This window comes from Periplaneta americana, chromosome 4 (genome assembly GCF_040183065.1).
Source record: "Periplaneta americana isolate PAMFEO1 chromosome 4, P.americana_PAMFEO1_priV1, whole genome shotgun sequence".
In the NCBI taxonomy this organism is placed as follows: Eukaryota; Metazoa; Arthropoda; class Insecta; order Blattodea; family Blattidae; genus Periplaneta; species Periplaneta americana.
Window position 1 is genome coordinate 75,289,918 of NC_091120.1, and position 144,179 is coordinate 75,434,096.

The 144,179-nt window shown below is 34.3% G+C and overlaps 4 protein-coding genes across 10 annotated transcripts in view; 3 read left to right on the forward strand and 1 right to left on the reverse strand.

The window, feature by feature from the left end:
• LOC138697959 (vascular endothelial growth factor receptor 1-like) overlaps positions 1–23,291 on the forward strand; it is a 157,429-nt gene extending 134,138 nt beyond the window's left edge. For all 5 annotated transcript variants that reach the window (XM_069823576.1, XM_069823579.1, XM_069823575.1 and 2 more), the window contains 10 exons: positions 2,494–2,718; positions 7,467–7,635; positions 8,392–8,552; positions 9,881–10,041; positions 12,989–13,111; positions 13,254–13,383; positions 14,017–14,098; positions 15,134–15,239; positions 19,303–19,439; positions 21,223–23,291. In XM_069823576.1, the coding sequence (XP_069679677.1) occupies positions 2,494–2,718; positions 7,467–7,635; positions 8,392–8,552; positions 9,881–10,041; positions 12,989–13,111; positions 13,254–13,383; positions 14,017–14,098; positions 15,134–15,239; positions 19,303–19,439; positions 21,223–21,547 (1,619 nt within the window). In that variant the 3' untranslated portion in view covers positions 21,548–23,291. The remainder of the gene's footprint in view (positions 1–2,493; positions 2,719–7,466; positions 7,636–8,391; positions 8,553–9,880; positions 10,042–12,988; positions 13,112–13,253; positions 13,384–14,016; positions 14,099–15,133; positions 15,240–19,302; positions 19,440–21,222) is intronic.
• A 9,557-nt stretch (positions 23,292–32,848) lies between these two features.
• LOC138697961 (ADP-ribosylhydrolase ARH3-like) lies at positions 32,849–40,454 on the reverse strand. The gene is made up of 6 exons (XM_069823585.1): positions 40,043–40,454; positions 39,849–39,948; positions 37,947–38,223; positions 36,065–36,177; positions 34,403–34,592; positions 32,849–33,224 (listed from the first exon to the last, which is right to left on the reverse strand). The coding sequence occupies exons 1-6, from the start codon at positions 40,203–40,205 to the stop codon at positions 33,024–33,026; spliced, it is 1,044 nt and encodes a 347-aa protein (XP_069679686.1). The 5' UTR covers positions 40,206–40,454; the 3' UTR covers positions 32,849–33,023.
• Ide (Insulin degrading metalloproteinase) lies at positions 40,439–92,754 on the forward strand. 3 transcript variants are annotated; one of them, XM_069823583.1, is made up of 23 exons: positions 40,497–40,820; positions 41,072–41,124; positions 45,296–45,477; positions 49,496–49,703; positions 53,242–53,411; positions 54,342–54,464; positions 58,943–59,145; positions 63,623–63,823; positions 64,594–64,731; positions 66,702–66,805; positions 70,481–70,583; positions 72,668–72,763; positions 72,961–73,070; positions 76,070–76,214; positions 78,576–78,686; positions 78,982–79,102; positions 79,193–79,284; positions 81,352–81,463; positions 83,148–83,305; positions 83,994–84,128; positions 85,425–85,634; positions 86,951–87,106; positions 89,805–92,754. In XM_069823583.1, exons 3-23 carry the CDS (start codon positions 45,324–45,326, stop codon positions 89,910–89,912), a joined length of 2,958 nt encoding a protein of 985 aa, XP_069679684.1. In that variant the 5' UTR covers positions 40,497–40,820; positions 41,072–41,124; positions 45,296–45,323; the 3' UTR covers positions 89,913–92,754. The 3 variants fall into 3 exon arrangements, with proteins under 3 accessions (XP_069679682.1, XP_069679684.1, XP_069679683.1); XM_069823581.1 differs by lacking the exon at positions 41,072–41,124 and having other exon boundaries at positions 40,439–40,820; XM_069823582.1 differs by lacking the exon at positions 41,072–41,124 and having other exon boundaries at positions 40,497–40,825.
• A 20,112-nt stretch (positions 92,755–112,866) lies between these two features.
• LOC138697962 (TNF receptor-associated factor 6) lies at positions 112,867–128,209 on the forward strand. Its single transcript, XM_069823586.1, has 4 exons — positions 112,867–113,378; positions 119,696–119,894; positions 122,999–123,160; positions 127,599–128,209. The coding sequence occupies exons 1-4, from the start codon at positions 112,964–112,966 to the stop codon at positions 128,059–128,061; spliced, it is 1,239 nt and encodes a 412-aa protein (XP_069679687.1). The 5' UTR covers positions 112,867–112,963; the 3' UTR covers positions 128,062–128,209.
• The last annotated feature ends 15,970 nt before the right edge of the window (positions 128,210–144,179 follow it).

The following is a 144,179-nucleotide window of genomic DNA, read 5'->3' on the forward strand; positions in this document are numbered from 1 at the left end:
AATAATAATAATAATAATAATAATAATAATAATAATAATCTCAATAATTATTTATTTATTTATTTACTTATTTATTTGTTTACTTATATTTAATGTGCTGTACAACAGCCAGTGGCCAATTACAGTTCAGCACAAAGAATATACCGGTAACAAAAACATCAGCAATGATATAAATGACAATAAAAGTACAATGAAGTTATTAAAATAATGTCAATTAATAGTAATAATAATAATAATAATAATAATAATAATAATAATTCAGAATATAATTACAACACTAGAAATAGAAATAAAATAATACATCAACAAAAAAGAGGGTACAATAATATTAACAAAATCTGAGGACCAAATAAGCAGCACTCATGTTTGGTCGCAATTCAGATATATTATTAATACTAGACTATAAGAGGAATACTGTATATAAATAAAATAAATAGGAACTAAAAGTAAAATTACAGCTACAATGAAATTACATAATATAATATTAACATAGAGAAGAATAATAGGACAATTTATGGAAAAAAAAATATATATATATATATATATATTCCGAAATTATAGAATACGGATATAATATACGCTGATTAATTCATTCACATAGGCTATAAATATATTTAATCAAATTGAAGACACGTTTCTAATTTTCTTGTTATATGTTAATGGGTTACATGTTAGAAGTTCTGGATGTAATTTCTCTACAGAATTATACAACCGAGGGCCAGAATTAATGCTATGCTTTAGATCAGTCGATGTTTCAACATTTAGGTTCTACTAATGTTGAATTATTATTTCGTCTTGTCATGATTGTGTGTCTGTAATATAAACTTATTACGATTTTTACGATAAAATTTTAACAGAGTATATTTATAAACATTTATATATTTGAACTAAAGACCAGCCTCATGGTCTAGTGGTCAGAGCTTCTGGCTATAGTTCATGAGGTCCCGGGTTCGATTCCCGGTTAGAGCACAGGAATTTTTCCTTAATGTAACTCCGCCTTCCAGGTGCCCCAACCTCAGAAGTGGATTACAACTAAGCCACAGCCAGGAAAGAAGACCAGAAATGTCGAAAAGACAACCTGGTGGCATTGGATTAAAAAAAAAAAAATTGAACTAAAATAACTTTTGTATTGTATTGTATTTACATGGTATTCGTACATTGCTTTACAGCTAGAATATGAAACATGTTAAACGAAAAAAAATTATAATCTTAATAATACTATAAAGTCTTAATTATAGTCACAGTCTAGTTGAAATATATACAGAAGAGTTTTACAATATAGTCTACTAGCACAACACAAAGTTTTATTATCAATACTTAATAGAACACAGAAATATTCATGAAGCATATCATTCCTGATATTATTTTACAGCAATTTCGTCTGTCTTCCAACTCCCATACATATGTACAGAGCGTTCGAGCCAAGATTTTTCCCCAGTACAATGAAAATTGGTTGGCGGACGGGAATGATGCGAGTCCCAGCGTTATGCCTCTTGCTAATATGGCAGATTTCCACGGCTGTCAAGTCAGTATTGAATGCGTCTCTGTTGTACGCGTTTGTGTTGTGATGTACAGTATAGAGAAAAGCATTTTTATATGCAAGACTTTCGTGAAATATACGTGGAGAACGTATTGCCCTAAATTCTGTCATCGTTTCCTTGATAGTCCTGTGCCAAGAAAACAAAAAATAGACTTGTAAAGAAATTTAACGAGACAGATTCGGTTCAAAATAAGAAGCGCTGAGTGAATAACTGGTCTTAGCTGAGGAAACATTAGATGAAACAGGTTTTTGATTAGAAGGAAGCCCTCAGAAATCTTTACGCAGATTAGCCCAGGAAGTAGGGTGTCAAAAACTTCAGTTCAACACGCCACTAAATTGTTGAAGTTAAAACCGTACAAAACCCGTGCAATGCATCACATAAGTGAAAATGAACTACAGGAAGTGTCCAGGAATGCGCTGAAGCGATGTCAAGCATACTTGAATGCCAAGGGTCACCATTTCCAGAAATTACTAGAATAAGGTAAGCCTTTTATTTCAGTCTTATGAGTTTTATTTTACCGCAAATTATGGTCACCATTTGACGGGAGACGGGCGATCCTTATAGCATGTGGAGGCTGCGAGGCCACCGGTAGTGAGTGAACATCTCGGCTCGAACGCTCTGTATAATATAAACCAAGAACTTTTTAAAGTAAATGTCTTCAAATGGAAGTCCCTGTCATTAGTGAAGTGTAGTTCAATAAAATAAATCAGAAATAGTAGAAATACGATTTCAAACATAATAGAGAACTGAATTTTTACGAAACGCGTAAAGCTGTGTCATTTCCATGATACCGATTACTTTCTTGAAAAAAACTTGTGTTGTTGATTTTACATTGCTTTGAACACTGATCAATATTAATAATTTGCAAATGTTTATTCCCCTATATATTATCATAAACCCATTCCTTTTAATAATCAATTTGCAAAACACTGTAGCTGTTGCACTGTTCAAGGTAAGCAATTGGGAGCCGGCGCCTTTGGTGTAGTAATGAAAGCTGAAGCCTGGGGAATATTAGATCATGAAGAGAAAACTACTGTTGCTGTGAAAATGATAAGAAGTGGTGCCGACCGTTCCTATATCAAAGCACTGGCATCGGAACTTAAAATCATGATTCACCTTGGTAAACATCTTAATGTTGTAAACTTACTAGGAGCCTCGACGAAGAATCTCGCGAGAAGTGAGTACTTTTTTACTTCTTTTTTATAATCAACGTCTTAGCGATACATTTGGCTACATAATAAAAGTCTTATTTTCTTATATAAGTAGTCGAGAAATTGTGTTATTTTTAACTGTAAATTCGTCAAAACGCAGAAAAACATAAGTAAAGTAAGATTACAGTAAAACCACAGTCTAATATGAGTATAGCAGTCACGAAGTTTGAGTTGTGAGGGTGCTAGGAACAATAGACTGTCCCAGTACTATTTCGCATTGTCAATAATGAGGCGATATTAGCAATCCTAGTGATTAGCAACTATCTATGGATGCATATTTACTATGTATTGAGCTTCGTGACTGTATATACTAGACTATGGTAAAACTACATTAATCTGGACCAATAGGGACTGATAGACAGTTATTTTCCAGGAGATATGTCATAGTAATACAGTAATTTCATATCTTGTATACTGTGAATCTATTTCTATCATTTCTCGTTATAAATTCGAAGAGTTTTAAAAACGTAGACAAAAATACGTCATTCAGTAGCAATAGTAATGTCCTATTGGTATAGTTGCTTCAGTGAGAATCTACAATAGAAATTGTTTCCAGATGTATCTCATAGTAATACAGTAATCCCGAACAGTATCTTGTAGTGTGATTCTCCCATTTCCCCTTATCCAGTATGATCTACATAAAAATAGACAATAATTTATTGCGCGTGTATTAGTATAATACAATTCCGTAATAATTTCAGTTAAAACTCAGTTTCAGAATCATAATACAGGGTGTATCAAAAATACGTGTACAAACTTCAGGCATGGGTTCCTTACACCAAAAGAAGGAAAAAAGTTCATATGAACATATGTCCCATAATCCTTTGTTTCTCCGTTATTCATTTATTACTAAAAGTTTGCGTTCAATGGCCTTTGAGGTCCAACCTCAAAACTTCATTTCTTTATGCACTCATTCATAGACGGCTGTGACTCGTTGTATCAGAAATGGACTGCAGATGGCGAAGTGTTGCCATGGAGACTTGTTTACATGTGTCATTTGTCATTAGTCTGTCTTCAACGTTGCAATTGTGAACGTGGAGTGAGTTAACGTGTTTCGTTCAACCATGGCAGGACGATATTCATTTCGTGAGCAGGCTGACATCATTTTTATGTATGGTCGCGCGAATGGTAATGGACGCGAGGCTGTACAGCTGTATCAGATGGCGTTTCCAGACCAAAGACAACCGAATCATCAAACCTTTGTTGCTATGTATCGTCGCGTTGCTGAGACAGGAACCGTTGCACCACAGACTGGTGATCGAGGAAGACCAAGAGTTCTTCGTACGCCGAACCTCGAAGAAGACATTTTACACTGTGTCGAAGACGATCGAGGTATCAGTACAAGACAATTGGCTGTGGCATCACACAGTACAGCATGGAGCAGCTCTTGTATCCGTATCATCTGCAACGTGTGCAGGGCTTTTCGCCTGCCGACTATCCACCAAGGGAGAACTTTTGCCGATGGTTTCTAGCACAAATAGCCAATCCATTGTTTGTCTCATCATTTTGTTTACAGACGAGGCAACGTTTGGGAGAGATGGAATTACCAATTTCCACAATGAACACGTATTGGCAGATCGTAATCCTCGTGCTGTATTTCAGGCTAGACATCAGCAACAATTTAGGATTAATGTGTGGGCTGGAATTGTAGGTGACTGTCTGGTAGGTCCATACGTTCTACCAGCACATCTTACAGGTGCTATCTACAGGGACTTTATCCAAAACACTCTTCCAGAATTACTGCAAGAAGATGTGCCTCTGAACATAAGACAAAACATGTGGTTCATGCATGATGGGGCTCCAGCACATTTTAGTCGCCTTGTTCGAGATACACTGACTGGTGTCTACCATGACAGATGGATAGGCAGAGGAGAACCAGTTCAATGGCCAGCACGTTCTCCCGACCTCAATCCTTTAGATTTTTATCTTTGGGGGCACCTTAAACAATTGGTTTATGGAGCAGACATCCCGGATCAAGAAACTCTTCATCGACGTATCATGGAAGCCTGCGAAATCATTCGACATCATCCCGGAGTATTTGAAAGGGTGCGACGGTCCATGATTCGACGAGTGCATGCATGTCTAGAAGCAAGAGGAGGACATTTCGAGCATTGGTTATGAGTTTTGTGTGTTGGCACATTATGAGTGTACCAATGTGTTGAACAGTTCCTAACGGGGAAACAAAGGATTATGGGACATATGTTCATATGAACTTTTTTCCTTCTTTTGGTGTAAGGAACCCATACCTGAAGTTTGTACACGTATTTTTGATACACCTGTGTATAAGCTTCCCTTTTTATGCATTCTTTAATGTTGTTGCATTTTATTATGAATTGAAAAATGAATAGATGCAAAAGTAAAAGTATAAATCTCGAAGAAATAAGTATCCAGCTTACTCTTTTACTAAATCTTCACACTTAATTAAAATAATTATCCAATGATTAACTTGCTTTTTTAACAATCCGTTTCCTCGTAGAATTAACACATTTATCTATGACTTTGTCGTCTTAGACTTCATCTGTGATGTAGGTCTACTACATGAATACGGATCTACCAAGTGTTCCAGATTAACAAGATTAAAATGACTATTACACTTTTACTACGTCATACTACTTTTGACCAATAAAATGGTACGAAACGACGTGCTTCAACCAATCATGGCTGCTTATCCTACAGTTTGTATCACCTCCCTTGCATTTGTTTGTTTTTATCATCTCCCTAGCATTTGTTTCTTTGTTTGCCAACATTGTACTTTCAATAATTGTAACTTTTAAAATGATTCATTCATTCATTCATTCATTTTATTCCATAGATCTTACATGAGCTATGAAGCTTTAAGATGTGGAACAAGTCAAAATTTTACAATATTACAATAACAATTTTTACAAATTTTTATAGTTTTACAATTTAGTAATTTTCTACAATTTTTACGATTTTGTGCAATTTTTCACAATATTTTGGCGAGATGTAGTGAGATGAGATGAGGTCCTTAATTAAAACTTTTCTATCATTTATCTTGTTTATATTATTTAAGTTATGTTATACATTCTGCTGTACGAGATACTGGATAGTCAGAGATTGCATAATTATTGATAATTGAAGTGGAATGCAATTCTTATAATAAAAATTAAACTGAATCAACAGAGCCTTCTTCACTAGTAATCGTTCATAGAGTTCAATAAAGATTGTATAGTTGGCACAACTGGTAACAAAAAATAGCCTATCATAGCACACCACTGGCATCTAGCGAAATATTAATTGTAATGATGAGATGGTACAATAATACATTTTCAAGACAGTTTAGTATTTTAGTAAGTCAATTAATATTGTACTATATTAGAGTAACTTACTTTATTTCTTCTAATCTTTATATACTTTCTTCTAATCGTATAACAGTCAATTATTATAATTTTTTATTGGGTTATTTTACGACGCTGTATCAACATCTAGGTTATTTAGCGTCTGAATGAAATGAAGGTGATAATGCCGGTGAAATGAGTCCGGGATCCAGCACCGAAAGTTACCCAGCATTTGCTCGTGAGGGGTTGAGGGAAAACCCCGGAAAAACCCTCAACCAGGTAACTTGCCCCGACCGGGATTCGAACCCAGGCCACCTGGTTTCGTGGCCAGACGCGCTGACCGTTACTCTACAGATGTGGACAACAGTCAGTTAAATCCACTCGAGTTTTGAATTTCTCTAGATAAATCAAAACCTGTAATGAGATTAGGTACTACAGATAAAAATGATATACAGATGATAGGCCTTGGCTCTCAAAGGGCTTTCGTGTACAGGATTATTATTGAACATTGTGATTATACCTATTTTGTTATTAATGTTAGTATTAGCATTGACTCGACTTAGCTCAGATGGTAGGGACATTTGCCACTGGTTCGAAGGGTATGTTCGGGCGTGGATATATTACCCGCTCGGATTGATTACCTGGTTGAGTTTTTTTCGATATTTCCCCCAACTGTAATGAGAATGTCAGGTAATCACATGGCGAATCCTGGGCCTCATCTTGTCAAAAATACTCTCTCACTAACGCCAGTTACATCATTATTAAAGCATATTGTATTGTCACTGTAATACTAGCAGATCATCAATTTTAACTGAAGTACAGTCTCAGAAAAAAAAAAAAAAAAGACCAGAAGTGATTAAATAGCTCGATTCACACCATAACGATTTAACAACGGTTTTCAACCCAGTACAGTTTGAATAGTATTAGACTTACAGGAAAACACCAAATCAATCTGAAAAGGAGATAAAATTAATAGATCTGCAAGGATATCTCGGCGAGAAAAAATAAGAAATGAAATTATAACACAAAAGAAGAAGATGCTCTTTTTTTTCTATTAAAAGCCTCCTTTGTCATTGCTATTCTCCTCATATTACTACTTACAGCACACGCCAAGTATTTGAAACTGCCCACTTGTTTCACTACTTGATTTCGAATTCACAAGTTTAATGTTATTTAAATTGGTCTTTATGTTTATCCATTATATATATATATATATATATATATATATATATATATATATATATATATATATATATATATATGCATCAATTTTCATTAGAAAAACTAATATTAGGCCTTAATTAAATTATGGAAAAAAGACCAATAAGGCCTTTCCTTTTCTGCAACTGTATATCTCTCTATTGACATTTTCTACGAAGGAGTTGCTAATGGAATTGAATTATTTTCTTTTTCAGTGGAATTACAAGTTATTGTAGAATATTGCCGCTATGGCAACCTTCATAACTATCTCCTCAGACACCGGGATGACTTTGTGGATCAGTTGGATCGTACTACAGGAGAGCTTAATCTAGCCCTAGGCATGGATAAACTTGCAAGAGCACAATCTGCAAAGAGCAAGACAAAGTAATGCTAATCAACTAACTGGTATAAATATGAATACTTTAAGGAAATAGTGCTTACTAGTTGTTTGAATATTATTAATCATTTTGATTCATAAATTAGTGATTTCTGGTCGTGCACATTTGAAAAGTCGGAAGTGGTTCATTGAGAAGCATAGATGTGACTTATATTTAATTAACTTAAATATGTGAACTTGGTTGTATATCAAGAATAAAGACATTTCATTTAATTGAATGGATTTCATAAATTCGTCATTTTTCATGAAAAAAAAGTTTCGTACTCTAAGCTCTTATATGCCAAGCAAATAAGTAGATCTATAGGTATACTATTTAACTTTCATAAAGATATCAGGATATCTAATACTTTATATCAGGCATGTTCAGCGCGTGCATTTCTAGCCTTTAAACGAGGTGCAGCAGTGATGTATAATTTCAGAATCGCATGCAGACACACGCTTAAAAGATATTCTACGTCACTGTTGCACCTCGTTTAAAGGCTAAACTGCCCGCGCTGAACACGCCTGCTTTATATATGTAAATAATAAATTGAAACACACAAACTACATTTTTATATTGTTACACACCAATTTATTGTTTCTTAAAGTAAGAACTTTCGATAAGTGATAAAAAAAATTTTTTAAATCTTAAATTATTTAAATAAATGTGAAAGATAAAATATGAACACAAATTTTGACACCAAATAGGTTAATCTACATTTTTTTTTTATTTGTTTTTAAGACAACATAATTCTTCTTTACAGTCTGAAACATCGGTTGCTGTCTTACACAAGCAGTCTTGCAGGTGGCAATCATTCTGGAGGCTCTAATTCGGATGTTGGTGCACCTTTATCTCCATTATCTCCACTTTCTGCAGAAATGGCGCCCATTGGCAGTGATATGACAGTTGTGTCGTCTCCGACTGGTACGGTTAATAATAATAATAATAATAATAATAATAATAATAATAATAATAATAATAATAATAATAATAATAATGATGATGATGATGATGGTAATGATAATAAGGGGATGGAATGTCACTGTTTGTTTGGAATACAGCACTAAAAAATTTAACGCACCTGAAAACATTATACTAGATTTACATTCTGCTCTAATTATAGACAATATTGGTGTTTGTAGTTGGTAGAAAGTATAATCTAGGCCAGCCGTCGGCAGAAATGTCATCGCAATGCCTGTTACTAAGTGACGTTGCAGGGGCAGGCAAGGAATATGCATCCCCCACCCAACCAACCCTTTGCAGTGTACATTGTGCAAGCAACTACCAGTGGCGTAATACATAGCTAGTTAAGCTTGGCTCTGTCCAAAGAGAGGAAAAGTGTGTTTAAAGAAGAATGGGAGGAGACTTATTTTTCTTGTGCTTATGGAAACAATAGTATATGTTTATTGTGCTCGAAAGTTTTAAAGGGCATTTATCAACGCAATATTAAACGTCATTATAATGTATATCAGAAGAGCATCAAAAGATCACATGAATTTATGGACATTTTAAATGTAAATTGCAGTATGAAGGGCAATAGCAAAATGTAGTAGATATGTAGCCTACGATATGGTGCGATCATTCATTACAATGATAGATATTTGGAAATCAAATATGAGGGAAAAACAGTTCCCTCATTTCCCATGCTTACAATCTTCTTCTGATATTTCTGAATCAAATTTAAATAATTATGTTCATCTGTTAGAAAATCTAAACACAGAAATTCAGCTTTGGAGATTCGGTGATTTTAAAAATATGGAAACGATTTCTTACTTTTTGCGAATCCTTTGATCATATGTAGACATAAACAAGGTTAAGACAGAAATGCAGCAAGCAGTAGGTGATTTACAGAGTGATACATATTTACAAACACGGTGCAAAGACATGTGTGGTTTAAATTTCTTTAAAATTCTGTCCACGGAACAATATGCCAATATAACGGCTTTGTTTGGCTTCATTTACAGTTGCGAACATTTTTTTTTTTCAAAATTGAAACTTGCAAAATCAAAACAAAGATCGCGGCTAAAAGATGAAAGTTTATTCGCTATCTAGAGATTGGCTATTGTGACATAAGTTACGGTATAGTAAATGTGAAGTTTGTGATGGCTGCATGCCACTGATATCTTAGCGAGCTCGCTACCCTACCAACAACCATGCGATGTCATGTGTATTGCTGGTTGCATTGCCTGATGTCATCGTGAGTAGGCCTACAATTCTGCCGATGACTGATCTAGGCAATTATTTTTCTGCAGGTGAACCTGATGAATGTTTATTGAGCAGTAGTTCAGATCAACCCGAATGGCGTGTCAAATACCGTGGAGATTACAAAGGCAGCGGGCCAGTTTGCTCCCAAGACCTCTTTTGTTGGTCATTTCAAGTGGCTAGAGGCATGGAATATCTTGCTTCCCGCAAGGTGAGTAGTTACGTATATTATAGTACTGCAATAACTATTTATTTTATATTCATAATACCTTGAAACTAAACTTTCTAGTAAGATATTATTAACTTCATTATTGTCGCAATTGAAATATTTATATTCATTTATTGTGGAGGTTTTATAGTTTTGTGGTGCAATTAGTTCTGCCATAAGACGTTCTTGCTCTCACTCATTCATTTGATCGTCTGTTTGCATGTTTGTTCGCCTGCTTGTTTTCTTGTTGCCTACATGACTTGTTTGGATTTTTTTGTTTCGTTTTTGTTTTGATTTTGTTTCTGTTGGGTTTGATTTAATTTTTTTGTTTTGGTTTAGTTTGGTTTGTTTTTGTTTTTGTTTTCGTTTTCGGGTTTCGGTTTGATTCGGTTGTGTTTGCTTTGCTTGCTTGCTTGCTTGTTGTTCTTCGTTTCAACTTCCAAAAGTTTCAACTTTGATGCGTATTTATTGAACTAGTTCCATTGTTAAAGAGATAAAAAGGAATCACTAGGCAGTTCGAATTGTTTGAACCACTGATTGCTCGAACGCAAATTAAATATTGTCATAACAATTCATATTACAAAAAATATAAGAAAAAATTTTAAATTATTATATTGTCACAACTGATTAATTTTTCTCATATATTCATGCATTCGACAGTTGCTTATACTGCCTGCTCATTCAATGATCAAACATAGCATAGTTGTGACAACTATGCTACGTGTACCCTCTTCTTATCGCATTCTTAGATATTAAATACATACATTATATACATTATGGGAACATCTACTCCACGTGTTCTATTAGAATAGCTAAAGCAATATATTGGATTCAATTAAATTGGAGCTGTCCTTTCCATCTTACCGCCTTTAATTTAACATTTGGCTTCAAGGTGATCTTGCCTTTGACTTTAGATGTTAATGTGGAATTCGAACGAACTATAACATGAATAGAAAAAAAATTTTTGCTGGATGGCATCTCTTAATGGCTAGCGAATTGCTTGTGGATATAGGTTCTATATTTTATGTTTGTAGTATGTGATTTTGTCAGAGCTGATAAAAATGCTGTGGGTATACCATTTCAATTTCATGCAATCATCGTCAATAACAATCAATTTTATGTTATAAAACTCCTACTCTATTGATCCAACATAATTACTATAGTACAGGCAATATCAATAGGCGGGTTTTTGGTTTGGTACGGAAACAACTCACTCCACACTTTCTCTAGCGGTTTATGACCTGAACAAAGAAACCTTTCTGTCGCTCCGTTCGAATGTTAGTTATTGACAAGTGCTCGTCTGTGATAGTACTGTGCTACATTTTGTTCGTAAATACAATATATCTCATAATAAACAGTATTTTTAAACAGCTACTAATCATCAGAGTACTGCAAATCGCTATCATATCTCAATCGGGTGCTGATATCAGAAGCCTTACTAAAGGTGGTGTTTATAAACTTCACTGTTTCTTGAAAGAACTGCGAGGAAATTAAAAATAGGACATTAAAAATGTCCTATCATCAATGCAGACAGTCACTGTCAAAGGCCAGTGGCGCTTCTTTACGATCGGTCCAGAGAATTTATGCAAAAGGAAGACGAATAGCAGTAAAACAATGATCCTATGGAGCCTAATTTTACATATATTTATTTAAAGAATACACGGACAGATGTAGATAATGTGGAATTTTACATTTAGATTAATAATATTTTTTTTAGATATTGTAATATTTTATTTTATGGTATATTAAGTTGTTTATTTAAGACATTAACAATGGAAAATTGTTTCATTATTTAGATTGTTGAAGACCATTATTAAGTTAATTTAATTTTCTTAGAAATTGTTCACGGAATAAGGTAAATTTCTTAATTGGTATATGCTAATTATGTCTCTGTCAAATGGAGTATTATATTGTAATCTACTACATGTTCTTGACTGCTAAATTTTTAGGAGCTCCAGTGTTAGTTATAATTAGATAAAATACATTACGTTTGGGAATAAAATATTATTCGGATCATAAAATGAAATATTATTTAATAGCTTGTCAATAATACATTAACTTGAGTAGATATAACTGTGACTGGCGAATATTTATCGACTTTTTTTCATTGAATATATGCTATTTCAACACTTCTTGTATTGAATTGTTGATGGACTTCAATAATACAGACGCATAAACAAGACTGAATGAAACTCACCGCATAGAATCAGTAAGCTAAGTCATTCGTAAGTGTGCTTTCATTACGAAACTCGTTCATGTTATAATAATATACATACTCCACAATCAGTAAACATACCGGTACATTAATATTTTGTACTTCAATGTTTAATTTTATCGTGATTTATAAAGTTGGTAAGTATACTGCATTAACATTATTTAGTATTTACTATTTCAACACAACATTCTGAAAATACATAAATACAAACGTTTGATTTATATTAGGTTTACATTACACTTTATTACATTTGTGAAATGACTTAACTTGCAAAATATTATAATGATAATATTGAGTGAAGAATGTAGGCCCTATTTGTAATTACTACAAACCACGTTATTATTTTATTTATTTTCTAAGTTTTCCTGCAGTGAAAAAGTATCAATGGAGTTATTTGGGACAGGACCATACACCAAGCAGGTTCTGAGGGGTGTAGGAGTCGGGGTAGAGAAGTAGGGGTTCGCCAGACCTGCCGATTTCTTCTGCCCCTAGTATAATTAGTGTAGCATTATTCACCAGTACTGTGGAAAAATGTAATTTATCTTACCGTTGTCTCTATGTTAGAAATGCAGGTACAGAGTACAATATAGAATGTAAGGATGATTATTATTATTATTATTATTATTATTATTATTATTATTATTATTATTATTATTATTATTATAATTATCATTATTATTATTGTTGTTGTTGTCGTCGTCACTATGAAAACAATGCATATATTATTATTTGCAGGTAATGCATGGAGATCTGGCTGCAAGAAACATTCTACTTGCTGACAACAATGTCGTCAAAATATGTGACTTTGGACTGGCCAAGAGCATGTACAAATCAAACAATTATCGGAAAAAGAGTTCTGTAAGTGTCTTTAAACTATGCCAATCATTTTTAGTTAAATATTTAGATTTTAAATGAGGTGATGATATTTCCATTCTCTTCACTTCTTCCGTAATTTTACATAATAAAATATAATTTGAAATATTTTGTAATTATTTTTCAGGGTCCATTGCCTGTAAAATGGATGGCTCTGGAGTCAATCAGAGACCGTATATTTTCCACGCAATCTGACGTATGGTCTTACGGCATAGTTTTATGGGAATTATTCTCTCTTGCCCAGACTCCTTACCCAGGTTAGTTACAAAACACAACTATTTTACCAAGTGAAGGGGTGAGAATGAGATAGTCCAAAGCTACACTTTTAACAAAAATAGTTTTTTGCGCGAGTATATTTCTTACACATATGAAGAAGCTACTAAAATATAAAAGTCACTCAATAAATGGCGTTAAGTATACGCCGAAGAAATTGTGATACTGCACCTAATATCATTGGATTCTAAACCTTTAACACGCACTCCTGTAAAATTTTGCCTGTGTGAAACTTTCTTTCGAACTTTCTTTTATACTGTTTATAACCTTTATGCTTCATATAACAGTTGTAATAAACATACCAGTGTGCTATTTTAAATTCTAGCACATCATATTGTATCATACAATATTGCATAATTACAGAGACTGACGACTTCCAACACGTCTCACTGGAATCAAGTTCATGATGTTATACACCCGTGATAAGCTTATATGATTCACTGGTTATCATATCGTTCATAAACTGCCAAACGAAACTTGTTCTCCCGTCAACAGAAGCAAACAGCAGACATTAAATATAGACAGAGATATTGGGGCGATTTATGAATAGGGGACTTTGTATAATATAAAATATAGTAATATAAATACCTAAATAACTTAATTTGCTTTTCCAACAGGAATGGAAGCTGATGAGAGACTTTATAATAAAATTCTTGATGGCTACAGGATGCAACAACCTTCATATGCTACAAATGCTATGTAAGCCTGTTTATTGGGAATTACGCAATATTCTTAATTTAATATTCTTTATATCACATGTATGTTAATGGTGCTTAATTATATCTGTGGATGGACTTTCCTTTTTAAAGAATAGAAAATGCATAAGCTATGTTTAGTAGTTAAATAGCCCTCGTTTAGACAATATTAAAGGCAGGTATTTTTTGTTTCTTCGAAATTTAACACACAAAATAATTTTAGTAATTATGTTGCAAATTCAAATCAGCAGGTATTTTTTGTTTCTTCGAAATTTAACACAGAAAATAATTTTAGTAATTATGTTGCAAATTCAAATCTGCCAGTGCATGTGCAAGAATTGTATTGAAAATGAAGCTATAATATTTAAAATATCTATTGTCAGTGTTATTAATTTAGATAGATTAGCTGTAAGATACCTGTATATAATACTGTATTTCTGACTTTTAATTAAAATTATAAAACAGCACGAATTACTACATGTTTCATGTAGATAGGCAGGCTTCTCAAATCACATTTATTGAAAAATGTCACTGGCTCAAGGTTAGGGGCTGTTTTTGTTTTTTTAACTAATTAATCGTCACTGACAGTAGCCTACTTCTTAATTACAACAATCGCACAAGTTAAATATGTCATACTTTTAAACACACACACACACACACACACAAACCATAGTTATTTATAGAAAGAAAAGTGTATGGCAGATAATAAATCCATTTTCGATCCATTCCACAGCTGTCTCTAGGAATGAGAAAAATTTCCTGTAATGATGTACCAGTCTCTTTTTCACTTGTTAAAAAAAAAAAAAAAGGAACCTACCGATACTTCCATTACGAAAAGCATTGTAGAAAGCACGAACACACATGAATTCGTATTAAAAATGACAAGCTGGGATAACGTTTTTAACTTCAGAATAATGTACAGTACAATTTTACTGTATTCAATTAACTAAATCGAAGTGCATATATTGAAATTCAATATCAAAGTACACATATTTATTTCAAATTTGTATGTTTTAATCTCGTATTATTATGCCTCTAGCTATCAGGTGATGTTGCAATGCTGGGATGCCTCTCCTGGTAATCGACCATCTTTCACCGAATTAGTAGAGCAGTTAGGAGCTATGTTAGATGACAATATGAGAAGGGTGAGTTATAATTCTGTAGTTTTTAATTATTATTAGATTTAAGTTACATTACAACTACTTCATCCCTTATGTGAATGGATTGTTAGTATTTTACAGCAGATTTATAACATGCATTTTTCAACTCAGTTAAATCAATTTTGTATGAGAACCGTTTGTCCAGTAGAGAAATTTATTAAGAAGAGATGTAGGTTAAAACGTAATAGTTCAGAAAATATTAATATCTCCTAATATACAATGCATAAAGCTATAAAATTTTACATATTTATTTGTAATTACACGTTAATTATAATCTGTTTTATTTTTTCAGATTTTTATGCATCTGTTTTTATTTCTTATTTTTTTTTTTAAATAATCCGCATTGTTTTAGCTACTTACACTAAATTTCAAAACTTCATGTGATGAGCAACCAAAATTTCACTTGTTCATCAGTCGTAGAAATGTATTGAGATATCTGAGCCCAGTAAAAAAAAGTCCATACGATTAAATCTTCTTCCCCCTTCCCATTTCTTTCTATGTGAGATTTGTGCTCTAAACCATCCTTGATCTTACATAAACACTAAACACTTACAGTGGCGTGCAAATTAATCCGAACAACGTAATTACTTATGCAAAAACACTCAAACAGGATAAAAAAAGGATCTAAGACATACCTCAGTAATCTATGTGGCCTCCCTTGTTCCTAATAACAGCTCTGAGACGATTTGGCATGGATTCCACTAATTTCCCAAAAATATTCTTCATTTCTTCATCGCGAAACCATACACCAATGAGGGCAGAAATCATCTTCTCCTTTGTAGAACAATCCATTTTTTGCATTCTTCTTTTGCAAATTGACCACAAGTTCTCAATGGGGTTGATGTCGGGTGAGTTGCCTGGCCAGGGGAGTACCTGAATATTCTTCTTGTTGAAGAATTCTGTAGTTTTTCGAGACGTATGGCATGGTGCCAGGTCTTGTTGGAACACACCTCTACCATCCGGAAATGATTTTTGCAGCTGGGGTACGATTCTGGTTTCCAATAAGTGAATATATTTGTCAGAATTCATCATTCCCTTGATAGGTATTAATGCTCCAGGCCCTTCATGTGTAAAACAACCCCAAACATTACTTTAGGGGGGTATTTGGGTGCTTGTTGGAGATGAGCTGCTGTTACTTTTTCGGATCCTTTCCATACGTAAGAAACACGGTGGCCGTGGACCTCGAAATGAGACTCATCGGAAAAAAAATACATTCTTCCAGTCATTCACTGTTCAGTATTGATATAATTTTGCCCACATTAAGCGTTTTTTGCACATAACAGGGGTTAACAGTTGCTTCTTAATAGGCTTACGAGCCCTTCGTCCAGCTTCCAAAAGCCTACGCCACACTGTTGTGACGTGAATATTCACCCCAGTGGTAGCCGTTTAACTCGCGGGTTAAGTCGACAGCAGTTAGTCTAGGATTTAATTTACTTTTCCAGACAATTAAACGATCATCTGCAGGTGAAGTCTTCCTTTTCCGGCCACAGTTTCCTTTTTTCTGGGGTGTGATAGATCCAGTCTCCCTGTATCGTTTTATGATCGAATTAACAGTAGCCAAACCGATGTGACATTCTGCAGCAATTTGCCTCTGTGTCATAGAAGAATGCTCTGCTAATGTTATAATTTTAGAACGTTTTCGTGGAGTTGTATCCATTTGTGAAGACGACAGAATGTACACAGGATTGCAGTATTAAGTCTTCAACACAACTGAAACGCTTATAAGTACAAAACGACAGGCAAAATATCACATATTATAAAAAAATAATGACAGACCTTCAACAATGGAATTACACGTACTACAGATGTCAATTAAAGCGGTATGAGCAGCTGTGAGGCCAACAATGACAGAAAATATAAAAATATGTCATGTTCGGATTAATTTGCACGCTACTGTATGTTCGATTATCGGGTTGTACAAATCGAACGAGGTTCAGTCCAAATGCTTAATACTGGTGTAAAAGCATATATGGTAGGGTTTATTGGTGAGAAAAATATGCACTGCTTATGCACGTCTTGTTCTTTGTGAAAACTATAGACCTACCATTGTTTAAGCAACTTTTAAAAGTTAAAAATATAAACGATACTTAAGAAGTTACTGCAAGTTCAAAATAATAAAAAGAATATAATGCAGGGATGGAAAACAGCCACTTTCAGAGAGCTTAGCTTCTCCCACTACAGTTGCTGTTGTATGAAGATACTCATGCTTACTGCTCTGTTTACAATACGAGTTTTCCACCCCTGATATAATGTGTTATAGTGTCGAATCAACTGTAGGAGTACCGGTACTTTGAAATATTTTTTTTTTAAATAAGACAAAGTACATTTCTTCCTATTGTTACCGGTTGTGTACCCGGAAAATGTCAATTTCTTGTACTATAATTACGTGCATCTTGTGTTCTGTCTAGCCCACAATACCGGTACATCAGGAGTAACCACTTGAAAGTCGAATATTCGGTTGGCTGCTCAACCTAGCTGGTTTATTTCTGACCGGTCGAATCTAAACTGGTTCTAAATTCCAATCTGCAGCTTTCTAATCCCTAATCAGAAAACATTTCCCGATTGTATTTGACTGACTCGATAGGGATCAGTTATCACTGACTTTATAATAACTCAGTTTTTGTCGGAGCATGGGAAGTTCAGAAGGTATTTTCAGAGATTTCAAATTGTAACAGAGAAAGGACTTCAGTGTGTATGAGAAGATACTTTACAAACTGTGGAGCACTTTGCGTTTAAATGCGAAATGTTTCAACCCAGAAGATTTACATTGATATCACACCTTTCAAAATGTAATATTGTTACGTCTGTCCTTTTTCAAAATTATTTTGCAAAGAATGTTGCTATAAAGAGTTTGTTAATTTTGTAAGATTCATTTTTGTTAGACTGTAGATATTTGTACATATTTAGGCTATAGGTTAGTCTTTGCAGATAATATGTATAAGTGTTTGTAGAATTAATATTGTATGAATTTTTCCCGTAGTGTAGAGTATTATTTTATGCTATGTATTTTTTTAACTGTGTATCAAACTATAACTCTAACATACCTTATGGTCAAACAGGGTTTCTTTGCCTCTGGAGATTCAATAATACTAATGATAATGATCATGATAATAATGATAATAATAATAATGATGATGATGATAATAATAATACGTTAATAACATTCATAACAAGATAAAGGAATTGATCTGTTTCAGAACGCGTTAAATATAAGGAAAAGAAGGTGTGATCTAAGGAATTGAACTGTTTCGAAACTTGTTACAAGTAAGGGAAAGAATGTGTGGTCTTCGTGATGCTATTTTTTTAATTATAGCAGGGTGCGAATTAACGGGAAGGGGAGGGGGATTCCCCCTCCCCGTTGGAAAGTTATCCCCCTCTCATAAATTCATATTAACATCCCTGCCAGGGATAACTTCTATCCTCCTCACAAAATATAATTATTTTAATAAGAGTATATGTACACATTGGAGATCCTCAGAAAATTAAAGGTTCCTGATAAGACTCTTCAGGCAATTGCATCATCCATTTTAAAATCTTCATTTAACATCATCAATCACCATCTCTATTCATCTTTATAATATTCAATGTATATTATTTATTTTCAATAAATTTTTATCGTTTTGATAGCTACCAAATCTTGTCGTAGAATATTCTTTTTTAAAATTTCATTATATATATTTTTTTAACATTAATTTATATTTTCTTTTTTGTTCATTTGAATTGATTAGGATGCCGATATTTTAAATCCAAGATTTGGACGGCTATCATTTTGATGATATTGTATTGTTAAGCAAAGAAAATAATATTGATGTATTATCATTATAGGCAAGCTGGCAGCAATCAATAACTTACTAAGGAATTAGACACCTTATCTTAAGCCTAACTCAGTGCGACCAAGCATTGAGCCATATCGAATGAGGATAATAATAATTTTATATATGGTATTCTTTATCTAGGATTTTATCCCCCCCATCAGAAATCTTAATTCGCATCCTGAATTATAGATTGTATATATTTTATACTTATTAACATATCTGGAATGTTACAGCATTACGAGGAGATGAATAATCCGTATATTGATATGAACGAACGAAACTCACATAGCGACTATCTCAGTATGATGAGCGCCCCTAATTACAGCAACATGGTGGCTCCGGCAGGGTCCCGTCATGACTACGTGAACAGGTTAGTAGGCCTACTACAATATTTTCTCTAATTTGACATCCACGCTCTTGAGCTGATTGGATAATGTTAATTTATTCACTGCCTTACAATTGACAAAGAAATGTGTGTATTCTGTTATGAAACATGTCACTAGTTGAACAGCTAGATTGCCTACTTTTCACGTTGATGAATAAAGTTTAAATTCGACGAGTACAGGTAGAATTTGTCAGTAACAAAAATGGTGTTGGCAGAAATTTTGAAATTCACAAGTTTATCAAGAAAACTATAGTAAACAACACAAATTAGGCCTACAATTTTTCATAAAATTGATGCTAATAAAAGGGGAGGAAAAACGTAAGAATTTGTGTTTCATGGCTCAGAAATTGAAATTAAAATAGAGATTGTGTTAAATATATTTGAACAGTTTACAATGGTTTTTAATTACTGCAGGAAATTTTTTTAATGAAGAAAGATATTCATGTAAACTTGAATTCATATTCAGCTTTAAAGTAAATTCGGTGATCTTTCATTTCTACAAACAATCCAGACGAATAATTTACATGTGTGCATATGTGTGTGTGATGGTGTGTGTGTGTGTGTGTGTGTGTGCGCACGTGCGTGCGTGCACGAGACATTTCATTTGTGGTGAACTAAATACAGTCTTAGATGTCCTTATTTTGGTGAACAGAAATATGGTAACCTTAACAGCTCCCAGAAGAGCCATGGTTTAATTTTTTTTTTTCAAAATTGTGATGCTATGCTTATTAGGGACTTCTTTTCGAATCATTTTGAAGTGAATATACATACATTATATATCTTATCTCGTCATGTACATGATGTCACAGCAGACTACATAATAGTCTTCTTCAATACAACAAGGTTTTTAACAATAAATTGTACCAAAACTCTTGAACTATGAAAGCTAATTAAAATTTGGAAAAAAAAAAAAAAAAATCTGAATATGTCATATTCTGAGTGAAACCAACTTCTTGCATTGCATTTCAATCATCATACTATTATATTTTAAGATCTTCCCAACTTCTCTCATTAGAACATTTCTATCTGATGGACCTGGAATATTTATTATTGAGTTCCCTCCATTTCTGTTATTTGCTAGCCCAAATTTTGTTTGTCCTTAGGCCTAACAATACAGTGACCTTATATACATACACACAGTACAGGCTACCTACCGGTATATAAACATTTTGTTATTGTTATAAAAATGTCTACAAGATTCTCTGTGATCTCAGTTGCATATTATTGTGATGTATTACTTTTCTAGAACAAATGGCATATTTTTTAGTAAATCCTTGCTTGATATCTCCAAATTTATACACCATACTTCAGATATAGGTATATTACACCAAGTCTCAATGTTTTGGTATCAACAAAATGATTGAAGGATCTCAAACATACACTAATTTGATAGTTTTATTGATACATACCACATGTGAACAGCCCAAGTTAAGGTTCTATCTATCCAAATCCCCCAGAAATTTATGGTTAGTAATCTCCGTTATTATTTTTTTTTAATTATTAACAGTGAAGTAGGTCTACATATATTTCACAGTGCTTACAAAAAGCAATGATTGGTGGTTAACTTATTATGAATGTTGTGTCTCTGTAGAAAGAGTCCTTGGTTAATGTACGGTAATGGGGGCTGAATATTATGCCCAAGAATAGTGGTGGAATTTATGAAGAAGAGAAAGTTACTACCGCCACCTGAAACTGAAACCGAATCAGTACTGGTACTCATTTTCTCGGTACAGTTGACTGAAATGTTTGTGTACATTTTTTGTTTCAGCCCTGGATCACAACGAAAGAACGGAAGCCAAGAAGTAAGACCTTTATCATCAGACAGCAGTGTGTTCTATTTTCCTGGCGACGGAAACACTCCAGGTTACCTAAATATGGGAGGAAAAGACGGGATTTTCAGTCCCGGCCACGTAGATGATTGTCCTTTCGACTTTTCTCCCAATAAAATGAAAGAAAAAATGCAAGGAACGAAACCATCAATTGAAAAGTTCTCTCCAAGACCAGACAATTACGTAAATATGGGGCAGAGTGCAAAAACACCAACAAGCTTTGAAAATCCTAGTTATGTGATGTCACATTCACAAAAAACGTAATTTACTGCCTGCTTAGTTTCTAGTTGATCCACTGAATAGATCTGTCACAGCAATTTCGTATGGAGGATGTAAGCAACGAAAATTATGAAGAGATGGGAATTCTTGATCATATTTACAGTTAAACAATGAGTATTTCAGCACTGATACTTTTAGAATACGGACATGACTCCAATATGGATTTTTTTTTTATTTTAGTAAGTTATTTTACAACGCTTTATCAACATCTTAGGTTATTTAGCATATGAATGAGCTGAAGGTGATAATGCTGGTGAAATAAGTCCGGGGTCCAGCACTGAAAGTTACCCAGCATTTGCTCATATTGGGTTGAGGGAAAACACCGGAAAGAACCTCAACCCGGTAACTTGCCCCGACCGGGAATCGAATCCGGGCCACCTGGTTTTGCGGCCAGACGCGCTAACCATTACTCCACAGATGTAGACTCCAATATTGATGAACCTACTGCTTATTGATGGACAAGACTTTCTTTATTTTACGATTTTAGTAATTAAATTAATAGAATGTTTTCCAGGTCTCAAATTGATGGTATGTCTGTTTGGCTTGTCATTTTGTGTAATACTTAAACACAAAGTATTGATAGGTCTTCATAAAAGTATCTTGAACAGCATTTCAGAAGTAGCGCAAAATTGAAACTTACACTTACAACAATGGATAACAGACAATCACAGTGGCTCAGTGCTAGAGCGCTGGACTTATATGCCAGGGGACCTGGGTTCAAATCCCGCTGTACCCTAAATGTATAACTTGTGTTGGGCAAGCCTGTGGTCCAGGCAACACAGGGGTTTTCTCTGAGTACTCTGGTTTCCCTGTGACATCCCAACAATGGTGCACTCTAGATAGTCTCTGACGAACTAAATGGTCTATGCTTCTCAGCACTAGCGACCTCTATAAGCCTGCTTGTAGAGTTGAGGCAAATAACGACAAGTTAAGGCCCTGTCATTGAGAAAAAATCTAGATAACAGGCAAATAATCATATCCTTGGAGGAATTCGAAATAGTTGTGGATTCTAGTCAGTGGCATAAGGAAAAATTTGCCATCTCGAAGACATCTGTTGGGATTTTTTTAATTAAGAAACACAGGAAATTTAAGGACATTTAATAATAATGAAATGGTCACTCTCTGCTTAGACGACGTTATGTCCATTCGTGTGCATGTGGATATGTTTCAGAGCCTAATGAAGAATAATCACTCTGCAATAATTATCTCCGCCAATAAAAAAAAAGTGCAGGATGTACTCTAAGGGCGAGGACAGAGGGACCTCTTAACCAAAAATTTGGAGAGATTTTTTCTCTTTTCCTCTCAGTCATGCTAGTTTATAGAGAGCTAACTGAATTACAAGATCTGTGGAAAAACCAAGATTTTCTTTGTAAGACAGAACAGGCCTCTCTCAAGAAATGGAAACCTAAATAATCTCATCACCAGACTTCCTCCTCCCTTGCTATACATCACTCCTGATATAAGTCTCACTTGAATTTTTTAAGTCATTCCTTCTTTTCTAGAATATTTCAGTGTTTAATAGTTTAAGAATTCGTTACAGGTACCAAAAAACGATTTGAATCTACTGAGCGTTACATGACATAAATATTCATTATTACTGTATTTTTATTTGTATATAATATGTTTTATAAATGATTTTGTATTCTATACAGGGTTTTTAATTAATTTATTGTAGTGTCTTTTCAGACTGCAGAAGTTCATACAAATAAAACAACTCTCTGAATTTGTATTAATTCTAAGTAATTTACTCAGAAGCAAGATGCTCCAGTATTTTGGTACAATTGACAAGCAAACATTCTCATGAGGACAGATAAAAAGGTTTTTTTTTTTTCCTTCCACCTTGTTAATATTGTCGGAATAAGTGCTTATACAAATTTTGGCCACCCAAGTGCAATTACAAGGGCCGTCCAGAAAGTGAGTTTCCTTTGGCCGTTTACAAAAAGAAAAACACAATTCTCTGGAAAAATTTATTGGAACAGATACAGCAGTTATTGAGCTATTTTTCAACATATTCTCCACCAGAATTGAGACATTTATCACACAATGGGATCAATGTTCGTATCCCTGTGTCGTAGAAGTCTGCCACCTCGGATCGGAACCAGTATGTCACAGCTGTCTGCACCTCTCTGTTGATGCCACGGTATGAAGAAGTCTCAATTCAGGTGGGGAATATGTTGAAAAATAGGTCATATTGCTGTATCTGTTCCAATAAATTTCCATGAAATTGTTTTCTTTCTGTAAATAGGCCCAGGGAAACTTCTGGATGGCCCTCGTAATTGCTCTCGAGTGGCCAGAATTTATATAAGCACTTATTTTGACATTATTAACATGATGGAAGAAAAAAAAATTAACTTTTTTTATCTGTCCCCATCAGAATGTTTGCTTGTGAAACGAAGTATATGGCTCTGCAGTATATATTGACTACCCCCTACCTCTGGCTACTAGCAACAGGCATCTATAATGAACACCGATCAAAATACCCCTCATTTCTCGTGAAATCAACAACTGAATAGACTACAGTGGACTATAGTGGACTTTATGTTATCAGCAAACAGCTGGATACATTAAGAAGATTGATTTGAAGTATATGGCATTGATTAACACTGTTAGAAGAATGGCAGTAACAGGAGAGAAAGTGTAAAGAAGACAAATCTGGAAGATATAGGCTAATTTGCGCTCTTGTAAGAGTCACAGACTGAAGGAATATCTACACGAGATTTGTCTCCTGAGTATTGCTCTCACTCGGAGGGAATATTAGACATTAGCAATTAGTAGGGTTACCTGATACTCATTAGTGAAAAACAGGACAAACTGGTCCAAAAAGCATGACAAAGTCCGGATACAAAATCATTTGTAGAAGTCTTATTCTTTAGAACTTTTTCAGATTCAAAAGTCGAATCTAAGGTGCAAAATTGATTATTACGCGTTAAGTTGTGTAGCAAATATTAAATAATTATCTGTACAATAAAATAAAATAATTAAAATACAGTCAAAACAAAAAAATACAATCACAGTACAGTATATTTTAATTCCAGCACTGTATACAGAAACATAGGCCTACATGAAAAACACCAACCTATTTCTTATTTTACCAAATTTTACATGTAGTCATAATTTAAAAAAATTACTTCACTCACCATATATTTGCTGACATCACTGAACAATGGCCTTCACTACGGTCGGAATAATAATTTCGTATGTTTGCAGTTTTACTGATGCTGATTTTCAGGTAAAAAAATATTAAATTGTTTCAACCTCGTGTTACTGAGGTATCGCAGATCATGCTACTGTTTATGCACACTGATCGACTGATTTTACAGACATGTCATGGTTTTATTCATAGCTTTGTTTTTGAAAGAGAATACTGACCACTGACGCAAATTTCACGAGAGAATCCCTGCAAGGGGAGTACGGTCCTTGTGGGGTAAGAGGAGAGAGTAAGCCAGTAACTCAGCATTCTTGAAGGAGCAGGTGAAGGGCAGTGGTGTCATTGACCGGCTGGTACAAACCAGGCTCAGTCAATGGCCGGCCAGTTCTATGACGGGGGTAGGTTATAAGAGTGGGGGAGAAACTCACATTCCTTGCTCGGATCTTCTCGTGAAATTCGGACAGTACTGTAATGCTGAAGTGAGTTCAGTCTCTGAATAACATATATGGACGAAAAACGAAAGTTTATTGACCAGTGATGCTAATATTTGGAATATTATTCTACCATTGAAATGAGTTCAGTCTCTGCATGAAATATATGGACGAAAAACTGTGGTTTTATTCGCAGTTCAGAATTATGTTTTGAAATGGAATTATAAAAAATGAGATGATTGGGACTTCCCATAAAAATACGGACATTTAACAAATCTTCAAAAATAAATAAGGATGGCAGGACAAACCTTCAAAATATGGACGTCTGGTAACCCTATCAATTAGCAACCATGTGCTCAGATGGTGCAAGAACATCACTTAAGACAATACAGGACTAACATAAGACAAACATAAGTCTGGCCTGATGTCTTATTCATTTCGTTAGACTAATGGCTTTTCCTTTCCAATTATAGAATATTCCTTTTCTTATATCTCTTTTCCCCCGACGTGATTTATCCTAGGACATGTGCACTATTCTGCTTTGCACATTCTGTCTATGTGGCTGTTCTATTGCTATCAATGCTTCAGTGTCCATTTATTTATTGGTTGCATTTGACGCCAGGTTGCCAGATTCTCTCACTAGGAACCTAGGACAGGTGGTGATACTGCATACCTTAATACATTTTATTTAATTCAGTTTGCATTACAACTTATTTTATTCATTTTATGTGTTTCAACTATTATAAATTTAGAAATCTTCTCACTTCGTGAGTTGCCACAAGGGACAAAGAGTACTTAAGCATATAAATATTTAAAAGTTCATTGAACCATTGCTTTTGTTTAGACAAATGAAACTCCTACAAGTACAGAGCTGCAAATATATATTTTAGATTAATGGAAATATACCTAGTTTTAGAGAAAGTTAAGTATTACGAACAAGTAAAGAATGCTAATGAACTTAATTTCATTTTGAATATAGGTAGAGCAATTTATCCTTTCAGTACAGCTAAGGTTACAATCGGAATAATAAATATACAGCTCGTCCAAGTCAAGTCTGCGAGTGGGGATATCGGGATGGAATGTAGAGGCAAAACACAGTTGCCACATACGTCACTTGATGCTCAGATTTCAACGTGTGCACATCGTTTAAAATACACTATGGAGCGCACGCATTTGTTGTCCTTGTCTTCAGATAAAGGCAACAGTTACGCTGCCTCCCCCCTCATGCAACTTTCTCTCCTAAGCCCACGCTTGCCAATCAGAACGCCAAACCTCACTGTCAAGCAGAAGTACAGTCTATTTCAAAGCATCTTAAATTGTTACCGTTCTATGAACTGAAGCGCAGTAGGAAAACTTACTGTACTGGTCTCCTCTCGTTACCACCTCCTTTCCCTACAGAACTGTCTCCAACTTCACCTCTCGGCTCGCATATTTAACTTGGTCGAGCTGTAGGTATTCCAAGCCTCTTAAACACATCTTTCATGAAGAGAGTAGCAGTACCTCTTGGTCCAACCAGAAGTTCGATTACTTCAAGCTCTTTTAGCTGGTAGTTTTGGTGGTAATAGGACCTAAACTTTTAACTTTGTTATATTTTTGCTAGGTTATGAAATTTCCTTTTAATTACTGATGAAGTCTGGAAAAATAATGTCATATTACAGCCTGATCTATACAGAAAGAAATGCATGCCTATTTTCTATTTAAAAAGTAAACCTTTCGTCAGAAGTTCAGTTGTGATCTAGCGAATGAAGGTACTATGAAGATATATTAAAATACCACCAATAAAATCTGTAACTTTGCCTGTGCTTCTAAGAGAGTCTGGATATGATTATTTTTCAGCCAAGAACGAAAATATAATATGGTATAAAGTGTGTAAGTTGGACATAAAAGTTAAAAAGAATCTTGATTTACAAAAACATTGTGACTCTAAAGGCTCGTCTCCACTATTAAGTCGACCTGGTTGGCGAGTTGGTATAGCGCTGGCCTTCTATGCCCAAGGTTGTGGGTTCGATCCCGGGCCAGGTCGATGGCATTTAAGTGTGCTTAAATGCGACAGGCTCATGTCAGTAAATTTACTGGCATGTAAAAGAACTCCTGCGGGACAAAATTCTGGCACATCCGGCGATGCTGATATAACCTCTGCAGTTGCGAGCGCTGTTAAATAAAACATAACATTAACATCCACTATTAAACATTTAACAACATGTTAAATGTTAAATTGTTTACCGTTAACATCCCAACATGTTGATTGAACATGTTAATGCTAATTTCATTTAACACTTTGTTCACACTGTTAAACATGTTAAACTGATTTTCTTTGCGTAGTCCACCATAAACAGTCTATGAGATTTTAATATAGATAGTGTTTATTTTCAAACCTTGGAGAATGGACTCAGATGATGATATGACTTCTGTAATTGCCTCTTTGCTTGTTACAAGGCTTTGAAAAGAAAGAAAATGAGAATGTGGCAAAATCTTAGTAAAAGACACTATGCGGGATACATTCTAAACGAGCTTAAAGTTGAATACAGTACCGGTATCGATCTGGATTAAAAAACTTGCTGAGAATGTCGAAACACGATTTTAATATAGTGCTGCAAAAATACTTCCTGTTACATCAAAGAAATACATAATTTAAGAGCAGCCATTTCATCCCAATTAAAAAAATTATAGCGCGATTGATTATCATAGGACCTAGGACATGATAGATGCTAAAGGGGTGGATAATATCGTATAATTATTCTTTCCGAAATTTTACGAACGTGAACGTACATCACCAAATACGACTATTACTGACGTCAACATAGCATTAACGTTTAGTGTATGATGAGAGTGCGAAAACTATTGTATTCTCGAGAACAGTTAAATCATAATTCCAGTTCTCTAAAACACTCGGTCTTCTTAGTTTTGCCCGTGTATTCTTTTGCAGACATGGCCTTTCCGTTAGTGCATTAATTTTATTGTAATGTATTTTCTTTCGTCCACTCCATTATTTCGAACAACTTACAGCCAACACCAAGAACCAATGATATTATAAAAATGATCAAGATACGCGCCACAAAATCGGAAATTATTGTTGTTGCCATGGAAACTGTATAAACTTTGCCGAACTGTACCAACGCAGCACGAGCAAGTGAATTGACTTGACGTGTTTTCCATTTTTGCTGGAAAACACGCCAACATGTTAAAAGTGTTAAATTCAACACACTTGGTTAACATTATTAAGTCAATTGAGACTTGAAATGTCCATATACATGTTAAATTCAACATGTTATATTTAACATGTCGTTGTTAAATGTTTAATAGTGGAGACGCGCCTTAAGAGAGTCATCGAACATCTGAAATTATTTAGCGATTCAATTTCGGATGAGTTCACTTTTTATTATTACTTGTATCTGATGTTTATATGTGTGTGTATTACTCTCCATAAACTTGAGAATTCACATTGTAAACACTTGATTGAAAAGTATATGTCTAGAAAATTGCCGACTCCAACAACTATGCGTACTTAATACTTACCCTCGTGTTATGAAAGAATTTTAAATTCTGTATGACTAACAATAAAAGGGTTCAACTAAAACTGAAGTGTGTTCTTGAAAAAAAATCCTGCATATTCGAAACACTGTGAAGTGCAATATGAATTAAATAGTGAACAAGCACATAATGTTATTTTATATACATAATATTATATATATATATATATATATATATATATATATATATATATATATATATATATATATATATATATATATATAATACTAGGTCATTCAATAAGTTATGGCAACAGTACTGTAAATCAGCACTCTTAGCATCAGAATCTTTTAGTACGTAATAGAGGAGTGATTGTTGCATAAATGTGGAATATTAAAAGTCTTTAAGTAATCATATCATATTAGCAGTATGTAGTGCCAAAAGTAATCTAAACAAATTCAGTATGAAACAGTAACTATTGTTGCCATTACCTTTCGAATGCCCTGGTAAATATCTTCTTCTTCCAGTGATCCTACTATTGGGGTCATCTAGCTCATCAGGAATCAGACATCCCAGTGGAGGTGTGAGATCTTGTTTTCTTCTGCTTTTTTGGATCAAGCTTTCTGCATGTTAAGGGATGTTATTTGTTCCTGACTATTTCAGAATATGCATCCTGGTGAGTTGATATTTATTTGGTGCAGATGTTCTGGTAAGCAATCGTGACCTATTGGCAAATTGAATAATGCAACTGCTTCTTTTCGTGGTTTGTTTCTATTTAGGTCGAATTTTTCACAAATAATTGATTAAATAGCCTTCTGCGAAGGCTCTGAGGATGGTGTGAAGTAGCACCAAAACAGCTGTAACCGCACATGCTTACATAATTAACACGAGTAAGATCGCCATTTAATCAATTATTTATATTCAAGTGTTAAAAGTAGTGTACGAAAGATTCAACATGGATTTTCACAGATGTTTTCCTTTGTGATTTTCCCATACTTTTGTATCTCTCTCTTTTTCATGATTTTTTTTTTTGCTCAAATTTACTGAATTTTGTAGTTTTGTAATTGATTTAGTCCATCTTTTTGCCAAAAAATCTGCTTGATCATTGATATGAAGCCTTGAAAAGGTACCATTGAAAAGTTAATATTTTACCCAATTTTGAAAACTGATGCACTACTGTTCTTATTTCTTTGACTGTTATTGAATGGGGTGTTCTATTAGATATGATAATGCAGTTATATTGTCAGACTCCAAAGCAGCTATTCTATCAATCGTCTCTAAACACACACCTTCATCTCAAACAGCAGAAATAACTAAAATGCTCTCTCAATTAATATCACTCAATAAAAGAATTGTATTCCAATGGATACCATCCCATTGTGGAATCCAGGGAAACGAGAATGTGGATGCTTTAGCAAAGAAGGGCAGCACTGCTACTTACAGACCTGTTACTAAATCTAGGTATTACTCTGTGAAAAGATTTATTAACTCTACATACTTAGACTTCAACAAATAAAATTTGATAACATAATCGCAAGGGAAAAACTCTCTGCATCAAAATCTACAGTTAATTCCCGATTTACCACGAAAATCGTCTGTAGCTGCATTTAGATTGGCAACAGGCCATGATTGTTTGGCCAAACACCTGGATAGAATTGGAATATATCAGTCCCCTAACTGCCCATTGTGCAACTCAAACCAAGAAATGGACTCGGAACACCTCAAAATCTGTGTTTAAGTGGCTGGCCATGATAATATCTTTGAAAAATATTGGAGTGCAAGAGGTCAAATGACTTTATTGTCAAACGCCTGGCATTAGAAAACAACATTAGATATGATGGCTTCTATTGCAGCTTTGGAATCGATAAGTACAACAGCTTTTCTAAATTTCTTGGATCTGGCAATCAATTGTGTAACAGCAGTTAGAATTGCAAGTAGTTATCCTTCAAAGGCAGTCTTATTTCTTTCAACTGGTGTGTAATGGTTGAACAGTCCACTGTAAACTCCAGCTCCCTCATTTTCATCCATTAGAGACCCATCTGTATATTATGGAGACATTCTTTTGAGGGATAGCTATCTCCAATAGTTTCCAAGACAAGTTCTTTTAACTTTTCTGGGGAATCTTCTTTCTTCTTAACAGTTTCACACAAGTTGAGTTCAATGTTATATTGAGTGTAATCTAAGGGATTTATTGGTTTTTGTTTTTTCTAATTATTCTATATTAATATTTAGATCTTGAAGGTGTTTTTAATAATTATAAGGTATAATTTTAAAATCTCCATAGTGCTAATAACTAGTAACACAATGAATCAGGGTCAACCTGAGTACCTGCCATCTAGTAGTCAATTGTGTAATTACCAGAAGGGTTAGGGCTGCTGCAAGCCCTCACAGGTGTTATACTGCGTGTTCAGTTCGAAGTGTGTCATGGCTCGCTGTATGTCGTCATGTGGCTAGCCGGTGAGCCTAGAGAATTCAATCTTCCTACACTTCCACAGAGGCGTATTACCTATGTGCTAGAGAAGTTGCCTAGCAAGTACGGTGTTAATTCTGAAGAGTACTTACCGACACGTACGGTAACTCCGGTAGTGGCAGGAATGTGAACTGTTTAAAAACACGTATTGAGGTGAGTTTTTTTCTTACAGTAGGGATATGGTGAGAGGGTTAAGACGATTACTTACGTATTTGTTGACATTAACTTCGACAGTCAACATGTACACAGAGCATTTGATTTGTGTTGTGGAATGTTGCCGTTACCGATAATAACAAATACCCTGCGTACGACTTGCCTGCGCAAAATACAGTTCCAAAGAGGTTATGGTAGTAGACAGACCATACAGACCGCCATCTGTTGCTACGACGTTCAAGTTATACCGTACATGTTCTCAAGTTCAGATTGAACGCCTTGAATAATAGGCAACTTCTCTGACATAAAAGCTGAAACTCGCTTACTCACAACAGTGACGTCATGACACACTTTGAAATGAACATCCAGTATTAGTCGATTTTTTTGTAGCTGGAGTCCAATTATTGTGGTTCTCTCATTTTTGTGATCACGAGTCTAGACAGACCCCACTTGAGACCCTATACTTACATACAAATTCAAATGAAATTATTTATTTTTTTTTATACTTTCCATCAAAAATTAATGAACGACCTATGAACTAATTAAGGCAGATGGGACTGGGATCAGGCTAAATACAGAGCGATCCATAAGTCACGCACATTAAAATTATAGTGTCTATATTGAATAGTGCAGTTGGAAAGTGCTATCGGCTACCACTAGATAGCATCATGGGTATTAACAGCAATAAACCTAGACGTAATTGTGATGTGTATATATACACTGAAGCTTGCAGTAGTCCTTTGTTTACTCCTCAGCAAACATGTCGTTTTCCCAAGAGCAACAAGTTTTCATTGTTGAACATTATTTTTCCAGTCATTCTTGTGCATGTGTTGTAGACGAATTTCATAGTAATTATCCAGATGTGACAGTGCCTAACAATTCGACCATAACGAGATTAATCGCCCGTTTTAGGAAATGTGGATCAGTGCTTCTTCAAAATGATGAACATGATTGTTGGTTCCAGCAGGACGTGACACATGTCACACATCTAATGAAACTATGCAGTTTTTGCGCGAGTTTTTTGGTGAGCGTATCATTTCTCAAGTATTATGGCCTCCACGTTCCCCCGATTTGACATCCCCAGATTTCTTCCTGTGGATTATCTTAATCCTTTGCAGCACAAATTAATTTTTTATGTTTTTCTCTTCATGTATCATAACAAAGCTTCGATAAATTTTTTTCAACATTTTAACTCTGCACACAATTTCAAAACATAAATAGCACCTCTATGTATACTCAAGAGGTGGTTCCTTGGTGGTATATTGTGTCATAAAATTTAGAAAGAAAGAAAACTGTGGTTCTTCTGAACAACCACTATGCTGCAAAGGGTTAAAGGAAGGGTATATAAAACAGGCTGCACACTCTAGAGGAATTAAAGAGGAACATAACGGAGATTATCAACATCAATGTAGCCGAAGTAGCCGCAAACATGGTAAAAAGAGTTCGTACATGCATTACTGAACGGGGCTGCCATTTTCAGCATATATTGTCAAAAATGATGTAACTCATGTAAGTAAACGTAATAAATCATTTTTATAAATATATGTGAGCATATTATTAAGATGTGCGCGACTTTTGGATCGCTCTGTACTTAAAAGATTAATAAATTCAAATATGGAAATCATATTTCCGAACTTTATTTCTTACATATCTACATGTCTAAAGTAACTAAAAGCATTTACAGATGTATCAAGAACAGTCCTAAAAAACAAATTTGAAAATATAAATTTTCATGTCAGCATTATTGATTTGTTTAATGTACGGGATGACTTGATAGAGTTTTAAGTACTATTTGCACGCAATTTTGTGCAGTTTGTCTGCATATTCGACGAACTGATCAGCAGCTTCGCAGTGCTTCCGCACATTCTCACTGATCATGCATTCACCGTAGTAAGCACCAGCAATAGCTCCTGCCATGTTAGCTATTGTATCAGTATCTCCACCCAATGAAATGGCATATTGAATGGTACGTCTAAATGGGTTATTTGTCTGAAAATACAATATATGCATTATTCAATGATGTGTACACAATATAAAAAATAAAAGTAGTAACATGCATTAAAATGTAATGCTGATAAAATGGAATGAATTATACTTATGACGAAATAATGCAATTTCATTATCCTCAAGAACACATGAATCTGAATTACAAATTACGAATAAAATACATAATTAACTGAATATTTCGTTCGGAATTTCTAATGGATACTACAGTGCCCAACAATTAACTTTATTTGTAGTAACTGTTGGTGAACTCCATAATGCAATGTGCATAATCTTTGCTTCATAATACAATAAAAAAGAAATATAGAGTATTTCTCATTCAAAAATAACTATCCTCAATATTTATTTTTATAAAAGAATAAGACAGTAGTATTCTTTTATTCATCCACATCATGGGCATTAAGAAAGGGAAAGAAGCTGAAATTTTCTTAAATATTATTAAAACTTGTAAGAACTCATTCAATATCAGTTGCTAGAAAGTATTGAAAATATCAGACTAAAGAATTAAGATTTGGTTCTGTCTCATGGATATATACAGAGGACATTCCCTAAACGTAGCTGTGATGAAAGACAGGGTCAATTAATCACAGTAAAAAAAAAAGGTGAAGTTTTTGACAGTACGTAATAGCAGAATGGAAAAATAAGTTCTGGCCAAATGTATAGCAAATGTACATGAAAAATTCTCACTTATTGGTATTAAAAACTGAGTATTATATACAGATTGTAAGTGAAATAACCTTGCAGATTGAAAGGGACTATAGAGTACACTGAAATGAATGGAAAACCTATATTCGGAGCTCATGAATGTGAATGATAGTCTTTTACAGCAATGTGAAATCTATATGCACAAAATGGTCAACACTTCCAGCAGCTATTGTCATGAGGGTGAGTACAAAATTCTGTAATTAATATAACATTATTATAATAATTAATGGTTAGTAAATATGCATTTAAGTTTTAATTCGGTGAAGCGCTATGAGTTTAAGGGCCGGTTGCTGGAGGTCACTGAAGCACAGTGCTGTCCAGCAACTGAAGAACAAACCGGTACTTATCGCTGGAACGCTCTGTATTTCTTTTATGTAATTACATTCTCATTATGAGTTATGTTATTTTTACGGGTGTGTGGAAGAATGCATGAAGGAGTCTTCTTTTCATTTACCTACCTTTATTTCTGGTATTGGACTACAAGCTCTGAGAAAACAAAAGATGGCTGTGGGAACAGAATAAAGTGCAGCTACGCTGTTTCCCAATGTCCTTTCAACCTCTTCATCATGTGCTTCATCCTTTTTGTCTAATAGGATCTGCATACTCTTCAGCTGAGTCTGATAAGGACAAGGATCATCCAATCCTAAGCTGTAATGTATTTAATTATTCATTACGTAACAATACCATATGTTGTTAGTATTTTGGTTTGGATTTCAGTAAGAAGAAAAGTGTCCACCTACATTGTATTGAAGTATATGGCAAGCAAGCAGGAAAAGTTCCCATATTTTGATTGCTTTTTACCTCTACAAAAAAGGGACTCTTCAGTTTTAGAGAAGCTGAATATATTCCAAAGCCAATGAAAGTTATGACGAGATGACAAATCATATCTTCAATGGGGTTTGAACCTGGAATCTTCCAGGTAATAATCTGTTGCTTTACCATAGAGTTAATGGGAGCTCTTTTGAATTTTAGTATCAATATAATTATATGTTTTCATCTGATTATTTTAGGTACATATCCTCTCAACTTTTTACTCTTTACAACTCATTACTGGAGACCATAGATTTTCGCATTAGCAATAAAGGCGACAAATAGTTGATGATAAAGAAAGTTGTTTTTCTTTGTGAATACGTCTGTAACAATAGCGATATTTTTATCACGAATTTTCGCGATAGATATGTTTTACAGCAAAATAAATTATTTTGGCGAAAAAACGGGAAATTTATTAAAAATTTGCATTTCATTACTTTTTTAAACATTTGATGCATGTTTAAACAACTTTAAGTTGTGAACATAACATCCAGACTTCTTACAAGCTGAAAGCTAAAATTGGAAAAAAAACACATTACAAAGGAGATTAAAAGATCATCCCTACTTCGAAATCCGATCATTGACACTTGGTGGAGGGGAGAAAGGTCTGTCCATCTGAAAGGTTGCTTTTGTTTGCTGGTGTTATGATGTTATAGTAAGGCCAAGGGTTGTCTAAACATAGTTTAAAAGATAAATAGCATGTGCAACTTAAAGAAAAAAGTGTAGCTCCTAAAAGACAAGCATTAATGAAACTTTTTTTTTTAATTTTTTTGACGCCTAATTATAGCGTTATTTTTTTACGTAAAAATCTTTTTTCAATTTATACTAAATTATTGCAATAGTCTTACAATTAATTAGCGATAAAACTCGAAATAAAATAATATCACTTTTTTTTTTTTTTTTTTTTTTTTTTTTGGAAATTAATGCGAAATTCTGTCGTTTCTATTCATTACCAATGTTATGTAAGTATATACTGTAGTTGGTATATTGTGATTTAAATTTTCTACTATGAAGCACTATACTAATTAGCAAAATATACGAACTCATGAGGTAGTAAATTTGAATGTAAACAGCAACATCTTTTTGTTCTGCAAGATGTGGTGTTCATATGCCAATTAGAGAAAATGAAGGCAAATGCTAGAGCAAATGATCCATTGCTGGCACTTTAAATAACCTTAATGTGGTACTTTCAGGAAAAGCCACTTAAAATACGCCTAACTGATCTCATATGATAGTTGCTCATGGAGATATGTACATAAAAGTGATTTTTGTTCACGGCATCAATATTTAAGGTACACAAATATTGTTACCCTTCCGTATCCTTCTCAATTTGTGCCATCTTTTGCATCAGCTTGGATGCAAAATCTTGTACATCCAAATTTTCTTTTGGATTCAAATGTAGACTTTGTTGTATAGCAATAGCCTGTTGGCAGAAAAATGCAATTTTTATTCAGTAAAGCACTACCCACTAAATTAAAATTAAAGAACATTATACACATATATGTGCCCCAAAGTAGCATCCATATTTACAAAACTATGTGAAATGGTTATTACATTTTAACCTTATGTTTTAAAAGATACTGCCTCACTACAATGTTTCTTCATATTGCTGTCTTTTGTCCAAATATGGGTAAATGTCTAGATAACGTACACCAGTTTCAGATGCATGAAGGTCCAGGGAACATTTCACAAAAATGCAGGAACCAGAAAGTGACGTAATAATGAATATACGTTTGGAAAAATTTGTTGAATATCAGTTAATCTGATAACATCAGTTAAATTATAGTTACAGGAAATGGTGTGTGAACAATGTGACTGAAGGCTTCCCAACATATTGGCTCTCAATTAAGCTATCTTTGGGACTACATCCAAAAGAAGGTAGATATTCATGATAAAGAACATTGTACTCGGAGACTGTATTATGACATTGCTTGTGGTATGGTTATAGGGTTACCAAATTTTAAAAATATCAAAGAGGGACTTTTACTGCAGTAATTATACAAGCACCTTAACAATGTATTAATACAGTGTAGCGTATGTACGTATAGGATAATTTTAAAAAATTAGGCTACTTTTCCAACATTTTAATGAGTATTTATCATTACATTTGTTATAATTTATAATATTCTGTCACTTACATGTGACAATTATATAAAACGAAAAAAAAAATACATTTTTTGTTAGAGTAACATATAAATATTAAAATACAAAATTAGAATAGTAGGAGAGTAGTCTCTTAAATTTGCATATCCCTCAAGTCTGAACATGGTGCATGGTGCATTTGTTTCATGTCATGCGCAAATTTCAATTCCGCTTAGGAATGGGTAATACCTTAAAAGCAGGACACAGGATGTCCTGAAAATCGGGAATATTCCGCCATATCGGGACATCTGGCAACCCTATATGGTTAGAGACACCTGAATGGCAACCATTATGAGCCATGAGAAACGAATAGGAAACTTAAAATGTCCGCACACAGGAAACTACAGATTTCCGCACACAACAAATGGAAAAAGACTCTGTTAAACGAGCATTGAGTGACTTCTTTTCCTATTGCGGATATAATATGAATCTTCAGCCGTCTTACATGTCGTACTAACATAGCTTACAAGACATTACGATCATTTCAGGCTAGTTTGCAATGTTCCAGTGGGGTAGAAATTCGGCCATTTTCATATCTCTGGGAAGTGTGTAGGGGTAAGAAAATGGAGTGTTATGACAGGTTAGGTTAGTTTAGACTTTTATTATGTCTTACGTACTTACCTGTGACAGGTTAGGTCACGGAAGTTTAGGGTTTTGTTATGCCTTGTATAGGCAAATCTGTGACAGGTTAGGTTAGGTTAGATTAGTTTAGGATTTTAGTAATTACCTAGTACGAAAGAAAACTTGAATTATTAGTGGTGTACGTAAACTAGATAATTAATTACGTAAATGTGTAATCTTATTCAAATAAAAATTCTAAAATAATTTCTCTCCATACCATATGAGTGTCATTATATCATATCTCAACTTGAGACAACACATGATATCACACTAACAAATGGCAATAAATTAATTAGGCAGGCCTTAAATTTAGTGAATTATTTATAAATTATGCTTTTTATTTATTAATTTGACTATCTCTGGTATACCTAACATAACTTTTTTTAAGTATACTATTAAAATAAAATAATTCAAACAGTTTCTATTTACCTGAAGGATTGTGCCATCATATCCTAATTTATGTGTATGAGTTAACTCAGCTGACCGACGAACTACATTCACAAGTTCGTCATAATTGGCATGGCTGAAAAGGGCAAGAGGAGCCACCCTCATTGCACCACCATTCCCAAATGATCCAGTTCCATCAAACTGCTCTCTTGCCGGACCAAAGGGATCATCAAACTTCCGTCCTCGTAATTTGTGAAAAACATCTATAACATTTTGCCCATATCCACGTCTTGGCTCATTGAAATACTCCTTTACGAATCTGAAACGAAAGTGAGAATAGTGAGCAAAAGGTTTTTATTGTTCAAATGTCTAGACGTTTGACAACGAAACCATTAATCCTATATGCCAGAGGTTCTCAACCTTTTTCAATGATGTAGGCCCACCATTATTTTTAATCTAGGACATTCGCTGTACCACTAACCAAATGTATAATGGCAAATAGTCAAATGTCGCTCCCAGGGTCATAATAAACGTTTTCTATGGTCCATTACCAATAATTGATTGCGTTATTTAGGTGTTTTAATTAAAAACAGTTACTATTTGAATTTATTTAATGGAGTGTTCCATAAAATACACAGAAAACAGCTTTTATCATCATTCATTTCACTTTTAATGGATGGTCGTCGAGTTTACTTATAATTATTCTATAAAAGAAACTGAAGAAACTGCGGATTTAAGGTGGGCAGGTGAGTCACACACCTTCCTACAGGAAGAATCTCTCTCAAGACAACCCCAGGTAATCTCTCCAACCTCGGAAGTGAGTTACAAATAAGCCATTGCCAGGAGAGACCAGAAATGTCAAATGACAACCTGGTGGCATTGGTTAAAAAAACTTATTTGTATTATAGCACACAACACTTATAAGATATAATGAATGAACAAAAGAAAAGTTTCAATTTTGACACCAACTGAATGAAAATTACTTCAGCTGAAGATAATAATGCCAGGCTGTTATAATAACTTCATATAAAAAGCAAATCGTGAAGAATCATGACTGTTCTTACAATGGATATCTGACATTAGGGATTATCATGTAGTTTTATATTTTACTTTACGCATAGGCTATAGCAGTGGTTCTCAACCTATAGTATGTGTACCACTAGTGGTACGTGAACCAATGCTGGGCGATACTTAAAAGGGAAGTGACATCTAATGGAGGTGATTGAAACAATTAGAAAAAATTCACAGATGACATTACTGTCTCTCCTCGTTCCTCTCTACAGCTATCTTCTATTTCCTTTTCTCCTTTCTCTAATATTCTTCTCTCAGTATTCATTATGTATTACTGCACACAATTTCATGCATAATAAATTTCTTACCTTGTGGAGATTTGAACCTGCACCAATATCCGTTTCCCTGCTGACCACTCTTTCCACCTCACCCGAGAAATCCCACCTGTCTGCTGGCCACCCCTTCCATCTCCTTTGAGAGCAGCTTTCGACCCTTATTTCGACCTCAAATTGGCGTCATCTCTCAATTTCTTCTTTGTTTTGAGTACGTATGCAGATAGAAAAATTATACCTCCTTTCGGTAGTTCAATTGAGAACCTGAATGCTAAAATATGCTAACTCCAAAAAATGGAAAATTGAGTTAAGCACATGTGTAATAGTGTTATGTCTCGGGTTATGATATCGTATGTTAAAAACAGTCTAATTAATACTTGTTCTCTGTAAAGTTTATTGGCCTCATAAGAAATCACCTGAATTCTAAACCATTTTATGTCCATGTAATTAGTACCGCTACATATGGAGTTTAGAAAGCTCTTGGAGTTAGCATGTTTTAGAATTCAGGTCCTCAATTATACTAAAGAATAACCTGCACTAAATACTTTAATTTTAAACAGTTAAAACAGTCATTCCTAAATACCATATTTTTATTTCTCACCGTTTAGCAACATCAAGGGCATCAAATTTTCCTCGAGTAATTAATGATTCTGCAAGACATTTTGTCATAGCTGCATCATCTGTATACTGCTTCACAGGTGCTGCAAATGTAAAAGGTTGCAAATTAATGCACAAAATAATTTTAATCATTAACGTATTATATTTCATTCAATGCATGATATAGGAGTGACGTACATTTAAAATAAGGCCCTTCCAGCTTATCAAAATAGTTCTGTAATACGCTTTTCGAAATCTCTACGTCCCCTTCGAAAGGGGCACCAAGACAATCGCCTAATAGAGAACCAAGCAAACATCCCCTGAATTTACTTGCAAGTGAGATACTGTCTATTAAAGCCATAGCTACAATAATGGGTTTTGGTTTCTTATTGTAACTTCACATTTACTTCAGGTATGTCTACTGAATGAAAACTACAATTGCAGAAAAACACAAACTTCAAGCTAATACAGTACTAGCACTCCTAAACAAACGTCACACAAATTCGCGCCCTCCAGACTCAACACTTTCACGACGCATTCATCCAATTAGTAAAAGGAAAAAACAGCTGATTGTGTTAGAGTTTACATTTTTGGTTAGCACTGTACATTACAGCTGTTGATTCGTCTTGTGAACGATAGATGGCGCGCGTTGTGTCTTGTGTGCAAAATGCCAACTCAAGTGGCACTGCGACACAATGAGAAGCAGTATTTTGAATGTTGATGTCATTAATATTTTTACGCCATTCAAATCATTTCAATATATTTGTTCGGTATCATTAATGTCATACATTAATAAATAGGGCCTGTATAATAAAACGTTTGTATAACACAAATTCTTTATTGTGTACGTTTATATGGGTACAGTTTGACTAGCGCTCAGGTCAACATCAAGTGATTGTTGATGGATCACCAACATAAGGAAGCAGATGCTTTTTTGTTTAAGAATATGTCACATCATAAAGCATGGTATTTATAGGTAAAGTAAGTTTGTAATTTACTTTCATAATAAGTTTACGTGTGTGTATAAAGTATATAGATGCAACATTTAGTAATTGTAAGTTAAGGTTAGGGTCGTTTGACTAAATCACCACATTTACAGAATGTGAACTGAATTAATGTGTGAATTGAACTTACCTGATTGAAGGAATCGAATCAGATTTACTAAAAATGATACTTTTAATGCTCTTCGTGCTTTCTTTAGATCAATTGTACAATTTTCTATCCTAGGTAGGGCCTATCAGCGATGGCAGTTGATCTACAGTACATTAATTTACAGCTAGGTATTGTTGTAATGGGATTGATTCATTTTCATTGTTTGAATGTTTAAATGGCATCTATTTCATTGGTAGGTCTGCTTAAATTTGAACTTCATCATTAAGTTTATGATATGTTTTTTTCTTCAATTACATGCATCCATGTTTACGTTTTTGACAATTGGTATGTTGGTTGAAGTCACTTTTTTGGCCATGCGACACAGAAAAACTTACCCGACACGTCTTACACACAACAGGAGATTTGTCTTTGGAATTTGTATTGGGACGCAAACATTTAAATGCGTGTTGTTGCTCATCATTAAAACTACAGGCACGTTTCTTAGCCATCCTAATCACTATTTCCGACTGGGATAAATCGCAATAAAGAAAACGCCAGTAGGGGAAGTTATCCCCACTCACATGAAATGTGCATTCGACACAACACTTACCTATCACGTAGAGTGTCTGGTGAGCTAGTGGGGGGAAAAGTGGAAGGGGTGGTTCCTTCTACGTTCTGCTTATTGCGTAGGATCTTTGGGTATTGTTGAGCTCCTGTTTGTATTGTCGTGTGTTCATGTAACTGATTTTAGATTTTGATTAACGTTTATGATATTGGTGACTGAGGCGGTGATGAATCATGATATGTAAATTTCCAGTCCGACATTTGCCTTTGTGACTGAAGGGAATCATAAAAATACTCCAGTCTGATTGGCCGGCACGAGATTTGAACCCGGGACCTCCCAATGTGAGTCTCAAATGTTACCATCTGAGCCAACTTGCCAACCAGGCTGCAAAATAAAAAAAAATTCTGTCAACGCATTTTTGGCATTAATAGTAGGCCTAGCCATCGGCGTAGCTCAGTCAGCTAAGGTGCTTGCCTGCCGATCCGGAGTTGCGCTCGGGTGCGGGTTCGATTCCCACTTGAGCATATTACCTGGTTGGGTTTTTCCGAAGTTTTCCTCAACCGTAAGGTAAATGTCAGGTAATCTATGGCGAATTTTCGGCCTCATCTCGTCAAATACCATCTCACTATCACCAATCCCATCGACGCTAAATAATATTTTTGATGCAGCGTCGTTAAATAACCAAAAAAAAAGTAAATTGAATTACAAAGAATGAACTATTAAAATGTTGGTATAAATATAAATTCAAGATTCAGTTACAAATAAGTTACCGGTACTGTTCAGTGTTTGACATGTTTTATTATTATTTTATTTGTAATTGTGAACCAGTGTCGAAATCTGAATAATACAGAGTAGATGGCTAAACAATCGATTGAAGGTCTAAATTTTGATTACTGGTAATGGAAAGGTCCTAGATTTTTACTGTTTTATATTTGTAACACGTCGGTATCTATAAAAAAAATTATGGCTAAATGGAAAGAGAAACTTGGTAAAATTGGGAGAAAATGAATCTAAAGAGTGTCCCAACAAGGACGCCGGATTTTATAATGTGAATAAATGCAACAAAAACAAATAACAAAATCACATAGCAGTGCCCCCAACCCAACAATAACAAGACATTGTTGGGACATTGCGCCATTGTCTTGTTGTTGGTTTGCGGCACTGTTATCTTCTCTGTTATCTGTTTTGTTGCATTTATTCACATTATTAAATCCGGCGTTCTTGTTGGGACACCCTTTAGTACTTTTTCTCAGATGTAGTACTTTTTTCCTCTCCTAATTAGTATCGTACTTTTTATTTTTCACCGGTGGAGACTCTAATGCTACTTTTGAACGAAATAACGCAGAAGATACCCACTGGTGATGGATAGTTTTCAGTTGTTGCATGCGCTTGCATTTTTAGTGGAAAAAGGCATGCTTAATTGAATGTGTCGTTCACTCTTGCATGCATTACTTGAATGCGTAAAATTGAAAGAAAAGTTGAACTATGTAGACGCATCTTTGGGTTCCTTGACCTTAGCATCCCCTCTTCTTCTTTTGTTTCAATTGGGATGTTGTGTCAGGATTGTTTTCCCAGAAAGAGAATTCAAAATAGTGATGGTCGTGCTTTAGGACTGACTAAATTCTCGGGAATTGCTACATGAACGAAATGTGTTGTACAACCAAACAGATTTTACAAATGTATTAGATGTATAGCCTATACACTAATATGTAATTTGTTAAATGCGTCTTATTTTCTAGTTTCCTCTTTGAGGCTAGTAGGCTACAACTTCATGCATGTTGCATTTAGATTGGCAACAGACCATGACTGTTTGGCCAAACACCTGCATAGAATTGGAATATATCAGTCCCCTAACTGCCCATTGTGCAACTCAAACCAAGAAATGGATTCGGAACACCTCAAAATCTCTGCTTCAATGGCTGACCATAATAATATCTTTGAAAAATATTGGAACGCAAGAGGTCAAATGACTTTATTGTCAAATGCCTTACATTAGAAAACAACAACATCATGCATATAGGTGGTTGCAAACAAAATATACATTTCATCCGTGTTCTGGAATTTATCCTGCATTTCTTCCAGATTGCGTTCTTGTGCGAGATTAAGATTGCTTAATGGTTGTTGTAAATATAATTTACATTTTTGCAAGAGTGATTGTAATTAAAAACTGTTAATGTAATCCATGCTACTAATTTGTGAAAACAAAATGTGGAAAATTCTTCAGCTTTGGCAGCAACACTAAATCGAAACAAACTTCAGAACTTTGAGGGTTGGAAGTCATAATTCCTAAAGTCTTGCATACCAAATTCTAACACACATAACGGACACATGACTTGAATACTATGTAGGCCTACCAAAGTTATTTCAAATAGTTGCCAATTCACTTCGGTCAAAGACATTTTTATTAACTAGATACTTTTCAAGCCAAGTAAGTTCTACATTATATTACAGCATTAGCTATTCTTGAAATGTAACAATTTGTAGAAAATAGGTAAAGTATCAAGCATATTTTAACACAGTGAAAATTAGAACTGTCAATAAGATGAACTTAGGGCTGTAAACACTAGACAAGCAGCAGTCGCCCCTTGTGATTGTATACAGTAGATAGTAGGCCTACTTACTACACTTGTTCGATTCAGTACAGTGTCAGTTCTTCTCTCTAAAATTATTGCAATTGGAGAGTTTATTTGAATTGGAACTGTACTTTCTATGGACCAATTTTATGTACATTGTGGACGAGATGTCAATATACCCCTTCAGTATATTTACAAGCTTCAGATTTTATTATTGAGAATGCTGTAGGTTCTGAAAATGGCAAGTCATTTAGATGATTATATACAAGTTTTTTAGACCTAAGTTTGAGTATGCTGCAATACTTTGGTCCCCTAATATTGTTGTTAGGCCTATATTGGTTTTCTTGAGAATGTACTGGTATGAAAGACTTCATTATCGACATAATGGTCGATGTCCTTTGTATTACTGGGTGAACAATTCTTCGCACATGCATGCTTTCACTATTTATGGCTAGTCAGCAGAACCAGCTGCTAAGCTGGTTGTGAATTCTCTGCCTCTCTTGTGCTTAAGATTGCGTCAGAGTAAGTTTTAAGGCTGGTTCACAATAAACTGGGAACGGAAGTGACAATGAGAGCGAGAACGGAAATATTGTTGAAATAAATATATTTAAATATGAGCATTCACAATTAACTATTGTGAATGCTCACATTTAAATGCATTTATTTTAACATTATTTCTGTTCTCGTTGTCGTTTCCATTCCCGGTTTATTGTGAGCCAGCCTTTACTCTTGCAAGATAAGCACGTGTTCTTTGGGCGACGTAATACAGTGTTATTTAAGTTAATATGGCTCAATTCAGGATTCTATTCCATATATACATCTTGATTATTCCCCAAAGAGTATTCATATGTTTGTACAGAATTGGCTCGCGCTGTAAGGAGATTATTTCAAAATAGATATCCTGGTATCCAAGTTTCAAATCGAAGTTCGATTCAGAGATTGGGAAATAAATTTCTTGAAACGGGAAGTGTTCTTGATAAGAAGCATAGCCACATACTCATTAGGAACATTAAATCCAGGCGTTTGAGATGTTAATTTGTATGGAAATAGCTGCAGATTGATTTCAGAAACTATAACTATTGAACCCTGTTGCGCTGTGTGATGCACATTTTGAACGGGTTTCTTAATAAAAGTTTGTTCTATGTAATTATGCAATTTACCAAGAAATTTAATGTGAAGGGGTTCACTGTGTTTTAATTAGACCCTTTTTTTTTATTCTAGATATCCTTTGAGAACATACAGCATCAAAATGAAGGGAGTAAAACGTCGAGTAGATGACATTGTCAAATCAGCTGAAGATAAGCGGTTATACCGCTGTTTGGAACTACAAAATGACATGAAGGTGTTACTTATTAGTGATGCAGGCACAGATAAGTCATCAGCCTCCCTAGATGTAAACGTTGGTAGGTATTGTTGAATAATATCGTTGTTCTTTAGTCAACTGTCCGAAGGCAGTAACACCAATAAGGCATCATTCATGAGGCAACTAGGCCAGGAGATAATGGGGTAGGGTGTCCAGTTCCTTTCCCCCTCCATTGCATATAATCGCCGATTAGCTACATAGTCCACTAATCAGACTTCAGGTGCCTACAAACAATTGTTCTTCCTCGGATACATATCATCAAGTGAGATGTACTGCCTGGTAATAGATATACATATCAGCCAGAACCTCAATCAGAGGTATGAATAATATTGTAACTTTTAAAACAAAACAATAATGTAATTTTATTCTCAAAACGACAATAATCACTTTCTATAATTGAATGTAACACTCCCGTTAACAATGGGATTTCCGCTCCACACAACAATACAGTATTCGTTACTGCACTCCACAGACGACAATGACAATTCAATTGGATTATTGCGAACAACAATGTACTGCTAATCTTAACTAATGTTCACAAAGCACTATTTACAAAACAGAACTGTCAGTTCACAGTTCGTTTGCCTTGGCTAGTTCTTCTAGCTCAGTCACTCAAGTTCACAGTATCTCGAACCCCGGACCTTCAGAGACAGTCCACTGAACTTCGAACTCAGGTCCCCCAACTGCGGTCCACTGCACTGGAACTCAGGACTTCAGACACTCACACAGCTGCGGACACACTCAAGTCGAACTCCGGTCTCGAAGCTGACTTCACTGCTACACAAGACTGGCTGGCTTGCGGTCCAACGACTATAACAACAACTGCTCTCAGCTCACTTGCGTCTCTTCTTTTATAACCAAACCATAGTTTCGGGAAAGTACGATGCTGGAAATTTCTATGGATGTCCAGAAGATGGCACCTCCCAAATTCTCTGGATTTCTTCCCTCTCTGCCGCGGTCGCCGTCTCTCCTCTCCTCTCTACGCCACAGCACATGCCCCAGGAAGCAGATGCGCGCGCAACTTCATTTGCCGCGCCGAGCCACAGCCGACTTTGCCCTCCTTCTGCCTGTCGTGAGATCATTTCCCGGCTGTCACAATATTCTAAATGATAATTTATTGTAGTCCATGTTGAATCTTTCGTACACTACTTTTAACACTTGAATATAAATAATTGATTAAATGGCGATCTTACTCATGTTAATTATGTAAGCATGTGCGGCTTACAGCTGTTTCGGTGCTACTTGACACCATCCTCAGAGCCTACTAGATTTGGCTCTATCTCAACTTTGCTGCCTGTTGTGTGGGGTGCATTCGTGTGATGAAGAGTTGTGTCAAATAGTGTGTGTGTGTTCTGAAATTGATCTGTGTGTTGAGAATTTGATTAGGGTGTGTTTTAGTGTGTCTGTATATTTCATATTGTTCTAGTGTGTTGAGTTTTTGGTTTTTGAGTTGTATGTGTAGAATTTCCATGTCTGTGTTTATGTTATTGTATGTGTGGTTAGCATTAGTTATGTGTTCGGCATATGTAGATGTATTGTGTCCTCTGTTTATTGCTTTAATGTGTTCTTTGTATCGAGTTTGGAATGATCTGCCTGTCTGTCTAATGTAGACACGCAAAAAACAACACAAACACAAGAACACAAGAAATACATCACACTAACATACGAAAACAAGAACACACACAAGATCGCATCCTCATTCAGAAAACAGAAATACAACATAGCATACAGAACAGAAAACACACCACAAACAAATAAATACAACGCACAGGCGTATACAAACTCACTTGCAATAGTTGCGACAGTTTCTACATTGGACAGACAGGCAGATCATTCCAAACTCGATACAAAGAACACATTACAGCAATAACCAGAGGACACAATACATCTACATATGCCGAACACATAACCAATGCTAACCACACATACAATTACATAAATACAGACATGGAAATCCTACACATACAACCCAAAACCCAAAAACTCAACACACTAGAACAATATGAAATATACAGACACATTAAAGGGCGGCCGGGTAGCTCAGTTGGTAGAGCAGCTGGCTACGGACTGGAAGGTCCGGGGTTCGATCCCAGGTGGTGACTGGATTTTTTCTCATTGCGAAACATTCAGAATGGCCCCGAGGTTCACTCAGCCTCCTATAAAATTGAGTACCAGGTCTTTTCCGGGGGTAAAAGACGGTCAGAGCGTGGTGCCGACCACACCACCTTATTCTAGTGCCGAGGTCATGGAAAGCATGGGCCTCTACATCAATGCCCCCTAGTGCCTTCATGGCATGTTACGGGGATACCTTTACCTTTTTTTTTTTTTTACAGACACACTAAAACACACCCTAATCAAATTCTCAACACACAGATCAATTTCAGAACACACACACTATTTGACACAACTCTTCATCACACGAACGCACCCACACAACAGGCAGCAAAGTTGAGAAGGTGCCGAGACACAGAAGGCTCTGAGGATGGTGTCAAGTAGCACTGAAACAGCTGTAAGCCACACAAGCTTACATAATTAACACGAGTAAGATCGCCATTTAATCAATTATTTATATTCAAGTGTTAAAAGTAGTGTACGAAAGATTCAACATGAAAGAGGTATGTTCAGTGCTAGTCTCTGTGAGACTTGTGGAGAATATCTTGTTTCCGCTCTGTTTTTTGCTAGCTGCCACTGATTTTCCCACTTCGCAAGACTTTCTTCTCTCAGAGTCTTTGTTATCCCACTCATGGGGATCTTGCTGTAATGTAGTGTATCATCCCTTGTAGCTTTCTTGGCAAGATGGTCAGCAAGCTCGTTCCCGAAGATTCCTATATGCGCCTTAACCCAGCTAAAGGTTATGATCCAACCTGTTCCTCTTAAGGAAGTCAATTTCTTTCTGATGTCTTCTATTAATGAATTGTGGTTCCTGCTGTTTTGAAGGGAGTCTAGAGTAACCTTACTGTCTGAATACAATGATGCAATTTTAGGAGTGTTGTGCTGTTGTTTTAGATCATTAACTATATGAAGTGCTTTTAGGATTGTGAACTGTTCAGCCTGGTTATTTGAGCATTCACCATGAAGTCTGAAAAGAGAGAGAGAGAGAGAGAGAGAGCATGCGCGCGTTTTTTGTTTTTCTCGGCTGAATGAAATGCCTATCACTTTGTGGTTTCTGTCTCTGTAAATGTGATCAAGGGATGAAAATTTCCGAAGATATGAACATTTTATGGTAACACTCGGCATCATCTCATTGGTCATTCGGTCACCGTCATGAATAGCAGTCTGTTGTATAAAATAACAAAACATTACGGTTTGCTATAAATTGTGAAATAACAATTCGTATATCCAAGAAAAAATGAAAAGTAAAGAATTCTTTCTTTTCTTTTGCCCTGAGTACTTCAGTCAATGTTTATATCAAGGGCTGTTCTTATTTTGGGTAGACTATAGTCATCCTGTCATTTTGAATAAATTCTGCCATTTAGATGTTTCTACTTCAAAAATAAAAGTCTTCCATACTGTCAGACTAGTAGGGTGCAGGAAGATCTTCATGGACCGTACCTAGAAGTGCTGATAATCATCTGCTGTACCATGTTACATAGTTTGTGAACTATAAATGAGAAAAGGCCTGAGAAACAAATGTCTTAACAATAATTACAAATATTTTTGTAACTTTATAATTTTAATCCTGGTTGGGACAAGTTGTTCAGTTGAGGTTTTTTCTGAGGTTCTCCCTCAACCATCAAGATCACATGCTGGGTAAGTTTCGGCACCAAATTGTGAGCTCATTTCACCATCATTATCACCTTCATCTTCATCCGTTCTGTCTACTTCCATTACTCATGTGATCGTATCATGCTTGACAAATGTGAATAGAATCTGATCTAATGGCTGCTTCAACCTCAGAATAGGTTTCTTCATCATAATTGCGAAAAAAAAATAGGTGGAGATGCAAATGGCTATATGTTACAATGTATGGCAGGAAAGAAAGGGTTCTTAATACAATGTCTAATAAATAAACACCTTTATTTTTTATTAAGAATTATCGTTTATATGAACATTTTTAGGTCACATGAGTGATCCTACTCATTTACCTGGTCTGGCACACTTCTGTGAGCATATGCTGTTTCTGGGGACAGAGAAATATCCCTCAGAGAATGAGTATGGCAAGTTTCTGTCAGAACATGGCGGTGGCTCCAATGCCTGCACTTACTCCGACCATACCAACTACTATTTCGATGTGGTGCCTGAACACCTGCCGGGTGCATTAGACAGGTGAGTGTTAAATACTGAGAGAACTGATCTGGCTGGAAGTTACCGTATATACTCGAATGATCCTCGCACCCTAATTTTATGGAAAGAAATATTGAAAAAATATTTGTTTGTGTGTGTTTTTTTATTGCAAATAAAATTGTTACATGATATATTTATTATATTTATCATATTGCAACACAATCCCGCACCTGCAATAAAAGGAAACGAATTTTAATTTTGCGTCTTGCATGAGTAAGAACAGCAAAACCTTTTTTCGATTTCCGGAAACTTCGCTTTTTGCTCTCAAAATGCCCGGCAATTAACACTGATCTGTTCAAGTCGCGTTTTATCCTTATACCAATCACGTATGCAGCTTTCATCTACACTGTATTTTCTTGCTGCTGCATGGTTACCAACTTGTTCCACTTCTTCAATAATAATATGCAATTTCTCTTTTGCAGTGAAAGATCTATAGTGCAAACTTCTTAAAGCCATGATTAACACCTACTGAACCAACCACACCTGACTCAACGCTTCCCACTACTAACCCACGCACAACACATACTATCGCTTCAAGGTCGGGGTATCAACCTTGTCACAAATAATACCCGCACCTCAATTTTCAGCTGCCAATTTTTGGAAAAAAAAATATGCAGTGATTATTCGAATATATACAGTATTTGTTGCTTGTTTGGAACATGTCAATACATATCTAATAATCTACCCATGACGAACATAGTGAAGATAGAAAAGCATGCATTTCGTAAAATTTCTTATCTCATATAGACAATTTTTAGTATGTTTTTATTAAATATGCATAATTTCAAATAAATTTTACATGTAATTTTTGTTAATTACTTTTAATCATCTATTTTTCAATTTGATGGTTGTTTTTATACTTTTTTGCAATATGTTTAATATGGATTTACTTATTATACATGTAGATATCTATTCATTAGTCTGATGATGCCCATAATAAGGGCGAAAATGTTCACTAAGATGTATTAGCAAAAATAACTTTTTTGATAATTTGCTATAATAAGTAAGTCAAAGACTGAACTATCAAAACTTCACATTTTTGTATTATTATATTATATTATATGACTTATTGGAATACACTTAAAAATGAATTCAAAATTCAAATACATTTTAAGTTCTGGCTAAATCGAAGTTTTGAATTTGAGTATTTACAAACTCTTATGATATAGATACTTCGATATACCAAGGGTCTTCATTGTCGGAGTTTACTATAAATTATCTTGTTTAGTGTGACGTTCATATAAAATTTGGAATTTTCAGCAATATAAGCCGCGGAAATTGCACTTCACATACAAAGAAAATATATATATGTTGTAATTACACTTCGACTGGGGAAATTGATGTGACTGTCACTGTCAGTAATTAAGTAGGATATTATAAAATATCTGTATATTTGTAATGTTATCTTACTTGTAGACACTTTAGAATTACAGTTTGATATACATTGCTTTTATATAAAGTTACTGACTAGATTTAAAATAATTTATAGAAATTATGATTACGATGTATTTAACATAGACTGAAATTATACAAAGTGACTGAAGATAATAGTGACTAACATAGACTGCACTTATATGATTGCTTTATACAAAATGATTAATAATAATGATTTAAAATCTACATACAGCATAAAATTACATAAAATACATTTTAAAAGTCTCAGTTAAAATCTACTATGTACAAACTGGTTGGTTTCCAATAGCCATGTTTGAGATCATTTGACCCATTTTGTTTCTTTCTTCCCAGTAGAGAACACTCAGATTTTTTGTTTATTGCATCTCTTTGTTGTGTTCGGTACATTGGAGTTGTTCTTCCCCCATGGATGATCCTAGTGAATTGCACAATTTACAGTCTGTGTTGTAAAGAGTGTCCCAACAAGGACGCCGTATTTAACAATGTGAATAAATGCAACAAAATAGATAACAGTGCTACCAAACCAACGGCTAGACAATGGTGCAATGTCCCAACAATATCTTGTTATTGTTGGGTTGGCGGCACTGCTGTCTGCTTTATCTGTTTTTGTTACATTTATTCACATTATTAAATCTGCTGTTCTTATTGGGACACCCTTTAGATTCCTATCCTAAAGGAGTGTGCTTCAAGGCAGTCATGTTCTGTATTCAACTGGAACTTTGCCAGGGCTTTTTTTCTGGATTTCTTGCTATCTGTTTTCCAGTGTTTACTTATTTCTACCCATTCTTACTATGTGAATTCTCATTTTTACACCATTTTGCTTCTATGGTTGTAGGAGATTGTAGAAGTGTTGATACTATATTTTATACTGTGTAAAAACTAAAATTATACAGGATGATTCACGAGGAAAGGTAAAAAATTTAGGATGTGAATTTTGAAGTCATTCTGAGTCAAAATGTTCATATGAATATGGGTCTGTTTTCAAACAGTTACTGAGATATGGCTCTTTGATTTCACAAAAACTTCTGGAATTCCATTATACTAACTCGCATTTAGAGACAGATAATGATAAATTTAAAGGTTATATTCACATATGCATACATACCTAATATTCTAGACGTCGGGGTCGATGTTTTCACACATTTTCAAAGGTACCTCCTTCTACTTCAATGCAATGTTGTGCTTGGGCATGAATTGTATTCGTCACTCGGGAGAGTTGCATGTGGGTGTTCTTTATGCAGTGTGCAGTATCCAAAATACAGTCGATTAGTGCATCTCGTTTCCACCTTCCTTTGGAATACCAAGTCTTTGAAGTTTGATCCAACCCCAAAGACAGTAAATACTTTTCGATCTGGTAACCTTCTGTTGTTTGGAAAGCATTGTTCATGTTCAGTGATGGCGCGCACAAACCATACACATACACAATATCGGCATATTCTGCACAACTTAACACATCCAATAACTCTACCTGTATAACTACTGTACTGTAGATAACTGACTGAACTGCTGTGAATTGATAAGTGATATGTGTTTGTATTATGTGAGGTTCTGTGTCATTACTTCAGACAAGGGCAGGCGATTGGACATTTGTAATGCCCCACCACCCAGTTTGTGAGGTGAATGAATTTCTCTCCACATCGCTCACAATGTCAATTCCAATGTTACGTCATTCATTGCGATCGGTGACCTTGTCTCACATCTCACATCAGCAGCATATGGTAACATCTGATTCACATTGGGGCAAGATGTTTTACCAAAAAACTGCATTTAGCTCCGCCATCATTCGAAACGGACCTATGTTCATATGAAATTTTTCACTCAAAATGGCCTTAGATATCGTATCCTAAATTTTTGGCCTTTCCTCATGATTCACTCTGTATAAAACATGTCAGTCACTTTTACAATCTCCTATAAACATACGAACAAAATGGTGTAAATCAGACTGTCTTTTGTGTATACATACATACTTCATAAAATTAAGAAACTAACCAAGAAATTTTATAATAGAAATGTGATGAAGCTTGCTTTCTTTTCTGTGTATAGTGTAGGAAGTTTTTTTCTTGAACTGCAGTTCTTACTTAAATATTTTGTGGGATGTTCTAATCAGATTTGCACAGTTCTTCTTGTGCCCCCTCTTCACTGAGAGTGCGACAGAACGAGAGGTGAATGCTGTTAATGCAGAACATGACAAAAATATACCTAATGATTCCTGGAGACTGGATCAGTTAGAGAAGTCTACTGCCAAACCAGGTCATGCTTTTAATAAATTTGGAACAGGTAAGAAGTCTTAAAAAATGTATGTTTATCTATTATTTTCAGTTGTTTCCAGTGGTGGTTCATGGTATAATTTATAAGAAGTTAAAGTTCACTTATATTTATAAATTTTACATCCTCAAATTGCCTTCAAATTATGTGACATAGATTTAACCTGAAGGGAAGAAATAAATATCGAAATATGAGGACGGGGATTTCTTTTTACAATGAAACTATAAATGAAACAGTTAATCCTATTTGGAAAGCAGAGGTATCCCTCCCGTGTTTAAGATTTAAGCAAACTAATAATTGAGTAGTACTAGTAAAGAAAAAATGTTAGAACTGCACTTTTAATGTTAAAAACTTCTTCTTAATATCATGTGTTAGGCATAGTCGTCTGCTATAGTCTCATTTCAGCAGATGGCCCAAAGTTCTATTTTATTGCATTTCCTGATTTCTTTGGTTTTTTATGTGGTTGATATAGCCTGCCATTGGACCAGTGTATATAATTATTTTCGTTTATACATTAATGACATTAATTTAATCGTGTATTTATTTATTCTCGTACATAATACTTAATTACAAATGGCTTTTAAGGAACCCGGAGGTTCATTGCTACCCTCACATAAATCCTCCATCTGTCCCTATCCTCTGCAAGATTAATCCAGTCTCCATCATCATATCCCACCTCCCTCAAATCTATTTTAATATTATCTTTCCATCTATGTCTCGGCCTCCCCAAAGGTCTCTTTCCCTCCGGCCTCCCAACTAACACCCTCCTACATTTCTGGATTCGCCCATATATGCTACATGCCCTCCTCATCTCAAACTTCTGATTTTAGTGTTCCTAATTATGTCAGATGAAGAATACAATGCGTACATAATATATGTAATAATTAATTAATTCATTAATTAAACAATTTAATTTATTTTCACTCTTAATTTGGCTTACAGGAAATAAACAGACATTAGATACCATACCAAAGGAGAATGGAGTAAATGTACGTGAAGAACTGCTGAAGTTTCATGATACATGGTACTCATCCAACATTATGGCGTTAGCTATTTTAGGAAAAGGTAACTTATATTCTATATAAATCGTTTATAAAATGAATATATTTAATAATGTGTATGTGGAATTTTTATAAACTGTTTTCCTGTTATGCAAACTACACTCAATTTTAAATTGCCCACTAATGTGGAGTTCAAAATTTTTATTTTAAATCACTGTTTATGTTATGACAGCTGGTAATAGACAGAAAAACTTATGAAGAACTCTACGTAGTCCCTAGCTACTTCAAATGCACTTATCTTAGATACAAAAGTACATTAACTTACGTCGACTGATGTTGCAGATTTTTTCAGTGAGTAGTTAGTGAATCCTAACATCCTTTGATTTCCTTTCAAACAGCCACGAATATGACGTGTTTGGAGGAAATAAGAATTCCTTTTGCAGTACATGTGTAGTGCAGAAAAAGAGAAAGAAAGCTTTATATTTGTGAAATATGTATTAAGTAGTGATGTTTTCATTTCATTAAATGAACATTCTAATATTGAACAATTTTTAAATTCACTGAACCTAGTGAATAATGTCGTCTTCTATAATTCAATGTCTTTGAAATGTGCATCCTTTGAGAAATACTGTATTCCGAAAGTGATAATTATAAATAACCTTACAATATATGAAATGTGCACCCTTTGAGAAATACTATATCACGAAAGTAATAATTATAAATAACCTTACATTATAGGCTTCAATTGAATACATTCTAAAGAAATGTATCATGGAGATCTCAAATATATTGAAGGAGTGAGAATGATATAGTCCTAAGTCACACAGATAAAATTTTACACGAGAGCATATTAAAGGTTTTAGAGTCCATGCTGTTAGGTGTGGTATCATAATTTATTCGACATACACTTGTGTCATTTGCTAAGTAGTTTTTATAATATTTTACTAGTAGCTTCCCTATACGTGTAAGAAATGAACTCGCACAAAAAGCATTTTTGTTAAAAGTGTGGCTTTGGACTATCTCATTATCACTCCTTCATTATAATTCACAAAAATGCGTATGATTATATAGGGTGGGCCAGAAGTTGCTGTATCCCTAAATCCTTGTTGATCTAAAGGATCTGTGTGAGCTCCATCATTGTCACTGCAGAGTTGGATACATCTTCAGGTCCTTTGCGACATTTTACTTAACATCGCTGATGTTATGGTTGTGAAGGTGGCTCTCATAGCAGCCATTATTTCTTTGATGTATCCCCATGGGCTATTGTATGGTTAAATAGGAACTTCATGAAAGCCAGTTTACCTCCCTGGGAAGTTGTCGCTTAGAAAGTCACGGACATTTAGTGTGAAATGGACTGTTACACTGCCATGCAGAAACCATACCCAATACATAACTCCATTTTCACTCGTTTAGGGTATTACCAAGTCAGAAGTATTTTCAGATAGGTGTTCCATTAACGGGCATTTAAAAAAATTATGATCCCATCACATCATTTTCAGTAATGTTTGCCCACAATATTACATGTGGTAGATTGTGTTCCAACGCCAATGTGATTTTCCTTTCCAGAAAACAACCTTGTGTTGTGCATGATGTCTTAAATCACACATCCATGTGGAAAGAGGACATTTCCTCAAGATAAAGCTGTGGGAAACTGATAAAATAATAAAGCACATATGTTATGCCATCACTCTTCTGCTCTGACCATCAGTTTTGTTGTGTCACACTTCTGACACCATTTATGTTGTGCAGCGACTTAAGTCAAATGGCTTGTAGAACGGTTGACTTCTGTGTTTGACTCCCAACAGTGACCAAACTCAAACTTATCAGGATTTTTTGACATCACCATTGTAATATCGTATAATGGAAATAAACTGATTGTACTTTGTTTCCACTTATGTAACATTTTACTTGTTTAGCTAATTTCATTCATTATTCTTAATTTAGCTAATATCACTTGTTTTACTTGTTATGTTAGTTTTACTCAGGATAAATAGGAAATCTGCTTGGTTTTTTAATCCAGATTGAAGGTTAAATTAGTTACAAACAAAACTATACTTGATTTATTGAACATGCAAGTATGGTAGATTACTTATATAAAATAGTTATCTTCATTCGTTCATATGTCCGTCAACTGATGGCATAATTTCTTCCGAACTTTCTTGAAATATCTTCTGTAATCCATGTCTGATCTCAGACAATGGAAAGCCAATAACTGCCAAAATCCTCACAGTAGTCTATGTGTGCAAACTAGAAGCAAAAGGGTTTTTGTATTCCCGATAACTGCATCACACCTTCAGTCAGCAAAATACCCTAAAAATGTTAATGTCTTAAGAAAATCCACAGTGTTATCATATTTAATATGTAGTGTAAATTAACACATCTTGGTGTATTTTAGACAATACAGAAATAAGTGAATATAATGGATTTCCACTCAGGAAAATAGTTCTGTTAACATTCTATCATCGATACCCAATTACAATTAAACATGCATGAGCTTACGTAAGCAATCTTACTGTGATATGGCGTGAATGAATACACTATTGAAGAATGTGATGTGTATTCGCAAGGTATGTCAATGACTGCTGATGTCTAACTAGAGTTCATAGCTAAGTTCATGGACGAAAATAAGTCGAAATGGATTCACCATTAAGTTCATGTGATGATGCATTGTTGAACATTATATTCCAAGTTTTGATTCTCACTTGCGTGTCAATTTACAAGGCGACCATTCATTGGATTTTGTAACTCGAGTACATGAATTATTATTGATCGACCACTTCAAGGACTGTCTTTGATGTTGTCATAAACCAAATACTTCCTCCCCCCCCCCCCCCAAGGTAACAGTGTTGCTTTTCTTGGAGGTGGCTTCCAAAATCCCTGCTCTATAATTTGTTGTACTATCTGCCCATTGTGCGTTCTTTTAAATATTCGAACACTCGCAACTAGGTGCTCTTCTTTCGAAAAACTGCGCCTGCCATATTACAATTGTTCCAAGTCTAAGATCGCAAGCAACTGAAAAGCTTTTCGTTATATTGGTGCAATGTTTATTTCACTAGTCACTACTATCAAATTAGGCCTCAGTGCGTAGTGCCCTGTTACAATCTCTAGCAATCTTTTTGTTTTAGATCTGCCTGGATTTCTGTGGACTTTGGGGTTACCTATACTGTTCGGATGTCGATTAATGCGTTGTTGGCAGTTTTAAATAAAGGATGTTTAAATCATATGAATTTATTAATTAATTTATTAGTTTTGACATTCAATTGGAATTCATGTTATTTTCCATTGACTCCTGTAATATGGATGTACTTCAAGATAGATTCAACATTTAGTTTTTTTTACCACATCTTCATTTCCGTGATGATCCAGTAATGTGTACCCTGCTGTCCTCATAAATCATTTCATTCCAGATGCTGTGAGTTATCTTTTTCTGTTTTCCTGAAAGTTGATGCTTTACTCCCATAGCCTAGGACAGATAGAGCTAGAAATTTATAAACCTTCAACCTCGTATGTTTTTGAACTTATGAGGGCCTGAAAACTTGGTTCATTACTCGTCTGATTTTGATAAGTTTTGATAATTTTAGTGCTGTCTATGGGGCATTCAGAGCACAAGGGAATCAAGTCACAAAAATAAACTTTTCAGAAAATTAGACTTAAAGTCTTTATATATAGTTAATAATCCATTTAAGGTGAATGTGATTTTAAACATCTGCACCATTGTAAAGATTGTGAGGACATGATTCTTTTATGCTCTTAAAGTAGTCTCATCTAAGGTATGTACAGACGAAATATCACCCAATTGACCAAAAGTGGACTTGATTCCCTTGTGCTCTGAACGCCCCATATCTTACTTCTGCAAATTATATTATGTAGCCTAGATTATAAAATGAATTAACTTGTTCTACTATTGTATTTTTAATGCAGATTTTATTTCTAATTGTTTTTAATCATTGTTCATTGTGAATTGATTAGTAGGCCAATCTATTGAGCCCTTATTTAGGGCGGCTTTTGTTGATACAAAATTATTATTATTATTATTATTATTATTATTATTATTATTATTATATTAGGAACATTAAATCCAGATGCTTGAGATGGGCAGGGCATGTAGCACGTATGGGCGAATCCAGAAATGCATATAGAGTGTTAGTTGGGAGGCTGGCAGGAAAAAGACCTTTGGGGAAGCCGAGACATAGATGGGAAGATAATATTAAAATGGATTTGAGGGAAGTGGGATATGATGGTAGAGACTGGATTAATCTTGCTCAGGATAGGGATCAGTGGCGGGCTTATGTGAGGACGGCAATGAACCTCCGGGTTCCTTAAAAGCCAAAGCCAATAAGTAAGTAAGTATTATTATTATTGTTATATTTCACACTCCTAATGCTTGGGAACATCTTTCGAAGTGAAGTAATGAGTTAACAATTGTTTTTTCTGTTGCTGTTTCTCTGGTACATTTCATGGGAGCGCTCAATGAGTAAGAATATTTGATTATAATAATTATGTTAAAGAGTAGTGTTAATGTAATTTCCTACCTCTATCTAGAGAGCCTTGATGAACTGGAAAGCATGGCACTGGAGTTGTTCTCTGATGTGCAAAACAAGAATGTTACTGCTCCAGTGTGGACTGATCATCCATTCGGTCCTGAACAACTTCAAATGAAAGGCTTCATAGTTCCAGTTAAGGATCTCAGAAATTTGAACATCACATTCCCCATTCCGGACCTCCATGAATATTATAAGGCAGGGGTAAGTGAAAGATGAATATAAAATAAATTATTGATAATGTTCAGCTCCTGTTAGGTCGTTTAAAAGTTAGTGTTTAATGACTTACGGTCTTTTTATTTATTTATTTATTTTATATATGAAGTATAAAGAAAAAGTAGTATAATGTTGCAAAGAAATTGGTATTGAGGTTTTCGTGGAAATACATATTTTCTGCGTCCTTGATACTGAAAATGTGGTTTTGAGTATGCCATCAGTCTGTCTGTCTGTTAGCATTCCACTTGAAGAATTAGTAGACAATTTTCTTTGCGAAGTATTGGGCCCTCAGACAAGAACAAGCCATGATGCCTGTGTCCAGAATTAAGCACTGTAACTCATGGAGCATCGAGGACAAATATTTATAGTACATTGAATATACCGTATTTACTCGCATATTAGATGCAGTTTTTTCCATAATTTTTTACTAAAAATCCTGTGTGCGTATTATATGCGAGGAAAAAATTTTAGGGGAAAAAATCGTAACTACCTGATATCCCACGTGATGATGACAGCTGCTTTCGACATCAGACATTCAAGAGCATCATTGGACTTCGAGAGTACCAGTATATCAAATGCTTACAAGCAGTAATAATGTAAAGCACATAACATACAAAATTAATAAAAGATGTAGCACAGTATAACCTAAAACTGAATACAAATAAAGCAAAAACTAGGATATTACCACAGGTAGCAGTTGAAAATGTAATGGGTACATTATATGGTGATTTTTTTCCCTACGTAGATTGTGCAGGCACTATTTCGCATTGTCTGTAATGAGGTGATAGTAGCGATCCTAGTGGTCAGCAACTATCTATGGATGCATATTTACTATGTATTGAGCTTCGTGACTGTATATACTAGACTGTAATATTACTGTCAAAAATTAGGGTGTGTCCATTATGCAATGGTATCTATACTGTGAATAAATACAGTATATTTTTAACTTAAATCTTTCTCAGGCTTCCAGCCAGATAAATACTTGGTGATGAACTGACGTTTCGAGAATGTTCATCATCCTCGTCTTCAGGGTGAACTGATGACTAGGAAAGTGTCGTGCTCCATATTTGTAGTGCCGGAGGTGTGGAGCCAGCTGAGGAGCTAGGCGCTATATCTTTAACTTTAAAATAGTTACACTAATTTAGTTTCCGTTAGATTAAAATAATGTAATGTAGAGGCTACAAAAGCTGCCATGGCAGTCCATGGCTAGAGCAGTGGATTCAAAATCAACCCTGTGGACCTGGGTTCAATCCCCAGCATACCCCCAATTTATGTTGGGCAAACCTGTGGTTCTGGCAACAGAGGAGTTTCCTCCAGGAACTCCAGTTCCCCTGTGGCATCCTAACAAATCTCCATCACCATCTCATTGTGGGTGTAGCATAGACTAGCCTTCTAAGACACACCCTGGACAACAATTCTGTCAGTAAACTGGTCTACACAACTGGCTTCATATGAGTGAAAAACGAATAGTTGAGTACTCTCCATTAGACAAAAAGAAAATTACAATCTACACAAGGCGTGTTTAATAACTGACCTTGTGCTCCACAGAGTTGAAAATCTGTTGTATTTCTCCTACCTTTATCCATAGCTCATTTGGCAGAATACTGGCTTATGATGACTGCAGACCCAAATTCAAATCCTGGCAATGGTGGAGTTGTAGGCCTATTTGTGGTGGATAAAGCTGAGGCTCTGAAAGTTTCTCTCGGGGTGGGGTTCTCTCGTTTTTCTTTCATCACTCCACCAACACTCTCCACAGTTCTCCTTTCATCATCGGTCATAATCACCACCACAATCCTCATCTCCATTTCGAAAAATAGAGTACTACTTGAGTTTGTATGATATGAATTGATCATCCACCATAGTGAGTGTTCCTCGTAATTTATCCTTAGATTGATAGGTGTACAGATAGCAGTGATGGTGGATTCTAGAATACTCATAGATCTACAGAAAAGGCACCAAAGCCTATGCTCCTGAGCTCCTGACAGGTACATAACGACTCATGTAGATCTAAGAGGTAAGAGAGACTACCACCAGAAGTATGGTATATGGATTTGATGGCTGAAGAGGAATGTGTGATGTGGTGGATGATGGAGCAGTTTAACCGACAGTACAATTGGTATGCAAATCATTCCTTAACAGGTGCTAAAAAAGACTCCTTGGGCTGAAATGCTTAGAGATGCTTAATTTCCTACCTGATAAGACCTTCAGCAAAGATTACTACACTGTTAATTGAGACTTTGGAGAGCTTACTTAGTTCAGTAAAGTAGCTCTTAGTTGTGCTGAACTTGACTTACCGTATTTACCCACGTAATAGATGCACTTTTTTTTTTTTTTTTTCGATTTTTATAACAAAAAACTAGGGTGCATCTTTTATGCGAGGAAAAGATTTTAGTGGGGGGGGGGAACATGTATTAAAGGTGCGCCATCTTGAATGCTGAAATAATTGATAGAATATATAACAATATAAGGGTCGTGACTAATATATATATTGATTGCATCACACTTAAGATGATTAATAGTTAGCAGCACTTGTATAAACAGATGATAACTTGTAACAATGAATACAGTGACAATAAGACAAGACACTTTATTGTTATCATTAATACTAGCCCTACCTTATTCACTATCAGGTTCAGCATCACTGCTATCATTTATCACAGATTCACATTCCTCCTCATCCTCACCCCATAAAATATCGTCTTCTGTCCCAACGATTGCATTTGGTATGCTGGTCTTGAAGAAACTTTTTTTTAACTATTTCTGGCATTACCATGTTCCACGCCCGTATTATCCAGTCACATATCACTTCAATTGTTGGTCGCCGTATCTTTCCTGTCAGTATCATCTCATGACCACCACCTGCCATCCACTCTGTGTATACAAGTTTCCTGATAAATTCTCGACCAGCGGCTCTGTTACCGTGTTCTTCCACAAATTTGATAACTTTTAGCTTAAAACTTGCTGTATAACTTGAATATTTCGGTCGGTTCTTATCCATTGTCGAAACATAATTTTATCAACACAACTGATTACTGCAGATGTCCTCAGAATACTGTGTTATTAATTGGCGAGTACTGGTACCTATATTTTGCATGTGTAAAAAAGAACCAATCATGATTGCAGTAGTACTGTGCATGGTTGCTTAAAAACTTGAATCCAGTCTTACGACTTTCGATGTTATTAAAATGATCTCTGTTTAAAATGAGATGCATCTATTACACGGGTAATTTTTTTTTTTTTTAATTTAACGCGAAAAACTGAGGTGCGTTCATTATGCAGGTAAATACGGTATGTAATAAATACTTAAGGTACGGTCACACGTCGCTACTTTTGCAGCGCTACTTTTATACTGCAGCTGCAAAAGTTGCGTGTTGTGTTCACACGTAAGCCAAAAGTAGCGGTCTGCACGCTACTTTTCGTGCTGCGCAACCCGAGTGCTGCAAAAGTTGCAACTGGAGGTTGCGAGTCTGTTCACACGCAAGGCACTACTTTTGCAGCTGCAGTCATGCTGCAGGTTTCCATCTCTGTATTGACTTCTCAATATACATTTTGTGGTTATGTTCGCATTATTAAGAAACTCATGCGAAAGCTTCCTTATCTATTATTTGCTTTTCTGTCGTATCTAGTATTCAGAAATTGACATTATTTTTACTATAAAGCTTTTAAAAACGCCTATATACTTAAATGATAACCAACAGTATATTCACGTAATCAATGTTGGCAACCCTCCTGTTTGGAACTACGCTACGGAAAATTTAAAAAATGAATTATATCGTCACCAATTATGCTCAGACTGTGTTGTGTATTTAATAACTGTTACAAATAATTTATTTTCATCACATTTAACATTAAAATATATCCAAGCAATAAAAGTATCATTGGCACATTTGGGTGGTAACACTGGTTGCAACCGCAGCAAAAGTTTCAACAAAACCGATATCAAAAATGCTGCGGCTGCAACCCTGAGAACCCTGTTCACACGTCGCTACTTTTAAGTTGCGCGCAGCATGGAAAAGTAGCGGGCAGCAGGTTCGGCAGCCGCTACTTTTCGGGTTGCACCGTTGTTCACTCGTCGCAGTACAAGAGTTGCGCAGTTTTTTTGTTCTGCAGCCCTGCAAAAGTAGCGACGTTTGATCGTACCTTTAGTTGTTTCATTTGTGTTTGAATTTCGAGAACAGTAGAGGCCCATCTCTTCCCCAGTGTTCAGTTAACAGGCCGAGAATCCACTTCAGATTTTCCCTGCTTAATTTGGATGGTGTAATCGTATTTCTTTTAATTATAACATTTAAATACTTGCAAGCTTTGATAGTATACTAGTTTGGTTAAGTCTCTTCGTAGATGTGCATAAAAGCAATACATAATATGTGTGTTTTTATCAGGCATATTTGTGTATTTTTAATAATGTAATTTAAATGAGTTGTGAGGGCTTCTATTTTACTATGTACTTTATCTTTTAACTTTGCAGCCAGGTCATTATTTAAGCCATTTGTTTGGCCATGAAGGCCCCGGAAGTTTATTATCTGTTCTACGAGCCAAAGGTTGGTGCAATAGTCTAGTGGGTGGTGCTCGAACAGGTTCAAGAGGATTTGGTTTCTTCGGAATTAATGTGGACTTAACAGAAGAAGGAATTGATCATGTTGACGATATTGTCAAACTTGTGTTCCAGGTTAGTTGTTACATACATTTAATTTCTGGAGGATATTTGAAATTAAATATTCATTTGAATTATGAACATTGATTTTAAATTATATGGGGGTCACTAGGAAAGTTTTTGAGACACGATAATCTGACGACAAGAGGGTGAGAAACTTTTATGCCACTTGAAAGCCCCGTCCTTTTGTGCCATAATGTGGCAGGTTAAAAGAAGGTCTCCAGTAGCCTGTGTCAAACGTTCAAGACATTGTGACTCGTTCAAACCATGTTAAAAATTTTAAGAAATCATCGCACGAAAGTGCTCTCTCTTTAGTTTTATTTTGCACTCGCTGGTTTCATGCACTTCTACAACTTTAAAGGCCAGTTGCTCAGAGATGACTGATCGGAATTGGATGGTCTCTTTCTTATTGGCTGGAACCATTCATCATGACTGCCAGTAGGCTACAAAATTATGACTTTGAACTTGAATATACAGTCTTAGAAAAAAGTTTTGTCGCACTTTGTAAGTCCCAGAAAGGAGGCAATGCACATGATCAGACATACAACGAAACAAAACTAATTTTATTACCTCAACTATTTACTCTCTTGTGAACCAGGTCACTCATCCTCTGATCATGCACATTGCCTCCTTTCCGGGACTTATATGTAGTATTTCCTTTTGCAATTCAAATATAAGTAAGCGTAATGTAGCTACATAAAACAGCTTATTTTATTTTACTGTATACCCTCGATGTTATTAGTTGGTTACAGCAGAATTTTTTATTATATTTTTCTTGTTGCCAGTATGTGAATATGTTAAAACGAGATGGACCAAAGGAATGGATTTTTCAAGAATACAAGGATATTGTGTCCATGCATTTTCGATTCAAAGACAAGGAGTCTCCAAGGAGCTATGTATCTAATACAGTTCACAATCTTCATGTGAGTATACTTTTAAATACTTACAGAAATCTGAGTTTCTGGTTTATCCCAACATCAAACCAATTGGTGATAAGTTTTTCTTTACTGATGATATGAAATGTGAATTTCGTGCTTTCTCTGTATAAAAGTAATATTAGTATATGTAAATCACATAGATATGTAGCAGAATATTTTTTTAAGTGATGTTCCACCACTGTCGGACCCTGATTGGGGGCAAAAATGAATCACTGATGGGCAGAAGATTGAATGAACCCACAAGTTACCCTTCAGCACTGGTTTAAATTGTCAAGCTTCATACACATTGCAAATTTAAATATAACATTGACGTGATAGCTAAATGTGGCCATTCACAATTCTCTGTGTTCATGTAGAGTATGTAGATGCAACCATACCAATGTAAAATTAGAAACTTGATATCCCCAAGCCTACAAATAATAATAATAATTATAATAATAATCTTTATTGTCATTGAATGAAAAATTTCACTATAGACATTGTCAGTGTTACAATCTTATAATGAATCACAAATGGTCAAACAGTAAGAACATATGCTCCAATGTTTTGATGAAACCAGAATTGCAAGTTTGTACCAATTCAGAACTGGACTATTAAGATTTAGAAGTTGTAAACAAAGTGTCACTGTTGGGAGATGCTAGAGCTTAAAAGAAATATAAACAATCGAACTGAGGTAAATTTGAAATATTCTTTCTGTATGAAACTCATTATGTTTCAAAGAAATGTAGTTTTTTTTTCAGTTAGTAGGACATTAATTTTTTGACTAACGTAAGAAATGAAGTTGTGTTGGAAAGAGTGGGTGAAGAAAGAATGATGCTGAACTGGTCAGGAAGAGGGAAAGAAATTGGTTGGGTCACTGGCTGAGAAGAAACTGCCTACTGAAGGATGCACTGGAAGGAATGGTGAATGAGAGAAGAGTTCGGGGCAGAAGATATCAGATGATAGATGACATTAAGATATATGGATCATATGAGGAGACAAAGAGGAAGGTAGAAAATAGGAAAGATTGGAAAATGCTGGGTTTAACACTATGAATGAATGAATTTTAATTTAATAAACAGTGCGATAAATTTAAAATATCTAAAATACTGGTTTCCCGAATTTTTTGTTTAATAAATCAGTTAATTTACCTATTTTTTTTTTTTTTTACAAAACCCATGTGGCAACCCTAGGTGAGGCCAACATTGTTAACAACACTCCTCCTTATCTGGAATGTTTTTATTTTTAATTGGTTACTTGCCATGCTGTATCAAGTATATAGTTATCTGGCATATTTCGAATTGGTGATAGTAAAATAATAATAATAATAATAATAATAATAATAATAATAATTTATTTAATCTGGCAGAGCTAAGGCCAGTAGGCCTTCTCTTCCGCCCAGCCAGACTCTAATTCTAATTGAATACTATTGGTTACATAGTTATTCCATTGGTATTTGGCAAGTTGATTGTGAGGATTTTTCATAGGATTACCTGATACTCACTTTACAGTGAGGGAAATATTCGGGGAAAATTCCAACTGGATAATCAGCTTAAACTAGATTCAAATCCTCTCTCAAGCACAGTCTTAGGACACGAGTTAAATTCACTAACTCCTAAGTTACTCTTGTGGCTTCTGAAATGATTAAGAAGTTTTAATATAATTGAGAGATGGTTGTGAATTTGTGAACAGAGATAGATTTGAAAGGAGGTTGTGATCATTGATCATTAATTTGTTTGACAGTACTTTGCATAAAATATTGTTAAGTAATTATTTACTACATTACATATTTTATAAGAAAATGTGAGCAGTTTTACATTGCAAGATGAAATAGCGTCACATTTTAAAAATATAAATATTAGTCATATTAAAATCGAGAATATTAGTGTTTTAGTGTTCAAATATAATTTTAAATTTAAGTTAAAGTATTCCAAGTTTTTCAATTACATAACGAGGTTGTGTGCCTTGTTTTTCAGGACTATCCATTAGACGAAGTATTATCAGGTTGTTATCTCATCAGTGACTGGCGACCTGATCTCATTGAAATGGTATTAGGTTACCTCACCCCTGAAAACATCAGGTAATCTTTATAGGAGTGGTATGTATAATTTATTCGAATATAATACGCACCTGGATTTTTTGGTCCTAAAATCCAGGGAAAAAATAACTGGCAAATATAATACCTGTGCAAAAAAAAAAAAAAAAAAAATATTATCAAGACAGGATACAAATGCAATGGTACCTTTACCTTTAGCTATATATCAAATTCTTCCTCTCTTACAATATCAGAACTGGAACTTCCAGTCAACAGGTCTGAGTTGATGTTAGAACATTGAGTGACAATAGCTAACATCATGTCACTCTTTCATTAGTAATTTTATTGTTGGTACATGCTTTGGTTTATTTTAAGATGCTGAATTTCTAAAAGTTACATACATAAAATCTCACAATAAAAGAAAAGAGTGTCATAGTTAAAAATAATGTTCGATTCGTATTAATAATGCTTGTTGTTAAGAATGAACATGAAATTAAGAATAAAAAGTTTACCATGACTATTACACTCTTACTACGTCATACTACTTTTGACCAATAAAACGGTACGAAAGGACGTATTTCAACCAATCATGGCTGCTTATCGCACAATTTTATCGTGTCCCTAGCATTTGTTTAATTTTATCGCGTCCCTAGCATTTGTTTCTTTGTTTGCCAACATTTGAAACTGCGCTGGTCTGGACGTCAAAAAAAAAAAAAAATATATATATATATATATGTATATATATATAAAATTACAAACCACTCCAGTCGATGCACAGCAGTTTCAAATATGACTCACATTGGCATTCAAGAACAAGAATTAATAAAAATTACTGATCATACCTATGCATCTTCTGAAATCCGATTTAAAAATAAATGAAGAGCACAATTCGGAAATCCTGAATAAGTTGAATACACCATGTAGGCCTAAATCAACTAGTTCCACTTCTATTACGCACACGTCCAATATAACATCAATTGAACCACCAACCACATTCAAATTTGAAAATTGTACATTCAATAATTATTCCTTTTAAAATTATTCATTCGGAAATTCTGAATAAGTTGAATACATCATGTAGGCCTAAATCAACGAGTTCCACTTCTATTACGCACACGTCCAATATAACATCAATTGAACCACCAACCACATTCAAATTTGAAAATTGTACATTCAATAATTATTCCTTTTAAAATTATTCATTCGGAAATTCTGAATAAGTTGAATACACCATGTAGGCCTAAATCAACGAGTTCCACTTCTATTACGCACACGTCCAATATAACATCAATTGAACCACCAACCACATTCAAATTTGAAAATTGTACCTGCAATAATTATTCCTTTTAAAATTATTCATGTTTATTTTTTATGTCAGCGTCGTTAATTAAAACTTTTCTAACACTTGTGTATATTAGTTAGGTTATGTTATAGCTTCTGCTATATGATATTATGGATAGTCACGTATCAGAGATTGTTTAATATTAAGATTTATTGAAAATCATCTGTCAAGTGACATTGATTACTGGGATTCGGATAATTGAAGTGGAATGTTGCATTTTAATAAAAATGAAACTGAATCAACAAAGCCTTCTTGACTAGTAACATTGCCATCGTGTATAATAGATCGAGAACTTCTCTACGAGAAGGCATTGCTCACTACTGCCATCTAGCATGCATCTAGCGTAATATTTGTAATATTGAGATGGTGCAATAATACATTTGAAGACAGTTGTATTTTCGTAAGTCAATATTTTATTGTATTGGAGTACTTCGTTACTTCTAATTTTTATATACTTTCTTCTAATCGTGTAATAGTCAATTAAATCCCACTCGAGTTTTGGTTTTCTCTAGATAAATCAAAACGTCTAGTGAGATTACTGTTGATAAAATATTAAATGTAGATTAATATATTTATTTATTTGTCTTATGGCTAGTACATGATATTTACTATCATTGACTGAGGGAAAACAAGAAAGTGGTGAACAAAACTACGGATTAAGTAATCTAAAACATTCGGGCTCTGACTTCCGAGTAGCGGTCGACTTCCTTGGAGGATTTCAGAGCAGGGCATTTTGCACAATATTGTCTATTCATGTCTTCCTGTTGATGGCACAAAATGCAGGCTGATGATGGCAGGATGCCAAGACAATTGAGGTGTTTACCCAGGATGTCATGTTCAGTGTTAAGGTGAAAGCTTGCACTGCTATTCTTCTGGGTTCAGGAGGTATATCCTTCAGTAATTTCCTACGTTGTCTTGAAATGTTTTTGTCCAATTCTTGTTGGTGATTATTTTTTTGTAGTTGCTTGATATATTGTTTTACTGAGCTAAATGACAATGGTTTGGGTGGATTTATTTTGAGATTGGCACCCTTCTTAGCTAATGTGTCAGCCTGTTCATTCCCATGTAGATTACAATGTCCTGGGATCCATTGTAACACAACTGTTTTGACGTGTTCTTTTAAGATTGCAAGTATTTTTTGACAATTATTGATTTGTTCTATGTAGGGGTGGTCAGTTTTATTTATGGACAAGATGGCTGTTTTTGAGTTCAAGAGAATGACGGCATTTGTGAATTTATCCATGTGGAGTAAAAGTTGATTTAAGGCAACATGTATAGCTTCAATTTCTCCATCATAGGCAGATAGATTAAAACCAACTGGGAGATAGAAGCAAAAAATATTACTAAAAATACCAGCTCCTATATTTCCTTGAGGGTCTGTTTTTGAGCCATCGGTATAAATTCTTATCCAATAGTCCTTGGGATATCTGATGTTGACGGTTTCAAGGGCCAATTGTTTTAAATTTTCTTTACTGTGTTGATTTTTGGTGATTTGTTCTAGGAGGTCTACTTCTGATTGGATTATATCTATCTGAAGTGGATTTTGTGGGAGCATGTAGATTAATATATAAAAATTACCACTTAAAGTCTAATCAAATAAATGAAATGAATAACAAATGCACAAAAGATAAGAAAACATGAACTCGCAATGGCCATTTCCATCAGTGGTTTTCCACCATGTCTTGTAGCATAAATTGAGCATTTGCATGCAAATATAATACACATCCGAATTTTCAAGATGACGTTTTGTCAAAAAAGGTGTGCATTATAATCACATAAATATAGAATATCTAAAATTCTTGATCATATAAATATGTGTCATAGGGTTTTATTATTCACTTAGTTGATATTTTCTGAAGAAAAAATTAATAATAATAATAATAATAATAATAATAATAATAATACAATAATAATAGATCGTATTTGCTTTTTTGCATGTGCGTATAAGTATGTATGAGATTTCCATATAAAAATTCGATACCAAAGGAAACAGATGAAGGATGTTAATAACATGCACAGGTTATGAAAATTAGAAGTTCTCTGTGCTCTTGTATGAATTTACGTGGCTACCAAAAACAAATTTATTTTCCATATTTTGAAAGATAGTTTTTTTTTAAGTTTAGAGGTAATCTCGTTTTTAACTCATGGATATATCAGTACATGAAGAAAGGCCATGTTGTTCATTAAACTAATATCAACTATTACACCTAAACTATTTGCACTGCAAAATCTCAATATTAAAGCTAAAATGAATATGGTTACAAAACTTTGCCTTCTGTAATTAAGGAAAAAGTTTTACTCCAAGTGATTTTTAATGTATTGTTAGTGTTAAAATATGTACTTTAGGAACATACATGTTAACCCTTTTTGATTTTCAGAGTTGCAGTTGTTGGACAAAAGTTCGAACCAGAGACAAATGAAATAGAGAAGTGGTATGGAACAAAATACAAGCTAGAGAAGATACCAGAATCAGTATTAAATGTGAGTATGATTAAAAATATCTTACTGTTCACTTCTGTGTATTAGTAAACGAAAAATAATTTTACGCAATTATATTACACATAAATTATTTAGGTTGAACGTGTGTTTTTCTGAAGAGGTCTTGTTCATTGATAGGTTAATTTCACTGCAATTTATTATTAATTTTAAGTGGAGAAAATATTTTATTAATATTAAAGAGTGGAAAAGCTAGATAGTGCAAGTGCCAAAAACATAATTTTACAGTAATCGAGAAAAAAATATTAATATTTAAGAAAATAATAATCCTCAGTTTATGGAGAAATAAGTGTGTTAGACTACAATATTACATTGAGTAAATGTTTTCATACAGCTTCCACGCCATGATTACAAATTAGTGGACATTTTCAGAAGGCTATATTTTTACCAATATTGAACATAAATACATGATCTTATCACCATTTGAAACAGGGAAGTTTGAAGTTTTATACTGACTGTAGATGCGCTCAATGTGAGCCCCACGTGTAATATGGCACATGTCCAGGTGATGATCCCATTCTTACCAAACCCTCTCAAGCATGTCTTGTGTGACTTTCCTGATTGCTGTGTTAATTAACCTTCCCAATTCGGCCAATGTCGCTGGAAGTGGAGGTATATAAACATTGTCCTTGACGAAACCCCACAGAAAGAAATCACATACTGTGAAATCCGATGAACAGAGTGGCCATGTGCAGAAAGTGCTGTCTGCATCCGTTAATTTAGGTACCTCTGTATGCCAATATGGAGGAGCTCCAACTTGTTGGAAAATGAACCCCTGTTCCTCCTCGCCTGTGAGTTGTGACATTAGCCAATTTTCCTAAATCAACACCTAACAGGTCGATGGATTAGTCGTGCAATGAATGCAAACTGGATCTTCTGCACGTGGCTACTCCATCCCCATTCACTGGATTTCACAGTGTGTGATTTATTTCTGTGGAGTTTCGTCAAGGATAAGGTTTACATACCTCCACTTCCAGTGATACTGGCCGAATTGGGAAGGTGCATTAACATAGCAATCAGGAATGTCACACAAGACATGCTTGACAGGATTTAGTAAGAATGCTATCACTGCCTGGACGTCTACCATATTATACGTGGGGCTTACATTGAGTGCATCAAAGGTCAGTAAAAACTTCAAACTTCCCTGTTTCAAATGGTGATAAGATCATGTTCAATATTGGTGAAAATATAGCCTTCTGAAATCGTCCAATATTTTGTAACCATGGTGTATGTTAATACTTGGCAACAAAATACCAATAAATGAGAAATAAAAGTAACATACTTTGGAAGACTGCAAAATTGTATTCCTTAGGAAGGTTTTCAATAATCTTTGTTTTTTCTTTATTTATTTTAACATTTCTTGGTTTTATTGTACCTTAATTCATTTGAAATCTTAAACTGTTTTTCCCTTTCTTAAATATTCCAACTATTCCCCAGTTTTCAAAATGTCAAGTCAAGCAGGATCGCAGTTACCAGTGTGCATAATGAATTATTGGAAAACTAAATTTCTACAGTTGTCAACTTTGTATAGTTAACCATTCCAGCAACATAAGGGATATGTGACCAATTCTACAGTTTACTTAACTATTCTCAGATCATTGGCATGTGTAGCGATATTGCCTATTATATTAAGAAACAGTAGTAAAAGTTGTTTTCTTAGAGAAGGCACATAGAGTATGCAGTCTGCTTGCACCTGTGATTATCTGACAGGATTTTGTAAAATTAATAGAACTGTTTTGGAAATTCGGGTTGTACAGTACCTTTCTCTGTCTCTTTCTGTAATAGAATAACAAGAAAATAATTATGTTCTTAGAAAAGGATTTATTAGTGAAGGTGTTGTTTTACAATGCTAAAGAGAGGATGCTGTTTTATGGAAGTAAAGTGAGATTGTTTTACAGCAGTGAGATAAAGAATGGTGTAGAATAATGAAATGAGTTTAATAGTACTTAATAAGATGAGAGTATTGTTTCAAATATCCAATCTAGCTAGCTGCTTTTGAAATATTTTTCCCCTTTTGACAATAATTTGTTAAATATTCTCATAATTTTGTTTCATACTGTATGTTTCAGGAATGGAGATCAGCAGACCTATGTGAAGATCTGAAGCTACCTCCAAAGAACGAGTTTATTCCAACAGATTTCGATTTAATGACACGGGAAGAAAGTGTATGGATTATCACTGTAAAATGTTGTCTTTTACTATTAAACATTACTGTTTCAGTGATCATTTATATTTTTTATGTTTACATTTTAATGCAACTGTGCAACAGTTTTTTATATTTTTTAGAGTAACATTGTTGTCACATTTCTAATTAGTTTGTATGGTGATTTTGTTCTTTGTTTATGGCTGTTTATAATTTCAGGCACCACAATACCCAATCATTGTCCAGGATACACCATTATCTCGCGTTTGGTTCAAGCAGGATGATGAGTTTCTTCTACCAAAAGCAAATCTTAGTTTTGAATTTGTCAGGTTAGTTTATGCATATTATTCCAACAGTACTTATCTGAACAAAAAATGACTTTGAAAATTATAAATGTCAGTCAGCCAAAACTAGTATTATATTTGAACACAAAAACTAAATTGTATAAAACTAAAGCTAATATTTGGTATAATTTATTCCAACAATATTTATCTGAACAAAAAATGACTTTGAAATTTAATTAATTTATGTTAAGAATACAGTGGTCATTTAAATCTTATTGGATATCCATGTCAGTACTGAAGTGAAAAATTACTTAACTGAAGTACCCTTTTACTCACATAAAGTGACATCATTTTGCACTTTGCCATTATCTGTACGTATAAATTAAAATAATTGAGGTTATTATACACAATCAAAAAAAGTTTTGCACCACCTAGGTTATATTAGTAATTGAAGATCTACCATAAATTTGGAATACAGAAATTAAAATACAACCTTTCGCATATTGTTTCGAAAGAATATTTATTGAAAACAACAATCCATGAACAAAAACAAATGACAATATGTATTTATCAACACTGTTGCCGGCTGTTCCTCATTCGTTTCGAAATGCACAGTGGGATCAATTATGAATACAGATCCTGTAGATTCCTTGAATGTTATTATATATATGTCATATGCTGCCAGTGATAGAGAGACCATGTACTTTTTCAAAGGTGTTGCAGTCTCCATCTTTAATTATAGTAGCTATAATTGGTACTTGGTGGTGTCTAGCATTTCACAGAGCTTCACGTGTGGACAGGATCCCAGAACTTGTGCATAAGTATCACAGTCAGATCAAGAAAGGTGTTCAGTTGAGAAGTAAACAAATTACTAAATAAATTTGGATGTTGAAAGTAGATATGGACATAGTTTATGTCTTGGTATTATTCCATAATGCATGTTCACTCAATTTGTTTTACTTACTTACAAATGGCTTTTAAGGAACCCGCAAGTTCATTGCCGCCCTTACATAAGCCCGCCATCGATCCCTATCCTGTGCAAGATTAATCCAGTCTCTATCATATCCCACCTCCCTCAAATCCATTTTAATAATATCCTCCCATCTAAGTCTCGGCCTCTCCAAAGGTCTTTTTCCCTCTGGTTTCCCAACTAACACTCTATATGGATTTCTGGATTCGTCCATACATGCTACATGCCCTGCCCATCTCAAACGTCTGGATTTAATGTTTCTAATTATGTCAGGTGAAGAATACAATACGTGCAGTTCTGTATTGTGTAACTTTCTCCATTCTCCTGTAACTTCATCCCCCTTAGCCCCAAATATTTTCCTAAGAACCTTATTCTCAAACATCCTTAATCTCTGTTCCTCTCTCAAAGCGAGAGTCCAAGTTTCACAACCATACAGAACAACCGGTAATATAACTGTTTTATAAAGTCTAACATTCAGATTTTTTGACAGCAGACTAGCTGACAAAAGCTTCTCAACCCAATAATAACAGGCATTTCCCATGTTTATTCTGCGTTTAATTTCCTCCCGAGTGTCATTTATATTTGTTACTGTTGCTCCAAGATATTTGAATTTTTCAACCTCTTCGTAGAATAAATCTCCAATTTTTATGTTTCCATTTCGTACAATATTCTGGTCACGAGACATAATCATATACTTTGTCTTTTCGGGATTTACTTCCAAACCTATCGCTTTACTTGCTTCAAGTAAAATTCCCGTGTTTTCCCTAATTGTTTGTGAATTTTCTCCTAACATATTCACGTCATCTGCATAGACAAGAAGCTGATGTAACTTGTTCAATTCCAAACTCTGTCTGTGATCCTGAACTTTCCTAATGGCATATTCTAGAGCGAAGTTAAAAAGTAAAGGTGATAGTACTCCTTGCTTTAGCCTGCAGTGAATTGGAAAAGCATCAGATGGAAACTGGTCTATATGGACTCTGCTGTAAGTTTCACTGAGACACATTTTAATTAATCAAACTAGTTCCTTGGGAATACCAAATTCAATAAGAATATTATATAAAACTTCTCTCTTAACCGAGTCATTTGCCTTTTTTAAATCTATAAATAACTGATGTACCGGTACTGTACCCTTATACTCCCATTTTTTCTCCAATATCTGTCGAATACAAAAAATCTGATCAGTAGTCGATCTGTTATGCCTAAAACCGCACTGATGATCCCCAATAATTTCATCTACATATGGAGTTAATCTTCTCAAAAGAATATTGGACAAAATTTTGTATGATATCAACAAAAGTGATATTCCTCGAAAGTTACCACAGTTAATCTTGTCCCCCTTCTTAAAAATAGGTACAATTATGGACTCCTTCCATTGTTCTGGTACAATTTCCTTTTCACAAATAGCAAGTACAAACTCAGTATGTTTCAGTAATAAATATTTGAAAACATTTTATTTTGGTTTTATTTATGCTTTAACGAACAAGTTCCAGGGATAAATAAATGAATATTTATTATATATATTAACTTTAAAAAAAGTAATAATACAAATAAAATATGCAAATTGCGAATTTTGATTTTAGTATTAAATTCCTAAAAGTGACTAGTTACGGATTAGAAGTATTTTGTTTCATATTCTATCAAGAATTTGCATTTTTTTTTCATTTCCCATTCTCCCTTTCTCACCTTTATCATCATCTTCACCTGTTCCCTACACTACACTTACACATAGACTCATCCTACTACACGACGTAACTCTTCACAAATACACACATAAATAACATGGTCCGCCAAAGTGGTGTGCAACATGAAAATGATTCTCAGTCTGCCATCTATTCACAGTATGTGGAACCCGAATCACGCAAGTGAAGTGGGTAGGCATTAGACACACATACACACACTTTCTCGTTATACGAAATATAAAGAGAAAATCTTGTTCACAATAGGAATGTAATTGGGCTCAACTCATTACCATTTTTGTTTTTTGTCATGGGCATGTCTTTATTACAGCACAATAATAAATTCGTTTTATTGTACTATCTTTTATCTTAAAAATTGTTTGTATTTCCTAATGCAGTCCACTGGCATACTTGGATCCTGTGAGCTGTAACATGACTTACATGTTCGTGCAGCTATTCAAAGATGCTCTGAATGAATATGCATATGCAGCAGAGCTTGCTGGAATGAGATGGGAGCTCACCAATACAAAATATGGCATGATAGTAAGTAATATCACATATCAATCCTTTGATTAATTAATAGTACTATATGTATCCAAATATGTACTGTTATTGCAAGTTATCTTGAACCTTACATCCCCTAAGTCTGTCTTTTGAACTGCTCGGTACGGCATGTACTCATCAACATAACGGCACTGCAAGGATGCCCCTCCCTTGGGTAACTTGACTCTTTTCAGAAAATGTTGGTTCTTTCAGTTTACGGCTCTCCACTACAAAAGACCTTGGTTCAATACAGACATCATCTCACGACACTCTGGTTTTCAGAGGAGAACATGGTTTCGTAGCAGGTTTTAATTAACCTGTAATGAGTAAGTATTTAAATATAATCATGTGTACACTCCTCTCATATCCGTGCTGGGGACCGGCAATGGTGGAGTTACTATAGCTATGTCTATATATTATATAGGGCTACATGACTTACACCTACAGCTGATATGTACATATTCTTATAACAATATTTTACAGGCTTATTATTTGAATTTACATTAATTTACAATTATACACAATGCATATCGCTATCTTTGCTGCCATCATCATCATCGTCTTCATCGCTTGGTCAGAAATTAATTATTATTTCGTCAATGGCATCATCCATTTGAAATTATCTTCTTAATCGTAGGTACTACTTTATCAACAAGATAGAATTCTTCGATTGTATCCCAAATGACATGTTGATCGAAGTTGTCCACTTCAACTTTACGCAAGTCCTAATTCTGGAATGAAATAATATGTTTTGTAGCACTATAACAAAATAATAACTTACAACAGTAATTCATTATGTCGCTCACAGTACACACACTATTGTACATAACAATTAAAGCAATAATTTCTAAACATTACATTCTTTCCCGGAGTAGTGTGAGGTTCATTCAGTTGTAATTCAATATTAATCTTAATTCTGTTCATGGAACTAATACTTTTGCCAGAGTATTTAGTCGCTCTCTCATATTCCTTATCAAGAGGTTCCAGCAAACATTTGTTTAATTTTTCCTCCTCGCAACACTTAATTATATTTGCGATAATTTCTCTTTCTCCACTGTGAATAACAGCATTACTTTTTCTCTGCTGTGGTGTGATTTCACCATAATTACTACCCTGTGGTTGCTGCTCCATGTTAACACTACTGGTAGGAGTGAAGGAAATAGTTATATGTTTTTTGACAAGAGATTATGATGCGGAGCATGCGCAAACAACTCAGTTGGCTCCACCCACGTTATGCACTTCCTTCTCTCTGCCCCTCTGTCCCCGCTCAGGAAGTTCGAGATAACTTGCAATAACAGTATGTATGTATGTATCTATCTATCTATCTAATGCTCTTGATTTAACAATGAAGCCATTCTCCTTCGTGCTTCCCAATATTTCAATGTGATATCTTGAGATATTTGAAGGGCTGTGCAGCTTGCCAGATATTTCATATCCATTTCCTGCTCCTGACAGCATAACAGACAATTTGGTGAAGTCAGTATACCGATTCTGTGAAAATGTTTAATTAAATATTCATGGCCAGTGAGTAGCCTGAACTGACAACAGCAGATTTACGAGGAAGTGCAGGGATTAGACTAGTATATACCCAAATATAAGAAAAGTTTTGCATTTGAAAAATGAGGGATCAAGAAAAATACATCAGTTGTGTTGTGCAGGATACTAAATAATGCCACAGGCATAGTTATTTCTCTCGTGGTTTGCTTGTGATATCAAACTGCGTGGTGTATGAAAAAATGACAAAGAAAACTATTCCAAAATATTTACTACACTTTAGCTTCAACCCCATAAAGCCATTTAGTTAGTTCCTTAGATGCGTTACTGGGTAAAACTGCATACTCAAGGGTAGAAGTGAAAACATCAGAAAGAAATTTAAATTATTCAGCATTCTTAAAAGTACCAATGACAAGGAAAATGTATGACTCCAGCATTCAAACAGAATGGTTGATGACCATATTCCAAAGCACATGTTATATTATGAACAGGAGAAGTTGGATATATATAGACACACATTCACTGAGGAGGGATGGGTAGAGAAAGGGATGTGTGCATACGTGCATGAGATGATATGAGGTTAGATCTTTTATACTTGTTTATTGTGCTGGCTTAACGAAAAATTGATTTGAGAACTTTATTTTACAATTCTTTTAGCAGTGCATAGTTATTGTTCCTGTATTTAAAAATCAGGAAATAATTAATTTATCGTCTTGTGAATTAATATAATGTAACTTCATAAACTAAATACTTGAATCATTTTTCATGTAATATAATAATTATTATTATATGATTTTCGACATCTAATCCGCCATGATGTGAACAAAGATTAATGAAATAAGTAAATAAATATGATTTTCTTTTCAGCTTGGTATTGGTGGTTACAATAGCAAACAACATGTACTACTGGATAAAATCATGGAAAAGTTAACCAATTTTAAAATAGATCCTAAACGGTTTGATATTTTGAAAGAGAATGTAAGTATAAACATTGTATAAAAGAAATAGTTCCAAAACTCTTATTGTATACTTTGTAACTTGTATTAGAGATGTGCAAATATATGTTGAGTATTATTAATTCAATCAAATAATATAAAACTAATTATTTTTGACGTCAATCATACATATTTACATTATTCATATAATAACCTCAGTGCAATGCAGAAAATAGCCCTGATTGGTCTAAAATTTTTATTATGGTAATTCTGAAATATTTTACTCCTATCGGTGCGATTATATTAACATTTGAGTATATTTTATGTATTTCCTGTAGTATGTTCGAGGATTGAAGAATTTCGAGGCAGAACAACCGTACCAACATGCAGTATATTATTTAGCAGTTCTTCTTGCAGAACAGGCTTGGACAAAGGAGGAACTTCTTGCTGCTACAAATGGTAATGATGCTATGATTTGTATTTGAATAATTGAGTTATGTGTAAAAATATAGTAATTTGGGCTGTTTTACATTTATAATTTTGTTACAGAACTGACTTTAGAAAAGGTGGAAGCATTTATTCCACAAATCCTCTCAAAGATGCACATTGAATGCCTTATTCATGGAAATGCTGATAAGCAGGTTTGGATATGTTTTATTTTCACATAGAAAGAAATACAAACAGGTAGATATTTTATATTTGTTATAGAAAGATGTAACTTCTTATTTATGAATCTATATTTATATTTGTTAGTTGTCTTTCATAATTCTAATTATGTACAGCAAATCTTATTTTATATTTTTTCACACTTAAACGTTTTTTCTGAGGTTCGTGCAAAATTCCTACACTTTCCATATTAATTTAAGACCTGAGTTGACAAACATCACAAATCCAAAATTTACCGAATTAACTTTGTACCTGACATATGTTGTATTTTGCATAGGTTATCATCCTGTAAAAAAAAAAATATCCAAAGTCCGAATCTAAGTCTGTCTTCTTGAATCATAAAAATATTTATTTTAGTGCCCTTATATTGCATGCCTATGTAGTTTTCCTCCTCTCCTGAAAAATTTACTTTATTGGACTTGGGATATTTCGTATTCAAACCTTCAATTTATTTTGGTTATATGTTTTTTACACTTATACGATCGTATTTTAAACTCCAGGAGATATAAAACATCATTTATATGTTCTAAATCAATTTTTCTCGAAATTACGTTTGTCTTGAAAATGTAAGAAAGCGAAAATACAGCATGTGTTGATTGTTAAAATGCAGCCCACTTGGAAATTCGAAGCTATCTATGCTTGCTTCCAACTATCTTGTATCTTTAATGATGCTATTATTGCTATATGCAGCAGTTAAATATTTTGCGAGACATAATGTAACTGAACAAATTATGAAACAGTTATAACATGGTTTATTCCTTGGAAGCAAGCAGTCCAAGATAACTGACTTTCTTTGTAAAATAATCACATGTTATTAAATGAAGATCACTGGGAATAACAAGGTAAGTCAGTGTTGTAAAATTTTCTGGATTAGAGTTTAAAATGTAATATATCAGCGAGCGTTGACTCTAAGCAACTAAGATTTTCTACAAATGATTTTACATTCTTCAAGAATATATGTTATAAATATGAGTACTATACTCGTAGCGCATTACAGTCTCAAAGATGGCTTATCTGTAAAGTTCTAAATTTCTCTTGTGAAAATTTTAGTAAATTGACTTAATTCGTTTTTCAAATGCTATTTCAGTTGTTAATAATATACGTCATTTCAGTTACACATTTTTCTCACATATGCGTTTTTTCTTCATACCCCCATAAAAACGTGTAAATGAAGTTTTACTGTATTTTATAAACTAGTAATATGTATATTATACAGTGTGTTCGACACTCAAGCTATATCACCTCCACCACCACCATCATCATCATCATCATCATCACAACCCTTGACGGGTTTGGGCCTCTTGCACGACTTTCCTCCATTCATTGAGTTCCAGAGCACGCTTCTGTCATCCTCACACCCCCAACTGCATAAGGTCAGTTTTCACTCCATCCTGCCTTCTTGCTCTGAGCCTATCTCTTCTAACATCATGTGAATACTGGATACAAATGGAGACGAAATTGTCAGTGACAAAATTTAGTGTAAAGAATTTTTAATTGCAAAATTATATTATGAACAGGAGAAGATGGATATATATAGACACACATTCACTGAGGAGGGATGGGTAGAGAGAGGGATGTGTGCATAACGTAGAATGTCTTGCACAGCTGTGTAATGAAGCCCCACATGTGTACGTTATGGAATGCTTGAAAAATATTGGAGTGCAAGAGGTCAAATGACTTTATTGTCAAACGCCTGGCATTAGAAAACAACAACAACATTTTTCTGTGCTATGAATGTTGGTATGTTTTATCATTATGGAAAATCAGTGACAGTATTGTATGCTGGCACATAAACATCCTTCTTTGAACACTGTGCATGTTGTAGGTACACTGTATCTGATTTAATCATACTGTATCATATTTAATATTACATTATGTGGTATTGTGTTACTATATATGTGTACTTTTTAAAATATCATAAAGATTTTTCCATATCGATATAATTTACTGCTTAAAGCATTTTCGTTATTTTTTAAGCACATTGTTTTAATCATAAATAATTTTGCATTGGAATTTATGTAGGTTGCTTATTTTTGTTACAGAAAGCCCTTCACTTGGTGCACCTTGTAGAAGAGAGGTTGCAGTCATCAATATCATTATGTCCATTGCTGCCCCGCCAACTTCTGCGCAACAGAGAACTCCAACTAGTAGACGGTATGTTGATTGTAATTATGCCTTCAATAAACAGCTTTTCGTAATAGAAATTTACATTTGGTAAAGGAAATTGTTGTTAATTATTCACAGCGTTGTATATACCATGCTGCAATAACTATAGAAATGAAGTTGTGTTGGAAGGAGTGAGTATCTTAATAATTGTATAAGTTAAAGATGGTCCTGTATTACTTTAGTATGTTATGAAACAAGTTTATAATGTTATACTTTATTCCTAATTTTGACGAATGCAATAACTGTATAACATTATAAATGTGTTTCATATGTTATTCTTTTTTTTTTGTACAATGCATTATAAAACAAGACTTTGAACTGGATCAGTAACTAAGGTGGTGGTGGTGGTGGTGGTGGATTTATATAAAGTGAAAAAAGGGGAAAGGGAAAAAATGAAACTATGCATCATAATCCACAGTTAATTCCTGATTTACCATGCAAATCGTCTGTAGCTGCATTTAGATTGGTAACAGGCCATGACTGTTTGGCCAAACACCTGACAAGAATTGGAATATATCAGTCCCCTAACTGCCCATTGTGTAATTGAAATCAAGAAATGGATTCAGAACACCTCAAAATCTGTGCTTCAGTGGCTGACCATGACAATATTGTAAATTTATTCCAATTCAACAATGTAACTTTTATTCAAAGCAACAATAATTATCACTCTCTACTATTTAATTTCACTCCCGTCAACAATGGGATTTGCTCTCCACACAGTAACACAGTATTCGTTAGTGCACTCCACTGACGACAATGACAATTCACTTGGACTATTACGAACAACAATGAACTGTTAATCTTAACTAATATTCACAGAGCAATATTTACAACACAGAACTGTCAGTTCTCAGTTCACAGCTCGTTTGTCTTGGCTAGTTCTTCTAGCTCAGTCACTCGCGTTCACAGGATCTCGAACCCCTGACCTTCAGAGACGATCCGCTGAACTTCGAACTCAGGTCCCCTAACTGCGGTCCACTGCACTCGAACTCCGGGCTTCAGGCTCCACAGTTACTGACACAACTCAAGTCACGCTCTGGTCTCGAAGCTGGCTTCACTGCTACACAAGACTGGCTGCTTGCTGTCCACTGGCTGTAACAATACTGGCTTACTGACTGACTGACTGACTAAACTGCTCAAGTTCACTCGCGTTTCTTCTTTTATAACTAAACCATAGTTACGAGAAATTTCTACGGGTGTCCAGAGATAGCTCTCTCGAATTATCTGGATATCTCCACTTCGACGGACTTCTGGACGATTCGGGAGGGTCCGTCCCCCCCTTCACTCCGCACATAGCAGTTTGCTTCCTTCCTCACTTGGCAAGTAGCAGATGCGCGAGCAACCTCCCCTCGCCGCGTCGCCGTAGAACACCGCCCCTCTACCCTCTCAGCATCCAGACGCTCCCCTCGCCGCCACACCTAAGCGACCAATGGACACGCGTTCGAACCCCTGTGTAGCTGTCACAATATCTTTGAAAAATATTGGCGTGCAAGAGGTCAAATGACTTTATTGTCAAACGCCTGGCATTAGAAAACAACAACAACAACAACATATGAAGTGAACAATAAACCTCCTAAAGAACGAATTGTTTATCCAATAGGTAGTTATTTAATTATAATAAAATGGTAAGTATCCAGCTGAATGTGATAGATTAATTACTTGTTTGTTGCAGGCTGTCATTATGTATTTGAAGTTCGCAACAGACTACATCGCAGTTCGTGCACTGAGATATATTACCAATGCAGTCTGCAATCCACGCACACTAACATGCTGCTTGAACTATTGGTTCAGCTTATCAACGAACCTTGTTTTAATATTCTTCGCACAAAGGTACACTATATTACGAAATCTATATGGTAAAGATAAACAAAACAAAGATAATTATAATTTAAAACACAGTAATTAAGACTTTATGCCAAACTATTAATAAACAATGTGTGTAAAAATTTTCATCAAGTTCTGGCAATTAGTTTCGGATAAAATGGTACCAGATGGGGGGAGGGGGGATAAAAAATTTAATTATTACCCCACTGTTTAATTTTATTATCGTCAACTGAAAACTGTTTCTAAAACAGTCATTAAAGAACATAAGATTGTTGGAGACAATCATGGGGAGTTTCGAATTTCTAAATGGGTCGCATCTCAACAGTGAACACGTCCTGTATTTTCGAGTTCATACGTTTTTTATTTAGAACATATAAATGATGGTTCACTTCTCCTAGGGTTTAAAATACGAATGTAAGTGTAAAAAACGTATACGAAAAATGTATAACCGAAATAAATAAATATGGAAAATATAGTAATTTTGCCAGGATTTCAGAAAAAAATGAATAAATGTAAAAAACGTAAAATACAAAACATATAAAAGAAGTTTTACTGTACACTTAAATTATGTCATCAATTGTTATTGAGTGTTTTATTGCTTTATGATATTACTCGTATTACATTATCTTAAAATGTAACTTGAAAACAAAGACCTTCAGTTTATATTTATATATTTTTCCGTGAATAATTTTAGGAACAGCTTGGCTACATTGTATTCAGTGGAATTCGGAGATCGAATGGAGTTCAGGGTCTTCGTGTCATAGTGCAGTCAGACAGACATCCAAGTTACGTTGATCAAAGAGTGGAAGCATTTCTTGCCAAAATGGAAGTAAGTGTATTCAAGTTTTCATTCAAAAGTGGTAATCATAATGTAAGTTTCCATATTATAGTAGGATTTCAAAACTCCAATCCTAGCTACTTAGCTTCTCGTTTTCAACCTTCGTCCTCATATCACGAAATAGATACTCACAACACCATACCACTCTCTCCATTCCTAAACACACAACATCCTCTTACTCTTCACCTTTCACCGTCTCAGCAGCTCATCTCTGGAACTCTCTACCACCATATGTCAGACTGTCGGTCATTATCTAGTTTCAAAAATAAACTAAAATTACACTTTTTCAATTGAGATTCCCTTCAATTATATGCCCTTTTCTCTGCAATAGTTTTGTCAAAAATATATACATTTCTTTTTCTCCCTTTTCCTCCCCCTTTTTTTTTTTCTCTTGGTCACCAGATGAATTTATTATCATACCCTTTTTATTGTGGATTTTTTTTAAATTTCGTGTTTTTTTTTTTCTTTTTTTTTTTTATTATTCAATTGCATTCCATTTGTTGTATTCTTTCTTACGTTTTGCCTGTTAACTATCTGCACTAACTGAGTTGCTTTTATTATATTCCAATCTTTAGACCTGTATTTTACTTTCTTTGTTCTATTATGGTATTATTTTCATATTGTTTAGTGTCGGTTTTGTTATGCTATTATTTTGTGTAATATGTTAATATTCTGTTCTTTAACTTTTTGTTAAATTTCACTGCTTGTATACTTTGTGACCTGGTAAAGTGTAAGAGAAGGCCCTATGGCCTTAACTCTGCCAGTATAAATAAATAAATTATTATTATTATTATTATTATTATTATTAATGTGATGTGGTAACTTGTAAGTATTATAATCTTCAGTGTCATCATTGTACCATCAAGAATCATGCCCCAAGTCTGTCCAGTAATTTCATATTACAGAGATTTTTTCTCGTACTAAGAAGTCAGATATTAGTGATGGAAAAACATTAACTTTCAGCAGTATGGTTTACATCTTATCATATCAGATGATATCATGGTTACAGTTGCATTCAGTTTCTTTGAGTAGTTAAGCATAAAATATGGTCTAAAATCATATTTTTTTCCATTTTAAAAACATTTTTGCCTATCACACAATAATAATTTCGATGTATGAAACTTTATATAAAATTGTATCTTGTAACTTTACAGTTAACTTTCGCAATATGGAAATTATGTAAATGTTTTACAGCTGAGTAAAGTAAGGAAAGATCTTTCATTTCTTTCACATTGCTGAGATACACAAAACCGCACAATATTGCTCAAAGTGGTGTAATCTTAACAGGACTACATCTCAGAAATGACCTCTGAAGAATTTGACAGACACAAAGAAGCACTAGCAGCACAGAGACTGGAGAAGCCCAAAAAACTGTCAGTGCTCTCTGCCCGATTCTGGTCAGAAATAACATCTCAGCAGTATAATTTTGATCGAGCCAATATTGAAGTGGCTCATCTTCGCAATTTGCAGAAGCAAGATATATTGGACTTCTACAAGGTAATAACATGTAGAGAATTTAGAATACTTGTTTGTTAAATTCTGGATTGTAAAGGAGGCTCAGTTGTAGTACTGGGATCTCGAAAAATCTCGTATTGTCATTAATATTACATTAGAGGATAATCACAGTCCTTTTCAGGTTAGAACAGGAGTTTCACTAAGAGTGGATCCTCGATGGCCTCAATTTCATTTTCATTTCATTTATTGTATTCCATAGATCTTGTATTAGCATTGAAGCTTTAAGATGTGGAACAAGTCAAAATTTTACAAAGATTGCAAGTCTGTTTGATATGATTGATGTAGGTGTTATACCATGCAATAAGATATAGTAATATTGACATCTTTAATGATGCTCGTTAAAATTTGATTACTTAGAATCCTTTATCAGTGTAAAATAAACTCATCACATATTTAGGCATGATGTTACTACCAGATATTAGTGATTGTGAGAACAGAATAGATAGGGCTTTTGAGAGGTTATTAAATGGAGAAATGAAGGACAGAATAGTAAGGAGATGGAATTAGCGAGGAAGAAGAGTGCTAAAAAGTGAGTGCAAGAAAGTCAGGAGTGGCAAAAGTGTTAGAATAGAAATAGAGAAGAAAGTGTTAAGTGTAAGAAGATAGTGTAAGTTTGTAGTAAGATAGACATACAAACAGTGATTAAAAGAGAATTAAAGTGAAAGAACGTCTGAACAAATAAGTGAAAAAGGCAGACATTGGAAGTGTAATTAACTGAATTAGATATTTGATGTGATTCACGGTTGTGGGTTGGGAGTAGCATCAGGAGTACTATGACTGTAGGAGTATTATAGAAATAAATTTACAGAAAGAGGCAATAAAATAGGAAATTTAGGAGTGAAGCAAAGAGAAAGAGATAAATACGTAAATAAGTAGAGGATAGAATAGCAGGGAAATAATAAGTGTAGGTAGGTTTGAGAATAGAGAATAAAAATAATTAAAAATAAAATATAAATTATAGTTGACTAAACAACAAGGAATATGCAATAATTAATAGGAAAGCAAGAAGGGAGACAGTCTAGGTATGAGAGAGAGTAGAAGAAGATAGAAATGGAAAGATAGATAGCAATTCAGTTAAAGCAGAAGAATAAGAAGTAATCAAGAAATACTTGGCAAATGAATATAATTACGTAAAAGGGTGGTATACATTAAAGGGATGGTAGATCGAAAAGCAGAAATGTAAAGGTCCACCATAACTATTAATTGTAAAGTTGGCTGACAAATAAAATAATATCAAATGCATGATGTTACAGCTTTTGTAATTCAGTTTTGTAAATATTAATGGGCTGGCTTTTCAGGATTTGATTTATCATGGTGCTCCACGCCGACATAAATTGGCCGTCCATGTAGTGTCATTTGCCGAAGGTGGTGCAGGACTTGAAAGTAATATTATCCCCACGTCTGTTGGAGGTGATGTAATTGATGGACTGGTGCCTCCTCCACCATGCAAAGAGGTAAGTTCAAAGGATACTGGTCGAAATTTGAAATTTGATGTTTTAATCTTTCCTATATAGAGGCATTCTACTATAAAGTTAATAAGGTGACTACCTATGGGCACAAGCCATTTGAGGTCCTGTGTGGTGGATCTTGCATGTGTGTTATATGCCGTTTCTAATATATATTCTAAACAATTTATTGTACAGTGATGCCAAGTTGTTAGTTTTCAACGTTCTGACCTGAGAAAATGTATTGCGAAAGAATTAGAATAGTGCGGAATTTCGTAGACTTTTTTTACAATATTTCACCTGTAATGAAAAAGACTGATGGAAAACAAAAATTACTGATAATGATGTTTCAACATTGATATAAACAGAGAAACATTCTGAGAGGAACTAAGATTATGTAATAGACTTCAGATATAATTTTTTACCTAATGGTAGGTATTTTGATCCTCATCAATTGAACAGTGTGATCCCAAAACTCACTTAGTTCATTTGGCCACACACACACACACACACACGCGCGCGCGCGCACGCAAGCTCGCACTCCCCCCCCCCCCCCCAAAAAAAAAGCGGCACGAAATTTAAGTGGTTTTATTCCAGTAGCTAATAATTTCACTTGAAAGTTTATCTCACGGGCAAATTTCACAGTCCCTGTAGACCGGGAAAGTACTGTAATATTTAATTTTTTATCGTTTATTAAACATTATTTTTTATTTTTTGTAAGGCAGTGCAAAATCGATTGTTTATGCCGAACTAAGCATTATGGTTTTACGAGTTTTGAGTTCTCATTTTGTGAATAATGGGTCGCTTAACAAACGAAAACAAGATTTTCATTAAACATTTGCACCAATATGATAATTTATCTGCCCATCAAATTGTAAGGAACTACACTCAGTGAGAACATGATATCCCTCTTTTGATATTATTGCGTGAAAGATCTCATTTCTCAGATTCTCTGATGGTTTCCGTTGGAGTTTCAAATGAGATCTTAATCCTATGGAATATTTTATATGGAGTCAACTACAAAAAGCAGTTTATTACAAAAGAAGAATTCGTAATATTGAACATTTCAGACTCCTTCTTGAATGTTGGGACTGGCTTGATCAAAGATCCAATACTATTGGACAATGGAGAAGACGCCTACAAATGGTTGTGCAGGCAAATGGCGGTCACATAGAGCATCATTTTTAATTTTGATTATTTGAAAGATCATTAATTATTAATTTTACCAACAGTCAGTTTCTGCATTTTGAAGTAATAAATTGTCTTCAAAAACCACATTTTTCGCATCATTGTGTATTGATCTCCATAATATTTTAATTGAGCCTCAAAAAACATAATAAAAAGTTCTGCTCATTTTTAAAGTCTACTCTTTCCAATAGTACATTCATCCATAAATTAATGTCATGTATTTCCGAAAATAGTGTATTTCTAATTCTGTGCCTTTTTTTGGCCCACTGTGTATATATGATTATGTTTGACACCTCTGTCATTATATTTTAAGCTAATTCTTTTCTAAAAGTTTGTGTTATTGTGCACAACATTTGGAAACTCGCTCAGTCTGCAGACTGGTGGATAAAAATACTAGACCAGTCTTTTCATTAAAATGGACTTAACGCATTTTGGGACCAAACTCTTCAATTCTTCTCAAGTATTCCCCTCTAGGAGCAATATGCCATAATTTGTAGATCACTCCGACACCATCGATATTACTTCATTATATATTTTTCGTCATATATCTTAGAAAGTACTCTTTCTCTTGCAAAAGAGTAACAGAACATAATATCATCAAATTTAATTTAGCCAAATACCATATTTTATCGCATAATCGTCGCCATTGCATAATGGTCGTACCCTTATTTATAGACAAACTGGTCAGGACTTTAAAACTTCACCACATAATCGTCACATGGATATTTATTTCTATTCATCACGATCAAGAATTATTTAAAAATAACACGCTACAACTGCAACACAAAGTACTTTTACGCTCAAAGTTGACTGTGCGAGAAACAGTAGTCGCTGTTGATGTAAGTAAATGGAGCGGAGGTGTGAGGTCTCAGCACCAAGCCATAAATGCCTTCAGTTGAGTACAATTTGTTGTGAGTGTTGTTTATGAGTGTTCAGGTTTAGATTAGTTATCTTTCTGTGGACTGATCCAGTAGTCAGATAATATTGATTTCCGTATATCAGTTTTACCAGTACATGTGATTTAATAATACCATGAATATTCTTAGTCAGTTTTAATTCAATAACGCCACAGTAATTTTTAGTTTGTTTTTTTAAGGTATTGTTCGCATTAAGGTTCCAATGTCCCACACTAATACTGGTTCTCCTCCTTTCCCTCTCCTTCGTCTTCCACTATGAATCATACAACTTGACTCTGTTTGCTCATAAACGCCTCTGTTATATGGAAACTCATCACTGAAAGCTGACGTGACCAGTCGTTACCATTTTAATTTATTTTTCACAAAATGGCGGCACTGTATATTGTTACTGGGAAAAAAAAAGCATTAAAAATGCGATGATTATGTAATGAAATATGGTGCTATTTATTAACATACTTTAATCTATTTTCTGCTGAAAATATATTGTTTATACTTCATTAATGTTTCTTTTGGTTCTTTTGTATGTAATCCAGTTGTTCACCGTGCTCCTGTCTCTATATAGTGAATGTTTGTTAATGGAATTTTTATTTTATTTTTTTCAGCCTACAAAGATTGAAAATATTACGGACTTCAAGAGCAGTCAAGGAATGTTCCCTCTGGTTCAGCCTTACATAAATATTAACACAACCAATACAAAATCAAAGCTGTAATTATGAAATATCATGGTTACAGTCAAGTTCATTACCTGCATGAGAAGGACGAAAATTTTACCGTACTCTTCATTTTCGTGTTGTGTTCACTTGGAGCTCTTACATTGAGATAGATACCATGCAATATGAATGGAAAATTGTTATAATTTAATGACGTCTAAAAATGAATTTCTTTAATCCAACAAAGGTTGAAATTTATTACGAACCTTAAGAAGTATACCCAAACAATACAAAATCCAAACTGTAGGCTAATTATGAAATAATGTCATAGTTACAATATAGTCTAGTACCTTCAAGAAAAGGAAAATGTATCTCATCAATCTCGACTCCTTACACCAAGTTGTATTCTGGAAAAGAAATGCTGCAAAACATTTTCTGCATAAATTAAATGAAGATTATTAACATTGTTTACTTTTAATTAAAGTATGTGATTTTAAAAAATGAGACATAGTGACTTCAATCTTCTGCCAGGTACTGGGAGAGCTGAAGTTCTTGGTTGATACTGTCATCAATGCTAATCTTTTTAATCTCCAAACTGTGACACAGGAAACATGATCAAGGTGGCATGTGTTCTTAACAGAATGATCTAATACAGTATTAAATATATGAATATAGATTATAGGAGTGCATTGTTAATTTCGATCCCATAGATGCACTTAATCTCATGCAGAAATTATAAAATTTACTGATATATCTGTCATAAAGGAAACATGAAATATTTAGTTTCAATATTTTTAAGATACATAGAAAACTGTTGTTCTCTCCTATGAGCATAATGGGCTGCAGAATATGTCGTAATCCCATTTTGGATCGAACTGTCCTAACAGGGACAATAAAATAATTTTAAAACTCCTTAAACTTATCCTCATGTTGTAGGTAATACAGTGCATCCGAATTAACATTGGTACTAAAACTAGTATGTAGCATGTAATAGTCACTTGCACAAGTTTCACATTTTCTGATAAAACTCGTATCTTCTCTTAGACTTCAATATGAAAGCTCACAGAAAGTATCCTGTGTTACTACAGAGTTCTGATTTAACTTTAGGATGAACTATAGTTGCTTAAGAATAACAATACAGCATATTCTATTGTCAGGGTTGAATGATTAATTACCACTTTCTGTCGAAATTTAATTATTTCAGTCTTGGCCAAGTGTAATAAGTCTTAATAAATGTGACTTCCACTAGATGAGAAGGTAAAGTTGTTGGCCCTATGTAGTAAATTTGTTGCATGTGAAAGTTGTCTTGGTAATGAAAAAAAGATAAAATTCTATGTCCAATTTCGCCATTACTCCATTTTCAATTTTTGACAAGGAATGTAACCACAGTGATTGGTGGGGACCTTACATGGAAATGATTGGTGGAATTTACCCATTGAAAATTTCACTGTCCCACAACCTTCTATATAACAATATCTACTAACGTACATTTATGTACTAGGTGCATAAATTTAAAATTGATATAAGTAAATGGAGACCAGTTGAGGTGAGTCCAATAACTTTGTTGTCAAGTACTCACCAATGGGAAGTCAACCAACCAACGGCTGTAAAATTCAACTAGCAAAACGAGTGTGGTATTCAGTAGCTTTCTAAGACTTGACCTTAAGTAGCCATTATGTTGTTCCTTAAATATGTTTTGATTGCTTTTGAGTGGTATTGGTCTGTATATGCACATGTTTACGTCGAAGTACCAATTAAAATATACAGTATAATTTTATGCTTATGAACGAAGTTGAATTTTATTGAGAAATTTTTCGTAAAACACCCAAATATCAGACCTAGTCAAAATTCGGCCGATGGGAGTTGAGTAGTTTTATGAGGTTGAATGGATATGCAGACTGGTTATAATGATTACTTGTGAGTAAGATATTTCTTTCACATGCACAAATGCATCTAATATTAGTTTGTTGTCAAATGATTGAAGATCTAACATTCTAAATGTGTAAGTGCCAATTTTTCACATTTCTTTTTATTGAGTCTAAGGAAGAAACATCCATATGAGAATATCATACTAAATTGTCTTTATCACAACGCAACTGTAAGTGACTCATTCTTGCACCAAAAGACGGCGTTGTAACTATTTCAACATGCATTGTGCAGTGTGTTTTTCATCAATATCTCAACAAGTTGTTTTTGGCACTTAGCCCATTTAGAATGTTAGGTCCTCAATTATGTATATGTGGTTTCTATTGTTGTTATTTATTGATTCTAGAGTTTTTGAGCGGTCATAGTTTGTCCTAAATACGGTTTACTTTACTGTAAGAAATACGTTTTTTTTATCTTAATTTGAGGTAAGTTTGTAATAATAACAATATCTGTATACTTAGTGATTTGCGAAAATTGTTTACTAGAGAGATAATTACTTCAACAAAAGTTTTAAGCTTAACTTTTTCTAGATAATGGCGAATTGTTTACCAAATGGGCTAGTGCGATAGCATGCAAATTTGACACTTGGGAAACATAGAGTTTAGAACCCAATACCAACAATCTCTACAAGGGAATGGAGGCTAATTCCTTATTTTTCTTCGAGTTCTCCAACATAATGCAGGCATAGCACTTCAAAATGGCTTTAATGTCATCTTCAAAGTCTTTTCGTTTTTCAAGTTAATTATTTTATATTACAGATCGCAATAATGGCTAAAGCTATAACATAAGAAGGGAATGCCACTTTTTTATATGTAAAGTTGAAGCATAACTTTTACTTTATCAGTCGCCGTATTGGTACAAAGCTGGTACTGTGTGTGATTAGCTATAAATTTACATTTTATTTGTTGGTTTTTGTATGTATCAGATCTAAATTAAATAGTAAAGTAATTTTTAACCTTTTAACATTACAGATTAATACGAAGTTCACAATATTTTTTTGTCATATCACTTTATCACTTCCCCCTCCCCCCCTACATTACAGAGTGGTCAGGTAGTTACTTCACTTGCCATTGTACCCAGCCAAAGACATTGTACATTTATAGGACGAAAAAATTGTTAGCATGTCATCATTTGATAAAAAAAATAAAGCTGGCAATCCAGTATTGTAGATTTGTAAAATGTAAAATATTTCTTTCCTCTAGAAGGCTCTAGGTAGGAGGGTCATACTGAAAGTCATGAGCAATCCATTGTTATAAATCTTAATTTTTATTTTTTAGACAAACCAGGTACATTATCTTGATCTACAGACTTTTCTGTCACTTTTCAACATAGTCTTAATTTCTTTGCACACATTTTTCCTGCCATTTTGTAAGTTTCAAAATTCCCTTGCTGTAGAAGTCCATTTCATCTTCCCGAAGACACTGACACACTGCTTTCCGGATGTCCTCCAGCATCTCGTAACGTTGGCCTCGCAGCTGCTCCTTTACAGAACCGAAAAGATGGTAGTCGTGACTTTAGGGAGATTATGGAAGAGTTTCGCACCCAATTGTTATGATTTTCTCTACGGTGACACGATCAGTGTGAGGCCACATGTTATCGTGTTGCAGGATGATCTTCTTTCCAGGGCGTTTCTCGCGCAATGCACAACGGAGCTTCAAAACTGTCTAAATATAACGAACAGCATTTATAGTCTGTCCAGGTTCAAGAAATTCAACCAAAAGGCAACCCAGAACTCATAAACTCTTTCCTTGTTGCGTTCAGTGGAGGCAATTCGAGGGTGACTGCTACTAGGCTCATCTTGGATGCTCGTGTTCCCATCTTCGAAATGTTTCACCCATCTCCTAACACTGCTGGCACCCATGCACACATCTCCATATGCACACTGAAGCCTGAGGTGAATTTCAGCAGCAGGTTTTTCTTCTTTAACAAGGAATTTAATGACAGCACACTGTCGAAACAAATCATCTTGTCGACTATTTTGCAAACATTGCCTGTGGTCACATGATAGATGTTAATGACGTCACAATATGTCAGTACATACTGTAAAGTCTGTAGATTATGATCATATAATCGTTTTTGTTACATTGTTGAAATTGAAATTATAACAATGTATTGCTCATGACTTTCAGTACGACCCTCTGTAGAATTCACTAGCCTAATGTTTTTTGTCCATGAAAATTCCTATTTTGTGGAGAGACTTCTCTACAGGCTTATGTCTCAATTGAGTGTGCAGTTGTGTTTGCAGGAAAATATAACTGCAAAGTATCTGAGACTATCTTTCAGATGGTCCCTTGAAAGGAAGAGAAAATTCAATTAAATTTTTATAAAACATTGACAGTTCCAGAATTGTTCTTAGGTTCAGGGTCCTGGATATTAAAGAAGTATGATAATTGTAAAATAAAACTCGAGATGAGATTTCTGTACTTAGTTGAAGGTTAAACGAGACTCAAAATTATAAAATGCAGAAACCAGACATAACCTCAAAATCCAAAATCGACATTATACATAATGGAAGTAATATAACTGTGCAGATTTTAACAGCTTATTCCTTGGATAGACCATAGCAAGAAATTCTAATAATGAGTTCTAATACCATATTTGTCCCTTAAATGTTAATGCTGTTTTACTGGATAAATACTATCTGTATGATTCTGGGTTTTACTCATATCATTAGAGAAACCAATAAGGAATGATTTTTTCTTTCACAAGTTTTAAAATAAAATGAAAGATTTTCTTGCAAATTAATAAAAAAAATTAACACCTATAGTTATTTCCTACCATAGGAACTTTAGCAACCTATTGCAGTGACCAAGAGATGGAATGCTGCTATTCAGACTGTGCGCAGGGGAGGGGTTTGTGTGTATGTGTGTGTGTGTGTGTGCGTGTTTTTTTTTTTTCTTCCATACAGGAGCTGTTAGCTGTGATGCCCTGTTGCCCCACTGTGCAGATTTACAGCCAAATTTAGAGCACAGTAAGTGAGCTGGAGTTCGATGTGCATTAATTTATCTTAACCCAGAGAGATTGCTATATACCAAGGATGCAGAACTGGAATAGAAAGAGGGAGAAAACATTGGTTCCCCTTCCACAGTCTACCGGTGTTGAATGACGTCTCCGTGATCTGTCAGCAACCTTGTGGCAGATTACAAGAGACTGGTGTTCATGAACAAAATGACGAAAGCGTTTCCAGCCGCAATAATTACAACACTTAAACTTAACCAATAAATTCGAATTAAATGCATTACATGTCTAATGTTATATAAACGAATACAGCATGTCTATATTTAGAAAAAAAAAGATAGTTGTAAATACTTAAATGCACTATTTTTCTTTTAAATTTAATTGGTTAAAGTAAACTGATAATAATATTAAATGTTTAAACAAAAAATATTCTTGTTGTAGTCTTACCAGATTAGGGAAACATCAGTCATGAATAAAATTACTGAAGTAGACACTACTCCCTTTCAAAACATATTGCTATAAAAAGACAGATACCGATACCTTATCCTTGTATTGGTATTTATGCCTGTATATAAGATTGTATGTAAAAATTAAATCATTGGTAACATTTTGAAATGTATAAAAGTACATTTTTTGTATTTTAAATAAAATTGACCACATTGATTCATAATAAAAACTAAAACGAAGTGAATATAAGAAAATCATTGTTGTAATTAACTTAGTTTCAACTACAATGTGCCTGCATTCTTGTTTTGTTCACCAGTTTAGTTTGGGTGTCATTCCGCTGACGGATCAGCTCGGAGAGCAGATATTGTTATAGACCAAAAAAAATTGTGGACTCATTCTAGATCCCACAGTCCGTTTTGAGAACAGCGAGGAACAAGCTAGAGAAGTCTGCAAAGAAAAACGGACAATTTATCTGCCATGATGCAGTGATTTGGGAACCAAATATAACATCAAGACATGGGACGTTATAGGAATTATGATTGGGGCTAGAGGCACAATCTCACGGGAGTCCTTAGAAGTCTTCCGAAAATTAAAAGTTCCTGACAGCACCCTGGACGTGATATCCTCCACTGCACTGAAGTCATCGATTTGCATAATTAATCGTCATTTATATTCTTTATAAAATGTAATTTGTCTTGTAGCCTAAATTGTTTGTTGCATTTTCAATAAATTTTTCAATGATAACCTACCTAAGTACGATTTCTATTAAAGAAAAATTTGAATTAAATATAAATATCCTTTTAGAATTGATTAGGAGGCAGATTATTAAACCCTGGTTGGTACGGGTATCAAATATTTAGGCTACACTGAAGATGTACAGGCCTATAGCCTGAAGAAGGAAATCAGATGTGCATCTATGAACTGTCAATTTAGACCAATCATTGCTTTAAATGAAGTTAATTTTCGAGAATGTTTGCTCACATACGTACAGTATGTAGAACCAAATATAGGACTCGTATGCTCTTTGTGATTGTTTTTAATGCAGAAGTACCACATTCATTTCCCATTGCTCTTTAAACTGGTATTTTCCAAACGATATTGTGCTGAATTCCACTACTAGACAGTGAATACAAATCTCCTCTGCCCTATCATGTGAATGACGCATAGTGTTGAAGGAAGGAGTGAATGACGTATTCTGGCTTGTGACGCATGCCACAATTGACACCCAGTTCTGCATCCTTGCTATATACAATGTCATTCAGGTGGTCGAATACCCTGCATTTTGCTGAGGCTAGCACCACATTGGATTTTTCCTGTTATAATTTTTGAGAGGGGTGAAATACCGAGTTGAAGTGACAACACGTTTTCTTAAGACTTAGGACTTTCTTTTGATGTTTCACAATGTATAATTTCTTTGAAAAGAATGTCATACCTGCTTTAATGTATGTATGTGTATGTATTTATTCACACTGCAAATGGATTTATACCCGTGGCAGTGGTAACTAATTACACTCAAGAATGACAATAATAAACACAACTAATAAAAATACAATTAATAATAAATTAATAATAATAATAATAATAATAATAATAATAATAATAATAATAATAATGAGCATCCTAAATTAAATGAAGCACGATCACTTAAAATAATATTTAAAGTAAACCTCATTTGTATCTTAACCCTAAGTTTGAACTAAAACCGACGAGTATGATATGTTCATACCTGCACAAGAACCTTTCAGCACTACACTTATTTCGCTGTCAACTCACTCACTTCACTGGAACTACGACATATTTCTATCCTGATTTCACTAACACTTCAAGAACATTTCACTGTTCAAATACTTTGCACTTCACTTACACAACACACTTCTTCACTGATACAACGCTTCAAATAACAAAATATCAATTACACCCTTTAAATAGTGTGTATAATATACTACCGTCTATTAGTAAAGTCCTTAAGCCTAATTTTAAATACATTTTTGGTTGTTGGTAAAGCTTTTAGTAAGACTGCAGGTAAAGCATTCCATTCCCTAATAGTACGATTGAGAAAAGAAAACTTTCCAGTGTCCGTCCTCTGTCTTCTTTCTCTCAATTTATATGAGTGGTTGTTCCTTGAATAGTAATTTGGCAACTGCAACCTATTTTTTATTTCTCTCCAGGCAGACTCACCTCTGTACTTTGAATAGGATTAGAAATCCATTGACTTTACAATTACAAAGACATGACAGTAATTATTCCATCATAACTGGGCTACTGGTCTGACAGATATTTTCTCTACAAAGTACCATGTATTGTTTGAAGAAAATTCTTCTAGCAAGTAATAGCTAATACTTTCAAAGTCAGCTAGAATGAAGGACAAACTTGCAACACCTTTCATTTTGGTGTGATTGTCATTTGAATTTGATACTTAGCAAAATGCTGACATAGCAACCAATGCTGGGTTACATGTTGGGAATTTTGCAGTTATCATATTAGCAATTGAAGCACAGGTGAACCATGTTTATAAGCAGACAGTACTTTCACTGTATTCTTGTACGATTAATTGTTTGCGAGCTTAGGAGGAAGTAAAGATTAAATGTGCTACATGACTGCTCATCATTGTTCAAGACTGCTTTGGTGAGTTTATACTGTGGTTTATATGTAGTTTTGTGGTGATGGAATGGTTTCATGTTATGTTGTGCAAGTATTACGTGTACGGTATTTCATTGCTAGGGACTACAGTGAAAAAGTCCAAATTATTTTAGAAGGACAACTAACACCATTAATTTCCACTCTTCTTTCAGTGATAATGCAGTGCAAACATTATTATTGAAAAAATAAAATTATGATTCTGTCCCTTGGGTGTACAGTTACGAGAAACTGCCTAAGTTATTCTGTTGGCTGTATCATCATTTTTCTACAGACCTGAATGTTTGGATAATAATTGTTGCAGATTATTTCAATGTGTACAGAAATATGAAATGCCATGAATTGTCTAAGATTCACATGATTTCTCATATGGATTTAAAGGAATTTTATAAAACAAGTCTAGAATACAGTTTTGATGATCAATATAGAATTAACGAAGAAAAACAATGAAATCGTGTGCAACAGTAGCTATATTGTGAGTCTTCTCATTGTTCTGACGTGTTTTTTTTTGGGGAGGGTGGGGGGAGTGAGAGAAAATTAACTTCTGCTCCGAGAAGGTAATGGCTGCATTCAGCTGGGACAGCACTAATTCAGCTATTCATTTTTGCTGAGTTACAGCAACTGTGAGTTGCTGAACGACCAGATTGTAAAATGTCTGCTATGTTTACAAAGAAACACGCCATTGTTCTGTCTACTCCGGAATATGACACCATTGATTGATGTGTACCCCCTCCACTTTTGCTGGCTTGCTGCAGGCTCACAGCAAAAAAAAAAAATTGCTACGAAAAATGGCAGCCGCTGTTTCAGCGCTGTCGGTCAGCAAGGTGTTTAATGCTGTTGCTACTTCAGTCCTGTCCTGGTTGAGCGCAGCCAATGAGTCTTCTGATTCTCTGAATCAAGGAAACTATGTGAAAATGTTAAAACGCTAATAAGAAATTTAATACTTACTTTAGAGCACAACTGTTTCAGAAGTCATAATTTCAGAAATAAAGGACATAAAGGTAGAGTGTGAACATTATCATGCAATCTTAACGAAGAAGCTGAAGTTCAGGAAAAATTTCTAGGATATAATAATTTTAGTAGTGACTGAACAGCCAGTACACTAGTCAAGCATGTATTTCAGATCTTACAGGTAGTGTACAAATACGAACAAAAGTTGGTAGCCCAAACTTATGATGATGATGCTACAGTGTCAGGAGAAAATCATAGTATACAAGCACAATTTAAAGTAAGGTACCATACTTTGAATCAACTCTGGACCAAGAAAAAAATGTCTGGTCTGTAGCACCTACAAGGATTAACTTATTAGACTTCTTAAATGCGTTATCAAACATAGATCAATGAGATGCTGAAAAGAAATGATGCAAAAGTTTCTATCCTTCAGGACTTCAATTTCATGCTAAAATTGTCCTCCCACAAGCTGGTATGATTTTTGAGATTTTACAATGGAAGATATTTGATATTTCATGATGAAATCATTGTTCTGTTCCCTGTGAGCATGTAATCTTGAAAATAGAGCCCTTATATAAGTATTCATTGAAAACTGAAATTTCTTAAAAAAATAGTAATTTTTGTAAACTGGCGGTAGTAATCATATGGAAAGTCAGTGAGCTGAGGGATGTGTGTATATGGTGTATATATACATACATTATCTTCTGCAATCAGCATTGGCACAAATCATTTGAGATTACAGCTGATTATACATTGTTGCATGCTGAGTGTAATCAACATTTAGGTAAATACACAAATTAATGTATGCATGTTGATTTTATATTACATGACTAACTTATTGTTATTTTTCCAACAGTAGTTGTAGTTGACTACTTTGAATGTGGTACATTTGAGGTGGTTGGGGATTGCTTATATGATTTTTTGTAGTATAGTGAAGGGCACACCATACCACTGCTTAACCCATTATATCCCAGAGATATTTTTTTTCGATTTTTTTTTTTTTTGTGAAAACTCTCGGAGATTATCATTATATACCAGATAAGAATATAAAATATAAAAGAATTCGAAATAGTGTTATTTAGGCCCTTTTATTCTATGTTTGATATATCAAACGCTGGGCGTTGGTGTATAGCAATGTTATTTGGAAGGTTCTATACAGAATTATGTGGGATGTGACAGGGTAAATAAATGTTTTGGGTTATGGGGATGTTTGGAAAGGTTTCAAGCATATGTAAAGTACTCTGGGATAAGTGGAACCCATAGTTTTCTACGGGGAAAGTGGAACCTAACGTATGACAGTGGCAGAGAATCAGATATGAGAATGAAATTTAGTGCATATAAATACCAATTTCCTTTTTGAGTTCATTATTACCTAATAGTTTCACCAGGCTTTAATAGTTTTAACGTAACAGCTATAGGTTCCACTTTTCCCAAGTTTCCACTTACCCCATTGTACTTTATGTAAAATAATTTACACTGAATTTTGCAAGAAACTAAATTATTATTATCATAAATCATAATGGAATAAATTGTAACATAAATAGTGAGAAATTGTGAACACTTATTTCAAATTATCCATAAATACAAAAGTAATCCACATTATACACTGTTAGCCTACTTGGTGTGGAATTTTAGAAAGCAGTCTTTTGGGTGCAAGGCAACTTTACATTTGATGCAGTTGTATTTTGCATTTTCTTGCATAATCCACAGCGCCTTTGATTGTCCTGAAATTGCACCAAATGATTTTTTCCATCATACCGCAATTCAGTTGGTATCAGTGATGGTTTCTTTGGCAAAACAGACGTCCTTGGGGAGCTCAACTTTGGAGTTGAAAGTGTTACCAATGTTATCCTCCTTATGAATTCTAACAAAGGATACCCTGGAACATTTTTCCTGTACAGTAACCACATGTTTACTACCGCCCCATTCAAACAGAATCTGAAAAATGGCCACCACCATTTTTTTGACATGATCCGAATTCAATACAAGCCTCGGTGTTGATCGAACAAATCAACACCCCCCATATACTTGTTGTAGTGTTTGATGATTGTCGGTTGAGTAACAGCAACACGTTTCTTTTCACGTGCATTCCATCGTTGACAGGTTCCATAGGCAAGTGTCTCATTTTTCATCTTGAACATTAGTGCCCATAGTCACTTGATTGTTATCTTGCCATTTGATGAGCGTTACTTTCTTGTCTTTTGATTGAAGGGTGTGAGTTGCACCTCTTGACTGTTTTCCTAGATCTTTTAACGGTGCATTTCCAGTCCTATCAGCTCGAATTGTTCCTATTACATTTAAGTTATGTTGTAACATTGTGTTGAGGAGTTCTAAAGAATTGAAATAATTGTCAATGAAGACAAAACTGTTAACAGGAATAAATCCAATACAAATACTTTGAACAACTGACGACCCCAATGATTCTCCTTGAATCCTATCTTTTTTCCCTGTATAAGGACAAAATTTAAGAAGATAGATACCCTTCAGATGTGGCTAAACACCAGAACTTGAAGCCAAACCATATTGGTTTGCCGCGAATGAATTGCTTCATTGAGTGACTGCCATAATACAGCTCCATAGCTTCATCCAGTGAATACTTCGAGCCAAGAGGTTGAGCAAATTCTTGAAATTTGTTGTTCACATAGTCAATGAGGGGCCTTGCTTTGAATACCCTATCTGTTTGATCAATTTCAGAATTGCACTGAAGTGAAGAAATCTATGAATTATGTCAAATCGATTTCTTATCATTGCATTTGAAATCAATAAGTTGTGTGTATTATCTCGTGTTTCCCAAAATAACCACCGGTGTGGTACCTTCACATAACCAAAACTAAAAGAATTGCAAAATATGTGTATAGTTCTTCAATGGACAAATGTATAATGCATCCTTTCTGGGCTGCATATAATACAGTCTGCCGACATATCATTTCCATAATTTCTAAGTCGAATACCATTTTGAACAACTCATCAGGAGACTTATCAAAATTCAAATCAAAAATATTATCATTAGGGGGGTGTGGTAGAGAAATTAAATTAGCTTTGTAAAGATTTCTCTCAATCCATTCAGTTGTATATTTAGCTTTCTTGGGTACAGATTTGTTTACTTTCTTCGGTATAGACTTGTTTACATTTTCAGAATTTGAAGGATAAACATTCAGATGAGATGAAGTAGTAGAGTTCAATGGGAGTTCTCTATGAGACGCGACTGTTGTTAAATTTTCGTTTCTCAACCCTAGGTTCATTCACGTTTGATTCAAAATTTATATCCTCTCTCTGTTTGAAATAGTCCCTCTGTCTAACTATCCTCATCTCACTTCTTGACGTAAAATTCCTGTGCCCAGATCCATAAAAGTAGTTTTTTCATCGTCGTCGCTGCCACCATCATCCCGATCACTGTCGACGCCATCAGCAGGAGGGTTAAGTACCACCTCTATTTCGTCAGCAGTATGTATACTTGCACATATTTCAGGTTCATCTGCATCTAACACCTCATCTAACCATTTTATCAATTGTTCTGTATCTTTCCTGCAAGATGGATAAAAGTTCACATAAACGCCCAGTGTTTGATATATCAAACATCAAAGTTTACATAGTCCTCCAGTCCATATTATTCAAATTATTATGAAAAACTATAATAGAACTGAAAGGATACACATTTGCCAACACGTTAAAATAATTAATTAAAATCGAGCATTCAAAACCAACTATTCATAAAATAAAAATCCAACTTACGTGTTATCCATCTTCCAAGCAGACTGGTACTGGAATTTCAACACTCGCAACAACTGCCAAATTAAAATGTTTAAGTTTTCCATTGTTACCAATATAGAGGTTGATGATTTATAAGCCAACTGGTGTACCAACAATCACAATAAAAACAGAATTGCAAATATACAACAATCATACATCATAAGCTGCATCGTGTTTGATATATCAAACGGTGGGATATAATGGGTTGTAATGTGACTGGTTTTGCGGCCCTGGTACTGTAAATTCCTCCACTCCTGTGTGTTATGAATGAAAGGAAGCTGCTGTTACTTTACTAGTAATGATGAAAACATTTCACTAAACAGTTGCAGAGAGTTTTTCTCGTGGTATTCCCATTTTCTCTCTTTTTCCTGCCATCTGTCTCACATTTCATCCATCATACACAATAGTTAACAATAGAGTAGAGTGAAGTTTTAGGGTAGTATGGTCTCCAATGCTAATATAGGATGTAAGTGTGGCTCCAGTACCAGGATGTCAGGCAGATGGGCCATCTGTCAACATTGGATTCACAACTGCTGCTCGAGCCAGGAAGGACCAGAAATGTCAAATGACAACCTGTGGCATTAAGAAAAAAAAATCACGAAATTATACCAATCTTTTTTTTTTTTTTTTTATTCTGCTTCTTACTGTGCTGTTCCTAAGGTAGGCCTATGTTTCCTTAGTGATGAAAATGACCTTTCAGAAGTATGAGTAGTTACAGGGAGAGTTGCCATTATTGTGAACAGGTGTGTATTACTGGAAGTAAGTCACTGTTATAGTGTTGCAGAACTTCAACCCCATTTCGTTTAAACCCCCACTCCCTGCCGCTGCGCCAGTGCTTTTAGACATGTGCCTAGAACTGACTTCACGATGTATCTATTGTTTTTACGTTTGTATTTTTCCGCGTTCATTTCATATTATGTACTGTCTGTTGTAATAATATTGTTTCTATATTGCGTTGATTTTGAAGATTAGATACAGTGATTACAGTATGTGAATACCTACTGTGAGTGAATGTTCGGCACAGAACCGCATTGCAAAACTGTGTGTACTTATTTAAATTTTCACTTGAACTGAAGGGTTCAGAACCATAGTGGGCTAAGCGCCATTTACTAAAACCGTAAAAACCAATGGTTAAAATGAAGTTATTGCCATAATTCAATGGAAACATATAACAAGTAATATACACTTTAAAACTAAATGATATGTCAATCTTCATTAAACTATGGTATTCACTTAACTTTAACCCTTGCTTTCTTCATTTGTAATAAAAATGGCGCTTGGCCCGCTATGGCTCTGAACCCTTCAACTCTTGTTTTACTTTCTCATTTTACCAATACTGTTGGCCACAATTTTGAGGGAATGCAAAGATTTTTTATGTAGTCTCATCTCCTAAACTTCTGGAAAGCTTTGTATATTCGGTGTTTGTAATTGTCTGTGTGAAATGTTGGAAGTTTCTATTTAAAAAAACTAGTATACCAGTTATCTGAAGCTAATTGGCAGAAGTAGTGCAAAGCACATTTATGTGAAGTGGGCTTTTGTGATTATTTCCGTTCTTTACATTCTTTTATTTTTACTATAAAACAAATGACAAAACAATATAGACCGCACTCCCAAAGAGTTTTAATTTAAAATATTTATTTAATTTAAATTGTGTTTTAAATAAATTACTATCATACAAAAATTTTAGACGAAAGAAAATTTACTACGAGGAATAGACTGTGTCATAACAACTGCCTCTGCCAGTTCTCTTTATTAAACTTACACCATTTCACTGACTTTACAGAATTCATTGGTGCAGTTATAACATGCCTAATTGTAAACTGCGTAAATGTGTAGGGTAATGATAATGAGAAAGTATATTCAACTTAAATTATCTGTTTAACTGAAAGGTGAGAGTTTTCAATGGCTCCTTTTCATATTCGGTACTGATATTTCTAATGTTAAAATTATCGTATAAAAAGGCTAGGAGTATGTTCTTATATCAATGAACCTCGATTTAATGGACACCCATAAGCCATTAATGGGTGTCCATTAAATCGCGAATTTTTAAAAAAACATTTTCAAATATAACACTATAATTTGAACATTATTAATATTACCTACATGTTAAATGTACATACATTTTTATCTCTATATATGGCGTGCTTCGGCTGGCGATCAGTCATAGACGATTTCATTGCGCAAAATCACGTCACCACGTTACACAGGACATTTCCGTTAGTGACCACAAATAATAATAATAATAAAATTTAAAAAATATAACAAAAATGCCCGCAAAAATTGTCTGTTAAATCCGAAGTCTGTTGAATCGAGGCCCGTTAAATTGAGGGTTTACTGTATTTAGTAGTACATAAAAAAAATCAAACAAAAAATCAGTAACATTTTGCATTGTTGCTTTTCAGTGAAAAAAAAGCGTATAATTTTATTTTGTCACATTCACAGGACGTGTGTGTTATTTTTATTCTCTTGTTATACGTAGTATAAAAAATGAGCGCATTAATTTCGAGTTTTTCACGGAAATATACGTTTTTGGTATCCCTGACAGTGGTTTGTGGTTTTAGGTTTTTAACATATCTTCATTCTCTGTAAGGCTATACAACGATTTCTTGTATAGGCCTATACTGGATGAATTTTGTTCATATTCAGTTCAGTATCTAAATATCAATTAACCCAGGAATGACGATTAATATTACATATTAGAATTTTATTAAAACATTAAAAGGCCTTTATATGGAAGAAGAAAATGGCGTTTTACTGAAAATCGATCTGAACGATATTTTTATTTATTCTCTTATATAAGATCATGTGATTAATGAAATACTGTAGATAATATATTTTCAAAAATGCCTTTGTTAGAGGAATTAGTTACAAAGGTTTTATTTTTCTTTAAAAAATGAATAACTACAGAATTGCGTTACCATTTGACAACTTGCTTAGAAAAAAAAAAGGGGAGGGGCGTAAAGATATTTACATGACTTAATTTGTAAAATTAATGTACAGCAGTACCAATAGAAAAAAAAACCCATGCAAAGAGTCAGAATTCTATTATCATTACCATACCTATTTTAAAGTCAGGAAAGACTGCTTGACGGATTAAATTGCTCTTCGTAATAAACGATTAGGTACCGTACTTGCTTTTCACAGTCGGTTCTAAGGCCTTTCTTGTACTCATGATTGAATGCTGGTTGAATGTATTTTTCTCTTGAACTGTTTGGTTTAATGTAATTCTGGTTGACAAATAATTAGAATCTCATTATAAACAATAACATCTTTTAATATCACTATAAATTTGAGATGCCGATTTTCGTCAGTCGTAAAATATTATCCTAAGAAGTGCATATAGTGGAAGAGTTATATCGTGGGAATTTGTACAAAATTAATAACACTTATATAAATATAAACTGTACTTTTCATAAATAAAGTCATATTATTAAAGCGCGGATTTATATGCACTATAAAGTACAGGATGATCCGTTTGGGTATGGATAAAGTTAAAACACCGTAAAACATTTACTACTGAACTTTATTTGTTGAAACTTTGTGCATACAACACTGAAAGTTGGGAGATTCCTCAGAGCTCAACAAGACCCCCATTGCGCACCCTGTACAACTCATAACGGTGATGCAATTCAGCCCATGTCCGTTGTAACATAAGAGGGGTAATTTGTTGAAAAGCCTGAATAATTTTTACTCTCGTATCATCAATGTTCCTGGGTTTCTGTGAATAGACAATGTCTTTAACAAAACCCCACACGAAGAAGTCAGGAGGGGTTAGATCTGGGGAGTTTGGGGGCCAAGCCCAGAAATAGCTGCTTCTCGTACTGGATTTCGCCTGTGACCTCCTGCATTTTTTTTAACATAGAACCTGTTTCTACAAATGTTAGATACCAAAACATTATGGAATCGTCTTTAGGTATATTACGCACATCATACTCACGTCGAAATTCCCTTTGAACACTTTTAACACTCTCAAATTTAGCGTACCAAAGAACACATTGTGCCCACTATTAATTTGTAGTAGCCATTTTAATCATCTACGATTTGTCCTTTCAGATTATGCATTGTTGATTGTCATATATGGAAACTCCCATCTTTTAATCATAATATAACCGGCAAAAAATGTTTCCTACTATCATAATAGCTTTATAATGTGTGCAATGCAAAAATGAAAGTTTTAGGTCTATATTCTTATTTGAGCGACCAAAAACTCTTTCTTTACGATATGCCTTGTAAACGATAGTTGAGTAAAATAAGCTCATTACGTATTTGTTACTCAGGAAACAAAGAGGGCGGAAAGAAATGGTAGGGGGACGTATAAGTAGATAGGTATATAATTATGTTGGTGATATGAATGCTATGTCTCGCAAGAGTGATACTATTCAATGACAGAAAATACAATGTGTCCGCAAACCCACTCCACAGCGAGGAGAGACGCTCGATCTCCCAGCGGGAAGTTTTAAGTTGGCAGCAAAATCATTCACACGTGTTCAGTGTTGACCTTCGAGTGGAGTGAATTCCACCTCCCGACATAACTGCAGCTGCTAGTGGTGAATCCCACCTACCAACATAACTGCAGCCCCTAGCATTTACATTGCCGTCTCCTCACTGCGGAGTGAGTTTGCGGACCCACTGTATGCAGACTTCATCAGTTGCTGATCAATGCTCTTGTGCATACGAAGTGAAAAGTTATCAGTTATAATTAGTACTAGTTTAAGGAATTATAATTACTTCAAAATTTTTATCCATTAATTTCCATATGCTTATTATATTTTCGGTATGAGTAATAATCTGGTTACTAGGATGTTTATCCGAGTGATTTTTATCATAATCAGCAATACAGTTAAGAAAGTCACATTCCTTCCGCTCGTCTTTTCCTGTAAACTAAAATATCAAGAGTAGCATGATAAAATAACTAAGTTAGAATAACATATATGAAACATGTAATGAGAAGGTATGTTATCATATTTTACCAACATCAATTTTGTGTAGATGCGTGTATTTAAGTGACAAGCTTGCTTGTTTGTAGTGTGTTACAAATATTCCTAAGTGGAAACATTGTAATCCAATAATGGGCTTACCAAGGAAAGTTATTGTTTTCAATTTCTGGTGTGGGTTAACTCACTCTGTCACAGAATGACGCAATTTTTTTTGTCGAATTTAACTGTAAGACAATGTAAGAATTTGATTATCCATGGACTAGAGAAAAAAGAAAGGTTTAGTAAAACAAACAATCTTACCAGACTTTACTGTAATATCTAAATCTAACATCAGAAACAGATAACGAAGCACTACATTTTTCCATATTTACCTTGTATTATTTGAAGGTACTGTACTAGTATTGAACTTGTTTCACTTCTCAATTTATAAAACAAGCCAAAATTGTACATTTTATTGTACACATTTTGTTCTAGTTACAGCTCGATTCAACGTTATTGGCCTCTGTCCTTGGTTGTTTGGCTCGTGAGCGAGCTGTGTGTTGCGTCATGAGTAAGAAATTTAATGACAAATGTGCATAAGAGGAAAGAGGAAGAATGGAAATAATATCTATGCTCATAGCTGAGAGACACTCATGTCAAGAAAATATGTCATCATGACATTGTTTAGTCAACAGAAGTAGTGGTTAGTAATGGGATGTGTGGAAGAATATTGTGTTTTTAAGGCAGAGTGTACCGCGACATGATAAGAAGGAAGTGTTTGATGTTATGACTGCGTGGCCTGACCTGTGTGACCCAGCCCGCCAGTAGTAACTCTCTCTCAGTCTATCTATTTACTTTTTGCACAGGCCAAAATCTCTGAATCAAGCTGTAAGTTTGATTTTTATTTCATAATCTACCACACTTTTTGATTTTTATTTCACAATCTACCATACTTTTTGATTATACATCTTGATTACAGAACATTTAACACTATATCACTGAGAAATATAACTTTATATTCCTCACTTTTTGATTATCTGGAACATGACACATTCACAATTTTGAAGTTCTTAAAAAAATACAAAGATTAATTTGAAAAAAAAAAAAAAGATAAATTGTTTGTTGTATTTATTTCTTTACTATAACGTAATTATCTTACTGAAACATAAAGTATGTAATTATTAAACATCGTTGGACTAGCATAGTGAGAAAATAATATTTGAAAAACAATAATTTACTTTAACAGTGAATTTTAAATAGGCTATACAGTATCATAATGTCCCAAGCAGTGTTACGAGGGGAAAAAAAAAAAACTTTTTAAAATATTGAGTATTTGAACAAAACTCATGTTCTTAATTTTTTATGGCAGTAATAATTATTGTCACTATTATTAATAATATAATTCAGATGAGTAATTTTACGATAGCTTTGTGATATAAACAAATTTGAACAAGAAATTCGTAAGTCTAAAATTATTTCCGAGTTAAATGTTTCGCATTTCCATTATTATTGTGCTGATACAATATAGCAGAATTTAAGTAAAGTCACATATAGAAATTCTAGGAACTATAGGTCAAGATAAAGTTAAATATGTTTACCTGTCCAGTTTATATGAAGGATTTTAAATTGTGATTAACTATTTATTACATATTTTACTGTCTATGGAAAGACAAGAGGCATATGATTAGAATTGTAAAAATGAGGATAAAGCAATAAATAATATGTTGGTTTCAGATATTTTGAATGGACAATACTAAGTAGCCTACCAGTAGACCTATACTTCGCACAACAACAGCATAAAGAAGTGTTTGCAACAATAATCCATTTATGATGGCATTGTTTGGAGGACTTCAACATATTGTTAAGATTTTATAGAATCTTTAGTAATCATTTGAAAGCCGTGAATTGATTTCATCTGATCCAATTTATGGACGATTTTTGCAGGAAACTCGAGAAAATTAGAGCAATCGGATATTTATTAATGCATCAAACTATTGTCTGTTTGACTATTAATGGGAAATCTGGAATTGTAAATATCATTTCATGTCTATCAATAAATATCAACTTATCAAGATTTCTGTACGTCTTGTAACAGAATACCCATGGAATGAATAGTTCTTAAGAGTATTAAACAAAATGTTCTGTCCTAATGTATTTGTCTGTGGTTCTGTCCTTCCATTTCCATTGTTTTTCATACAATCGAATTACCCCTGATTTAGATGTGAATCGTTTTTATAAGATTATATAGGGTGTTTCCGAGGTGGTGTTACAAACTTTCAGGGATGATGACGAAGGGCACATTTATCAATTTGAGGTAGGAACCATGGTCTGGAAATGACTGAGTTGAAAGTTATAAGCAAAAATAGTTGTGTGGAAATGGAATTGTAATTTGGCACCACATGCCCCTCCTTCCCTTAACCTTTGGAACAGTCATGGAAAGATGGTATGGTCCGGATGTCTCCTACACGGGTACTTGAACCGATACAATCTGTGAGCTTGTCTACTGTTCTCATTGGCTCATCCGTATTCGAAAATCAGGTCTGCTTATTCTGCTCTCGTGTACTCCTCCATTTCACTAGGACTGAATGACTGGACACTGTAACTTGTACACATACAATGCTGTCTATAGACGTGCATATCAGGACCGACCATGTCCATTACACATTATGCTATCTGCATTATTTTAGTTTAGTTTCCTGTCTCCATCCCTCAGACAGTGCACTGAATGGAATACTGTAAATAGACAACGTAAACAACGTCAGATGAATACAGTATGTGTAAGATGTACAGATAAATACACATAAATAAGGTGTACAGAGGAATAAAATTATTTCATTTCCACACAACTATTTTTGCTTGTAACTTTCGTCTCGGTCATTTCCGGACCAGGGTTCCTTATCTTAAATTGATACATCATCCCTGAAAGTTCGTAACACCACCTCGGAAACACCCTGTATAATCAGGATATAATTTTCTAATCAGTAAATTTTCATAGAAAATAAGAGAGAGACTGAGAATGTGGGTGGGTGGGTGGGTGAGTGAGTGAGTGAGTGAGTGAGATATCGATGGTGTTGAACATCGACCTCTTGATGTCAAAAAATTCAATTTTACAGGAGAGAGAAAAAAAACAGTTTAATATCTTGGTAACGAACCAATGTCTGATATAAGAGGATATTTAATTCTCTTCTTGTGAAGTTTCTATACAAACCTTGGCTTAAGAATTCAGAGTTTAAGCCACAGTTGCATTTTGCTACTCGACTTCGAAAAATGCAACAAACTTTGAATGTAAATGTGCAAGAATGCGATAATCACATTGGACTTCAGAAACAAAGGAATGTAGTAAATGAAATAAGAGATGTGTTTTAACTAATCTGAATTTAAATGAAATGCTAATGGCATGGGCAATGTTCAAAAAGGAATTGAGAAATACATGTTCAGGAATGGATTTCAAAGTGTTGGTGCAATTCATGTAAGTTAAGTGAACAATTTCTTATAATTGATTTATATAATTCCATCGCATACTGTAAATTGTAGATTTAGTTGCATGAATCTTGTAAAAAAATGGAATTAACAACCGTCTTTCAGTAAAAAGAGTCGGCACTCTGTTAACAATAAATCTTGAAGAGCTTACTAGTAAAGAATTTAAATGTTTACAGTGACTATAAAATCACGTATTTTAATGTGATGTAAATTCAGCAGTAATTGATTCTAAACATACGTACGTCTAATGATTTAATTACATAAGTACAGTATATCTAGAGTGTGGTAAGATGGATTGAAAATAATAAAACTCCAAGAAACAAATTACGTAACTTTTTGTTTCTGCATACTTTATTAATTTTACCTTTCTGCACAATTATTTATAATATTGCACATATCATTTCCCAATTTGCACAGATATAATTTTTCATTTGTGCATTTTTGTGACAATTATTTATTTTCTAGCTTAGACTCTGCTTAAGATATATTTGCAGAAGGTTCAGGAAGACTTCTTTGGTAGAAATAATGTGTAATCTCATTTTGTTCATATTCTTGACATAGATACAAGCTTGCTGTTCAACATCACTGATATATTTTGTATTCCATAAGTAGGATAATGTGAAGGCAGTGTAAGCCTTTGGTCCCTCCTCCGTATGAGAGAGAAAAAAAAGATATGTTGCCTGGATGATTGGACTGTCTTGATACTAGAAAATGTTACTAAATAATAAAAAGTTATTTATGAAAAGTATAAACAAGTTAAATCACACTTATTATGAAATATATTAAAATTCATCATCATCATCATCATCATCATCGCCATTTTTTTTTTTTTTTGTATTAGCTCGATGAGAGCTCTATAGTGTTCTTTTGACCCTCTATAGGGCTTTAATTTAATTTGTATTATTTTCATCGGTGTTTTTTTTTTTTTTGTATTTATGTGTGCAATCTGGTAGGATGGAAGAGAAGGCCTTATGGCCTTAATCCTGTCAGATTAAATAAATAAATAACTAACACTAATATTAAACTTTTCACTGTATTTTCAATAGGCCTTACTAAAAGAATATAGATCTTCAAGACTTGCATAGAGTAACTCACTTGAATTTACGTCGTTCATGTTGCATCATAAAAAATGTCACCATTTACTTCCCTTAAAACGGTTTCCAAACTCTTTGTGTAGTTATCGTCTTACAAAAGAATCCAGATTCGATTCTTTTATCTGATTAACATAACTACCGTGACGGAATTTTAGTTTTAGTAACTACATTTTTCCATATAACATAAATTCCGTCAACAAAAGAAATCAGAGATAAGAGAATATAAATAAAGAAAAAAGTAATATCTCTTCTTTCCAAAATTATTATTTTATCATATCTTTAAGATTATTATTATTATTATTATTATTATTATTATTATTATTATTATCATTATTATTATTATTATTATTATTATTATTATTATTATTATCGTCATTATCATTATTATCATTATCACCATTATCATTAAGCTTTATAATCTGCTGAGTTCATGATGCAGTACGAAACAAATTTGTATTATTAAAAAACCTCTTTCCAATCCTTAGTTTACATATTTTTTTAACTATCTAATCTAAGTCTGCCTGAAGTTCTAAGCTATTCAAAATTAATACAGTAGGACAAATCTGCAGTTCACGTGACTTTTTAAAATTTCTGACTTAATTAGCAAAGTGACCTACTAGCCTAGCATACTAGCTAGGTCATATGAACACTGTGACCTTTATGTGACATAATTTTGTTCACTCCTTGCTTAATGAATATGCCATCATAGTGGCCTTTCCAGTTATTCATATCATTTCATTGGCTGGATCCCATTCCAGTCAAGGAGAGGAGTACACTTTACTTGTCATCATGCCAGGACTGTATTTTTAGACGTTCCCTTCTCCTGCCACCTCATAAGAATTCTGAATTCCCACCCATTAACCTCCCACCAGCACCCTCCTTCCCTCCAATAAGTATTTGAATTCCCAAACAGAGTTTATATCGTTCATTCACATCTTAGTCTCCAGTGAAGATGTTTTACACAAACCTGTTGCTTGTATTACTTTCTTTGAGCATCCTCGATTCTGCAATCAGCTGGGGTTTTCCAGCCGATGGAGATGAAGTACTCACACCCCAATTACGATCGGGTTTAAGTGGTCACGCATTGAAATATCAAAGTAACAGAGCTGCTTCTAATGGAGGAACTTCGAGACCCAATTTGAGGTATCAATCTGGTAATCGCACTGTGCCTGGAGTCCCTTCTGCAAGAGGAACTGAACAGAACGGGTCAGAAGCTGCAAAGGAAGAGACAACTGAGCGAGTTACAGTAGAGAACAGCCGAGAAGTCTTGGAGACACAGCATGCCACCTGTAAAGTCACAACTGAAGAACTTGTGGCTACAGCACAAGCAACTGTAACCAGGGTCCTCAAAGGATTATGTAATACGAGTAAGTGACAATTTATAACGTGTTTGAAGCATTAAATTATTAGAGACTTAATAGATACCTTGACTTGAAAGTACGAGTAGTATATAAAGTACATATAAATTTTCATTATTGCTGTTTTGTATGAATGTGGTTAAATATGTACATTTCAATTTTCGTTTATTTTTCATAATTTTATATGAAGGAAGTACTATATCATTAACTGGTCGAAATTTAAATATATAATTTTTTTAGCCAGCTGGATTTTTATCAGGACTTATATTGATTCTTTGGACATCTAGAAATATATATTTTAATTTTACCACGAATTGGTATAATTTCACATATTTGTCATGAAAGAAGAAAAAAAGGAAGGATTCCGAAATGTAGAATTTATAAATCATGTGCTAGAGGCTACTTAAAATTTATTACTTACTTGATGCAATATTTGTTACCAGATTTTTTGTTGACTGCTTAGAGACATATATAATAAGTAAAGGTACGAGTACAGACATCCTCCTCCCCCTTTTTAAATGCCATGAAGGAGGAATGGAGATAGAGCATGATTTGATGACCTTGGCATTAGAATGAGGTTGTGTGGTCAGCACTAGAGTCATGCATTACTGGCACTATGTTCAGTTCAAGTTTTCGAGTATGGCAAAGTTCGATAGTCGCCGATGTTCGCTCTACAGGAGGAAGCCTGTCGTGTTTGTTCCACCTTGTTATAAAAATGTTTGCTGTCCTCCACTCACACTCTTTCACATTTTAACCGCTTAAGGATTTTAGCACAGATCTTGCGATTAGTTTTTCACATGAAATAAGAAGAAAGGTTTTAATGTCTTGTTTGCCTCTCTCATGTTCGAACTTTGTAGGACACTAATAAGCACTACACTCTGACTGACTTTCCTCGACTCTCCTGGAAAGAAACCGTTCTTGAAGTTTGGTAATGAGGAAAATACCACCACTACCTGGAGTTGAATCCGAGATCTTTCAGAAACAAGTCAAAGGACCAAACTCTTTAAATAGATGATGACATTGACGACGACCACTGCGATGACCACCATCACCATCCAGTCTTTTACATTATTGAATGTGTTCATTTATTCCGTTTTATCTCACACTTTTTTAAATATTTAATACTGTTACTATCCAGTGTCATAGCCACATGGTCTAAAGCATCATGCCTTAGATTAGCGATACAGGATGAGTGCTGGTTTGAATTCTAATGTGGGAAGAAATTTCCTTATGAAAAATCCAGTGTATGGAACCAGTGCCTACCCAACATCGTGATGAATTTTGGGAGCTAGGTACAGTTAATAGTGAAAGCCAACCATAACAGCTAGAGGGATCATCGTGCTAACCACACGTTACAACGTACTGATTGGATGATCGTTTACCTCTTTGAGGCATATGGACGCGAGGTTAGTAGTTGGCTTATAGGCTTTGACCCGTCATGGGCTATCGCGCAACATTTGTTTTGTAGTCCTGTTAATACATGGAAATATTTCAAATAAATACGTCTTTTTATGTGCTCTGAACCACTTTAGACCATTTTAACAGTGATATGTATGTATATATGTGTGAGATTGCATCGTGAAATATTACAGACAAAATTGCTAAGGATAAATCAAAATTATCGTAAATCAGTATTCAAATGTAGTAAAATTCTATATCTAGACCTCAATAGTTTTGTAGAAAGGTCAATTCCTAAGGCTATTGTTGAAAGACTTGCGATATTAATGTACAGAAATTCTTCGAATTCAGTATTGAGAATCAAATAACATTATTTATACTGTATATGTTTGAAAATTTGCAAATGCATTTTTTTCCTAAATGCTACATACTGTACTGAAGAACATAAGGTTTGTGAACGTGAGAAATTGAATAACTTTATACCTAGTGGTAATGTTACAATTTAATATTGAATTTGATATTTATTTATAAAATTTACAGCAATTATTAATTTTGGTGTGTTAAGTTATGCAACTTATGTCTTATTCACATTTGTTTTCTCTCCTGAATTTTATATTGACATGTTATTTGTGTATTTTATACTAATTAATTTCTTTCAAATGTTGTTGACTATGATCCTTTTTACTCCTGGTGGTTTGGCAGAGTTAAAAACTCAATTTGCCATTATATTTATTTGTTTAGTTAGGTTAATAGCAGACTGTCATTTGGCTTTAAAATTATCCATTTTGAGCGCTTCTTTGCTGTTAGTTATTTCGTAATATTCCGTAGTTTTCTTACTTACAAATACTCTAGACCTATAGAAACAATTTTCAACACTCCAGAAGCCACGTTTCTTCACAGGATAGTAATATTGGTAATGAGGCTAGTTTGAGATAAAGTTGGAAATAGGCTAAGTAATCTTAACAAATTTGACCGTGAATGTTTATGATCTTATAAACTTGAAAAGATTCCAAGATTCTTGACTCCAAAACATGTGACATGTTTTCATTTTCGTTCTCCCTTACTCTGTCTTAAATTTTTTCTCCTACTTTCTACTGTGGGTATTTTAGTTTGAATGTTTGTGGCACACAGCCATACATTTGTTTTTATGCATCATCTGTTTTGATATTTTAATTTAGCACCATGACGCCTATGTATTAGTCATATGCTGGAAGATAAAATTGGATGAGACAAGCAAGTACAGTAACAGTCAGATCTAATAACAGTGACTGTTTTCTTTTATTGTTTTTAGTCTCTGAAAAATTGTGAATCATTTTACTATGGAAATTATTACGAGTACAGTACCTATTTATAAATTAACAGTAGTAGAACCAATAGCCAACAATAAAAAAATAGCACGATTACATATCTAATGTGAAACAGGAAATAAAGTTTTCATTTCACATAAAATGCACAAAAGAAACACGATATCAGTGTCATAAAGTTATCATTTTGTGTTTTCACATTTCACAATATACAGAGTGGAAGTAATATAACTGTGCAGGTTTTAACAGCTTATTCCTTCGATGGAGTAGAACAAAAAATTCTGATACCATATTGCCCCAAATGAATACTTTTCTCAGAAAAAAAAAAAAAAAACTTTTTTCTCCTAAATGTTAACACTATTTTACTCAGTAAATGCTATCCGTACATTTCAAATTTTTACTCTTATCATTAGAGAAACTGATAGGAATAATTGATCCTTCTGCAGTTTTTCAATAAAATGGACGTTTTTCTTGCAAATTAAATAATAACATTAACACATATCGTTATTTCCTGCCATTAGGAAGTCTGGTAACCCTACTGGAATGACTAACATATGGAAAAATTCAGATGTTCAGATCGAGTGCGTGTGTGATTTTGTACATGAGCTGGCAACATGCTGTTGCCAAACTATACAGACTTTTAGCTTAATTTTCTAATTGGCCATACGATAAATTTTTAAATGTAATCTTCATCTTACGATGTTTGGGTGACGTATATACGTCCATTGATGTGACATATTAATGAATACTATATGTTTGGGTGACGTTATGTCACATCAATGGACGTATATACGTCACCCAAACATCGTAAGATGAAGATTACATTTGTAAAGTTTCTTTCCAGCCATAAGCAGTCAATGGACATATATACGTCACCCAAACATCGTAAGATGAAGATTACATTTGTAAAGTTTCTTTCCAGCCATAAGCAGTGCTGACTAAGATCAGACGCTATGGACAGTACTCTATAACAGAGTCGCCAGTATGAAAGGATAATTCCGAGCCTTTGGCGTGAGACGAACTCGATAGCTCAGTGGTAGAGTGCCTGACCGGAGACCAGGAAGTCGCAGGTTCGATTCCCGCTCGAGGTTGTGAAATTTTTCTTTCATACCATGGCATGATTGTGACTATAATAGTATTTAATTCAATAAATTTTTTATTTATTTTAATATATTCAATTGCCCCCTTCAATCTGTACATTATATCACGTCCACACCCTATATAGTATACCAAGAATGGATAACAGGAATCCTTCTACAAATTTTGAATTACTGACCCAGAGGAAAAAGATTAGGAAAACATTTAAAACGTCTAAATGTTGATTTCATGTTGTGTGCCGAAATGAACCTACTGGTGAAGTAGTGGGGGATTGTGACAATGATATGATGATGGTGGTCCAGATTTTTTTCTTTGTAATTAAACAATTTCAGTATAGGCTTACTTTTCTGTTTAATGTCCGTTGGATCCTAATATGTGAATCCTTTTAAACATAAAAAGGGCTAAATGGTACTTAAGGACCTAATTGGGATAAATGGGCATCTCGCAGAAAAAATTATGCAAATGGCTAATTTTTCTCAAATTTCGCATAGATATAAAATTTCTTGAATAAAATAAAAAGAAATACAAAATTAGTAGGGATCCCTTTTTTATAGTGAATACGAATCTTAAATTTCTGTATAAAAATTTGTTTAATTTCGGTGTTATTTCGCACAAAAAAATATTTATTTATGTTAGGTGTTATTTCACATTTAAAAATTTTAAATTTTTAACTTTCTTCATCATTATATACCTTACCGATACTTCTACATAGACTAGAGGTCTGTATCATCAAGGGAATCTTAAGATTACAATACTTACAATTTTCTGTCAGTACTTACATGACATTGTATAAAAGTTTATGTAACAGTCTCCCATTCTGTTTGAATAATATAAACTCATAGGCAGTACAAAACTTTATATTTAAAAATAAAATCACTCAAAAGCTGGTTTGAATATGGGATTCAAAATTCTGTATTGAAATAGGTTTGAATATTAAATTAAAAACCAATCAATCTTCTTAATGTATCCAGTTGTTTGCTGACAACATGAAGTCCACTATAGTCCACTGTAGTCTATTAAATTAAAAATGCTGCACATAAATATCAATCTTAGGGTATACTTTAAATTAAAATTTCGCAAAAAAAAATAAATAAATAAAATAAAATAAAATAAATAAATAAAATAAAATAAAATAAATAAATAAATAAAAAAATAAAATTTATCTTGAAAAATACTAATTTTGAGGAAATCGGTGTGTAACCTCCTGAGTCCTGAGACATTTGTTGTTTTATTTTTAAAGTTAAATATACCGGTAATTCTACACTTCAAAAACTGTCACTGACATGAGGAGAAACGCTTTTCTCGACTTTAAACTTGTGGTATTTTGACCTCGTAGGGCTTCAAACATAAAATGTTTGCTTTTGTTACCTGAAAATCTGTATTTCGTGAATCCGTGATTTGCGAAAATTAGGTATCTTTAATAATTAGTAAATTTTAAATTTTTCAGAAATGCCATGTTCGTTTAAAACAGAGAACTAAACATGTGCATAGTGTATTGTTGTAAGAACAATTTTACCCTCTGCTACTTGTATAAAAAGAGTATCTAGCGTCATTTTCAAGTCTCATGCAGTAACTCCTACAGAAGTTGGTTTTGGTACAGTACAGTAACTTACAAAATGTAAGAACTTTAAGAAATAAAATTTTTCTTGCTAAATTTAAAATTTATAGGCAATGTCCCTAGGTACGATTGTCCCAGGATACAGCATCTTCTCCTTTTACTTCCAATCGAATGCTGATAAATATATTATATCAAGTATCCTACTATGTCAAGTACGAGGATGTATCAAAAGGTAAGGTAACCAGAGTTCTCATGGACATACTTCATTTCACAAGCAGATATATTGATACACAGTAATATGGCACTGGTATGCATCACTTTTCAACATAGTCAGCATGCTTGTCCAAGCACTTGTTCCAACAGTAGGCCAAAGTGTCGTCGGGATAGAAGAAATCTGCTTCAAGTCCCTGAAGTCACACCATGATGGCTTGGTAAACAGCCATATCAGTGTTGAATCGCCTATCATTCAGGTACTTCTTCAACGGTCCGAAGTTATGGAAATCACCGTGTTCCAGGTTGGGGTAGTAGGGAGCATGGTCCAATATCTCGCACCAGAAGCGCTATTTGAGACATGACATTCACACCATACATTGGAACAAGTTGACGGTGAATTTCTGCTGGTAGGTGCCCTTCAGACGCAAAAACCGGTTCATACTACGCACTTCCATGTTTGAACATGATTCTGTGCATGCAGGCATCTTACAACTGATCTTCGAGAGTCTGACGCAACATATGTGCCATCTAATGGCTGCGTGAGAAAGCTGTGGTCTGCTGATGCGGAGTCCTGGTGGAAAATTCGAACAAGAGGAGGAATTATGTCACCTCTGAGATTTCTTGTTACTTTACTTTTTAATCACTCTCATGTACTTTTTTCCCCCTACGTTGTGTGTATAGAGTTTTGCATTAAATGTCAAATGTGATTGTTATTTACAGTATATTGTTTGTGATGAGTTATTTTGTATTATCAGAGGAAATGGAAGATAGGTTCCATAATTTGGAGACACAACTAGCTGATCAGCTGAATGTCATCAAAACGATGTTACTCAACATAGAGGATAGAATTACAGAACAAGATCAAGCATCAAGACGGGCACAGAGACGCATAATGGGGACCGTGTTAAGGCAGTGCCAGACTACTGCTCCAGCCGGAATGGCCTATAACAGTGGGTTAGTTTCACTTAAATTTTTGTTACGTAGTGTTGTATAATAATTATTCTTATACAGATGAAAAGCATGGTTATTTTGTGTGCTGCATTTGAGATCCTTAATTTACGAGTATATTTGACTTAATTGAAACTCTTAATTTATTTACAGGTTAAATAGTTCATAAAATATAGAAATAAATACATTATCTTGAAATAAACTGTAGTTGGTTCCTGTGTATTGTTGATCAGTAGAGACTGGCACAATCTGAAGAAAATTTTGCCAAATATGAAATTAATTTTGTCAGGATATAAAAACATGAAAGGAATATTTCAATGCTAAAATATCTCATAACTTAAACCAGACCTGCACAAGGTTTGCGCTCTCTGAGTCGGCTCACAGCTCGAGAGCAGAATGCAAATATTGGCTGCACTCTGTATAAGGGTGGACTGAAAGAAGGTGTGATCTCGTACAAAATGTACACAAAAGTACTAGTACCAGTACGAGTGTTCATGAAATTAATTCCGGTTCAGTGTTTACAAAACTATCTTGGATTATTATTACTTAGTAAAGAAATATTTATTTTACAGAAATAATAGAAACTCTATAGCTACTTAAATATACAATATCATTTTGTTATATTTTTATTTATCAGTACATCAAAACGGGGTTTTATGCTGTTGGCAGCTGAAGGGAACAGTACTGATCGTAATGAAACGTCAGTTACAGATGTTCAATGACTGGGTTTATTAAAGTTGATAATAGAAAACAGTTGCTCACAAATATAAATGTTGAGCCAAACATAGCAATCATTTTCACAGCCAGCTTGTGTAGTCGTGGATATTATTGCTGAGGTTTAATCTTGTAATATTCAACCAGACTAATAGTATTATTTAAACGGTCTTTAGCCCTTAGACCACATTGAAGATCAAGAAGTTCAAGGTGTAAATCGTATGACACTGTTTCAACTGGTGTTGAAGGAATTTATTATGATAACTTTAAACTTCTTTCCAATTAAGACAAGATCTTGGACCCTAGAATTAAATTAATTTTGAATTTCAATTAATATTTACATATAATCGTTTAACCTGGCTTAATCACGAGCAGTTTCTATCGTTGGAAAATGAGCCATGTTACCTTCCCGAAACTGATTTATGAGAAGTGTAAGTTTACGACTGAAATCCCATACTTTATTCAACATATCAACAATGAGCTGGCCTTTTCCCTGAAGAGAGATATTTAAATTGTTGAAGATTAATAAATTCTAACGTGCCCTACTTCATGTAATAATGCAACTTTCAACTCCTGAAACTTTTTACTGCGACCTTCACCAACAAAACCATCATATCTCTATGTATGGACTAGTAATGACGCATTATATTATACCGGGTTCAAATCCCGATGCCGGAGAGAATTTTTCTCTGTTCCACTCTTCCATCAGCATTATATTATGTTTTCCTCTTTCTTTCAAACTTTTGTGGTAGATAAATATTGACTCCAGCTGCTGTGAAAAAAATAAGCATTCTCCCATGCAATATTGAAAGAATTTGCCTGATGATCACGTTTCTGTCTTTTAGATTCCATCATTATGTAGCCGTAGATAGGCAAAGTGAAATAATTACTGATAATACACACTACACCAGATAACTGCGTGGATTATCCTCTACCTATAGCAGGCCTACGTCATTCCGACGTACCTTTCCGGTGGGCTGTTAGACGTCTCTCCTGCTCTGAAGGAGCGGCCACGCTCAATGAGCACTGTTTGTGCAGGCCTGTTCTAAGCCATTTAGAGCATGTTTACATTATTATTTACAAAATAAGCCTTTAGAGATAAATAGTTTTGACTGTACTGTTATTTAATATGGTACCAAATAAAATACCGGTACAATAAATCTGCATAAGTAATGAAACAATTTGTCAGCTTCATCAAACCTTTACCTGAGAATGCAAGAACTAGGTATTGGAAACTCAATTTTTTACGTTGAAGAGAAAAAAATCTTCTTACATTTGCTGGATTCAACAATGGTTACAATACAACACAATTTTTCTGTATTTTCTTGCACAAGATTACATCTTCTGTCAGTTAATATTGTTTTGTACGATGAAAAACCTCTTCATTACCTCTTTATTAATAGTATTTAAGACAAATTTATTGATAGACTCATTAATGAGTGGCAGTAAATTACAGTGTACTGGTAATATCTAAATGTATGCACAATATACCTACTGAATGTAAAGTAGAAGCAGGTTTTTTGTAGTAAATTTTAATAATGACGAAATGTAATGTTTAGAATGTTTGTTGTGTTATATTTCGTCTTTTCTCTTCAAACAAAATTCCATTTCATAAACTCATATTCTTTAATAAAATGTATGCTTTAATACAGCCATAAATATTTTAGTGTCATAATATTTTAGTCCACTCCTTTCTTCAGAAAATGCTTGAATTAATGAAACCTCATTCTTGACCCCATTGTTCATTTTGAGAAGGATGATCAACAAGCCAGTAACATTAACGATGAAAAGTCTATTTACAACCCATGTATTCCTCACTTCAGTGAGAGATACAAAATGAATATTAATACATGGGAAGTGAAAGGACTTCTTTTTGGCGCTAGGGGAACTTCATTTAAGTTAACCAAAACCATTCTCCTTTCTCTTAAATTTTCTAATGAGGACTTTAACAAAATTTGTCTAATGGTATTGAGAGATTCATTATCCATTTTACACACTCACTTGTATAATACTATGTAATTTTTTTTTCACTTCATTTCATTACTCTTCAATGTATTTTCATCTCATGTTTCTCCGAAATCAAATTGTACTTTATTTTTAAATTTATCATTGTTCTGTATTCTCTCCGCAAATCATATTGTATTTTATTTTTAATTTAACCTCTGCTTTGTATTCTGGATCCTAGTGGTCAGCCGTAGATTTCGGCCAGATGTCCCAAATTGTGGAATTTGTTGTTGTGTTGCTGTTAACAAAATATGGTAGCAGTATGTGATTGCAGTACTGACCAAACCCAGATTTTAAGATTTTGTATTATTGGCTATTCAGACTCATGAATGTTTAAGTTTTTGATGGCTTTAAAATTCTCTGCTGATGAATGCGTCGTTTTGTTCACGCAGGAAAACAAGTTCAACAACCCTTGAACAAGATGAGGAAACCGAGATGACGTGGGATGACGAGGATTCTTCCAGTGTCATTTCTGAGAGTCCCCGTGACAAGGAAATCAATCGTTACAACAGTACCATTCATGCAGAACCTATCCTTGGACAACCATATAGCAGGTCTGTAGCATATTTAATCATGAGTGCCGGTACAGAAATACCTAGGTAGCTTACCTTTATGACTTCTTTTATTACGTTATTTTTATATGCATGTAAAGTGTTTCAGCACACATATCTCTCGCTTTAATTGATGGTCACTCTTACCCTCCTCCCACTAACTATATTACAGTTCATAATCATTAGTTCGTACACTGTATTGCATTTTATTGGATGCTGACATACAAACAGTACCGTACCAGGGGTTAGGTAAAATGAGTTTCACTTACCTTGTTTATTATAGTGGGTCCAGTTTTTTCAGATTATAATAAACAATAGTCCTAGTATAAAGCACGAAAATTGTACTTTATTCATTTAGTGAGATCTCTAATGTTATCATTCTGTAGCTAACGAGCACCGTTATCCATAAACAAAATTTGTGTTTCATAAGCATACGATGATCTACCAAGTAATATTAAGGGGAGAGGTATAGTTTTTCATTTGTGTAAATTAAGTGAACGTAATTTAACCTAATGAACACCGTTATCCATAAACAAAATTTGTGTTTCATAAGCATACAATGATCTACCAAGTAATATTAAGGGGAGAGTACAGTTTTTCATTTGTGTAAATTAAGTGAACGTAATTTAACCTAACGAGCACTGTTATCCATAAACAAAATTTGTGTTTCATAAACATACAATGATCTACCAAGTAATATTAAGGGGAGAGGTACAGTTTTTCATTTGTGTAAATTAAGTGAATGTAATTTAACCTAACGAGCACCGTTATCCATAAACAAAATTTGTGTTTCATAAACATACAATGATCTACCAAGTAATATTAAGGGGAGAGGTACAGTTTTTCATTTGTGTAAATTAAGTGAACGTAATTTAACCTAATGAGCACCGTTATCCATAAACAAAATTTGTGTTTCATAAACATACAATGATCTACCAAGTAATATTAAGGGGAGAGGTACAGTTTTTCATTTGTGTAAATTAAGTGTACGTAATTTAACCTAATGAGCACCGTTATCCATAAACAAAATTTGTGTTTCATAAACATACAATGATCTACCAAGTAATATTAAGGGGAGAGGTACAGTTTTTCATTTGTGTAAATTAAGTGTACGTAATTTAACCTAATGAGCACCGTTATCCATAAACAAAATTCGTATTTCATAAACATACAATGATCTACCAAGTAATATTAAGGGGAGAGGTACAGTTTTTCATTTGTGTAAATTAAGTGAACGTAATTTAACGTAACGAGCACCGTTATCCATAAACAAAATTCGTATTTCATAAACATACAATGATCTACCAAGTAATATTAAGGGGAGAGGTACAGTTTTTCATTTGTGTAAATTAAGTGAACGTAATTTAACCTAACGAGCACCGTTATCCATAAACAAAATTTGTGTTTCATAAACATACAATGATCTACCAAGTAATATTAAGGGGAGAGGTACAGTTTTTCATTTGTGTAAATTAAGTGAACGTAATTTAACCTAACGAGCGCTGTTATCCATAAACAAAATTCGTATTTCATAAACATACAATGATCTACCAAGTAATATTAAGGGGAGAGGTACAGTTTTTCATTTGTGTAAATTAAGTGAACGTAATTTAACCTAACGAGCACCATTATCCATAAACAAAATTTGTGTTTCATAAACACACAATGATCTACCAAGTAATATTAAGGGGAGAGGTACAGTTTTTCATTTGTGTAAATTAAGTGAACGTAATTTAATCTTTCATATCTCAGTACCAGTATCTTTTAGTTCTAGTGAAATGAAATTTTTGACATACTTGAAGTACTTTCATTCCTCTTTATTTTCCTTTCAATTAGTTGTAGTTTTTGATAAATTTCTTTAAAATTTCTTTCCGTTTCTGTGTTGAGCAGATTCCGCAATATCTATACTAATAATACATCTGTGACCGAAATTTTTCTGGTAATTTTCGATTTTCCAAAAATAATTGGTGCCAACATGTATAATTAATCCTGCTGAAACCAAAAATCGCTTTTTTGAAATTTTTGTTTGTATGTCTGTCTGTCTGTCTGGATGTTTGTTACCTTTTCACGCGATAATGACTGAACCGATTTATATGAAAATTGGAATATAAATTAAGTTCGTTGTAACTTAGAAGGGTTCAGAACCATGGTGGGCCAAGCGCCATTTACAAAAGACGTAGAAAACAAGGGTTAAAATTAAGATATTACCATAATTCAATGGAAACATATAGCAAGTAATATAAAGTATACACATTAAAACTAAATGATATGACAATCTTCATTAAACTATGGTTGCATGTAATAACAGTTAAAAAACATGTTAAAGGAATTGTCATTGCAACAAATGAGTGCTCTCTGGACCAAAATTATCGAATTTTAATTTTTTTAAATACAATTTAAATTAAGTAACATATTAAACGATTTATCCTTCTATCAAACATGAATGTTCCCTGGATCAACTGTCCTATTTTAATTATGTAATTACTTTATATTTATTTCTAACAGGTGCAGCGGAGCACACGGGTATGGCTAATACAAAATAAATAACACTATAATGCCTATTCCATCCATTGGGACTAGAGTATTTGTTCGCATTGAACAAGTTTCCGCCTTATTAATGTTCCATTTTGATCAAGTTTTACTGAAAATTCTTTGTTCTTTATTAAATCTCTGAACCATGACTCAAGCAACAGACATGAACAGAGAACAGCGTTTTTTAAAACATTTGTTAAAAACATAAGGAATTTGGTAAAACTTTGAACTGGTTTTGTAATGGAAGTTGGTTATAAGTTTTTTTTTATTAATACCTACTACCGTAAACTGGGGTTACTTTGAACACAGAGGAAACTTTGACCATTTTTTTTCAGAAAATCATATTTAGGTTTCTACATGCTGCACTTGTTATAGATGGAGGTAAATTTGGTATGGGAATTATTTTATGATAATTTACCTCCCCTCTATAACAAATGCAGCATGTAGAGACCTAAATATGATTTTCTGAAAAATGGTCAAAGTTTCCTCTGTATTCAAAGTAACCCCAGTTTACGGTACCGTAAGTTAGTGAGGCATACTGAAAAGAAAATATATTTTCTTTTTGTCTTGTGGAATAAGTAGTCTATATCCTTACTAAACTGAAATGTAGTATTACTATGTAGCCTATTACAGGTATTAGTGTAGCTGAGAATAAGAGAAGTGAAGTAGTTTAATAAAGTGTGATAAATTAGAAGGAGAGATAAGTGAAAGTGAAAGGACATGAAAGACATAGTTAAGAGCAGGCATGGTATTATGGTCATGATTCGTCTGTATTTTAAACTGTGAAAAGTGTACGTAAGGGAATGCTGACCCAAATACAGAAATGTGAAGGATCTGCAGGACCGAATATATTGAGAGAAATATATATATATATCATATCATGTAGCCTATTAAATTGTTAATAACTTTATACATGAAAATAGCAGCACTTAATTTGATGACAGTTAATTCAACTGATAAAACAAAAGAAAATTTATATAGATATTTAACTGGAGTAGAATAATGAAAACCTAATAGATTTCTTAATGGTCTATTTTGAATAATTTATAAAGATCTCAAAGCAGTTTTCTTGTTATGTCTCCAAATAAATGACATATACATTAAATGAGAATGGATAAGAGCATAATATTCAATAGATAAGATATGTTGTTGTTTTCTAATGCCAGGCGTTTGACAATAAAGTTATTTGACCTCTTGCACTCCAATATTTTTCAAAGATATTATCATGACCAGCCAATGAATCACAGATTTTGAGGTGTTCCGAATCCATTTCCTGGTTTGAGTTGCACAATGGGTAGTTAGGGGACTGGTATATTCCAATTCTATCCAGGTGTTTAGCCAAACAATCATGGCCTGTTGCCAATCTAAATGCAGCTACAGACGATTTTCGTGGTAAATCGGGAATTAACTGTGGATTTTGATGCAGAGAGTTCCATTTTTTCCCTTGGGATTGTGTTATCAAATTTTGTTTGTTGAAGTCTAAGTATGTAGATAAGATATAGGTACTGGTAAAGATCTTTTAAGTCTTTTAAATGAAGGTGCCAGAAATTGGAGCAATTTTTGTTATGGACAACCAAACTATGTTTATTCCATATTAAATGTTAAACCTAAAAATTTAACTGATGCAATTTTTTGTATTGCAGAATTATTAAACTTTATTTCTTTTGGAATAATCAAATTAAAAGAGGGTTTGGTAAAAATACTGTACACAGTTTTAGTCGCATTCATAGAAAGATTATTTTCGATTAAACAATTTTCAAGAGTAAAAATTTCTGTCTTAATCTTTACAAACAATTCTTCAATGAAGTGATGAGATGTTTCAAAACATTTAGAGATAATTGTACAATGTGAATATAATTTTGATTTGTAGCCTATATATAGTTTCTTCTATGGTTTTGGTTATTTACAGTGCCCGAAGCAGAGCTTTCACTTATTACTGGCGTATCAGTGGTATGGATTACAAGTTGAAAGGATGGAATCATCGTAGATCCCTACGCAGTCCTTCCTTCTACATCTCTCCAGGTGGTTATCGCATGTACATTCGCGTGTATCCACGTCAGAATGAGGAAAACGTGTATGTACATGTTGGTCTAACACGGGGAGACTTTGACGACAATCTTCCTTGGCCATTCAAATTGAAGCACAGAGTCAATATCCTCGATCAGGTGTCATCTGAAGATGGAGCCCAGGAAGACATTAGCTCCCGTGTGTGGGATCCAACTGTGCTATGTAGTGGATTCAACTGGCAGAAGCCGACAACAGGTGACAACTACGAGTGTGTGGGGCTTGGATTCCCTCACAGTGTGATCCGGTCCAGGGACTACATCCGTGATGATTCAATTGTTATCAAACTTACTGTCTATCTAGATTAAGAATCGAGAATGAAAAAAAATATCATTCTTCTTCTGCCCATGAAAGATATATACATATATATCTTTCTATCTGTTCCATCCTCATTTCTATCTCTATACCCCTCTTTTCCTTTAGTTTATATTCGAGTGAGTAGTGACATTTATAGAATCTTCATTCATAATAATAATAATAATTCAATCTTCCTCAACTTGGTGAGGTTGCCAAAGACAAAGAATGTTAAACAGTAACATTTAAAATGATATTAAAAATGTCTTACAAGAAATTTGTTTACAAGGAACTAAAATTTGCAGTAGATAATATTTCACATAATGAAAATTTATAAAAATACAGATAAAAAAATTGACTGAAAAAATTCAACTGTAATTTGAATTGAAATACAAATGTCGCCGTAAAATCTGCAGAGAACTCTTCAAAGCTATAATAGAAATTTCCTTAATTGTTGTTGTTGGGACTCCAAATTTATGACAGAATGACAAATTGTTTTGTTATGGTCCCTCTAGCACCCACCATTAATCCGATGACTTTTATATCCCTGAGTTTATATGATGTTTTATAATTAGGGATAGTGGGTTCATAAATTCTCCTTTTCTCTAGATTAACCTCCTCAGGTTGATTCTGATGCGTCTCGAATCTGATGGTCGGATCCAGAATATAACCTTTTGTCTCTCCAGGTTTAAAAACATACTGTTTAGATGATCCTTCTGATGTTGGTAATTTCTTTCTGAAACTATTTTAGCTTTCTGTTGTGTTTAGATTGTTATATGCAAGCAGAATAATTCCTAATATGGATAACAAAATGTTTATTTTTGTCAGATCTTTAATAAGAAAGGCACACTGTGAAATTAATGACACTTTGTATAATAAAAAGTAAAGATACAAAAATGTTTTAAGTAATTTTTAATATACATCTTGATTACACACTTTTAAAACTTTATCATTAAAGATTTGGTACGGCAAATTTGTTATATAAACAACTTTTCTGTTTAATTGAAAATATGCTGGTCATATATCTTAGTTAATTACTAGTTTCGGCCTGATTTTGGACATCTTCAATTTATAGCCAGGTCGTTGCTTGTTTCTGGTTTTTTCTTGTTGCCTTGTTGGTGGAGGTGGGTGCATTTACGATCGGTAGTATCATGACAAGTAGGGTGTGAGTTCTGAAATTTTATTGTATGTGAGGTATATTGTGGATGTGTTTTGTATCTCTGTATATTTCATACCGGTACTGTTCCAGCATATTTAGTTCCTGATTTTTCAGTTCAATATGTTTAATACAGAACATATCAACACCAACTACAATTACAGCAACAAAAAACAGGCATGGAAATGCTACATATTGAACAGACTTAGGTCTGGAAAAGGTTTTTGACAGAGTGGATTGTTCGTATGAAATAACGAGTCAGAGTGTGGAGAGGAATAAAAATGTCAGAAGGAAGTGGAATAGGGGGAGGAGTACGTCAAGGATGCCCTTTATCACCTACCCTGTTCAACATTTACCTGAAGGTTTTAGTGAAAAACTGTTTTCAGAACATGGGAGGGAGTGATAGGAGAAAGAAGAATAAAGTGCCTAAGATTTGCTGATGATATGGCTTTTTTTTTAGCAGAGGACGAGATTATACTAAGGGACTGCTACTAGAGCTAAATGATAACTGTGAGCAGTATGGGATGAAAATACATACAAAAGCAAGACGAAGACCATGGTTATCGGAAGAAAAATAAAGAAGGTAAATGCGCAAATTCCAAATTAAGTAGTAGAACAAGTGGACAGCTTCAAATACTTGGAGTGTACTATAAGTAGTAACATGAGCTGCTGCCAGGAAGTCAAAAGGACGATAGCAATGGCAAAGGAAGCTTTTAATAGAAAAAGGAGCATCTTATGCGGACCTCTGGAAAAAGAACTAAGGAAGAGATTAGTGAAGTTCTTTGTGTGGAGTGTGACATTATATGGGATAGAAACATGGACATTATGTCAAAGTGAAGAGAAACGACTAGAAGCATTTGAAATATGGATATACAGAAGAATGGAGCATGTGAAATGGACAGATAAAATAAAAAACTAAGCTGTGCTAGAAAGAGTGGGTGAAGAAAGAATAATACTGAAACTGATCAGGAAGAGGAAAAAAATTGGCTGGGTCACTGGCTGAGAATAAACTACCTATTGAAGAATTCACTGGAAGAATTGGTGAACAGAAAGAAGTTTGGGGCAGAAGAAGGTATCAGATGATAGACAACATTAAAATAAAGGTCTATGGATTGTATGCAGAGACTAAGACGAAGGTGGAAAATAGGAAAGATTAGAGAATGGTGGGTTTACAGTGAAGGACCTGCCCCTGGGCAGAAAACTGTGAATGAATGAAAAATTATGTTTCAGGAAATGTATTGTGGCTATTCATTGATACTGCACAACTATGATACAATAGGAGGCTGGCGATTCTTTGTAAATGTAGATCAGTCACTTTACAGAATAATTTATGCTTCTGCAATTTTTTGGTGAGATAATTTAAAAAAAAAGCTGTAGTCTTATTGATACTTACTACACGAATTAAATAAGTACCGGTACTTATTATATTCGCCATTTTAATACATATTAATTTTCATTTTTTTCTTACTACCTGCAAAATTTATTTATGTCTCATTTAGTGTCCTATCTAGAAATGACCAATCAATATTGGCTGTTGTGCAAGTGTTTCTTTGCTTACCAAGGTACTTGACTTTGTTTTCTTACGAAGTAAGCACATCAGATCTTGAAATATAAAGTCCCATGCTATTTAAATTTGTTCTTGTTTTGAACTCAATAACAGATTACATTTAAAACTGTTATTGTATATCTTTAATAAAGTTACATTTACAATTGTAACTTACATCAGTGTCATCCACTAGAATTGCTTTAATTTTTTGTGCTGCAGTGAAGATTGCACAATTGTGTAAATTTCGAAAGTTAAAATGAATAATATTTCTTCCTTCTTTATTATAATTTAGAACACAAAATGATCTTTTCATTCATTCATAGTATTCTACCCAAGGGCAGGTCTTTCACCGCAAACCCAGCATTCTACAATCTTTCCTGTTTTCTGCCTTTCTTTTTGTCTCCACATATGATCCATATATATCTTAATGTCGTCTGTCTGATATCTTCTTTTGCCCTGAACTCCTCTCACATTCACCATTCCTTCCAGTGCCTCCTCCAGCAGGCAGTTTCTTCTCAGCCAGTGACCTAACCAATTCTTTTTCTTCCTCCTGATCAGTTTCATCATTATTCTTTCTTCACCCACTCTTTCCAACACATTCTGTCTGTCCACTTCACACGTTCCATTCTTCTCCATATCTACAGTTCAAATGCCAGTGGCGTATACTGGTTAAAGGGTTTGGGCTACCGCTGACCCTATTATTACACAAAATATATCTAACAATTACTTTAATTTTAATTACTATGGTAAAACTAATAATACAAAATTATTACATTATGTTACATTATAAACTTTTTCTTTTGTAATTTCCTTGGGCTACCACCGGTAGCCCCGGTAGCCCGCAAAATACGCCCCTGTCAAATGCTTGTATTCGCTTCTCTTCACTTCGTCGTAATGTCCATGTTTCTGCTCAAATGCCACACTCCACACAAAGCACTACTTCCTTAGTTCTTTTTCCAGAGATTCGCAGAAGATGCTCCTTTCTCTATTAAAAGCTTCCTTGGTCATTGCTATCCTCTTGACAGTAATTCATGTTACTGCTTATCAAGGGCGCACACAGGGGGTAGCCAGTGGTAGCAACTGCTACCACTGAGATGTTAATTTTTTTTACGCTTTTTTTATTTTTGTCTACGTGCTCGATACATGTTTTCTCAAACCCTCGGTAAACAATTCAACAAAAGCGAGTGTTTTAAACTACGAATGCGTGCGCAGTGTAATTTAGATTTCAGAACTGGCTATTTTTCATGTTCAGTTTTCTCTCTCTTCATCCATTCATTTCCTCTAATTTTCTAACCATCTTGCTACCACTGAGATTGGATTGTGTGGGCGCCCTTATAATAATTATCTTTTATATCTATTTATTGAGAAACAGCTGGATTCGTTTCAATAATATTACTTAGCTAATTCAGTTCAATTTTGTGAAAAATCGTAGTTAAATTTTCTAAATTTTCTGTACTAACTACTGGTATCTGTTATAATAGTTTAATATTGAAATTCTTACTTCTTATGTAGTCTTCTAGTTCATTGTGACATGCATCATTAATAAAAGAATTCTTGAAAGCTCTTGATAGTTTCGATATATTCTCACAATGCTTCAGTAGCATTTTAATACATCTTAAAGAGATTGATCCGCACTTATTAATATAGAGAGACTTGAGTTTTCGCCAACATTTCATAGAAATTGCCATTTGCACCTGATTGTCGTCGAAAGTCTTCATATCGTCAATGTGAAGCTTTTTAATGTTTGGAAAATTCAGCAATGGAAAATCTGATAATAATTGGTCATCGTATTTATGAAGCAGAAGAATACTCTTGTAGTGAGAAGGATTTTTTAATATCTAAAACGAAGTCAACATTTTGCTAAAAGTGCAATAATCGTATGTTGTTGTTGTTTTCTAATGCCAGGCATTTGACAATAAAGTCATTTGACCTCTTGCACTCTAATATTTTTCAAAGATATTATCATGACCAGCCAATAAGCACAGATTTTGAGGTGTTCCGAATCCATTTCTTGGTTTGAGTTGCACAATGGGCAGTTAGGGGACTGATATATTCCAATTCTATGCAGGTGTTTGGCCAAACAATCATGGCCTGTTGCCAATCTAAATGCAGCTACAGACGATTTTCGTGGTAAATCGGGAATTAACTGTGGATTTTGATGCAGAGAGTTCCATTTTTTCCCTTGGGATTGTGTTATCAAATTTTGTTTGTTGAAGTCTAAGTATGTAGATTTAATAAATCTCTTCACAGAGTAATACGTAGATTTAGTAACAGGTCTGTAAGTAGCAGTGCTGCCCTTCTTTGCTAAAGCATCCGCATTCTCGTTTCCCAGGATTCCACAAATAATCGCATGTTAAGTTTCTCATGTTTGTACAACTCTCGCTTACTTGTACTGCATTTATATCAACAACCAATTTCAGTACTAAAGAGAGTAAACGTCCTCCAATTATTAGTAAGAGTCCTTTAATATTTGATACTTTGAAGCTACAGTTGTTTCTTTCAAGATTTTTGAGATTGCTTAGCAATCCGAGAATTGACATGTCGGCTGTGTAACCAACAGGACAGATACTTAGTTGTGTTATGTTTGGACACATATGTGGTATGTATTGCTGATATCTCTGCAGTTATTGAAATGGAGATCAAAGATGGGTAAACGTGTCGTGTCTCTGGAATTATACTGTCTGCAGAATTGATGGTCTCTACTCTCTAGTAATGGTAACCTGTCTAGGAGACACAAGATTGAATCTTGAGAAAGTGTTGTTCTATTAACATTAAGTGTCTTTAAATTTTGAAGGTTTTGAATGTAAGGTATACTTCAGTGTGTTACATTTGAGGAGTAAGTCACGTCCAAGTTCCTCAAGGCTAAGCAGTCTCAAACATCTTGAAATAAACAACTGTAGCTTCAGAGTGTCAAATATTAAAGGACTCTTACTAATAATAATTGGAGGACGTTTACTCTCTTTAGAACTGAAATTGGTTGATGATATAAATGCAGTACAAGTAAGTGAGAGTTGTACAAACATGAAAAACTTAACATACGATTATTGCACTTTTAGCAAAATGTTGACTTCGTTTTCGATATAAAAAATTCTTCTCACTACAATAGTACCGGTATTAAAAATATTATTCTTGTGCTTCATAAATACGATGACCAATTATCAGATTTTCCATTGCTGAATTATCCAAACATTAAAAAGCTTCATATTGACGGTATGAAGACTTTCGACGACAATCAAGTGCAAATGGCAATTTCTATTAAATCTTGGCTCTGCAATAGCTTGCAATTTTATTCAGTATTTCATCCGTACAGTCCCATTGGAATGAAAAAGCTATCAGATAATTTAAATTTAAAGTTCCTCTCTCAATTTTGGTAAAGAAAGAACTATGCTCGTCTATTAGTAGCGTGAACATCTCAAGTTTAGTAAGTCTGTCCAACTGACTGCACACAACCTCCTGAATGTAACTTGATAATTTATGAAGATTCAATACACGTAACGAGTTATGAATGCTGGACTTCACGAATTCATGCAGCCAACTATGACAACCAAGGTGAGTCATATCGGGATTTATTAGATTGTGATCAATGATTAGTTTATTGTTGAAATGTATTAAATCTTCCGTTATCTTGTTAGCAAACTGACGTGGCACTGAACTTAAGGAATCATATATCCATGGCAGAATTTTATTGTTTATTATCTGTTGATACATCTTTTGCTTCTGTTGCCAATGCGGAAGGAGTTGCTTGCCTCTTGATAGTATTTCAAAGTGTTTATAGGTAGTATAGCAGGAACAGATTACTGTTGTCATCTTCACTCCAGTGCTTGTTATTATGTTCTCAAGCGCTGTTAGAGCCAAATTTTGTAAAGATAAAGGTCGTTTTCGTTTCGGCATATTTACTTTTGGAGGTTTTTAAACTGTACTGTATCGATTTTATATACTAGGAAACTTCATCCTAAAATGCGACTCTTCAATCATACAATTTTTTCATAAATTATTACAGTATAAATATTTCATTTTATTCCTCAGATAATGCTTTGTGAGAATTAAAGTAAAGAAGTACGAATGTGAAAAATGTTGTGTTATAATTTTTATACATAAGCCTACTTACATGCGCATAAAATGTGATTAATCGCAGTGTATCTTCTTTACAATAAATTTCAGAAGATCATTTCCCAGCAAAGATTACTTCTTTTTTTTTGTGTATAATATTATTAGTAATTCTGTAGTTTAAATATAATGAAGTGAAAATGTATTTCAACCACTGCTTGCTGGATCACATCCTATGGCTGTTTACATCAGCGAATATTCCCTATACGCTATTTACACTGCCTGGGTAATATTATAGTAAGATATTTGATGACAGCTTGGCGATCTTGGGCCTTTATATCTCCATATTTTAACTCCAGTCTTCCTTATATAATTTTGGACATCACTTGATGAAGAAATAATTTAAGTGACCAATCAAGTATGATCTGTGTTTACGAGAAATGATTACAAAAGTAAAGTGAAGTTATCTTCTTTATCGCTATGAAGGTGCTTTGGGGACATGGAGGTAGAGCTCCATGCTTTCATTACCTCGGCACTAGAATGAGGTGGTGTGATCGGCATTACGATCTGACCTCCTTTTACTTCCAGAAAAGATCCAGTACTCAATTTGATAGGAGGCTGAGTGAAACTCTAGGCTGTTCTGGAAGTTTGACGAGAAAAATCCTGTCACCACCGGACATAGAACCCATACCATAATTGTCCATTGATTTTTTTGTTAATTGTATTTTTAATGATGTTTTATTGTACATATAATTATTTAGTATAAGCCTACGTAAAATAACGAGTAATGCCAGTTTTAAGCTTAAAGTGGACGTTTTAATCTAAGAAATCTTAAAAACTTAAAATTGTTTAGTCGACACGTTAAAAGTGTTAAAATTTGTTAAAAAAACGTTATTACAGGCTTCGTATTTCAGCTACCTATAAACTGGAATGAGGTTGCCTGATTCGAAGTATATGTGACGTCACAGGTACAGGTACGTTCGTATACAAAATAGTTACGCATCCTCTGCCTTCTTCCTCTAAAAAAGTCAAAATTGGCACGCAATCACAGTGAGTAGTCTTATCGATCACTGCTCTTACTAGTCGTTTTATTTAAATAACTACATCTTTGCGGCTGATTGAAGGTTCATTGCAGAGGTAAAATGCCTTAGGTAAGAAGCTGAAGCGTATAATATTGCAGGGCATAGTTGAGGATATTTGAACTAATATTTTCAACAACATTACATTGTGTAAAATAAACGTAAAAGTGATAAAAAACAGTGCACTGAAAAAACACTGCACTACCAAAAGGCACAAAAAGCTTGTTGAATGTAATCCAAAAGAACCAGTACCATCAAAATCTGAAAATTATGAACATGTTAACTCGACTTTTAGCATGGATTTGTGTAGCCTACCATGATGCTTAGTGCAAACATCCCAATTAATAAATTAAATAATGTACATTGTAGAGTTAGGTTTTGTAACTCTACAATGTACAATTATTTCAATGAAAGACGGGAAGCATGTCGTACGCTTAGGAATAAAAAGAGAGATTACTTGAAGGAAAAACTGAATGAGGTAGAAATAAATAGTAAGGATAAAAACATTCGAGATTTATATAAGGGTATAAAGGAATTTAAAAACGGATATCAGGCAAGGGTAAACGCGATCAAGGATGAGAATGGTGACTTATTTGCAGACTCTCATTCAATCCTGAACAGATGGAAAAACTATTTTGGGCAACTACTAAATATACATAGGGCAAATAGAAATGATCGGGACGAAATTAAAATACAAACTGCTGAGCCATTTATACCGGAACCCACACTTTCTGAAGTCGAAATTGCGATAGAAAATCTGAAAAAGTACAAGTCTCCAGGTATTGATCAAATTACAGCAGAATTAATACAAGAGGGAGGAAGGGCATTATCTAGCGAAATTTATAAACTTCTACTTGCAATTTGGGAAAAGGAAATTGTACCAGAACAATGGAAGGCGTCCATAATCGTACCTATTTTTAAGAAGGGGGACAAGACTAACTGTAGTAACTTTCGAGGAATATCACTTTTGTTGACGTCGTACAAAATTTTGTCCAATATCCTTTTGAGAAGATTAACTCCATATGTAGATGAAATTATTGGGGATCATCAATGTGGTTTTAGGCGTAATAGATCGACTATTGATCAGTTTTTTTCTATTCGACAGATATTGGAGAAAAAATGGGAGTATAAGAGTCCAGTACATCAGTTATTCATAGATTTCAAAAAGGCGTATGACTCGGTTAAGAGAGAAGTTTTATATAATATTCTGATTGAATTTGGTATTCCCAAGAAACTAGTTCGATTAATTAAAATGTGTCTCAGTGAAACTTACAGCAGAGTCCGTATAGGCCAGTTTCTGTCTGATGCTTTTCCAATTCACTGCGGGCTAAAGCAGGGAGATGCACTATCACCTTTACTTTTTAACTTCGCTCTAGAATATGCCATTAGGAAAGTTCAGAATAACACAGAGGGTTTGAAATTGAACGGGTTACATCAGCTTCTTGTCTATGCGGATGACGTGAATATGTTAGGAGAAAATCCACAAACGATTAGGGAAAACGCGGAAATTCTAGTTGAAGCAAGTAAAGCGATAGGTTGGAAGTAAATCCCGAAAAGATTAAGTATATGATTATGTCTCGTGACCAGAATATTCTACGAAATGGAACTATAGAAATTGGAGATTTATCCTTCAAAGAGGTGGAAAAATTCAAATATCTTGGAGCAACAGTAACAAATATAAATGATACTCGGGAGGAAATTAAATGCAGAATAAATATGGGAAATGCGTGTTATTATTCCGTTGAGAAGCTTTTGTCATCTAGTCTTCTGTAAAAAAATCTGAAAGTATTTATAAAACAGTTATATTACTGGTTGTTCTGTATGGTTGTGAAATTTGGACTCTCACTTTGAGAGAGGAACAGAGATTAAGGTTGTTTGAGAATAAGGTTCTTAGGAAAATATTTGGGGCTAAGAGGGATGAAGTTACAGGAGAATGGAGAAAGTTACACAACGCAGAGCTGCACGCATTGTATACTTCACCTGACATAATTAGGGACATAAAATCCAGACGTTTGAGATGGGCAGGACATGTAGCACGTATGGGCGATTCCAGAAATGCATATAGAGTGTTAGTTGGGAGACCGGAGGGAAAAAGACCTTTGGGGAGGCCGAGACGTAGGTGGGAAGATAATTTAAAATGGATTTGAGGGAGGTGGGATATGAGACTGGATTAATCTTGCTCAGGATAGGGACCAATGGCGGGCTTATGTGAGGGCGGCAATGAACCTCCGGGTTCCTTAAAAGCCAGTAAATAAGTAAGTACATTGTAAAGTATTTCTGAAAAAGTACGTAGAAAATTAGTGAGTTTTCAGTGATGAGCGACATGCACCATCCTAATGAAACACGAAAAAATATCAGACAATAGGAATATCTTGTACTACATCATGCATCAATAACGTCATGTGCTATTGAAATAATTTTTTGCATTATAAAATCATTTCAAGTGACATCCGCATATGTTCAAGTTCCGTAACTTAGGAATGCACGTTATTATTCACTGCAAAGATCACGACGAAAATGAACATCACGGCTCAAGCATGTGTTTACTAGTACGGTATAGCTTCAGAATATCGGGAGTTGACTGCACTCCACGAACACGCAACGACGACCTATTTGTTTATATCCTTATCCGTTGCATTACCTGTGTTCTGCATACTATATACCCTATGGGTCTCTAACTTCAGTCTTTAGGTAGCTGGAATACGGAGCCTAGTTATGTACCTTGGACAGACGGCCCGTTTCGACGCCGTTGCTGCATCTTCTTCAGTGTCTTTCGAAGTTTTTAAACAAAGTGTTAACGTGAACTAGAATCAATAAAAATCATAAGTTATGCGGTCTATACAACATTTTTTGTCCTCTTTTCGTCCTCCTGTTTGAATCAATTTACCCAGTTCACCCTCATGAGTATCTACTAACCTACCATCACGGTATTTTTGGCTCTTATTTGAAATCATAGTAACAACTTCGTGTTGGGATTGTAGCTATTTGGGTTTCATGCCGTGTCATAGATATGTCTTTTTTTTGGGAGGGGGGGGGGAAGTAGAAATGTTTGCCTTCACAATGGACATGCATTCAGTTTTGTTGTTGTTCAGTCAACTGTCCAAAGACAGGTTTGAACCTCATAAGTAACACCAATAAGGCACCACTCATGAGGCAACTAGGCCAGGAGATAATGGGGTAGGGGCCAGGCCAGTTCCTTTCCTCCTCAATACATACATCGCCAATTAGCTACATATTACACTAATCAGAATTCAGATGCTTATAAAGAATAGTTCTTCCTCTGACACACATCTTCAAGTGAGATGTACTGCCTGATAATAGATATATTGTAACTTACATATCAGCCAGAACCTCAATGAGAGATACAGTACGATTATTTAGTCCTGACAGTCTCAGGCGATGTGCGCCTTGGTCAGGCGAGTCCATTTAGTTACGCCCAGGGGTGTTTGGGTTATTCACTCGTTTGCCTTCGAAGCGATCGGATGACATGCGTGTGGTATAGCGGTATGTTTCCAGTACAATTAAGCTGTACTGCATTCCTTTGCTGACCGCTCGCACTTATCTCTACTCCGGAACTCTCCCCACTCCTCATATTACTTACTCTCTTTCGCGTCGCTGAGCTGTCAGGACTAAATAATCGGTCTGTACAGTACGATTATTTAGTCTTGAGAGTCGCCGGTGATGTGCGCCTGAGTTAGGCGAGTCCATTTAGTTACGCCAAGGGGTGTTTGGGTTAGTCACTCACTTCTCTTCGGAGCGATCGGATGTCATGCGTGCGGTAGAGCGGGATGTTTCTAGTACAATTAAACTGTACTACATTCCTTTACCGACCGCTCGCCCTTAAATCTAATCCGGAGCTCTCCCCACTACTCCTATTACTTCCCCTCATTCGCGTCGCTAAGCTGTCAGGACTAAATAATCGGTCTGTAATTCAGTTATAAAGGATTGATTTTTTACAGTAGTTAACATGGAGAAACTGTAATTTGTCTTAAAGATCGAGAAGTTACTTCTTGAGATTATTTTAGCTTCTGTTACAAAACTTTGGTAAAATAGAGTCTTTCTCTTATTTCTCTGTTACGGTTTACAGCAGACCATGTTTGCCTTTAAACAAAAATCCCTTGTACTTGATCTGTAAACTGTAAACAAATGCGTTTACTTTTGAGATGTATCTTAGGGTCAATATCTTGGTTGTTTTATTTATCGTACAATGAACCTCACTGCTGCGAGAGAGTTGAGTTGCTTTAAACGTAACATCTGAAGACCAGATTGGATGCTTTCGCCCGTTTTTAAATTCGGAATTAGTTCATAGATTTTTTTGCCGATAAATGTTCGTGATGTGAGATATTGTTTCAACGACTGCTAAATTTAAGAACGACTTAATGACTGGAAAGGTAGGCCTACTGAGGACATGCATTTTATAATTTAATACTTACTTATTTACTGGCTTTTAAGGAACCCGGAGGTTCATTGCCGCCCTCACATAAGCCCGCCATTGGTCCCTAACCTGAGCAAGATTAATCCAGTCTCTACCATCATATCCCACCTCCCTCAAATCCATTTTAATATTATCTTCCCACCTACGTCTCGGCCTCCCCAAAGGTCTTTTTCCCTCCGGCCTCCCAACTAACACTCTATATGCATTTCTGGATTCGCTCATACGTGCTACATGTCCTGCCCATCTCAAACGTCTGGATTTTATGTTCCTAATTATGTCAGATGAAGAATACAATGCGTGCAGCTCTGAGTTGTGTAACTTTCTCCATTCTCCTGTAACTTCATCCCTCTTAGCCCCAAATATTTTCCTAAGAACCTTATTCTCAAACACCCTTAATCACAACCATACAGAACAACCGGTAATATAACTGTTTTTTAAATAATAATAATAAATAATAATAATAATAATAATAATAATAATAATAATAATAATAATAATAATAATAATAGCAGCCACCGGTGTGGCTGAGTCCGCTGAGGCGCTTGGCTCGGGCGTGGGTTCGATTTCCGCTTGAGCTGATAACCTAGTTGGATTTTTTCCGATTTAGGAACTGTAAGGCGAATGTCAGGTAATATATGGCGAATCCTCGACTTCATCTCGCTATCACCAAGCCCATCGACGCTAAATGACCTAGTAGTTGGTTCAACGTCGTTAAATAACCAAGTAAAAAGAAAAAAAATAGTAAAACTCATATTAACTCAGTCGTAATAATCGTACTCATCCTCTTTTACAGTAGCCCTACTAAGACTTTGGAATTCGCTATCTGCTAGCATCAGAGACAGTTGAATAAAATTCAATTCAAACAAACTTACTAGGCACTTGGTCAGTAATTGAGACTCGTTCAGACATGGCTTCTTGTAAATATGTAGTTCTCTTATTCTAGGATGAAATATTTCAATCTCCAGTAATTTTATCCCTCTTTATAATTAATCTACGTTTAATTTCTACGAGTAACTTCAGTAAAATATTCTTTCTTTGTTCTTTTAACTTCTATAATAAATTGTCTGCTCTTTATTAATCAGGCAATCTTTTAGTACCGTACTTTGACTTTTATTGCAATGATAATTGTAAATTTAATATTAATTAAAATTACAATTTTAATTGTATTCTTAATGTTGTACTTGTAATCTGATGATCTTGTTTGTACCAGTTTAGACAGACAGACAGATAAGTATACAAAGTAAAAACAGTATATAACGGGTAAATAACTGCTACTACTACTACTACTACTACTACTACTACTGCTACTACTAGTAATAATAATAATAATAATAATAATAATAATAATAATAATAAATAATCATCTATCTAAAATTGGTTTAACAATGTGTACAATCTTCCAGTGCCCAATATTCTAGTTTTTGAAAATTAATTTTAAACATTCTCGCCAATCTTCTCTGTTAGCCCACTGTCCTTCCTCCAATCTTCTTTCCTTCATTTCTGTTTGGATTCCATGAATCCATGTAGTATTAGGTCTCCCTCTCTTCAACCTCTCGGACGGCAACCATTCCAACAATTTTTTTGGTAGTCGTTCTTCACTCATCTTCTTTACATTGCTATTGCTTATGTTGTACATAATACGAATTGAATTTTTACTGTCATTTTAAATTTTATTATTGTTTCTAATTTTGTCTCTTTTTGATATTAAAGCCGATTTTCTCCAAAAGTCAATAATAATAATAATAATAATAATAATAATAATAATAATAATAATAATAATAATAATAATAATAATAATAATGCAGTAGTCTCTCTTTAATTCGAACTCAGAAACGTCGGGAAAAAATTCAAAATATTCAGAATTCGAATTACTATTAACAAGTTATTTTATAGACAGTCCACAAAAAAAAAAAAAAAAAAAATTAAATACTCGTATACTAAGTAATGTGTAATGACTGTGCACCGTACTTTACCTTAATTGCTGATATTTTTTACCACATACATACAAAACTACTCGTAGGTTAGGGTATCTATAGAAGAAAACACTGATGAACTATTATTTAAATACAGTATACAGAATGTCCCATTTATCTTGTGCACCTATTATAACTTTTTTGTTTGGGTAGGTATTGGAATTTTTGTTTTTGAGAGTTATGTTAGAACGAGGGGCTGAAATGAGTGTAGAGATTTGGTGCAAGTAACTACATTATGGTACAAGATACACGTGACGTCATAAATTTTTCAAATAGCACTATACATACTTTAATCATGTTACATTGATTACACGCATTAAGACGAGTTCAAAATGTATCACAATGTTATCTTACCAATCAATAACAACAAAATGCAAAATGAATGCCATCAGAATGTGTCGTTTGTTGTGGTGCCCCATTCATCTTGTGCATTAACTTACACAAAACAAAAGACGACTGAGTCCGTACACGTCATGTGTTGTATGTTTGCTGTCTTAACATGTAAATAAACCACAACAACTGTCGACGTCACAACCCACGTACAGTGGCCTGCACGTTCTCCGGACCTGTCGCCACTCGACTTCTTTCTGCGAGGAACTGTAAAGGACAGTGTGTACCAGAACATTCTGACAACACCAGACGACATGCAGCAACGCATTCGACAGGCTTGTGTGTCCATTCAGCCAGCAACATGCCAGGCAGTCATACGGTCTTTCGGGGAACGTCTTCGAATGTATATTAATGTGAATGGTCCCATTTGGACTCTATGACTCTCAAAGCATAACATTATCACATTGGAGGTAAGTTTTGTTTCGTTTTGTTGTTATTGATTAGGAAGGTGACATTGTGATACATTTTTGAACTCGTCTTAATGTATGTAATCAATGTAACATGTTCCAGGGGCGTATTTTGCGGGCTACCGGCGGTAGCCCAAGGAAATTACAAAAGAAAAAGTTTATAATATAACATAATGTAATAATTTTGTATTATTAGTTTTACCATAGTAATTAAAATTAAAGTAATTGTTAGATATATTTTGTGTAATAATAGGGTCAGCGGTAGCCCAAACCCTTTAACCAGTATACGCCACTGACATGTTCAATGTATGTAGTGCTATTTGAAAAATGTATGACGTCACGTGTATCTTGTACCATAATGTAGTTACATGCACCGAATCTCCACATTTATGTTAGCCCTTCGTTCTAACATAACGCTCAAAAACAAAAATTCCAATACCTATTCAAACAAAAAAGTTATAATAATAGGTGCACAAGATAAATGGGACACCTGTGTAGTAAGTACTTCACTGTGTTAATATTATAAATTGGGCTGGATTCAGAGGATGATGCAAAAAACATCGAAACTCGTCAATCGGGGTAACATAACATGAAGATAGTGCTGGAATTCACTAGGATTCAGGTGATGCAGAGAACATCGAAACTACTAAATCAGGTAACATAACAACAAAATTTATACTGTTAACACAATGAAGTGTTTGTTATTTATTAAAATAACTTAAGAGTTCATAAGTGATTATAATAAGTGTTAAAAAGTGTATTCAAGAACGAAGAAAAAAACACTTCAACTTTCTTTGTTAAATTGTACATGCGCCATGCTTATACATTTTGAATGTGTAAGAGCCAGTAACACACGAACTAATGTACAGTAGGTAAGGTTTGATAAGATATATTAGTGCCAGACGATTTGTCAATAATAAGTTAGGTGAGATTTGATGAGTTATATTATTGTCAATAGACGCACTGTGGATTTTATCGATATTCTCTGGACATCATATTTCTTCTTTATTCCGCTGTGGTAACGTGTTATGATATCTTCGAAAACATGAATTTTCTTTAGTGCATTAAAAAAACCATCGTTTTACGCCGTAGATATTGC

Coding starts and splice junctions, on each gene's coding strand:
- LOC138697961 (XM_069823585.1), bottom strand. CDS start 40,205: ATGGCTTTAATAGACAGTATCTCACTTGCAAGTAAATTCAGGGGATGT. Junction 36,178..37,946: donor ATGATGGCACAATCCTTCAG/GTAAATAGAAAC, acceptor TTCTGCCAACAG/GCTATTGCTATACAACAAAG. Junction 34,593..36,064: donor ATTGAGAAGGATACGGAAGG/GTAACAATATTT, acceptor AATACATTACAG/CTTAGGATTGGATGATCCTT.
- Ide (XM_069823581.1), top strand. CDS start 40,771: ATGCTTTTTTGTTTAAGAATATGTCACATCATAAAGCATGGTATTTAT. Junction 64,732..66,701: donor ATACAGTTCACAATCTTCAT/GTGAGTATACTT, acceptor CTTGTTTTTCAG/GACTATCCATTAGACGAAGT. Junction 87,107..89,804: donor CTCCTCCACCATGCAAAGAG/GTAAGTTCAAAG, acceptor TATTTTTTTCAG/CCTACAAAGATTGAAAATAT.
- LOC138697962 (XM_069823586.1), top strand. CDS start 112,964: ATGTTTTACACAAACCTGTTGCTTGTATTACTTTCTTTGAGCATCCTC. Junction 113,379..119,695: donor CAAAGGATTATGTAATACGA/GTAAGTGACAAT, acceptor TTGTATTATCAG/AGGAAATGGAAGATAGGTTC. Junction 119,895..122,998: donor GGAATGGCCTATAACAGTGG/GTTAGTTTCACT, acceptor TTGTTCACGCAG/GAAAACAAGTTCAACAACCC.